This window comes from Typopeltis vanoorti, chromosome 6 (genome assembly GCF_054136105.1).
Source record: "Typopeltis vanoorti isolate ZY-2024b chromosome 6, IOZ_Tvanoo_1.0, whole genome shotgun sequence".
Lineage (NCBI taxonomy): Eukaryota > Metazoa > Arthropoda > Arachnida > Uropygi > Thelyphonidae > Typopeltis > Typopeltis vanoorti.
In genome coordinates, this window is record NC_143554.1 from 72,435,175 (window position 1) to 72,579,353 (window position 144,179).

At 34.9% G+C, this 144,179-nt stretch overlaps 5 protein-coding genes across 5 annotated transcripts; all 5 read left to right on the top strand.

The window, feature by feature from the left end:
• The first annotated feature begins 7,259 nt into the window (after positions 1-7,259).
• On the top strand, positions 7,260-13,861 carry LOC150105545 (uncharacterized). The gene is made up of 2 exons (XM_090394882.1): positions 7,260-7,428; positions 13,131-13,861. Exons 1-2 carry the CDS (start codon positions 7,341-7,343, stop codon positions 13,358-13,360), a joined length of 318 nt encoding a protein of 105 aa, XP_090251008.1. The 5' UTR covers positions 7,260-7,340; the 3' UTR covers positions 13,361-13,861.
• Positions 13,862-14,713: 852 nt separating this feature from the next.
• LOC150105546 (low-density lipoprotein receptor-related protein 12-like) lies at positions 14,714-34,122 on the top strand. The gene is made up of 5 exons (XM_090394883.1): positions 14,714-15,820; positions 27,436-27,656; positions 32,845-33,004; positions 33,318-33,431; positions 33,652-34,122. The coding sequence occupies exons 1-5, from the start codon at positions 15,742-15,744 to the stop codon at positions 33,834-33,836; spliced, it is 759 nt and encodes a 252-aa protein (XP_090251009.1). The 5' UTR covers positions 14,714-15,741; the 3' UTR covers positions 33,837-34,122.
• Positions 34,123-40,170: 6,048 nt separating this feature from the next.
• Positions 40,171-56,702, top strand: LOC150105547 (uncharacterized). The gene is made up of 5 exons (XM_090394885.1): positions 40,171-40,399; positions 43,230-43,450; positions 54,353-54,512; positions 54,859-54,972; positions 55,993-56,702. Exons 1-5 carry the CDS (start codon positions 40,312-40,314, stop codon positions 56,280-56,282), a joined length of 873 nt encoding a protein of 290 aa, XP_090251011.1. The 5' UTR covers positions 40,171-40,311; the 3' UTR covers positions 56,283-56,702.
• Positions 56,703-64,092: 7,390 nt separating this feature from the next.
• Positions 64,093-68,968, top strand: LOC150105548 (uncharacterized). Its single transcript, XM_090394886.1, has 5 exons — positions 64,093-64,297; positions 65,684-65,901; positions 66,887-67,052; positions 67,515-67,646; positions 68,568-68,968. Exons 1-5 carry the CDS (start codon positions 64,216-64,218, stop codon positions 68,783-68,785), a joined length of 816 nt encoding a protein of 271 aa, XP_090251012.1. The 5' UTR covers positions 64,093-64,215; the 3' UTR covers positions 68,786-68,968.
• A 26,240-nt stretch (positions 68,969-95,208) lies between these two features.
• On the top strand, positions 95,209-101,477 carry LOC150105549 (uncharacterized). The gene is made up of 5 exons (XM_090394887.1): positions 95,209-95,300; positions 95,434-95,654; positions 95,780-95,945; positions 100,356-100,484; positions 101,073-101,477. Exons 1-5 carry the CDS (start codon positions 95,225-95,227, stop codon positions 101,231-101,233), a joined length of 753 nt encoding a protein of 250 aa, XP_090251013.1. The 5' UTR covers positions 95,209-95,224; the 3' UTR covers positions 101,234-101,477.
• Positions 101,478-144,179: the final 42,702 nt, after the last annotated feature.

A 144,179-nucleotide genomic window follows, 5' to 3' on the forward strand; every position in this document is an offset into this window, starting at 1 on the left:
ATGCAAGATCATCATATTTCATTATTACGTTACTACGTATAATAAGATGTCCTGTTCAATACATGCATTTCAAAGATATATAAAATATATTTTAGAAATGCGATCATCTTTCTTTATCACCAATTGTATTCATAATTGTTGTTGTAAGTGGTCCAGGAGGCTTGACACCTTTGGACGCCTTGTTTGAGACATTAGCTTCATGTTACCTGTGGCTCATCTCTGGGGCTTCTTCTGTCTTTGTCTCAAGCACTAACAATGTACCACAAGGTAACACTACTGGCTGGGGGAGTCAGGGGAAGGCTGTTTCATTCCCCCCTTAACATCAGCGTATGACACAGTCTAGATCAAGGGCCTCCTCCTAAAGCTAGGAAATATAATAAGGTGCAAAAAAATCTTACCAGCTTTTTGAATCCATTCTCTCCAACAGAAAGATCCGGGTCCGTATTGGCGGAAAAAAGATCAGTCCCAGATTCCTTCACAACGGTCTCCCACAGAGCTCTGTGTTATCCCCTTTACTTTTTAACATCTGCGTGTATGACTTACCACATACCAGCTCAAGCAAGTATATGTACGGTGATGACCTAGCGATCCTATATCAATCTACCTCCTTTGCCAACCTGGAATCAACCTTGAACACAGACCTGAACATCCTGGAAGAGTACCTCGAGCAGTCGTACTTGAAGCCAAATCCAACGAAAACTGTGCCCACAGTATTCCACCTGAAGAATGCTGAGGCAAACCGACACCTCAATCTTTCTTTCTGTGGAAAAATGGTACAATACGAGCCTCACGCGAAATATCTTGGAGTGAGCCTAACCTATAAAAGGCACATCACCAACCTATCCAACAAAATTAAAACGAGAAACAATATAATTTCAAGGCTTGCTGAAACAACCTGGAGTTGTAGTGCAGAAGTCGTAAGGTCGTCTGCACTAGCCCTCGCATTCTCTGCAGCAGAATATTGTGTCCCTGTCTGGGAAAGAAGTGCACACACTAATATTATAGACACCCAGCTAAACTCTACCATGTGCACAATTAGCGGGACAGTGAGAAGCACCCCTCTCTCTCTCTCTCTCTCCTAGCTGCCTGTCCTATCTAACATTCCTCCACCAAACATACGGAGAAGACAAGCTTAGATTAAAGAATATAATAAAGCAATGAGCAACCGACTCCTGCCCCTGCACCAGACTCTCATAAACCCCATCAGGACTTCGCCTAAAATCTAGAAACCCTCTCTGGTCCATGGACGAACTCTCTTCAGCTGTCCTGCCATCAACACTTGACATGTGGAGAGAAATCTGGTTCAACAATCTCTCAACAAACGGCTTCCGTTTGTTGGAAGATTATTGGGAGATTAGTGTTTTTAGGCGCGTGGGAACCATGTCTTTTAATCTATTGAGTTTGCCAGTTATTTTTCATAGTCTGTTTTGTAGATGTTTTTTGTGGTTATTCCAGTTCATATCTGCATCGAGGTAAATTCCAAGGTATCGTATTGTTTCAATATGAGTGATTGTAATGGTTTTACTGTTCTGTGTGTTTTTTATGTTGGAGATGGATGCGGGATGGTTATATATTTGTTATCAACTGGTCGAGTCAGTGGATTTCTGAATATCATTAATTTTGTCTTATCTGAGTTTAGGTGTATGGAGTTTTTGGTGAGCCAGTCTATGATCAGATTTATGTCATATTGCATATTTGTTTGGGCTATACTTGCGTTATTATGGATGGATATTATAGCTGTATCATCTGCGTGTTGGACGATCTTACCTTTGAGAGGCATCTGATTCATATCGTGGATATAAATGTTGATTCAAGTTGGGGAGAGTACTGCTCCCTATGGCACTCCACAGGGAGCAGTACTCTCCCCAACTTGAATTAACTTGAATCAAGCAGTACTTCGATTTGACCCGACACGTGTGATAGGCTTTCTATTTTGAAGGTAGTTTGTAAACCACTTGTGCAGAGGCTCATCTATTCCAACATGTCTCAGCTTTTCTAATAAGGTTTGATGTGTAAGTGTATCAAATTCTTTAGTTAAATCAATAAAGACTACCATAGTAATTTTTTATTTTTTATAACTACCCAGACTAGTTAAGGTCGAAACTAGTCTGGGTAGTGGCCCTCCCCTTAATGCATAACATTAGACATATCCGCAAGGAGATGTGTTTTGCATTATGGGAGATACTGAGATAGGATTGTTAGTATTTTGCTCCACCTTTGCAAGGAGTCGTCCTGGTGTTGCACCACCTTACCCCAGTCCTGAAGATACTTTCAAGCGCAAACTTTGTTTGCTCACACTTGGATAAAGGATTAAACTAAATTTATTATACTCTAACCAAAACTTTCAACATTTTAAATTTTAAATTTATATTTGATGAGAGCGAACAACTATAAGAAAGAATAATAATAAAATTCATCTTCTAGTAAATGCGACTCAGATAATTATTGCCATTTTACATACTTTTTTTTTGCTTTCGGTTTTGTTCCTATTTGAGAAATAATTTTTGAGCAAGTGCTCCAGTTTATCCACTCCACGGTCCACACTTGCACTTTAGAATTCGCGTGGTTCTTTTCTTCCTTTTTTACAGGTTGAGAAATAAAAAAATCCAAATTTAGATTTTTTTTTTTCATTTATAACTTCTAAATCGGCGTTTAGTTTTATGCATATCAGTCAATGATGGTTTGAATTCCACTGGCATTTGGTATAGTGAATATAATAAAAAAAAAAAATAAAAAAAAAACAACGGGAAACCTCACTCTAGCAATCAAACATCGTCTCCTATTTCTTATTTTTTTTAAATTTTTTATTTTTTTATTTTTTAATTTTAATAACATTTTATTTGTCATCATACAGAGTATGTATATATCCAATTATGTATACTATCACATTTTCTGTTCTGTGCAAAATGTAGAGTACAATGATTTCTAAATATAAATATACATAATTTTTTTTCAATATCAATATCATTGCTTATTTTTATACAGCCTATTTACATATAGACAATTTTTTTTATATCAGTATCTTCATTATTGTTATACACATTTCTGACTGTTTTGTTACATAATATGCAGTCTTTGATTATGAGGATTACGTGTCAATTAATGAGGCGGATTAATCCCACCTACTTCGAAGCTTGGATTGGCTTTTATGAAGAGAGTGGGATTAGCCTTCACTATTTATACTGTTGTTGTTACTGTTTATGTATGGGATGCAAGCATTGGATGCTGGTGATTTGTGATGTATATGTTAGTGTTAATGGTATATTAACTTTGTTGGTGACAGTTTTTTTTTTTTGTTGTTGTTGTTGCTAATGCAGCGGTGTGACAGTGTATCAATAGTGGTGCGGGGCGCATGATTCTTGGATTGTGTATTATCAATATCTGTGTTTTGGTGCCGTTGATTACAATTGCGTTTTGGAAGAAATATGTTGTGATTTCATTTAGGTTCTTGTTGTGCTTTAGAGAGTCGCGTTGATGTCTGTGTGGATTGATAGTAGTGCGGTGTCATATGCCTACTGAAATATTTGACTTCTTATGTTCATGTTTTGAACATCGTTAATGTATATGTTGAAAACAGAGGGTGATAATATGGCTCCTTGAGGGACACCGTGTTATTAGTTGTTATGGAATAATGCCAGTGTCGAATATTGTGTTCACGAGTTTCAAAAGTATTGGATTTATTTGTTCAAAATGTGTTAAAAGGTCTGTGAATCAATTCCTGGAGTGGTCTTTGGTTTTAGCTGTAAGAGTACTTCATTCAGTTCCTGTTTTGTTACAGGTAGAAAATACATCGTTTGTTGTTGACTTTGTGTCGGTAGTTTTTTGTAGATCGTTGTTAGATTGTCTTTATTGAGTTGTGTGATATTGTTTGTGAAGGCATGGTTGAATGAGTCTGCTTGTTCCACTTGGTTTGTGTCCTGATCAAAGCTTTTTGCAATAAAATCTTGTGCTGAAGTTTTCTTTTTTCGGGTTATTAATTCGTTGAGTGTAGCCCATGTTTGCTTACTGTTGTCGTTATATTCCATGAAATTTTGGAAGTAGTAGTGTCTTTTTGCCCTACAAATTTTTGTTGTTAGTCGATTTCTTGTGTTTTTGTATAAGATTTGTAAATGTGTGTTACTGGTGACTTTTTTTTAGTTTTTTCCATAGGTATTCTTTTATAGTATGTCTATTTAATATATCGCCATTTATCCATGGAATATTGTTCGTTTGTCGCCTGGTTTGTGTAGGCTTTGCGCTTTTTTTTATATTTCTGTGAACTTTTGTAGGACATTCTGATATAACGTTACAGGATCATTTATTTTAAGTAGGCAATTCCAGTCTGTATTTTTTTATAAGGTTATCGACAATGCTCTTTAATATGATCGAGTTTTGTCGACTTTATGGTGGTGGTGGGAGGGGGGGGGGAGTAGGAAACGTAATAAAACGAAGTTGAGACAAAGTAGTGATCGGCAATTTTCACGTTAATTACTGGTGATGTATATTTATGGAGGGGGAGCCCGTATGTTGATATGATCAATGCATGATTGTGTTAGTGAGTTATTGAGTATTTCTTCTCTTGTTGGGGAGTTAATGGTAGGGTTTATGTTGTACTGACTTAGTATATCTAGATGTGTGTTAGTGGTTGAAGAAGCGTGGTCAAGTGTATTTATATTAATGTCTCCTATTAGGATGAGCCTATGTGTTGTACGGGATTCGATGCCGCTTAGCCAAGCTTTAACTCTTGAAGAAAGCTGAGTGGATTATTATATGGGGATCACTATATTATGTGCATTGTGTATTTGATACTATTTGTGATTTCCATAATTAGTGTTTCCGCATGTTCGAAGTGAGTTTGTTTTTCAGTGACATTGTATTTTTTCTTTGATAAATGCCACAATGCCATCTCCTCTTTTGTTTGGTCTATATAAGTTGTAGGTTTGGTAATTATTGATGTTGTATGCGTAAATTTCTGTGTAGTTTTTTGCAACTTCGGTCAGTATTATCGCATCTATGTTTGTCATAGTATAGTTGAGCAGTGTTATCAACAGTCTCTACTCCGTTTAATTACACTACCTCCACCCCCCTCCCACCACCACCATAAAAGTTGACAAAACTGGATCATATTAAAGAGCATTGTCGATAACCTTATAAAAAAATACAGACTGGAATGTAAGCCAGTTTTTTTTTTTTTATGCTTCTTAATGTTGTGTGTACGATAGTGAAGTCGGTATTGGTGGAAATGTTGTCCGACCATTTCTTCAAAGATTCAAAGACCTTGAAATTTATACTGTCTGTTTGGATATGTTCGCCTATATTTGAGATCTCCATTATATAGTTTTTAAGTGATTTTTAATCTTCTTCTTAAGGATGCGAAGAGTGAGTGTTTTATATTAGTGTTTTATATTAGGCTGTGTAGGTCGGATTCTCTTGCAATTATATAAACTGGAGTATTTTCATTCTTTCTCATAAATATCTGTGAATTCTTTGTCCACAGGAACTTGCAGTTTTTTTCTGTTTTTGTCTTCCTAGCTTGGTATAAAAGATTTTTAAAGTATGGAGTCCGGTGTTCAGCTACATAGATTGGTGTTGAGAGTTTGTTGTCAGTTAGGATCGATGTTGTCGGCCATGTTTTCTTGCTCTCTGCAAGAATGGAGTCTCTCAACCTTCGGCTAGTAAAACGAGCAATGGTTCGTGGCGGTCTTTCTTTGTTTTTTTTGTGGGCCTCGGTTAATAGAGGCGATGTCTGTGGTTGCAACTTGAATGCGGATTTTGCTGCCGATCAGTTGCATTATATTGCTTAAATCTTCTGTCTTTTCTTTTGTTATTCCCTCAATTTGAAGTTCTTTTTTTCTTTCTTTTTGTAGCATGTGCTCCATTTGACACTTGAGTGTGTTTATCTCTTTCCGCTGTTCTTCATTTTAGCGCTTGAGTGTTTCTTGTGTTTCTATCACTAATGTTAATTTTGTCTTTATTTCTCGCACTGTTTCTAACATTTCTTCAGCGGTCACGTTATTGAACTTTATGTAATGTTCATACTCCTCGAATTTTTTGTTAATTTATTCCATGTGTGTATTTAACAAATCTTTCACCATGAGTTTAAATGAATCAAAGTTATCTTTAATTTTAGGATCTGGAAGTGGCTTACCTTGATATGCGTCGTTGGTTTTCTTTGGTGTCTGGTCTTTGTTCTTCTTCTCACGGTATTGTAGACAGTGCCATTCTGTCCGTTCCACTGCTCCTTTTGCTTTCTATGTGCTTTCTGAGATCCCTGAACATTGGAAATGTTGTCTTTTTCCACATCCAGAACAATGCGTCCCGTCCCGTCCCCTTCGTCGCTTAATGGCTTATTGCACATGTTACAACTCGTGCTTCACCTTCGCTATCTCGTTCTCCTTTAGACTTTCTTCCCGTTAGCGACTGTAGTGAGACTTTTAAAATGGCGACGTCCCTTATTCTTTGTTGGTTGGTGACAACAGTTCACTCTATGACTTTCAGCATGGAAGATTTGGAATTACTTAGCCGACTGTGATGGTTTAAACGTCCCTGTCTTCAGCGTGACTAGAAGAATTAAGTAGCAGCACTTTCAAATTAAAAACATGAGTTAAAACCACTTTAAACCTATAAAAACGAGAGCAGCGATATCAGCTTGCGTGCATCCGTCTGCCTACACATTATGGTTAATGACATAATAATACTTGGCATTATCATAATGAATCCTATTAGACCATAAAACTTATGTACACTGCTATTCGAATTCACGTGCTAGCTTTATCTGACAACTAGATCTTAGAATAATTTTAATAATATCGACTACTTGATAGATAGTTTGAAAAAATATGACTTAACACGGTTGTTATTCTCTTCAAAATATGCGTTTATGTCTCAATAGAAAAGCAAGTGTCTCAATCTTTGCCACATTATTTCGCGACAAATTAAGCATTTGCTTCAGCTACTCTGTTTTTCAGTGACATCTTCAATTAGCACGTTTTTACGGTCATTTAAGAAAAAAATCTTAAAAACAGTTGACAATTATAACTTCACCCGCTTCAGTAAAAGTACATTAAATTGATTGTCCTGTACGCGCCTCTTTAATGTTGTTTTGCACGTGCAGCCGAAGCAAATCTGATTTAACATTCATAGGTTCCAATGCAATTTTTCTGCTCAGCTTACATTTCAAATTACATTATAAAGTTCGAAGTACATTGTGATAGTCGACCAGGGATAATTATATTAAACTGATCAGGTAGCAGTTTCACTTTATTCTGAGAAATCAATAAGTGAACTGAATATTTGTCTTTCTGTGCATTTTTCTTGGCTCATAAGCTATCGTGCTGTATAATTATTTCAGTCACTTAAAAATGGCTTCCCCCACCACTTCAGTTATCCTCTTTAGTATTTTCTTTGTAATCTTACATACTGGATGTAATTCTATTATTTATAATAACAGTAAGTATTGATATCCTTCATTAAAACTTCCAGTAATAGAGATTAAAATAACATTAACAATAAAATGCATTTGAACAAAATTATTTTCCTATCGTTTGTAGTTAACGTAGAGTTCGTATTATTATTAGTGCAATTATGTTTTCTGTTTTATTTTTTACAAGAAATACTCGGGGTTCTCTAGACAACGTAAGCTACAAAGGTGTTTTAATTAAGTGTGATTTACAGAAATAGTTATCCGATTATTTTTATATGGATGCCATTTTTAGGAACTTTATGAAACTTTCAATCTCTCTTTGGCTCACATATAAAAAGTAGAGTTTAGATTTTGAAGATTCTATTTATTTGTATAAATAAAAAATTAATTTTGTTATGTTGTACCATCATTTTTTATTTTAATGATGATGTAATTTTTTCATGTAGTACTGTCATATCCTGTACACCCCTTGAGTGTACATGGTAGGAATTTGATGATGATGATAAAAAATTAATATCCATTCCATGTACTTTGTTACAAGATTGATTAGAAACTGGATTCTTCTTGTATTCAGCACATTTTGAATTCCTTCTAATGGTTTTTATGCCTTTCTATGATATTACTGTGTCGTGTTTCGAAACATATATTTAAACTTTTAAAATTTTAAACAGAATGTAAAATTGTCAGGAACCTGTTTCAGTGATCAATTCTGAAAAATAAAAAAATAACATTTTAAATTTTAAATATGGAATTTAAAATTAAAATCTGAACGTGTAAACCTATCGCTCAAATGGCGTTTAGAATTTTAGGTGCTTAATGTCTTGTAGAAATCATTATGACACCGATACACCCTAAAATTGATCGTTATAGTGAAGAAGACTTTACAAGCTTCTATAGTATATCATAAAAGATTTTATTTACAAAGTCGTAAAAATTAGAAAGCGTTGCACAATATTTTCAATTTTATTTTGTGCGTTTTGTAGTAATTCCCCTCGAAAGATTATACGCCTATGGTATAGTAATATCGTGGGCAAGCTATGGTAGACGAACTTTTTTTAGCAATCATATACACCCTCTGTCCAAAAGAAACCGAACTTTTTCAAAAAAAGAAGAAACTAGTGGCGCCACCTGTTGCATCTTTTTGTTGTCGAAAGCTGCAACCTTCGTTAGTGTTGTGTCAACAGTTTATGACATTTGTTTTATTACAAGCCCAGTTAGAGTGCCAAGAGTGACAGTGTGTTTTGACGAACGGTCGGTGGTCACGATATCCATGCCGTACGCGAAGAATTCTAGCTATCAATTGCTTCAAAATGTCGAGATAAAACTCACCATTGACTGTTTGGCCAGGCGGAATGAATTCTTTGTGGATAATGCCCTTGGAATCGTAGAAACAAATCAGCATTGTTTTTACTTTTGATTTCTCCAAGCGACTTTTTTTCGGATGCCCATTTTCTGCTGGCCTCCACTCAGCACTCTGGGCTTTGTTTTGGGCTCATACTCAAAACACCAGTTTCATCACCAGTAACGATCGTTTCAAGGAAGTTTGAGTCCTTACGTTTAATGAGGTCCTTGCAGTGTTCAATTCGATACATTTTTTGGTCGTCGGTCAACTTATGGGGAACAAATCGCGAATTCAATTTACGAAGGCCCAAACTCTCGGTCAAAATGTTGTGCACAGTTGATTTTGGAATTCCAAATTCATCTTCAAACAACCTCACGGACGATGTCGGGTTTTCTTTGATAAAATCACGCACTTTTTGGATGTTAACTTCTCTCAGTCCGGTTTTTGGAAGCCCCGGCTTTTCGCGTCCTCAAGCGTCTCATGACCACTTTGAAATCGCTTAAACCACTCGTAAACTTGACTACCGGACAAGCATTCATCACCGTATGCTTTTTGAAACATTTGATGCGTTTCGGTAAAACGTTTACCAAGTTTAACACAAAAGTCAATCGCAGCTCTCTGTTTGAAACTCATTATCCTACCGTTCGTCAAAACACTGTCACTCTTGGCACTATAACTCGGCTTCTAATGTCATAAACAGTTGCACAACACTAATGAAGGTTGAATCTTTCGACATCAAAAAAGATACAACAGGTGGCGCCACTAGTTTCTTCTATTTTCGAAACGTTTTGTGTCTTTTTTGGACAGAGGATGTAGAATTATCACAAATAATTTTTAAATACTTTGCAGATTCTATTATAGAAATAAAAATAGTAAACTTATAAAGGACACTCAGACAATTATGAATAACAAAGCTTCAGATTTTATTACGAATGTTGAAGAGATCATTTTTGATTGCTTCATAAATGTCACATTTTCAAATGTCGAGTAGCATCTGCAGTTCTTTCTGAAGGTTCACAATGTATATTTATGATGTTTATTTATATAAGCGGTTCCAAATAGATAGCAGCTCTGTTTTGTACATTTGTTTCATAACAGATATTGCAAAAAAAAATGTTCATAAATTCAGAATGGGGATTTAACTGTTGCTATTAAGTAACATGAAGTCTGTTTTTTGTTTACAGATAGACGAAAACGCTAAATAATATTAAAAAATGACAAAAATATCAAAGAAATATAATGTTGTTTTAGATAGTCTTGTTATATTAAATTTCGAATAGTAGCAAATAATATAAATGCGTTTGTTAATATTAAATGTTTTATTTCATATGAAATGACAAAATGTGGAATTTAATTGTTTATAAATGTCTTTGCTCATTTTGGAGAGCGACAGAAATGTTAGAAAGGTCAGTGAGAAACGTTTGATAAAAAGGTATATAGTACAGAGAATGGGGGATGGAAAATTATCGTACATGCAATGCAATAGAAATAATCTTCTTAGACTCCTCGTTTCCTTCTTGGCTCTCTTCATGCTATCAGAATACAAAGAAACCATCCATGCAAAGATTCAATGTTTCGTTATTATAAAACGGCGAGACTGTGTGATTTTCCGACTATTGGTTTGATGATGATGTTCCTGATATTGAAGTACATAAGGAGAAGTATATTATCGTCAGAAGAGAACGAATAAATAAAAAAGGAAGGATATGTTATTGATTATGCAGGAAGCGTTAGACTATTACATCAATAGTAACTTGAATTCCCGTTCTTGACAGGAGATGGGAATAGTATATTACCATAGTAAACGAGATAATATTAGGAACCAGTTACTTATAAGGAGAAGGTAATGGATTATTAATGGGAAATTTAAACATGGAAGATATTAACTGAGAGAATGGAGAAAAAAAAAGTTGATAATACTAATTACAAATTTTTGAATCAAATTCGTGGTAGTTACTAGGATATTCTGGAAGAGACTTGCTTCTGGATTCATAAAAATATGTAATTAATATAATTTAATATGGTTTCTCGCTAATTCCTCTTAGAACATTAAAGGAATTATCGAGAAACCATGTTAATTGACTACCTGTTTCTATTAGAATGAGTTTTGACAAAGACAGTATTTCCCAAAATGTGGTACTCGTACCACAAGAGGACCTTGGAAGACTTTAGGTGGAATGCAGCGAAAATAGATAATTAAATTAAAAAAAACACGACTTTTTCGAAGAGTTGCCAACTAACGATAGCCAATGCTTCCATCATTTGAACAACCTTGCAAGGTGAATTTTTATCCATTTTTGCAAGCTGAAGATGAAATATAAGCGATATTAAAAGAGTCGCAATGCGGTGTATAAACCCTAATTGTATAATGTGATTCCTTTCCATCCCTAAATGAGTTAATATTAAACTCTGTTTAGGAATCAACTTGGATTTGTTCCAAAATATGAAACAACATCAGAAAAGATTGCAAAATTGTAAATTTTTAAAAATTTACAATTCATCGCTAACCGTAATATAAATCTTCTTATAGTTAATACTAAGTATAATACTAAGGGACGCAGGACGCAGGACGTTTATGGCGCAGAGGGTGAAGCATTACGCTTTTTGTATTCCCTGTTGTCTGTTTCGGAAGCAGTGATGGGAGAAGTTTGTGAGCTATTTTAGCTCGCCCTGAGGAGGCAGAGGTGGTTAAGTGTCGTCGTTGGGTGTTAGGATGGCTTTAGGTCTCTTGTGTTTCCAGTGGTCATTACCATCATAGTTTCCGGTTTGCTGGATTAATTGGTTTGGATGAATGGACGCCTTCGTGAAGAGAGCAATGGTGGATGTGTATAATACTAAGGGTATAGCGAAAATAACTTATATACTTTGCTATACGAGTTGTCAAAAAGGTGTGCACCCATAAATTATTTAAAGTAAAGAGCCAATAGGCTTCATTTCGGCTATGTAAAAACATTATTTAAATTAAGGGGATATTAAATCCCACAGTTTTTAAAACCGAATAAGAAACTCAAAGATCGGAATCAAAGAATTTCATACCGAATAAACGTTTAATATGAACGTAACTAGGGCAACTCGTTGCAAAGGTGGTGAAAGTTCTGATCGCTATTCTTAGTATTTTCTATAATGTAAAACCCATCTACTAGGAGATGTCTGATGTTATACTTTATGGTGGGAGGTCACTACCCAGACCGGTTTCGATATTTATCGAGACAACTCGTATAGCAGAATATATAAGTTCTTTTCGCTATACCCTTAGTATTATACTTTGGTCTAGCTACTCACTGATGAGATCTCAATAAAGATCGAAACCGGTCTGGGTAGTGACATCCCATCATAATGTATGACATCAGACATCTCCTAGGAGATGGGTTTTACATTATGGAAAATACTAAGAATAGCGATCAGAACTTTCATCACCTTTGCAACGAGTTGCCCTAGTTTGTACTACGTACTTGAACTACGTGCTTTAGCTTACGCTAGTAGTCGCCGATACGTTTATGGTTACTATATTCGGCATGAAACTCTTTGATTCCGATCTTTGAATCCTCCCCCCCCACATACACCTCTAGAACATCTCCTATCGTTTTTCAATCTAAGAAGCTAATTACTGTCAAACAAGCTCAGGTGCCACATTGAGTCAATTATTTTTGATAACTATTTATTCAAATTCTCGCGATTTATTGAATTTAATTTTTATTGATTATAATTAAATCACCATGCTAATACAGTATTTTATAGTTTATTATGCATTATATGTATTTTCATAGATGTATTAATAAGTGGTAGCGAACGTTTTCAATTTTGGTTTAGGTGATATTAGTATCAAAAAACGTCGAGAACCAATGTTTTATAATATAAAACATTGGTTCTCAAATAACTATAATTCTGTAATATAATAATTTTTTTTTTTTTTTTTTTTTGAGAGAGAGAGAGAAAATTCCAAGAGAGATTATGAGAATATAATCTTCGGCATTGGAGTTGCCTTATATTCATTATATTAGGTTTCACTAGCCTGATAGCTGTTTAGAACCATTGCTTCCCATCAGAGAAAAGGTAAACATACGGGCTCCTGGGTAGAGCTAGGAGCATATATCTTTTAAGTAGTACAAACCAAGACCAAGGTTATAGTTTCATAAATTTTCGGGTATATTTCGAAACTGTTTTTAAGTTTCTATATTTGGCTGTAAAATAGGGATGCATCCCTAGAAAACATAACGCAGAAAAACCATAATCCTCTACTTTCAGTCATAAGAAACGAATGTTAAAAATAGGAAGTATATTCATAAATAAATTCACTTTTTCAATAGTTCAGAAAGTATTCATGTTTATGATTGTTTATCTATTTTAATTAATGAATGTATTAATATTTGTTTATCAATTGTTCAGGATTAACAGCAGGAGGTGTTGCCGGAGTGGTTATCAGTGTGATTATCATCTTTCCAGTGATCGTTGGTTTGGGATTCTTTTGCAAGAAGCGTCGTCGTGGTGTGGTGGTACAAACCACTATAACCAGTCCCCTAATTTGCCCACCAGATCCATATCAACCACAACCACAATACCAACAACCTGCTCCATATCAGCAAGCACCAGGAAATCATCCATCATACAAAAAATAGCCCTAAATTCGCTAACCTATTCAAGCTGTTTCTTTAAGCTCTTTCTGTGATAATGGGTTAGAAGTTTTAATGAGATTAAAACTTCTAACCCATTAAAATAACTCCGAGAAGAATTATTTTAATGGGTTAGAAGTTTTAATGATAAATATACAGCTTTGAAATTGTATTCGAACAAAAATAAAATATATAACAGTTAAGAATATCAATATGAGCCTGTTAAAAGAAGCAAATATTTCTTAGTCTCTTTCTTTTCCCCCCATTCTCTTTTCTTCGACCCTCCTTTTTATTTTAATGTTGCTTTTTCTAAATCTGTCTCTCGACCTCCGTCTCAATATATGTATGGTCTTATAAATTTAAAGTTTTAATGAGTGTCCTTCTACACTCATGTATCTTCCATATTCAATGTAATTTATTCATTTTATGTAAAAGGTTCAATGCGATATTTCTTTCTCATATTTAATAGAAATTTATGGAAATGTATTTAATAAAATGCAATTAGAACGACTGTATCTTTTTCTATAATCAATAAACTTATCGTTTGTATAATGAATTACGCACTGATAATAAGCAAAAGAAAAATACTGTAATAAAAAGATTAGTGCTTAGACGCGCGTATAATATAAAATATGCATTTATATTTAACATGCGAATAATTAAGCATCTCAACAAATATCGTTGCTTCATTGGCCTACTAAGAACATCAGTGGTTGTGTTTAAGATATGTGGAATTGTTGAACCAACATTCAATCAATATTGGCATGCATGTTATTGTTGAGACTTTGTTTTTGCCATATTTATTTGATTGTTATTCAGACATTGTTCTGGAACCTAACTAGTGCAGCAATTGACTTTAGATAAGCTGTTTTTTTAATCAGAATAACTATCTCATTTATAATCTCATTTGTAATATCAACATGGACATTACTTGTCCATCGTATATGCACACCTGTACATCAATTGATAATATTAATATCAATTTGCTAACAAATAATAGACTATTTGGAAGAAAATTATTGATAGAAAATTGGTGATAATGATAACTTAATCATATGGCACTGTCATAGTAACCTGTACCACATCTTAGGGTACACATCGGAAGGTTGATGATGATGATGATGATGACACTTGAAGTAAGTAAAGGTATTTTAGTTAAAAGCTGCTAACATAAGTTAGCAGCTTTTAACTAAAATTATAATACATTAATACTGTTTTTCAGATAAATACCCTATAAAATATACAAAACTAGGGTAGTGTTGTAAAAATAATATAAATTTAAATAAAGAATTATAATATATTATATACTTACTTTTAACAACGAGTCGCGATTAGGTATAAGTCCTAAATAAGCAGTATTGAAAATACGAAAATAAAGCATGAAATTGGTTTCCCTATTTTTGTTTTTTCGCTAATTGTAGAGATACGCAACAAATACAAAAATAAAGCATGAAATAAGTTTCTGTATTTTTTTTTCGCTAATTGTAGAGATATGCAACATATCTACCCCCCCCCCTTGTAAATGAACATACAGTTACCTTTGAAGGAAAAAAAAGTCCCATATTTACATGAGGATATGAGTAAACACACTTCATAACTACAGTACTTTACAAATTGCAATTGCTGGAATTCCCTGCAACTGTTGTAACACTAGGATAACATAGATTTTTACAATAATACCTAATATTAAGCTACGTGAACTTTTTAAACTAAGAATGTGTTTGATATTAACCGAACCACACGTGTGTACTACAAAACAAAAATATGTCATTTAGAATGTAAATAGAAACAATGCAACGCCATTGCTTAGGGTTACCTTTTTGCTTATCTAAACAACCATCCCAGTACACTCAAGGTATTTCCTGTCAAGCAAACCAACGCCTTTAAAACACAGGAAATCAAAGAAGATACTGCTGGGAAAAAACTATGACGAAGTAGAAAAAATGATTATTTTGAACGAGAAACGCGCTCTTTCAGAAAAGGAGAATTAAAAAATCTGCCATTACGTGTTCAACTTATGGAATTATTGCAGCTGTTACAAATTAAGTTCGGTCTACTTAAACCGAACAGTTTGTGAAATAAGTGCCATGGATTTCAACTCAATAGTATCCAGAAAATTAATTTTGAGTCATTTAAATACACCTACAGTCTCTTATTAAAATAATAGTAATGGGTGGATTTTTCGAGTTTATAATCAGAACATAAAATCAAAACTTCTCTCTCTGTCTCTCTCTCTTAGAAAATAGTAGTATCTGCACCAGGTGTGATCAGACTGGATTGCATTGGGCTGAAGTCCAAGACAAAATACGTACATGAGTTTATCAGTGTAAACGATCGGTTCTATTCTTGATACTTTTGTTTAGTTTATCACTGGAATCAACTGAAATATGAAGCCTTGGGTTACAATTTTTTGGATTTCCTTTATAAGTATGTGCAGCATATGTGAATGCATCATTTATAATAAAAGTGAGTATTCTTCGTTTATATTAATACTGTATAGTTAAAGTTAGTCATTATTTATTAAACTTTGTTAGTCCAGAAGTGCAATACGCTATAATTATTTATAACTGAAGGTAGAGATAATGTCCTTTATTATTGTTGTTGTTAGTGTTGCCACATATGGATCGTATTATCTATTTTAATTTCGGCTTACACCTAATACGCGCCCCAAGGGAAAAAAATGAATAGCAATAATGCATTATTGTTATAATAATGGCGATGCTATTACACTGAAATGATAATGTATTGTTATCTAGTAAACCAATCATGAGATTAATAAACTGGTTTTAAATATGCTGGCTGTATTACTGAGTGATGTGGTATTCGTATACAGGAGCTGAAATAAAATCACTTTTTTATGATTTTATGAGATCCCTTTGATGCTTGTTTCATTTTCAAATTATTAATTCTTCGCAACAAATGAACTTCTATACATCACTGAGATGAACATTTTTTTTTTTTTTTGTATTTCGTATCAGATCTGCACTTTGAATCTGATCCAAAGATCTGATTCGTATCAGATACGAATCAGATCTTTGGAGGTATCAGATGATAATAATAATAATAATAATAATAATAATATTTTTTTTAACATTTTATTATGTCTCAGTATAAATTACATACAATAATAATATTTACAATATTTACAATAAGGTTTATACAGAATTTTTGAATTTAGAATATAATAATAATAATAATTTATTTATTTATTTATTTATTTATTATTATTTTTTTTTTATAAACGACTTATTTGTTTTTACAATGAAAATGATAAGGTTTACTATCACACAGAGTATCTGCTGCACACACACAATGAAAAACATATTATCTTTTCTGTACAGTACGAAAATTCGATATACAAAATGCAGAGTACATTTTATAAATATGAATATACATTTTTTAAACTAGCTAAATATGGATTGGCACCAATGTGCACACAATTCACGATACAACAGTAATGCAGCATACACACAATTCAATAATAATAATAATAATTTTTTTTTTTTACATTTTATTATGTCTCAGTATAAGTTACATACAATAATAATTTACAGTATTTACAATAAGGATTATACAGAATTTTTTTTTGTCTCAGATGAATTGCATACATAGTTACTGTAGTAATTATATGTATATAATATTTATAACGCATTACAAGTGTGTATAACAGATATTTGCAAGTTAGTAATTTTCTTCCTCGAAGCTTAGCAGAGCTTATCTGAGAAAGTAAATAGATGACAGAGGGTGGTGGTTTCATGGTTGTGTTCCTATAGTGGTCACAAGCCAGGTGTTGATTTTACTGTTTGTTGGTACATGCTTGAAAGACTTCGACTGCTATTACAGTTTAACTTGTTTTTTTTTTTTTGTGCAAATAGGGTTGGATTTAGACATGGTGTGTTTGTTTCTTTGTGTTCTTGTAGTGGTAGTTTTTTGAGAGGGGGGTTGTCGTGGTTTGTGTGTGCGTGTATGTGTGGTGGGGGAGAGAGAAACAGGAATTGCTCTAATTTTCATTCTCGCTATAATATTTATATAGTGCCTGTTTCAGCTCTCTGTATGTTCCTAGGTTTCTGTGTCAAACGGCAGTTTGTTTATCATGTCAGGTACATAGAAGTTCGGGTGGCTTTGCCGTGCTGATTGTTGTACTTATATGTTATGTAGTTTGTTGAGTGTGGTCTTGTTATTTGATATGTTGTTCTGGTTACTCTATATGTTGGGCTGTAGTAGTGTTTTAACATGACTGTGTAGTGGCGTAAGTGTTTCACCTTAAATATTTTGTGTTTTGTCCATGCTTCCTGCATAAGAGTGGGTTGTTCCCAGAATATCAGTTTTATCATTTTATCTTGCAACCATTGTAGCCTGTTAAGTCTGTAGTTTGCGCAGAATGCGTATGATGTGATTGCATATCTTAAAATGTTTTCACATAATGCTTTATAGATTAGTATTTTTATGTGGGTTGGGGCAATGTCTTTTAATCTGTATAGTTTGCTTGCTATTATCCTAAGCTTGGTATGTAGGTAGTTTATATGGCTATTCCAACTTTGATCTGAATCGAAGTGAAGTCCAAGGTAGTGTGTTGTTTTCACCTGTGTGATGGTTGTGATTTTAGGTTCTGCACTTTGTGTATAGGAGGATGAATGTTTGATAGTGAGATATTTAGTTTCTATGGGCAGGGTTTGGGGTTTTTTGAATATCATTAGCTTTGTTTTTCCAGGGTTTATATATATGCCGTTTTCAGTTAACCAGTTAGTGATTTGATTGATGTCGTGTTGCATATTTTTGTAAGCGATTTTTGCAGTGTTATGAATGGATACTATGGCAGTGTCGTCTGCATACTGGAAGATTTTACTTTTTAGGGGGAGTTGGCTTATGACGTGTGTGTATATGTTAAATAGAATGGGAGATAGGACAGCTCCTTGCGATACTCCACAGGTTACATGTATCTCTTTGCTGTGTGCTGATCCTATACGTGTGATGTGCTTTCTGTTTTTCGTGTATGCTTTAAACCACTAGAGTAGACGACCTCCAATTCCGATATTGATAAGTTTCGTTAACAAGGTTTTATGTGTTAGTGTGTCAAATGCTTTTGTTAGGTCAATGAATACCACTAATGTTATTCTGTTTTTATCCAATGCAGCGTTTATTAGATCTGTGAAATCTTCCAGGAGTGTTGCTGTTCCTTTATTTTTTTGAAAGCCATATTGTGTTTTGGGTATGATTTGAAATTTTTCAACGTATGTGGAGAGTTTCTGATGTACAATGCGCTCCATGATTTGGTTGATTACAGGCAGCGTGGCGATAGGTCTGTAATTATTATGTTTCTTTTTCCCTGTTTGTGTATGGGTGTGATTAATGCAGTCTTCAGTGTTTCAGGTATGTGTCCCGTTTCGAAGATTTTATTTAACAGTTTTTGTATAACTGGAAGTAGGTCGGTTGAGTGTTTCTTGATGTCTTTTGGTCTGATTCCGTCTATCCCCGGTCCTTCGTTAGGATTAATTTGTTGAATTGCCAGTGATAGTTCTTCTTTTGTTACTGTGGGGAACCACATCGGCTGGGTTGCTCGTGGACCTAGTGGAGAATGTTCGTATGTGTGAGGAAAGGTTGTTTCTTGTAGCTTTTGGACAGAGTTCACAAAGTGCTGATTAAAGTTGTTTGCCAAATGTTTAAGGGATTTGGAGTCGCAGGCAAAGCTGTGTTTTATTGTTTCTGTGGCAGTGGTTCTGTGTATATTGTCCAGCATTTCATTAATCAGGTGCTAGGTTTCCTTTATGTCATTCTGTGCTGTTGTTAATTTGTTGCTGTAATAGTTTCTTTTTGCCGTTCGAATCTGTGTTGTTAGGAGATTCCGTTTTCTTTTGTATTCAGCTTTTAAAGCGATATTGTTCGGTGACTTCTTAAGTTGTTTCCATAGGGCATCTTTTCTTTGTATGTCTGTTAGTATGTTGTCTGTTATCCATGGATTTTGTTTCGTTTTGGGACGTATTTTTATTTTTGTTAATGCTTTGTTGTATATTTTGTTAAATGCAAGTTTAAGATTATTATATACAGCTTCAGCAGAGTCTAAAGATGCTATCTGCATCCAGTCTGTTTTTCTGATTTCATCGTTCACTATTGCTTCGTTTACAATGCTATGATACTGTTTTGTAGTCTCAGTGATTTTTATGGGTTCTGGTTCAGTGTGTAACTGCAATGCTGTGAAATAATGGTCTGCTAGTTTGCATGTTATGACGGCTGCTGTGTGGCTGTTTGGAGGGGCCCTTATATTTATATGATCAATGCAGGTTGAGGTTGTTGTGTTTCCGACTATCTCTTCTCGTGTATACGACTGTATGGATGGGGGCTATGTTATATGCCGATAATAGGTCTAGGTATTGTTCTGTGTTGTTATTTATGTTCCTAATGTTTATATTAATGTCTCCTATTATTATCAAGTATTTTGAGGTGCCTGCTTTCGTGGCTGAAAGCCATCTGTTTAGTTCTTCTAGGAATTTTGTGGTGCTTAAGTTGGTCTGTATATTGCGTTTAATATCAGGGAGTTTTCTTGTTTGATGTTTTTATTTTCGATGCATATGTTTTCTGCGTATTCTAATTTATTGTTTATTTCTGTTACTTCTAGTTTATGTTTGGTAAATATTATTATACCACCGCCTCGTTTTGTTTGTCTGCAGTGTTTGTGTTGTTGGAAGTGTGGCATTTGGTAGGAGGATGCCTCTTCGTTTGTCGTAGATACTTCAGTCAGTATTAAAATGTCTATTTCGTCTATATCTTCCTTCAGATAAGCTTGCAGGGTCAGGCAGTATTTTTGAATGCTTCTGATGTTGATGTGGAGAATAGATAGTCCTTTTTTGGGGATTGTCAGTTGTTTCCATTCTGATATTGATTTCAGAATGTGGCAATTATCATGTTCCGGGGTGATTACGTCTGCTTGATGGTGTGCATTCATGTTGGTTGGGGTGCTGGTCCTTCTTTACGAGTTGTCAATATTCCTTTCAATGTGACAGCCTGTTGAGGTCATCTACGGATTTTATTTCGATTGGTTTTGAGTCTTGTGTCTTTCTAAGGAATATTTTGCTGTCTCTTATCCATATAAACTGGTAATTGTTTTCTGTTTTTACTTTCCTTGCTTGGTAGAATATTTTCTGATAGTGTGGAGTAAGGTATTCAGATAAGTATATTGGGGTGTTGTCGTGGTCTCCTTTCAGATCCTTTACTACTGGATTTTTAATCCTGCTAGCTTTTATAAGTGTAGTTTTTGTTAGGCTGTTGGTTAGTCGCACTACGACGGGGAGAAGGATGGGTATTATTTTCTCTTTTCCTTTTTTGTGGTAACCGATGCACTGACTGGATGTCTCTTGGTTCAATGGGGGAGCCGATTTTTTGGCTTAGTTGTATTACAGTGTCTCTTAGAGGTTCCGTAGCTATTTCTGGGAGACCATTTATGAGGAGGTCATTTTTGTGCTGCTGTTGGTTTGAGAGCTCATACTGTTGCTTTAGAGAGTTTAGTTCTTGCCGTAGGTCCGTTGTCTCTTTAATTAAATTATGCTGTGTTTCAGTTAGCTCTTTGACGCAGTTTTTAATTTCTCTAACGGTCTGTAACATATCTTCTATCGAGTTATTATTAAATTTCATAAATGCCTCGTATTGGTTAAATTTTTCTGTAATTTGTGCGGTATGTTTTTTAAACAGTTCTCCAACAAAATCGATTAAACAGTCTTTTAGCTTTTGTAATCTGTTTTCAAGTAATGCATTTAAAGATGGCTCACCTGGGTTTCCGTTGTTGTTTTCTTTGTATTTAATTCCCTCTGTAGTTGATAGCTGTTTACTGCCTGCGGTTGTTTTCTGCGTTGGCTGTTTTCCGCCTGCGGTCGAAGGCGACGTTCCTTTGTTATCTCTGCAATGGGGACACTTCCACTCGTCACGATTCTTGTTTGATTTTCGCTGCCAGGTAGTCTCGGACAATCCTGAACATAAAAAATGCATGTTTCTTTGGCAGTTCCTACATGTTACGTAGTTTTCTTCCCCCGTTAGGTCTTCTTGGTATTTGTAGCACTTCATATTTCTTGTTTGACAATCTTGCTGTATTTTCTAATATGGCGTCCTCCTTTGTTCTCTTCTCGCGTAGTTGACCAACGTATACTTCGAACTTTGATTACTTATATTTTACTTATTACTTAACAGATACTTACAGTTTTTACATCTATATGTTCGTCTTGAAGAACGGAGTTCACTGATGTACTTTAAATTTTAATTCACAAGAAAAGATCTACTTTGCAACTTAAAATATGGGAGCATCGAAATAGCGTGCTTGCGACTGCTTGCTGCTAAAGCGCCCTCTCTATAATAACAATAATAATAAAAATAATAATAATTTTTTTTATTGTTCTTTCAAATATTTACATATGTACAATGATCATCTATTCAGTATATTATTTTACAAGGTTCAGCACTTTGTGTTACATATAATGAGATTTAAATAGTAATGATGATAACAGTTTTTTTTTATATAACAATCATAATAATAATTTACAATTATATTGTTCAGAGTTACATAAGTTGTATAATATTACATGTTGTGGTTTACTGTTTATTTTTTTTTTCAAGTTTGAAAAGGTGTGATTATACAACAGTATTTACACATATGCAATCTGAATATTGTGTCCTTTTTTTTCACAAACATACGGTGTAAACTCAAGATTTACTTTTAAAATAATATTTTTTTTTTACATTGCATACATTTGTTACAGTTATTATATACATTACATACATTTGTTACAATTATTATATACATTACACTCATTTGTTTACATATGATACATTACACTCATTTGTTTACATATGATACATTACTTACATTTGTTTACATGTGATATTTACATTACGTACATTGGTTTACATATAATACATACATTGGTTTTCTTGTGATAAGTACATTACATGCATTTGGTTACATATGATACATCTTGGATGAGAACTATTTTTTCCTTTCATCCTCGAAGCTTAAATGTAAGCTTATCTGAGGATGACACCAGTTGGTTATTATGTATTTTTTTTTTGCTGTGTTAGGATGCTACGGAATCTATGATTGAGAAATTCGCCTGCGCGCACTCACACACACACACGCACGCACGCACGCACACACACGCGCGCACGCCCTCCCCCCAAAATAAATTGGAATGTACTGATGCGTCTCTGAACTGGAAGCCTGAGCGAATATATTGTGTTTCTTTAATTTTGTATGGTATTTTGGGTGCGTGTTTCTTGTTCGTAGTATGTCCTTAGAGCTCTTTTCAGGCTACTGTAGTTTGTAAGGTTTCTGTATTCAAAAGGTAATTTGTTTATCATGTCTGGGATGTAGAAGTTTCGCGTGGCCTTTCCGTAGTGATTATTGTATTTATATGTGATATAATTAGTAGTCTGAGGTCTTGTTATACGGTATGTATTTCTAACTGTCCTGTAGTTGGCATCGAAATAATGTTTTAGCAAGGCTGCATAGTGACATAAATGTTTTGCTGTCAGTATTTTGTGTTCTACCATTGCAATGTTTATGAGGTCGTGATTTTCTCTTTGTTCCCAAAAGATCAGTTTTGTCATTTTGTACTGTAGCGACATTAATCTATTTAATTTGTAGGGTGCACAGAAGGCATATGTTGTTATAGCGTATCTTAGTATATTTTGGCATAGTGCTTTGTATATTAGTGTTTTTAGGCGTATGGGAACAATGTCTTTTAATCTGTAGAGTTTGCCACTTATTGTTCGGAGTTTGTTGTGTAGATGTTTTATATGGCTATTCCAGTTCATATCTGCATCGAGGTAAATTCCAAGGTATCGTATTGTTTCAACCTGAGTGATTGTAGTGGTTTTGCTGTTCTGTGTGTTTTTTGTGTTGGAAAGCGGATGTTGGATGGTTATATATTTGTTATCAACTGGTGGAGGCAGTGGATTTCTGAATATCATTAATTTTGTCTTTTCTGAGTTTAGGTGTATGGAATTTTTCGTGAGCCAGTCTATGATCAGATTTATGTCATTTTGTATATTTGTTTGGGCTATGCTTGCGTTATTATGGATGGATATTATTTCTGTATCATCTGCGTATTGGAATATCTTGCCTTTGAGTGGTAACTGATTAATATCGTGCGTGTAAATGTTGAATAGAGTTGGGGAGAGTACAGCTCCCTGTGGCACCCCACAGGTTACTGGTAGCTCTCTGCTTCGGTTTGATCCGATACGTGTGATATGCTTTCTATTTTGGAGGTAGTTTGTGAACCACCTGTGAAGAGACCCGTCTATTCCAACATGCCTCAGCTTTTCTAACAAGGTTTGATGTGTGAGTGTATCGAATGCTTTGGTTAGATCTATAAAGACTACCATGGCTATTTTGTTTTTGTCTAAGGCGGTATTAATTACGTTTGTAAAGTCTTCCAAGAGAGATGTTGTTCCCTTATTTTTCTGAAAACCATATTGTGTTTTGGGGATAATATTAAAGATCTCAGTGTATGCTGTGAGTTTCTTCAGTATGATCAGCTCCATAATTTGATTGATAATTAGTAATGTTGCTATGGGTCTGTAATTGGTGATTAAATTTCTTTTTGCTTGTTTGTATATGGGTGTAATTATGGCGGTCTTTAGCATATTTGGTATCTGTCCTGTTTTAAATATTTTATTTATTAGTTTTAGTAGGATAGGACTTAAACTAGTTGCATGTTGCTTTATATCTTTAGGTCTGATACCATCTATTCCTGGGCCTTTGTTTGGTTTGATTTGATGTATTGCTGAGAGAAGTTCTGCTTCTTTTATGGTTGGGAACCATAATGTATGTTTTGATCGAGGCCCAAGTGGAGGGTCTCGTTTTGTGATTGGGGAATATTTCTGTGAAGTTCTTGGATGGAGTCTGCAAAGTATTGGTTAAAGTCATTTGCTAGTTGTTGGATAGGTTTTGCGTTTTTCATGAAGCTGTGTTTTATGGTTTCGGAGGCAGTGGTGTTGGGAACAGAATCTAGCATCTCATTAATCAGATGCCAGGTTTGTTTCATGTTGTTTTGTGCGGAGGTTAGTTTGTCTCTGTAGTAGCTTCTTTTTTGCATTTCTGATTTGTGTTGTAAGGCGATTCCTTGTTATCTTATATTCAGTTTTTAAAGTTGTGTTATTTGGATATCGCTTTAATTCTTTCCATAAAGCGTCCTTTCTGTGTATTTCTAGGATTACGTTTTGTGTTATCCAAGGATTTTGTGTTGTTTTTGATCGAATTCGGACTTTCTTTGTAGCTTTCTTATATATTTCCTCCAGTGTGAGTTTAATGTTGTTGTATAAGATATCTGCTGAATCTGATGCCAGGTGTTCCCAGTCTGTTTTTCTTATTTCGTGGTTGACTATTTCTTCGTCTATTATTGTTTTCTGTCGTTTTTCTTCTGTGGGACATTGCATGGGTATTGTCTTGGTGTGCAGGTTTAGAGCGGTGAAGTAATGGTCTGCTACTTTGCACATTATGACTGATGCAGTGTAACTATTTGGTGATGCTCGGACGTTTATATGGTCTAGACAGGAGGCAGTGATAATATTTCCGAATATTTCGTCTCTAGTACATGATGTATTGTTGGTATTAGATTGTACATGGATAGTGTGTCTAGGTATTGTACAGTGTTGTTCTGGTTTTCATTTGCAATATTTATGTTTATGTCGCCAATTATCATTAGGTGTTCGGTTGAGCATATTTCTTGGCTTGAAAGCCAGCAATTGAGTTCGTGTAAGAATTTTATCATGTTTAGGTTTGGTGGCCTGTAAATAGCATTTAGTATTATGGGATGCTGTGTATTCGTGGTATTAATGATTTCGAGGCGGAGGGTTTCAGCATGCTCAAACTGATAGCCCATTTCTTTTGCTATTAATTTTTGTTTCATAAATATTAGTATTCCATCCCCTCTTCTTGTTTGGCGGCATGATCTATGTTGTTGGAAGCCTGGAATTTGGAAAGCAGTCGCTTCGTCATTAGTTATGGATACTTCTGTAAGAATTAATATATCAATAACATCAGTGTAATTCCTCAGATAAGCCTGTAATAATAACCAATGTTTTCGGATGCTTCTGATGTTAATATGCAAGATTGAGAGACCTCTCACTTGTACTGTGTTTTGTTTCCATGCATGAAGAGATTCGAAAGTACAATTACTGATGTATTCTGGTGTAATTACATCTATCTGATGGTTCACATTCATTTTTGTTGTGTTGAGATCTTCTTATTGAGCTTAGTTAGAGTCTTTTGTTTCACTCTGGCAACCTGTCTATATCTTCCGAGCTTTTTATTTGTATAGACTTTGAAGTCTGTGACTTTCTCAAGAATATTTTGCCGTCTTTGATCCATAAAAATTGATACTTTTTTTCTGTTTTATCCTTTCTTGCTTGGTACAAAAGATTCTGATTGAAAGGTGTTAAATATTCAGATAGAAAGATTGGCGTATTGTCTTGCGATGCATTTAAATCCTTGACTACTGGTTTTTTCAGTCTGCTGGCTTTTATGAGATTGTCTCTTGTAGCCTTGCTTGTCAGACGAACTATGACTGGTGCCGGTCGTGGCGAACCTTGTTTTCTGTTCTTTCTGGGAAACCGATTTATGGTCTGAATATCATTATGCTGTAAGGGGATGTCAATTGCATGGCCTAACTTTAGAACTACGTCTCTGAGATTTTCTGTGGATTCGGTTTCTGGAAGACCGTTTATGACAAGGTCTTCTTTATGTTGTTGTTGGTTTAAAACTTCGTATTGTTGTTTCAGGAAATTAAATTCTTGACGGAGTTCCGATGTGTCTTTTATCAATTTGTGCTGCCTCTCAGTTAATGCGTTAATGCTGGTTTTAATGTCTTTTACCGTTTGTAAGACTTCTTCGACTATTGAATTATTAAATTTAACAAACTCTTCATATTCGCTAATTTTTTTGTTATTTCTTTATTCTGTTTATCAAATAGTTCTTGGACAAGATCTACCAAACTGGCTTTTATATTTTCTAAACCTTTTTCTAGTAATAAATTAACGGAACTCAAATTATAAGACTTACCGGTGTTTTGTTGTCTGTTTAGTTCATCGTCCGATTCTGCCTCCGGCGTAATCAGTTGCGTCGTGGGTGGTGGCGTTTCTTTGTTCTCTCTACAGTTTAGGCACTTCCATTCTTCTCGTTTGGCATTGGATTTGCGTTGCCAGGTTGTTTCAGAAAGTCCGGAATATGTAAAGTGAATATTCCTATGGCATTTCCTGCAGGTTATGTAACATCCGTCGGACTGCAATTCCTTCTGACACTTGTTGCACTTCGTGACTCTCCTTTCTTCCTCTGGACAGCTGCAAAGATGGCGACGTCCTTTGTTCTGTACTCGTTAGCAACCGCGGTGTACGCTTCAATTTTTAGCACACTCAGATTTTCGATTCCACTTGGCCGATTTCGATGAATTATATATCACTGTCTTTAGCGTGATAAGTAGAGTTACTTTATGACACTTTTAAATTAAAAACAGCAGTTAGAAAACCACAGTAAAACTATAAAAACGGGACGAGCGATACGACCATGCAACCGTTCGTATGACTACACAGCGCCCTCTCAATAATAATAATAATAATAATAATAATGATAATAATAATAATAATAATAATAATAATATCTGAAAAAAGTCGAAGGACTCATGAAATTCAAATATTGTTATATAAATTATGGGGAAAAGTCTAGGCTAAGTGGAGAGAGTGTGAATGAATTCAACAAAAATTATGACAAGCGATGTCGTTGATATATGGCCCCCGATAACGATTCCCTGACTCCCTGAAGGTGTCTTGCAATAACAACAACAACAATAATAAAAGCTGTAAAACAGCTCGGCTTCCATTTACGATTTCAGTTCTTGTTGTTATTGTTTTATTTCTTAAAATCCAGGCTTATTTTAATTTTTTTTTAATTTTTATGTAATGTAAAATAGACTAATATGAATTAACTTCATTGATATCCACCCGCATTATAGAACTTTTCACTAAGAGATTGTAAAATTCAAGAAATAAGAATACGGATATGAGAGAATAAATTTTTTAATGATTTATTTATTTTGCATGTTTAGTATATGTTGAGGGCAAGTGTCAGGATAGAAATAACACTCCGGTTATCTACAGTTTCGAACCAAATGAAGTGAACTCAACAGCGATAATACAACCAAATATAACAAACACTTATTCGGGCGGCATAACGTGTACAGTCATTCTCCGCCCTCCTGTGAATTATGGAATGGTTGTTGCTATTAGAAAAATTGATTTTAGTTACGGGTGCCAAGAAAGCTTAACGGTAAATATTTTGTTTATTTGCATTCTAAGATTATTTGCTTTCTGTATGATGAATATTGGTTTAAAAACAATTTACTTTATCTCCTTTTCAGATTGTGAATACCTGATTTGAGAATGCAGGCTTTCAAAGGTCTTCATTTTGACCAAAATAATACATGTAGTATTTAACGTAGCGCTTAATGCACACTAGATACTTGTGTGAATAAAATGTATCTCAAAATAGTATATTTCTATAATTTCTTTTTTGTTATTATTATGTTTGTAAAATAATCTGATTTAACTGCCATTAATATAAAATTTTCTTTAAATTATGAGAAATAGTTAAGCACACCTTTTAATTTAATACATGAATATTATTAATGAGCACAATGCACAGAGAAAAAAGTTCGAGTTAAACCTTCAGAGGTTTTGCTGGTTAATAGTAATTGTTTTTAAACCACATTTATGTTTATATTTATTTATTTATTTACAAGGGTAAATCAATGAATACTTTGCACAAATGTTGTTTTACTTGCAGTTCAATTGAAGATATTTGTAACAAACTGTTGCTTTATAAGATAACCTACACAATTTTTTACAGTATGTTAAAGTACTGCATTTTAACATGAAAATTTCTTAAGAAAATATTTTTGTCTGCTTTGGAATATGATATCATTCTAAACGTATCTTCCTCGCCTCACAAAATGGAAGAAAGGTGAGATGTCATCATCCTTAAGAGTATTCTAAGTATGATTTTAAAATATCAACCTTAACGATCCCGTAACTACCAGAACGAATAGTTAAGAAATTAAATAAAATATCAGAGAGAGAGAGGATTCGTTTTAACGTCAATTTTTTTTTTTTTTAATTCGAAGATCGATATATATTAGATTCTTCTAAAAACAGCTGGACTTGGTTCTTTTTCATGCATCTGCAGGATTCCAGTAGGCTTAATAGGTGGTCTCTGTCTCACATCGAATAATGAAATTCATCTGCCATCTATAGTTTAATTTAAAAGTTATTAAAATATGATTTCAACTTATAAATAAACTGCATATTAATTAACGGTAGATACATTAAATGATTGTGTTTAAAGTATTCTAAATCGTAGAATTCTAAATAATTGTATGTTTCACAAATATTATACGCAGTTATTTTGTTTGCATACCTTCTTAATGTTTTTCTATATGCATTTAACTTAAAGATTTTTTAACCAAATTGTTAATGCTTATTAAAATTTTCACTAAGATAGTTTAATAAAATATTGTTTAAATATTTATCTATAGTTAATATTTAAATATAATATTTAAATATTTAGGTATATGAGGAATTGAATAGACTTAATGTAAATAAGGCTGTTGGACTTGATGCTACTTCACCACGCATCTTGACGGAATGTGCCAGAGAGTTAACAACAGCTTTTTTATATCTTTTCAACATAAGTCTCTCACTGGGTCAAGTTCCAAAAGAGTGGAAAGAGGGTAAAATTGTTCCAATTCATAAGGGAGGTGATAAGAGTAAGGCTTTGAATTATAGACCAGTCTGTGTGTCTGGAGTTGTGGTCAAGGTATTAGAGAAGTTAGTTAGGAATAAGATTCAGAATTGGGTTGACAACAGAAAAATACTCTTTGGCGGCCAGCATGGATTTACTAAAGGAAGATCGTGCTTTAGCAACCTGCTTACTTTTTATAATAAAGTGAAAAATGCGTTGGATAAGTATATTTAGATTTTGCAAAGGCGTTTGATAAATTGCCACATGACAAGCTGGTAATTAAATTGGAACGGATGGGGCTGAACAGTAGATTGGTTCACTGGATTGGAGATTGGTTGTCTGATAGGTATCAGCGCGTTGTCTATGGAGGAGCGATATCCCAGAAGAGGAAAGTGGTGTACCTCAAGGGCCTGTTTTGGGTCCATTGTTGTTTAATTTGTATGTAAATGATATCTGGAGAGGTCTGAATGGTGATGTGCAGTTGTTTGCAGATGATGCAAAGTTGGGCAGAGCTATCAGGAGTAGTGCGGATGCTGTAGCTTTGTAAGAGGACTTGAATACACTATCTGAATGGGTAAATAAGTGGGGATGTTAATTCAATGTTTCAAAGTGTAAGGTTTTGAAATTTGGGAAGCAGAGATGGGATGTAAAGTTCACAATCGGTGCGAATATCTTGGAAGAGGTAGAGGAAATGAGAGATCTGGGGAGTGATTGCAGACAAGGACCTAAAATTTCGGGGACATGTTACTAAAATAGTGAAGACAACACAGCGGATGATGGGAATGATGCGGAGGACAGTGACTTGTAGAAGTAAGGATGTTATGGTTCCTTTGTATAAGACTTTGATCAGGCCACATATGGATTACTGTGCACAGATCTGGTCACCTGGTTTTCAAAAAGATGAAATTGCGTTGCAAAAAGTTCAGAGGCGATTGACTAAGGTAGTTTCTGGTCTCTGGAATGCAGAGTATGAAGTCAGATTGACAAAATGCAATTTGCAGAAATTGGTGGATAGAATGAGGAGGGGAGGATATGGTGGAGACATATAAGCTGTTAAGTGGTTATTACCAGATTAACGTCGAGGAGGTTTTGCACAGAATGGGTGAGGATAGCAGGAGAACAAGAGGTCATTTCTGGAAGCTGTATAAGGAGGGTGTAAGCAAGGGAGTGAGGAGCAGGTTTTTGCATGTAGAGTGGAGAGTGATTAGAATGCTTTTGCCCGAGAGTGTGGTGTGTGTGTGTGCAGAGACAGTGAATATATTTAAGGCACAGTATGATAAACTGTGTAAAACAGTGAACCTCCCACGATGAGTCTTTGACTCCATGGAGGTTTATTTAATAATAATAATAATAATATTTTTATTAGATATATGAATATGAAGAGCCAAAGGCTTCAATTCGGCGACATATAACTTGTTTAAGTTAAGGTATATTACATCCCATATAGTTTCTTAGCCGAATAGGAAACTCAAAGAGTTTCATGCCGAATATAGTAGAAACTATATAAAGTTCGGCGATTCGGCGCTTGGAATCGCCGAACTTTATATAGTTTCTACTATATTCGGCATGAAACTCTTTGAGTTTCCTATTCGGCTAAGAAACTATATGGGATGTAATATACCTTAACTTAAACAAGTTATATGTCGCCGAATTGAAGCCTTTGGCTCTTATATTCATATATCTAATAATTTATTAGGACACCTCATGGCGAAACTCGTAGAAGGGTTGTAAGTTCTGTTCGCTACAAACTTGATATTAACTAGGTCTGCCTACTCACTGATGAGACCTCAATAAAGGTTGAAACCGGTCTGGGTAGTGACCTTCTCTCATAATGTCGAACAATAATACAGCTCTTAGGAGCTAAGTTCACATTATGGGTAAATATCAAGAATAGTGATCGGATCTTGCTCCACCTTTGACACGAGTTGCCTCAGCTTGCACTACCTTTAGGGTCAGTTGCTGCAGTATCCAGGTATTTGCTTACGCTTGGAATCGCCGAACTTTATATAGTTTCTACTATATTCGGCATGAAACTCTTTGAGTTTCCTATTCGGCTAAGAAACTATATGGAATGTAATATCCCTTAACTTAAACAATATTTTTATTGATTGCTAAAATATTTACACATACAATAAACATCTTGAGTGACATTGCAACTTATAGTTTTATAGAATTCAGCACTAAGTGCTGCATTTCTACATTGGATTTCAATTAAAATTTTTAAAAATACTTTTTTGCCTCTATATTATGTATTTACAACACACGCTCTTCTAATATTTACAATAAAGATTATACAGAATTTTTGAATATAGAATATACATAATAATAATAATAATAAAAATAATAATAATTATTTATTTATTTTTTTATGGTCTCAGATAAATTGCATGCATAGATACTGTAATAATTGTATATATATATATATATATAGTATTTATAACACATTACAATTGTGAATACCAGATACTTGCAAGTTAATAATTTTCTTCCCCGAAGCTTATCAGATTGAAGAGCTTATCTGAGGAAGATAATAGATGATAGATGGGTGGTGGTTTCATGGTTATATTCCTATACTGGTCACAAGCCAGGTATTGATTTTACTGTTTGTTGGTACGTGCTTGGAAGACTTCGACTGCCATTACAGTTTAACTTTTTTTTTTGTGTGTGTGTGCAAATAGGGTTGGATTTAGACATGGTGTGTTTGTTTCTTTTGTTCTTGTAGTGATGGTTTTTGAGAAGGGGTTTGTCATAGGTTTGTATGTGTGTGCGTGTGTGGAGGGGAGAGAGAAACAGGAATTGCTCTAATTTTCATTCTCGCTATAATAATTTTTTTTTGTCTCAGATGAATTGCATACATAGTTGCTGTAGTAATTATATATATATATATAATATTTATAACACATTACAAGTGTGTATAACAGATTCTTGCAAGTTAGTAATTTTCTTCTTAATAATAATAATAATAATAATAAATCTTTAAGTGTTATATGTAAATACTTGTTAATAATTAAAAAGAATATTAAAATAGATATCTAAACAAGTTTCGTATCTTAACCTTCTTTTTTTAAGGCAGTCATGAAAATTTATCATGAAAGATGATTAAACTTTTATAATATTTATTCAAATATAAAGAGTGTTTTTAATTATATAAAAAACTATTTATCAAAAATTGCTTAAATACACCTTATATTAAATTATATAGTAAGTTCCCTTTAGTCATGGGGGATAATTTTGGATTATAGCTCAATAACACCCTATTCTTACACTGTCCTTTAAAATAACGGGGAATATGAAAAGCATTCTTGCTTCGCCCTTTAAGCCTGTCCTTTTAAGGACTTGGATTAAATTGGAAAAATCATCTTGCTGATTTTTCTCCAAGTCCTTTTTAGGCCTTCCAGAGTAACGGATGTCAAATACTGTAACCAAAGAAGTTTTAACTGAGTCTCGGCTAATGCCGTTACTCAGCCATGACTAGAGCTTTTAGCTCAGTAACACCCCATCAACATAGATTTTCTTCATTCAGATGAAGGGATAAAGAGTCAAGGACTCAGTCCATCTCCCACTCCTTTTTAGGACTTTAGGTTAAATTAAAGACGTGGATGGAGTTCCTGTAGTACGTACTAAGGTTCTAACATTTGATTGACTTAATGCGATACGCATGTGATTCACTGTTTAAAATTAAAGTGTTGGTCAGTATATTAATTCATTTTTTATTTAGATTTTAGCTTCTTTTCCACTTACTTGGTGTCAACATAGGTATTATGAAAGTGAGTGGCAGTCTTTTGATTCTATTGGAGACTTCAAATTCATATACCAAACGGTTTGGGGTTCTTCAAGTAGCGAAGGATTTATTCTAACTGCTACGGCATACCGATCTGGTAAGTTAATTGGGATACATTTCAAATACATTACTAATAAATAGTTATGCTAATTGCAATATCTCTACTTTTTAGTTAAATATGAATATAAATTATAAAAATTAACTAGATTAATGAAACACCAGCGCTTCATTAACTATTACAATTTGGTAAAGTTTAAATTTATTTCGAACAAAAATAAATAAATAAAAATAATAACTAACGATGCGTAATTGATTATTTCACTTAACGTTTTATAGTAAATCATATACTGTGTTCTTTGCAACTAAGTACTGGTCATACTTGCATATAATAAACTGTCGTTGCTATTTAGAGAAAAGCTGCACTGGTTCAGACAGATTTCGGTGTAAAAATGGAAGATGCATTTGGAATGCACTAACCTGCGATGGCCACAATAACTGCGGTGATCTTTCTGACGAGAAATGCGGTACGTAATATCTAAGAATTCGGGTTCTATGTCTTTGAATTAGATGCAGTTTTATCATATTTTTATCGTCATAATAAGAATGTATATACATTCAACCAAATTGGTATAGTTTGGTTGAATATGACATCACAGTAGCAATTACGGAACACCTACAATAATGTAGTATTTATTAGTTTCTTAAATATGAACCATACTTAGCAAGTTTTTCTTTATTCGATAGGGTTCCCAGTGGACGGCATTGTTGGATTGACAGTAGGTGTCATTATCCTTTTGGCGGTGATATATTATCTTGGTTATTCTTACAAGAAACGCCGAAGTGGTATTAGGATACAAAGCAATGAGTTAACTAGTTCTACTATATGCATTAACAACTTGTCTAACCCGTATCAACAGCCTTACCCTTAGCAACCAGTTTCTTCACCATTAGCAGAATTGAGAACACATTCTTTGAACTAAATGATGGGATTCCGAGAAGTGCTGAGTTTGAAATCATCATACTGAACGAGATATACGAACACACGCATTGGATGACAATTCTCTGCTTGCTTCGTTGTTTCTCGTGAGAGAACTAAACAAACAAACAACAGAAGATGCGAATTCCATGTATAACTTCCGTTAAAAATATAAAAGAATTTTATTGTTTGTAACCAAATCATTTAAACCGTTATGGAATAAAATTGTTATTTTCGTTTGTGCTGTTTCTTTATTTTACGTTTATTCCTGCGTGGTTCTGTTATAGGATCTCAATTGGCAACTACAAAATAATCAACAACAGAATGTGTAAAAACAGTTTAAATAGAACAGACGAAATAAGACATAACCAGATTTTAAAAAATAAATAAATAAGCTAAAGCCTTTTTATTCCTTTATAGGGAGTAGGCGAGGCCTTTTAACCCTATGTAACTTTTGGAGGCTGAGTTGGCAGTTCAATCTCCACCAGTTGCCAATCAGAAATAGCTGGCCCATGTCTATCACTAATTAGAGGCAACCACCGATGAAGAGACCGGAAAACAAATACTGCCATCTTTTGGTACCTAACTCTAACAGGATATGTTACTGTCTGAAATAATGTGGGTTCTACGGTCGAATTTCTTGAATATACAGAACGAAGAATCCGAGTTTAATGGAGAAAAAACCCGCCTGCCGTGCCAGAGATCGACTAACTAGAGAACCGGTCGAAGATAGGCTTCAGATTAAAAACATCATATTCTCTCATCCATCTTAGAATATTTGGGAGGAGGAGGATGTTTAGAGAGCGAATGTAAGTTTAAAAAGTAAAAACAAATGTTTAAACACAGCGACGCCTGTACACGGCCTAACGATGTTATATTTCTCACTTTATAAGATTTCTAAATGATTCTAACTTCGTTTCTAAAATTGAAACTCTTAATAACCTTTTACATTTCACAATTTAAAAAAAGAAAGAACAATGTTTCTTCATATTACAAATATGACAAAAATAAAATTTCTGTACAAAATAAAATTCAGCATTATCTTTAATGAAGTAACCAATCAATGAGAACGGATCGTAAAACTAAAAGATATAAGAAGTCAAGTTACTTAATAGCGAACAGTATTAGGTCATCATTATGATGCTTTGGCAGTTAAACTGTGTTAAAAGGATGTCAATGCAATGCTCATTTCAGGATTAAATTCATTTTTATTTAAGACACTCGTTTCATAAACACATGTAATTACGCATAATGCAATAATTAAGAATCATACAACTAAATTTTAGCGAGCAAACTATTCAGAGAAAATACTATTTGGTATACAAAATGTGACTCTATATTATTTATTATAATGTTTATAATTTAACGGTTCTGCTCGGTGGTGGTGTGTGGGTGGAAGGCCAACGTTGAGATGGACGGTCTTTCGCCCAAGATTGAGTGGCCTAGGGATCGTCCGAATTTTTAAAGACGGCTTTACCTTAACATATGGCAGTGCTGTAGCCAATGAAGTTCTAACTGAGGAGGCTCGGCTATTGCTGTTACCCTCTTGCCATGATCAGAGCTTTAATAGCTCAATAACACCTTATCCCTACACCGTTCTCTACAGATAACGGGGAAGATGAAAAGCATTCTTGCTTCGCCCCTTTAAGCCAGTCCTTATAAGGACTATGTTTTTAATTGGAAATTATCAGTGGCATTCTGTCCTGAGATCTGTTAATCAAGGTGTACAAACGGCGAGGAAGTTATTTAAGTTGCCAGGAATAACTTAGAAATAACCGTGTAATTCGAAGTAATTAAAAATTCCGTAAATAGAATGAAGTAAATTTCATTGTGATTTTTTGAATAATTAGATTTCACCCAGTATGTAGTAATCACATTGTTAACACTAATAAACATTCCTGTTATTCTCAGAAATAACCAAAAATTTGAATTAGCACTATTTTAGGCCTTTTTTTAATGCACATGGGGAATTCATTGACACACAATAGGCTTTGCAATTACGCAATAATCAGGAAAAAAATACTTCGATTTCAAATGTAATTCGAGAGAAAGGCAGAACATTCAATAAGCATGGTTCTATGGAATTCGTATTTGGCAAGTCTTAGCCTTTACTTAAGCTAACGATGGGTAGCCTGTTAGAAATCATGCTTTTAAGTAGGTTATACCTAAACTTTCCTTTTAACCTACTCTCCTTCGGAAAACGGAAAGTTTCGTTGATATAAAAGAATGCATCCATTTATAAATAAAAAAATCAAGACGATGTCTTTATATAAATTGCATTTTCTAGAACATGATATTCCATTCTCTGCACTGTTAAGCTTAGCACAGCAGTGTGTATTATTTTTTGTAGTTGTTGTTGGAAGTCCAAAAGTTGCCAAAAAGTCTTTATTAAGGCACAGATTTGGAGACAATAAAGATTACATACCAAAATGTAATCCTTCAGATAAAAATATGAAGGATTGCAACTTAAAATTACAAAGAAACAAAAACAGAGCAAGAGTTTTATTGCTATAGAAACATTTTGAATCATGTATAATTCATGATTCATGCTGTATTCTGTAAGTTCTAATACATGATGTTTCTTAATTTTTCAGTGGAATTTGTTTAATTTACAAAGAACAATTTCTGAGTGATGAGTGTAATGCTAAATTTTAACCAAATAATATGAAATAAAAATAATAGAAAGTTAAAAAATATTTTTATACTTAAGGCATTTCCATCCATAGCTCTAGGGAACCCAAAGAGAGACCATTGTAGAAGTTCGATTCTAGTCAAAGACTAGAGGAACTTTTTCCTGATGAATGAAATCGAAATGCCAGTATTAAACGGCAATACACTAAATTAGTTTCGTGAAAAAATGTAAAACATTTTTTCACGAAATAAAATAAATAAACGTGAATAAAATAAATAAACTGCAAAACAGTTAATGACCACAATGACATGCGCACTTGTGCTCATTCCATTGTGATCCATTGTTAGTCTTTTAAAAAAACACTGACAATGGAATGCGCACTTGTGCTAAGTAGACACTTGATGGTGGCATCTACTCAGCAGTTTTTTTTTTAATTCGCTGTATCTCCTGATGACGTGAAACAGTTTTTTTCACGAAATTAGTTAAGTGGCTGACTAAAGATTTTTCATTACAAAGTTATTATGTGGTTTATCTGCATACCACAGATGCTTTTGTTATGGAACTTTTCTACGCATTTTTATGACCGGTTTGAGAGTTAGTCGAACTCTGTCAGGGGTGAGTCCATTTTTCCTCCAAGAAACTCAGGCTTTTTCATCCCCTAAACTCTAGAAAATCGCCTACAAAACACACTATTTCAGATCATAATAATATAGTGTTAGGATTAGAGACCACGAGATGGCGGGAGTTGTCTATTGTACTCTCTTCTCCAAGTGTGAATTAAAATCATTAATAGTCTTTGGCCGGCTATTCTAAGATTGGCGAAGGGTGGAAGCTAGCTGCCCATTAGTCTTCAAAAGTTGGCGAGAGCTAAATGGCCTCATTTGGGAAATAAAAATATGTTAACGATTTTTTTTTGTTGTTGTTGTTAAATTTATTATGAAATATCTCTTTACATATACAAAAATTTGAAAAAGAATTAAACGACTTAATTAATTAGTGTTATTTTCAATTTAATTTTTATTTATTTTATTTATTTATTGCGTGCGGTTGTCTTAACTAAGAACTTGCTATTCGGTTTAGGTAACTTCAGTCAGTCGACCAAGGAGTGTCGACTACTGGAATCTATATTCAAACTCTATATGCAAATCTTCAATTGCGTTTAAAGCGTCATTCAGGTGAAGCTGAAAGAACTAATTTCAATCTGATATATTGTTGGGGGGGGGGAATTAAACCTTTTGTTGTTCTTTTCAATAATGCATGAAGAGCATACAACTGTATTCCTCTATACGCTTTGCCACTGGTTCTCCGTATTTTGTCATTAGTTACGTCTCAGATCCGTTTAGGAAAATACTAAATTCATTCCGTCACTGCTATGGTGGTAAATCGAGGGATAAAAAAAATAACGTCTAAAATCCTAGAAATTACTCAAATATTAAACCTAGACTCACTGTGTTGATATAGGTTTAATATTTGTTATCAAACTGTGTTATCAAAATCCTACTTTAGTTTGTGTTCTTTTTTTTTTTAAAACCCCTATGATCCCATCCATAAGCTAACACGCATCTACTTCCCGTTCTTTCTTAAAAAAAATGTTTTGTTTTTGAATTCTGTCGCTGATGTAGATTTTGTTTTACAATAATAAAAACTATTCGATTGTTATGGTTACTATAGGAATGAAGCGTTACTTTTATCATGGACAAATATCATCTGCTATCTCTTCGTAAAACACTGTTTCTTATCTAACCTTTATGGTGTGGATATTACCGCATAAATTCGGATACTATGGGCAAACATAGTATATGACATGCGTGGCAGAATCGAGGAGTATTTCCACAAATAAAAAGTAAGATGTTTCTTAAGAATGAGTGGGGTCCTTCACAGTGCTGTCCAATGGATAAAGCGACAGCCGGTTGGTTAGAAAAATACATGGTTTTCTCAATGCTGACGTGAATAGCATCTCTTGAGAACAAAATGGCATTATTAACCTGATATGAATTGGCAGAGCTCATACAGAAGTGGGAGGAAGGTTTTCTTTTCGCAGGTAACTTAGATTTTTCACCGTTAAATAGAGCAAACCTATGTGAAAACATGAAGTGAAGTCAAGCAACGAATATTATGAGAGAAGATCATAGCGTGGCCATTACAAGTGGCCTGAATGCAGCCTGTTTGCTAGGAGTCTGAGAAATAGGTTAGATTTGAATCTGATTTCGGACTGAAACGTGATCTAGGAGGATGATAAAAATCGGAAATCTGGATTATAGAAACCCAAGATATGGAGGTGTATAAAAGTTACTTTTATACACCTCCAAGTATAAAAGTTACTTAGTACTACAAATCAGCAATCCTCTTTCATCCAAATTTTATATTTACACTCCCCCCCCACACACACACAGGAGGTCACAAAATCTGTAATATAACAGTGCTGATTGTGTGGGCAAATGGTTTAGAAAAAAGAAAGAATTTATCTATTGACAAGTTTCTCGAAAGGCTGGGGATTGTATTCATTTGGGAAAAATATGACGTAGATGGCCTGAATTCTTCTATTCTAAAGAAGAGAGCTAGATGGGGAGAGACGGAAGAAGGTGTGTTTGATTCGATGTCACATGTCTAGGCCAGGATAAGCTAGAAGTGCAAGTCAACACAAGAAGGAGAAACCAATCATGACAGGTAATCATAACATTATCAAATAATAAGAGGGAGTGAAGTAGGAAATCAAGTAGGAACCGTCTTCTAAGCAATAAGACAGGGCTGTGTCTCCGATTACAAACCAATCTTAAGTAGTGATAATCACCTTTTCCGCTCCCCAAAAACTTTTATAGGTGGCTCTCACATTTATACACGACGGCTTTCTATGCAGTTGTTAGCGCCCCCCCCCAGTGCTTTCATTGGCTTCACCAAGTTCTATCCAATCATCATATTTCGAGGGGGGGGTCACGGCAACTATCCCACTGTTTCTAAAGGAAAATTCACCATATTTGCTAATCATCACTGAAATGATGTAATTCTTTTAACTTTGATCGTGACGTACTATGATTCCAAGGAAATTCTTTGAAATGATGTTATTCGGAGGGTATGAACGTTATCAGGAAAATTAATTTCCAGAATTGCACTCTATTCATGTTGGTGTGCTTTAGTTTCATTTGATAGTCGATATGATATTTGTATTCCACAAATAAATATATGTAATACAGTTCCTTACGTGATCAACAGATGGCGCTGTGAGCGTTTTAATATATAACGTTGAATTAATTATCTTTAAGTGTTGCGATACATTCTAACTCTAAATATCTGATTTTAATATCATATTATTCTCATTTTCATTCTCATTCTCACTTACGAAATGTTCCAACAGAAATTTATTCATTAGAATAATAAGAAGGCAGTATATATCCAAAGGGTAAATAAGCAAAAACACGAACTGTTTTTAGAGTTAGCCTTAAATGTTCCAGAATTGATGGAACATTAAAATATCCAGTAAATCGATGAACATATTCGCGCTTGAGTAAAGGTTGATCTCATCCGTGCTGTAATTTTCCTAATAAAACCCAATTTTTTTCACAGGCCTCAACAATTTTATCATCCACTTTATCTCTGTCTGTTGTTGCAACTGCGCTACACTACGTACTGGATTTAGTGTAGTTGCAACTGAGTGCGATTAGATTCAGTTCGAAAATAAGGGTGAAGTCCAGGTGATATTTCTATTTTATTCACAGCACTCAATAAGAGAAGTGTTTGCGTGTTTTTTTTGTGATTTTTATAATCGACTAATTCCACTATTTTTGTGAAGGATTTTATTATGGCATCGGTCGTCAGATGGACTTCCTTTCTGTGTTTTTCCTTTGTAATTCTGTGCTACAGGTGTGAATGTAGCAGATACAATGAAAGTAAGTAAAATTGTTTTACATCATCTCTATGGAAATCAATTGAAATTGAAAGCAATGCTCTGTAAATTTTTGTCTTAAGAGGAACTCAGGTTCTAACACTGTGGTAAAATGACGTTGAGTGTAGAATAATTCTATTCTTCTAACAATGAACAGATCAAAAATATTATTATTTTAACTGGATTCTCTTTTTCCAGTTTTGGAGATTTAGTTTCGCTGGTTAGGATGAGAGCTACAAGACTAATATATCTGTTAATTGTATATATTCTGCAACGTACCTGTTTCGAAGAAAGAGGAGGAGGGGAAACGTTTCTGGGAAGAACGTCCTGTCATTTCCGTACCAGATAATATAACTCATCCGGATTTTAATCTATCTAGGATTCGAACACAAGAATTGAAAATATCGTATCATTCTTTGAAATTGCACTAAGAAGGCGCTCCCAGTTTAATAAGACAAAGATTTCAATAAATAGGATAAAAAATCGTTTTCATTCATTTTTGAACTTCAGTGATGCAAAGAAGATAGAATGAGAATTTAAAACTATAGGAAAATAGGAGCAGTGAAATTACGAAGGTCATTGCACTTGATACTGCTATAATCTTAAATCCCTGCTAGAAACAGAATGGCATAGACATCAACCACATTATTAAATATTAGCTTATGGAAAGAGGTTTCGAGAAGGGGAAAAAAATCGACACTTAATAAAACTTACGTAACTCAGAGGAAGTATTGTTAGCGTTATGTTATTATATAGAAGCTTTACGAATGCACTGAATCAGGCAGTGGCGGCTCGTGGCTTGAAATCATGGGAGTGCTGCAACTTTCGAAATATACATACACACTGTAAGTACAGTGTATACGTGTTTCGATAAAATATCAAAATTATGGTAAAAATTAAAAATAAAAAAATTAAACATGAAAAAATATTGTTTATTATCGATAAAATTATACAGTTTGGTATAATTCAAAATTACTTAAAAATAAAATCGTTATCATAAACCCCAATAATGTTCTAAAATAAAAACTATAACAAATGTTAGGTCTTTAATTGTAATGTCCAAATATTTAAAGAGACGGAGTAAACACGATAAGCACTACGAACACTTTACTACTGGCGCAAACTGTATATAAACAACAGTGGAACTGCGCGACGGACAGTGCCGCATTACACTAATAGCTCGTATCTCAGTATGACGTGCATATGTTTGTGCGCGTAGCAATATGACACTGTGGTACACCCAGTACTGCTAGCGTCTTTCGCCCTCCTAAGTGCTACAAGATGGATTTTTATTGTTTTTTTATACAAAATAAGAGAATTGTATAGGATTGTTGATGATAAATTAAATATTACAAGCAAATATAAATTAATTAATAAATATATTTATATATCGAGAAAAATTGGGGGTGCCGAAGTTCCGCAGTGCCTACGCACGAGTCGCTCCTGGAATCAGGATTATCAGTGATTGTGGTATCACAAACGAACAACTTGTGTTAGATAGTTTGTGACAGCAAGTACGTTTGCTGACACGTAGATCAGCAGAATATTTCTAGTAGAATATTAGTCGCATCACATTTTAAAAGAGAAAAGTTGAAACTTTACTCGGTAAATTAAATTCTGCAGAAAGGAAGTTAAGATTGAAATGTGATAATTTACAACAAAGCTATTAAAATTATCTTCCCCTTAACCCTGGTGAACGGTCCTCTCTGGCACCGTAAAGTCGAAAGAATAGCAAAAATTATTTTCTCATAATTGTATTTATCTTATTTTCATATTTTATTTTTCGTGCAATAAAAAAAGACTGATATTTTGCTAGAAATCTGATTATTCTTCTGCATTATTCTTGGTGTGTCTATTATTTGTCGAAGTAGGGAGGAATTGGTATGTTGCTAACCATTTCCTGATTTTTTTTTCTCACGAAACCCCGCGAGAGTGATAGGGAGAACGTTGTAAGTCATGCAATTCAAAAATCGTATTCCAGCATGACCTGATCCGAATAGCAGCACTCAATTCTTCAAGCATATTTCTACTGACACAATCCTTAGTCCATAACTCAAAAACAGTATCGACGATGTCGTTTAGTTAGAAAAAAGTCTGGGGTCAAATATCCATCTAGGACTAGAAGAAACAAATTATGGATTTTGACTCCTTAACACGTTCATTGCCAATCACGCGATATCGCGCAATGCGAGTTCTCACCGAACGGCCGATCACGCGTTATCGCGTTGACGTCGCTAACTAAATAAAAAAATAAAAAAAATTTGGCCACCACACGAAATTCCAATTTTCAGCTTGGCAATGAAAGTGTTAAAACAGGAAAACCAGCCGGAAGTACACAAGCAGTTAACTGACATAAATACACTGGCCTTATAGCCTTAGATGCAACTCTACCCTTACTTCTTTATCTCGGACATCACAATCTCTTCTAACAGAGCAAGCATTTTGAGTTTAATGCCCATCTTTGGAAGAGCACGGAGGTTAAGTTAACTGGCAAGCCCATAAGAATTTCGTTATCTACACACAAGTTAACTTCAGCAATTGTTGGTAAAGTAAACTTGAGTTGACTGCCATAGTATCAACAAAATACAATCCCCCAGTAAAAACTATTTTACCTTTGGAGTCTTAATTTTAAAATGCAAAAAAAAATTGTCTTTGTTAATTAGAGCTAGCAATAATTTATATTTATCCTAATATTTATAGGCCTTAAATTCGTGTTTGTGATTCCAACACAATTCTACAATACGCTGAATATCACAGAATAATATTACTTCTGTGTTTAAAAAATATAATTTATTAATTAGTAATATTCGTTTTGTTTTCTTTTCAATATTCAGTATATATTGAAGACAGTTGTAACCGTGGAGTTTTCCCACCAATAATCTACAACTTCGGATATATTGGAAAAAACTCAACAGCCATAATAAAACCTCGGCGTTCATTTGGATATTCAGGTGGTTTAAACTGCTCCATTATTCTTAATCCTCCTTGGAATTATGGGATGGTTGTCGCCATTAGAAAAATCGATTTTGACTCGCATTGTCAAGACAAGTTAACAGTAAGTTTATAAACGCGTTTATTTATTTTGAATGAAGCATAACTATTGCGATATCATTCCATTTAGTACGTAGAATATCCTAGGTATAAGTAACGTACAATGGTATCACAATATATTTAAAAATATTGTAGATATATATTAAATTTTAAAATAAAATTTTTCATTTATATTTTAACTCAATAAAATAATATAAAATAATATTATATAATTAATGCGCTGTTTATTTAAAATGATAAGAAATTATTAAGATATTTGAATAATAATAATAAAATTTCATAATACACTCTTTTATTGCTAACATTTTAAAAATATAATCATACCTTTTGCCCATTACAATGCAGAGCAGATGAGATTGGTTTGTTGGAGATTCAAGACAAGCCAAAAGTCCTTTTTAGGACTTCCAGGGTAACAAATGGCAATGCTGTAGCCAATGAAGTTTTAACTGAGGCTCGGCTATTGCCGTTACCCAGCCATGACTAGAGCTTTTTAACTCAATAACACTCCATCCACACAGATGATCTTTATTCAGATGACGGGATAAAGAGTCAAGGACTCAGTCCATCGCCCAATTCTTTTAAGAACAATGCAGAATAACAGGAAAATCGACCGTGAGATTCGGTGATTAATACCCTTGGAGGGTAATGGATAGCAATGCTGTAGCCAATGAAGTTCTAACTGAGGCTTGGCTATTGCTATTACCCTCCTGCCATGATCAGAGCTTTAATAGCTAAATAACACCTTATCGCTACACTGTCCTATACAGATAACGGGGAATATGAAAAACATTCTTGATTCGCTCCTTTAAACCATTTCTTATAAGGATAATGCAGAAGGGAGCCAGGAGAAGGCGCGGATGAATCAGTCGACCGGAAAATGCGGTGATTGATTTATTCAATCCAATACCCTTGGAGGGTAATGCTGTAGCCAATGAAGTTCTAACTGAGACTTGGCTATTGCTATTACCCTCCTGCCATGATCACAGCTTTAATAGCTCAATAACATTTTATACATATACTGTCCTCTACAGATAACTGGGAAGATGAAAAGCATTCTTGCTTCGCACCTTTAAGCCAGTCCTTTTAAGGACTACATTGCAGAAGAGTGGTATGAACTTGATATAATTAATCGACCGTGAGATGCGGTGATTAATACCCTTGGATGGTAATGGATGGCAATGCTGTAGCCAATGAAGTTCTAACTGAGGCTCGGCTACTGCTGTTATTCTCCTGTCCTCTACAGATAACGGGGAAGATGAAAAGCATTCTTGCTTCGCCCCTTTAAGCCAGTCCTTATAAGGACTATAAGGACAATGCAGAAAAGAAATTGAAGCAAAAGCAAGCCAAAAGTCCTTTTTAGGACTTCCAAGGTAACAAATGGCAATGCTGTAGCCAATGAAGTTTTAACTGAGCCTCGACTATTGCCGTTACCCAGCCATGACTAGAGCTTTTTAGCTCAATAATACTCCATCCACACAGATTTTCGTCATTCAGATGGCGGGATAAAGAGTCAAGGACTCAGTCCATCGCCCAGTTCTTTTAAGAACAATGCAGTAAAGTTCGCAGAGGAGATAGCGAAAAATTAGAAGTCTTTTTTAGGACATTTGGGGTAACAAATGGCAATGCTGTAGCCAATGAAGTTTTAACTGAGGCTCGGCTATTGCCGTTACCCAGCCATGACTAGAGCATTTAGCTCAATAGCACCAAGATTTCTACAAAATCTACACAGATTTTCTACATTCAGATGACGGGATGAAGAGTCAACTCAGTCCATCGCCCAGTTCTTTTAAGAACAATGCAGAAAGAATCTACCGTGAGATGCGGTGATTAATACCCTTGGAGGGAAATGGATGGCAATGCTGTAGCCAATGAAGTTCTAACTGAGGCTTGACTATTGCTGTTACCCTCCTGCCATGATCAGAGCTTTAATAGCTCAATAAAACTTTATTCCTACACTGTCCTCTACAGATAACGCGGAAGATGAAAAGCATTCTTGCTTCGCCCCTTTAAGCTAGTCCTTATATCCTTATATATACAATGCAGAATAGTGATTTGATTCGCGCATTGTTGCGAATAGTCATAAACGTATCCTGTAAAATACTTTATTTTATGTTCTTCAAGTGACTCGATTCTTAACTTTCGTTTTTGTAAAAAGTAGTAGCTGTTCAACAAGTAAGTAGATTATTTAAATTATTTTAAGTCTTGATACAGTCGACGTAATCCAAAAGTTGGACAAAAATCTAGTACTCAATCTGCTTCAAAAACCATTAAAAAAATCTAAAGTCGTGTGGCCAAGTTATTTAAACGTATATTCAGTGTAGTGAAGATGAATGACATGGGAGCAGAAGGGAAAACAGATGGGCTTGGTGTTCGCCACCTAAAGAATTCCAAGAATTACATGCGCGAAAAAAATAAACAAAAAAACGCAGAATTTTTTTTTTCACGCAGAAATGTTAAAATGGAAGATGACAATCCTAATACAGATACTTCAAATACTGTTAAAGAGAAGGTGCCTTCAATCATCCTACGAGACAAAAGCAAATGGACGTCGCTTATGTCAATTATGAAGGATCTATATATTGCCTACTCATGGGCAAAAATGTAGAAGAGGACATAAAGATTCAGCCTGCGAAAGAAACAAAGTAATGGACAACCTCAACGTACATACCACACATTCTTCCTCAGTTCTAAAAAATAAACCTAAAGATAGTAGCGAAAGGAGTTACTGAGGATATAACCATTGAAGAGATAGCGAAGGATATCAGCTATCACGGTTTGCCTCCAGTCAAAGTGGTCAGAATGTTTAGAGCTGACAAGAGACTGATGCCACTAGTCATGGTGGAAATTACCAACTCACACAAAAATATTTATGAATTAACATCGATCTGTTGGATCAGGATAACGCCTGAACCATTAAGAAGAAGAATATCAGCAAGGTGGTGCCACAGACGTAGAGCAGAATACAGGTGTTTGAAATGTGAAGAAAACCACGCTAGTAACATCGATTCGAAGCCTAGAATCATACCAGACAGATGTGCCAACTGCAAAAGGCTCTCATTCCTGTAAAAGGATGTAGCTTCTATCCTAAAAACAGAGTGATAGTGAGAAATAATCAGACTTCCTCTCAACCTCACACGCAATTAAAGGAAGCTGAATTACTCCCAGACTCTAACAATATCAAAAATCAAGAAGATACATATCAGTTGAAGAAAAATGCAGCACGTCCCAAGAAAACAACATGCCAGGATCAAACACATCCTAACGTGATTGTTGTTATTACTGCTGCCTCTCTAGCTACCTTCAAGATTTCAGTGAATCAAGCCCATCGCTAACCTCTACCAAAACTATTCTTCAAGAAACACTCTATCCTGACCGCACTTAATGATTAAAAATAAATTTCTTCCAAACTCCCTTTTAATTGTCGCTTGGACCCTTCGACCACAAATTTAGAGATTACAGGCATTGAAGTGTATACCAACACAGCTGGTAAGCTCAAAATCTATGCTGCTTTCAACTCACCAACCCAAACTTTACTGTTGGCTGATTTATACGCCATTCTAACCATCAGGGAATCAATCATCATCGCTGGGGATCTGAACTCTAAACATCCAGCTAAGAATAGCAACACAACCAATAAAACTTCAGATCCCACAGGTCGCATACTATATAAACACAGGGTCAAACTGCATTGTTGTGGCTGGTCCCACTGAGTCTACTCATCACGGTCCTCTTGGAAACTCAGACGTTTTAGATATTGCTATCCTACAGAACGTCAAATACCGACACCAGTTACAAACATTGAATGAGCTATCCTCGGATCACAGCCCTATGTTACTCAAATTAGGCAATCAAGAATAATTATTTCCCACTCACTCACTCCTTCATAGCTTGGGAAAGATTATCAAAAGTATTCCCCGAATACATTGGTCCAGTAAGGACTATTCCATTTGGTCTAGAATGGATTAAAGCGTTTCCAGTTAAGAATAAAATCACAGGAATTACATAACAGCAAACAAACAGGGCAATCAGCTGTTAAATAAGCCACAAAAAAGATTAATAATTAAAAACATATGATTAACAGCAGTTAGAATCTTCTGTTAAATGTGATTAAATCTTCAACTAAAAGTTTAAATTTGGTCAAAATATAGAATTATAGAATAAAGCACAGTAAAAATATCCATTATCGAATGAGATAATGTCATATTTGTGAATCAATGAACATATTTGTGAGAAAAAGCATATATTACAAATAATAATAAAAATAAATGAACTTAATTGTTCAATTCAGGCAGAAGATGAACTTGACTTCTTCAAGGTCAGACCAGGACCCCTTTTCTCTTTCATAGTCTAATTCTTTAAGCTATAATTTCAACAAGAAATCTGATCGTTAAAGCATGACTACGGTCTAGAACAGTAACTCCAATAAACAAAGCGCTCATTCATTGAAGAATAACGGGGAGCTGTTCAAGGTGAATTAGCTGATCTCATATGGAAGTTGGAGGATTTTCCTACAGGATTTTCATTCCGCAATCAGGCCAAGAATACACCCACCAGGCTGCACGATTGGCCGGAAACAAACAGGTGGAGTCATCTTACTATGAGGACTGTTCTCATGGGCATTACCTGTACCCTCTCGTCCCCCACTGAATGGCCTGTTGTTACCTGGAGATTGTTTCCAACCAGGTATTGCCCTGCGTGGTGACAGTGTGATCCGACGAGCTCAGACCCTTCTAATAAAATAGCACCCACTGTTCGAAAGCCCACATATGGTTCGAACAGCATATCCAAGCATTCCAAGTGTCCCCTTGGCCAGTTAATTCTCCTGATTTCAATACTAAAACAATATGTTTAGTTGTTATGTTCAGTTAAATGATAATATATTCAATTATAGCAACATGTTCAATTAAATGGATAGCATTTCGGTGCTCTAATCCAACTGGGATTCTCATCCCACCGTTAACACGGATGCTTGTGAAATATAGTTGCATAGAATATGCATTTCATTGTTCAGTGTCAGACCACCCGTCTGCTTACTGGAGGTATGAAGTGCCTTAAAAAGTTCCATATAAGTCTCTAATTCATTACATTTATGGAAGCTTTCTTGTTAATTTTTATAGATGTCCAAATTTTCGTGAAAGAAATTTTAATAAAAATAACGCACGCAAAATATTTACAATTTTTTATTTCTTAAAAATATAAAATAATGTGTTAAGCAAGTTACACCTGAATATTTATTCATTATGTAAATGTATTTTAAACATTCTCGATCAAATTGCTAACTACACATATCAAATACGAATATCTGTTCATAGAAAGACAACAGGATAGACACACATAGGATACCGCGCATAATTCTTTAAAAAATTAAATAATTCTAAAATTTTTAATATAATACATTTAAACAATTTATATTTATAATTTTTGAAAGAAAAATGTAGACTTTTTTTTATTAATCTATAATTGAACAAAAAAAAAGGTGGAGACACAAATAGTTATTTAAGATACTGTATATTAATATAAATCTTCGAAACAGACTACGATTAGATTATATCCCCGTGTGGTGGCTGGGATAGGAATAGCTCCACTGCAGCCCACGCATGTCGTAAGAGGCGACTAAAATACACGCAAAGTTTCGAGAGTTTCGCTCTCTCGGGTTTCTTCCGGAATTTTGCTCGTGGGGGAGGGGTTGCCTGACAGAGCATTTTGCGTCTCTGGGGAGGGCGTGGCCCGTGAGGGGCCTTGTCGGTCGATGCTTTTACCTGGAATATGAGCGGTTCCGCTTAGTGGAGAAGCCCGTCACTGAGTGGAACCAATGCTGAGTTGGACAGTCTTTCGGCTACTTATAGGAAGTGGTCCGGGGATCGTCTTAATTTTTAGAGGTCGCTTTACTTATTAATTCCACTGCAGCCCATGCATATCGTACAAGGCAACCAAAATGGGTACCCATGGAGGGTAATGGATGGCAATGCTGTGGTCAATGAAGTTTTAACTGAGGCTTGGTTATTACTATTACCCTCCTGCCATGATCAGAGCTTATATAGCTCAATAATAATACTCCATTCATTGATTTTCTCAATCAGATGACGGGATAAAGAGCGAAGGATTCAGTCCATCTACCCCCTCCCCCCCAAAAAAACTACCATTATTATTATTATTATTTGACACCTTCAGGAATTCCAAGGCCTCATCGAGGGATGGCACCAGGTCTACAACTCCGTCTCCACCATTCATTCACAACTGCACCAACGCCATCTACCGCCACTGGTATTTCCACAGACAATCACAAACATCCATGCCCACTGCGGGATTCGAACCCGAAGCCCTTTGGCTGGAGAGCGGATACGCTATCCAACCAGGCCGAACTATTTGGTGGTAGATCATCGATTTCATCTACGGGATTTTACATTTGGGTTCTAGGGGACAGCTTTTCACACTTTAAGTTTTGATAATTGATAGACATAGAAATGGACAAACTGATAGACGAGACAAAATTTGAGGACGTTTATCGGGAATTTATCCGCTTGGGTGAGGTGCCTAGTAGTAGGTAGCAGGGAAAAGTAAACCTCTATGACACGTTTCCTCCCACAATTGTCACAGACGACAGTCTGGAAAACGTGACGACATTGGAAATCGGTCTGCGAAGCTCGGGGCAGTCACTAGACCCTGAGGATGCGGCAATATCCCAAAACAATGCCCACCATATATTGGATGCAGCTGACACAGAGGAAGAATTCCAAACCGTTAAAACTAAAAAAAGGAAAATTTCCGTTACTAGAGAATCACCGAAGACAGTATTAATACAAATGATATTAATACAAACCCAAAAGAAAGAATCCCCCCCCCAGTCATCCTAAGGGATGAAAACCATTGGAGTGAAGTGACAACTGAAAACCATCAGTTGTCCCTTCACTCCGAACTCTCGAAATATCATTTACGAAAGCCACCAACACAGAAGGAGGAATTCGCATCCAACCTAACACTTCACTGATTACAGACAGCTAACCAAATTACTGGATAATAAAGTTGTGCTCAGAGGGGTAACAGAATTAATTACAACAGAAGTACAAGCAGATCTCCAAAACAAAGGCTTCAGACCTACAAAAGTCAGCCGTATGCGTAGAGCTGATAAAACCCCATATCCTCTAATATTGGTAGAGATTAGCAAATATCAAAAACACATATACGATCTTCAAACTATTTGTGATTTAGTCATAAAGACTGAATCGCTAAAACATAAACAAACAACAACCACAATGTCATCGCTGTCAAAAGTTTGACCACTCTTAACGCTGCTGCAAAGCAGATTACCGATGTGCTAAAACAAACGAATGCCAAAAACCCGCACCTAACCAACAAAGTGTGCAAATTGCGGCGGCCCACACCCCTCAAACTATGGGAGCTGCATAGCATTTCCTCAAAACCAAAAGACACAACTCCAAACCAGCAAACCTATACAAGAACGCACATCCTCCCATCAAACTACAGTCTCCACAACGGACGGAAGGATGTATGCTGAAGTAACAAGACCAACCTACCTAAAACACCCAAAGCCACAACCAAACCAGTCACAGCAAACCAACAAACCTATCCTACAGAACATAACAATCCACATAGGAGAAATGCTTGCTGAACTCCTGCAAACCAACCCAACTCAAGAAGCCAAGAATATCATCTTAAGACACACACAATCACTGCTTGTTGAAATCCTTAATGGATAAGGCTAATAGAAAACCTAAATCATTACAGATTGTCAGCTGGAACGCGAACGGAACATCCAACAAGATACAGGAACTACAGGAGTTTGCAGCAGAAACCCAACCAGACATCATCCTTATAAATGAATCACACCTTCGTACAAGTGACAAGGTCAGAATCAACAATCGTAGCACTTACCGTACAGACAGATCCTATTCAAGAGAAGGAGGCACCGCCATCTTTCTCAAAAGAAACATAAAGCATAATACAATAGCCGAACCCCAATCAGAGCACACGGAAACCACAGGAATAGAAGCACATATGAAAAACACAAGCAGTATCAGGATATTCGCAGCCTACAACCCCCAAAATAAAAAACTCCTAGATTCAGATCTGGATGAAATACTAAACACAAGTAGAGCAGTAATCGTAGCTGGCGACTTTAATGCCAAACATTACACATAAACAGCAGAAACTCAAATATCAAATTCAGACTACTGAATTCATATACCACTACAATAAACATGACAATAATAAGACCCACAGAACCCGCACACTACGGAGCAACCTGCCGTCCAGTTGTACTTGATATAGCAATACTAAAAGACATTGCGCACAGCTGTCAAATACAAGCAGTTAACAACTTAAGTTCTGATCACAACCCATCATATTACAATTAGGCGCCATACAAGATCTAACGGAAAACACCACCAACTTTATAAACTGGAAACAACTACTCTCGGCTTTCCAAGATAACATTGGCCCAGTTCCACATATAACATCTACTGAAGATATAGAAAAGGCAGTGAAAACCTTTGAAAAGCAAATACTAACAGCAATATCACAGGTAACTAATATAACCAAGTGTGCACCACCAAATAAACCCAGAAGACATAAAACGTCTTATCCGTGAGAAAAACAGATTAAGAAGACACTATCTCAGAACAGCGGATCCCGCAGATAAGCAGGCAGTTAACAGAGCAACAAACCGGGTTCGGTATGCTCTAAAGGACCACCGAAACCAACTTTTGGAATAGCAAAATACATCACCTAAACACAGAGAATCAGTCATTATGAAGAATGATCAGATCACTTTGTTCGAAGCTTTACACACTTCCTCCAATCCAAGATGAATATGGAGTGCCTACAATGATGACGAAAATGCAGAAGGATTTGCAGACAGTTTAGAAAGACAATGCAGTCCCAATTATACCGATATAAACTTCATAAGAAAATTCCACACACAAGTGCGTAAAAATTACTCAAATCGCCTCATTTTATTCCAACAACAAATCAGTGTCAACAACAGAAATATATGAGATCATAGGAAAACTAAACAACAAAAAAGGCTCCAGGTCCGGATGGAATAACGAATAAGGCGCTCAAGCTACTCTCCCGTGAAGGGGTTTATGCATCTGGTAGCTATCACTAATGCCATCCTTCGGCTAAATTATTTTCCAGAGGGATGAAAGCTCCCTAATTCCAAAATCTGTAAAAAATACACAATTTCCTCAAAATTATAGACCGATCAGCCTTCTATCATGTGTAGGCAAGATAGCCGAACGCGCTATACTCGCACGGATTCAAGAGGCAACAGATATCAACCATTTCCTACATGACAAGTAATTCGGCTTTAGGAACTATCACTCCACAACGCTTCAAATTTACAGAGTCTTTGAATACATCACACAAGAGTTTGAATAGCACCAACATTCTGGCGCAGTCTTCTTGGACATAACACAAGCATTTGATAGAATATGGCATTGTGGTGTAATTTTTAATTAATCTACACTAAGTTGGAATCCCATTACCACTAGTTCTACTTATCAAACCATATCTGAATAACAGAAAATTTAAAATAAAACTCAATCAGATCCACAGAGAGGAGAGTCACGGCTGGAGTCCCTCAAGGCTCTCTGCTGTGCCCTCTACTCTTCTCCATATACATAGCAGGATCTTCCCAAGTTGTCCCCATCCATCACCGCTCTCTATGCCGATGACGCAATTATCATAGCCAGATCCCTCAGTCCACATCTAGCCTCAAACAAGCTGCAGAGAGCAGTCCACGAATTAGAGAATTGGTACAAAAATGGCGTATTGCAATCAACCCAGGAAAAAGCTCTGCAGTACTTTTCACCAGATGTTAAGCAGAACCGAACTCAAGCATACAAATGTTTGGAAAAGTCATCCCTTGGCACAACTCTACCAAGTACCAAGGAGTTCATCTGGATAAACGCCTAAATTTCAAGACACATAAACGGTATCTTCACTAAAGCAAGAGAAACTATTACACAGCTATATCCACTTGTGAATAGGAACAGCTTCCTAAACATAAACTTCTCCTCTACAAATCAGTGACAAGACCTCAGATAACTTACGCCTCACCAACTTGGGGACACATGTCTAAACAGAACATCCACAGATTACAAACGATCCAGAAAATGCCCAAGAATGGCATTTAATGCCCCTTGGTTCATCAGAAACCTCCAGTTACACCAAGAAGCCAACCTTCCAGATATCAAGACCTACATGGCAGAAAAATTCTTCACAATCCAAGATAATCACCCAAATCAACTAATTCAACAGGCAGTGAACTAACTACAAACCCTCAGATCGTTTCAAATATAAAAAACCGAAATCCGCCATCGCAAGAGAAAGCTAATATAGCTTTCGATGCTCACAATGAGAGCTTAAATTACCCACAATAATCCCCTCATACACAAGCTAAAATCAGATGAAGAGATGAAGAGTCAAGGACTCGGTCCATCTCCCAAAGAAGTTCCAAGTTCCACTGCGATTATATCAGTTATAATTGATTGGTTACTCGTTCTTTCGAGGAATTATCAAATATTCTGCTCTTAAAAATTTGAATGATGAATGATATAAAATAGTGGAAATTAAAATATAGGAATATATTTTTACAATATTCTTAGAAAAAAAATTCAAATTTCAGAAATTTGACTAATGCTAATGAATTTTTTATGATTCTCCTAAAATGATTTCGAATACTACATTTTGCAATATTATTTGAATTAGAAAGTGAATCTTGGTTTGTTTATCATTATTTTTGCTTTCTTGTGTGGCATACACAATAAATACCACTATGTACAAATCGCACCATATCGTACCATTTAGCGAATATATACTTATGTTTAAATTTTAACAGTGTAATATATTTGAGGTTTTTATTCTATGCCCTTTTATTCCATAGATGTTAAATCCCTTTCGAGTTTCTTTATGCGGGTACATTAGTTATTCTGATGAAGTACGATCATTTGCTTCCTCCGGTAGCTTCAAATTCATATATCAAGCACGATCGGGTTCTAGTAGACACGAAGGATTTGTTCTTATTGCTACAGCTTATCAATACCGTAAGTAATTTTGATAATTTTTATTGGTCTTAAAAATACTAATGATTTTTAATAAGGATAAGCAAATATGGACTGATGTCTTAGCACACTACCGTTTTCTAACAGCTACAGTTTACATAAAACTTTGAAAAAAAAAATGAAAAAAAAATCACTTATTTTTTTTTAATGTGAATCTCACCCACCAGATGAAGCAACATTTGGCTGTGGCGATGACACTTCGAAACACCGTAACTTACTTTATAACTCTGTATTACGGTATATTATTATTTTTTTTTTTTTAAATTAAAAGTTTACCTAAATAAAAGTTGTGTGATTTATAGTTGTATTTCTTGATCTCGTTATTCAGAAACAGCCTGTCTTACTAAAGACAGATTTCGGTGTATGAATGGAAGATGTATTTGGAGTGAGCTAATATGTGACGGCCACAATAACTGCGGAGACAATTCTGACGAGGACTGCGGTAAGTAGTATTTCAATATCAAGGATTTCTTTTAGTTCACACGAAAAATATATTCTAACCTAATAAAAATTAATCATATTTTGTATGTATGGACATGCTTGATTATTAAAAATAAAATTAATTAAATTTTAATTTAAAATTTAATTTTAATTTAATGTGATGTAATTTTAATTTAATGTGATGTAATTTTAATTTAATGTGATGTAATTTTAATTTAATTATAATTTTAAATTTAAACGTGCTTAATAATTTTAAATTTAAGTTTATTTAATAATTTTAGTGGAGTTAAAAATTCAATTATAAGTTATTTTTAATTTCTTTTTCAAAGTTTTACATTATTTTTATTTAATTTTAAATTCATTTTTATTTATTTTTAAATGTATCTGATTACATAAAGTAAATCAAAAGCGAAAATAAAGAAAATAAAGAAAAAAAATTATTCATAAATGAGATTTTTTTTTTTTAATTTGTAGGTAAAGCACCTATTGTGAATGTTCATGGAGGAAAAACACAAAAAATCTTATTTTGTTTTTAATTAGAAATACGCTTTTATTCTATTTAATTATTAAATTATATAATTATATCTAATATATGATACGATACGATATACGATTAAATATTTAAAGAGTTCGGAAAAATATATGTTTTTCTATAGGCTTTTCTCATCACGATTGTTAAAATAAAGCAATAACGCTGTAAAAGTAACTGACTGTAGTTTAAGAGATATATCCAACAATGCTTCCAAAATGACAATAGTTTGGACAATAGAAGTTCAATACAATACATTTTTATTCTTAACAACATTTAACAATGAAGCACTTTTATCCATAAAAAAACTATCCTTTCCATCGTGCAAAATTGAGCTAAATAACGGAAATATACTTTCTTCAAATATCTAGTACATAACATATTTATAGAAGTTTTTTTTTTTTCAAATTAAAAATACGTAGCAGACATTTTTAGGATTGCATTTATGAACATGTTTTCTTAATCAGACTTTTTTTTTTAATTATTTCACAGGATTAACAGGCGGACAAATTTTCGGTGTGGTGATTGGCGTAATTATCTTCACAATACTTATCATCGTAGCGGGATATTATTGTAGAAGACGTCGTCAAGTTAAAGTAACAGAGACTACGATCTTAGCCAATTCTACTGGTTCGTATCAGCCACCATCTGCTCCATATCAAACCTCATCTGGCCAGTATCAAACATTGCCAAATCCAAATCACTTACATGGAGAATATAACCCAGCATACCAGGATCCTCACGGATATGGAGTTCCGCCACCTGCATATTCCAAAGACTAAGAACTACATAAGCTATCTGTTCTATTTCTTTTAGTGAAGAAAATCCAGTTCCTCGAGTGTTCTTTGTCTAAATAACTGAAGTCGATCAAAAACGTAATTTCGATGTAACAATGTGCTAGATAATTAACGATTGTTTCTTGATGCTCCAACAGTGAACACGATACTTGACTAGCGAGCCTATTATGGAGTTACAATAATATAAATCTACGCCCTACTTTTCCATAATAATAATGTTTGTTCCATGAGATTTAACAATGGATTCATGAGAGTCCAACTGAATTTACTTCAGCACGTTAAGATTCATCTCCAATGTATCGAATACGTTCAAAGGAGTTGTAGTGGACAATACTTTTATATTTTTGTGAATACTAAACTACATATGTAACTTATTCTTTTTACATTAAATAGATTATTTGCTTAGCTGTTTTGTGTTTTTATTTTCTTTAAACTTTGTTTATACTCCTTTGGTTTACCAGTTTAACACAAATGATTCATGAATATTAGATTTCTTATATGAGTTGACCACTTTATTCTTAGCTTTGTTCAAAGCTTAAGAATAAAGAAACAAAAATAGTGGCTGTATCCCGATGAAGGAGAGCATTTTGTTTATCCTTTCTTTCAAACGAACAAGAAATTTCAATGAAGTTAATATTTATAGGCAACAATGAAATTATTTGTTGTTTGTATTGTACTACATATAACAATGCATCCGATGAATTTATTGATGCATTTTTTTCGAAGGTGATATAACGTGATGCAAGTGTACTGCACATAATAATCAAGTATGATGAATAGAAAAGTTTAATCTACTTTATTAATATAATTCTAGTCTTTCACATAACATTAATAATAATAAACATTATATTAAGATGCATAGAACAACTAACGTAAGTTATTCGCTTTCATTATCATAGCACTCCATTATCATTACCAAACTAAACTGAACTGATAATATCACGATAGTAACAATGATTCAGACAAACAATTACATTTACTGTTATCAATATAATGCAATTAGTATTGAGTCATCATTCAAAATAAAAATTACATACTGACTTCATATTTTTTTTTAATTTCAAAGTATTTTGCGATGTATATGCAATTAGTTGCAAAAAATCTTTTGACATTTATTACAAAATAAGTAACACTTATTCCATTTTCTGGGTCTTGTATTTTGTATGTATATAATACATACTTTTTTTTTGTCTGAAGTAATTTTAAGGGAATGTTTGTATTTGTGATCAATACTACAATTTGTCGGGCGATATTTTTGTGTTTAAAGCGTGGTTCCCTAATAGGTATCGTTCCAATTTTTAAAAACTTAACAAAATGTTAAGTTTTTTGATAATTAAAATTAGTACTTTTTATGAACACAATTGTGATTTAAATATGTTAGTGGGGTGCACAGTAAGTCATGTGACATCAAAGGATAATTAGAAAACATATGGGGGAGAAAATATATGATTTGGGGGATTAAAAATTCATATAAGTTCACTGAGACGTGTCTCAACAAGATTCATAATCACAAAAAAAATTCTTTCCAAGAAGTATTTTACAATATACATCCACAAACAAGCAACCTATGAGATATGAGTGAGAAAGAGAAGAAAATATTTATTTTAATTTTTATATTTACTTTTATTTTAAATTGTCCTTATCCTTATAAGGACTGGCTTAAAGGGGCGAAGCAAGAATGCTTTTCATCTTCCCTGTTATCTGTAAAGGACAGTGTAGGGATAAGGTGTTACTGAGCTATTAAAGCTCTGATCATGGCAGAAGGGTAACAGCAATAGCCGAACCTCAGTTAGAACTTCCTTGGCTACAGCATCCATTACTCCAAGGGTATTAATCACCGAATCTCACTGTCCTCTATTTTAAATTGTCCTTATAAGGACTGGCTTAAAGGGGCGAAGAAAGAATGCTTTTCATCTACCCCGTTATCTGTAGAGGACAGTGTAGGGATAAGGTATTATTTAGCAATTAAAGCTCTGATCATGGCAGGAGGGTAATAGCAATAGCCGTTATTTTATAAAAAAATATTCTAAAATATAAAAGGTGTTTTAAGAACATTTATATAAATAAGAAAAATATTTTAAAATTATAATTTTTTTAATAATAACCAAAGTGATTAATTCTTTTTCTTTTTTTTTAAAGAAAATTACTTAAGATTCTATTAAATAACTTTTAAAAATTGACACAAATTTGATATTAGTCATATTCGTGAGTGAGTACTTCACACCTTCCATTTATTTTTTTATTTTTTATTTATTTTATTATTATTATTATTTTTTTTTTGTAAATGCTATCTCTCCTCTGTGATGATTACAATGTATTGCCATTGTTTTATATAGTCCGATGTTTTTATATTTAAAAAAATATTCATTGGAAAAACAGTGCTGCGTTTTAGGGACATTCGTGAGTATAAACTCGACATTAATACTTCGTTTGGTGAGTAATGTACCGACTCCATATTTGATTGCTTCGACATTACATCATGCTTTTAAAGTGGAATTATCATAAATTACTTTTTAATGGTTTATAATTATTCCGTTTTTACTTCCTTTATCGTTAAAATTTTCTTCAAAAAAAAAATTTTTATATATTTTGTAGAAAATTATTTTAAAGAAATGAAATATTGTTGTAAATTTTCTTAGTTAAATAGATTTTCTTAAGACACCTTTTATTTAATATGTTACAATTTTATAAATAATCACGGATAATTGGATATTCTGATGAAACCCAGGGCGGATAATGGATGGCAATGCTGTAGCCAAAGAAGTTCTAACTAAGGCTCGGCTATTGCTGTTACCCTCTTGCCATTATCAGAGCTTTAATAGCTCAATAACACCTTATCCCTACACTGTCCTCTACAGATAACGGGGAAGATGAAAAACATTATTGCTTCGCCCATTTAAGCTAGTCCTTATAAGGAAATAAGAGCAACATTGAATAAATATATGGATATAAGAGCAATATTGAAGAAATATAATAAAAATTATGTTCTGTTCAATGGTCGGTAATATTCTCATATTTTCATATAACTTTTGCTTTTAGCACACGTCATCCATTGTTAAATATAATTCAGATTATATTTTGTTAAGTAAATGTATCTTGTTTTGGGAAACAGATATTTGTAAGGCGCCTTTAATTTATTAGAATGAATTTTAGTTGATCAATTAGGTGGACTACTAATGTAATTAAAATTATATCGGATATTTTATTTGACATGCTCGACATTAAAATCTCAAATATAATCTCCAAAGCAGGATAACGTAGACCAGTGGTGGCGAACCTTTTTATGTGCGCATGCCAAAAATTTACAAATAGTTGCTGACGTGCCGGCGCTTGCCAAAAATTTACCAATCGATTTGCTGACGTGCCGGGCAGTTTTTATTAGCGAAAAAATTAATAGAAAATTAATTTAACTTAATTTATTTATTTATAAATGTATAATATATATATTTATTTATTTATAATATACTAGGGGCTCCTCCCCTGACGCCTACGCCCCCCCCACCGAGTTCCGGACTCATAGGCCGGTTCTCCTTGAATTCTGATGACTCGAATTTTGAAGACTCGATACCCAGGGTAGCCCCTAAGTTTCAAAACGTTTCAAATAACTTGACAAAAAACGTGACACAAAAACGTTACAAAAAAAGGCTTATCATTTTATATTATAGAGTAGATATATTTATTTATTTTTAATATTTTATAAATAATAATATATATATTTATTTATTTATAATATTTTATAAATAATGATTTATAATTTTATAAATCATTATTTATTATTTTATAAATAATATTTTATTTTACTTATAATATTTATTTATATATAAATTTATAATGTTATTCGGTGTAAAATTGATTATTGTATTAATAAATCGATTTTCATTATGGTGGTTTTTGAAAAAAAAAAAAAAAACAGTAGTGAGAAAAATATTTGTGCATTGTAACTCACCATCGAAGTTAGCTGAGCAAGGGAAGCAGCAGAAGGATGTCAACTGTCGGCGAAACGCTTACCATATTTACTCGAAAATAACTCGCCCTCGCGTATAACTGGCACCCCTGATTTTACTTTACGAAAAAATACATTTAAAAGTATTTGCATATACCTCGCACACGAAAAATGTTTAAACATGTTCACGTTGAGGCGATAGTAACTCGCTCCCTGCGGTTAACAACACGCCCACCCAACGGCCATTATACTGCAGATGCAAGAAAAACCAACTAGTTTTATTGTATCCCTGATTAAGTTACTGAGACTTTTGCAGTCTGTGTAATATATTTCTCAACAAATAGTGCAATTAGAGACAGCTGGAATAAAAACGGCGCTAACTAATGAATCACATATCCCCGCTCACAGAAACTAAGCTGTATGGACTCGAGCAAAACCATATGTTGCACTGGAAACACAGTATCTAACTAAAAACCCTTGTGACATGTAACAATGAAACAAAGCCTAACTTGAAATAAAATTCTACCACGAATTGCAATATGTCATATAATGCATGTGTGAGTTCCCGTGCCAGCTCAAACGCAAACAAGCAGCAATCAAATTCAACCAAAGGTTGAAACTTTGTGTGAATTGAGCCCACCGATAAAGAGAAGTTCTGTTCAGAACGATAAACGACACCCTATCGTGAATGTTTTAAAACCAAGAAATATATAGTGAATGTTGTTATGACAATTTCACATGTTATGGAATTCGGTTGAAGAGAATTTGCATTTCAACTTAACAATTGTAGGTTGAATTTGTCTTTGGGACCTTTTGTTAATACCGCACCAATCATATGCACATCTTCATATCTCCTCTCTCGTGTAAAACAAAATTTAACTTGTACGTATTGCAACAATTAAAAAAAAGGTTAAATAATTTATACGTGTATAAAAGGATATTACCTGTAAATCGTTGACGTGCCAGCAAAATTCTCTAACGTGCCACCTCTGGCACGCGTGCCATAGGTTCGCCATCTATGACGTAGACTAAGAAGTAGATGAACAGAAAAGCTCTATCACTGTGATTTAGAGTCACAAAAAAGTCTTTTCATTTGTTTTAAAAGCGTGAGAAGACTTGATGCGTTTTTCTCAGGATCCTATTTATGTCGATTTGAACAATGAGCACTAGCAGAAGTGGATAAGTTAGGACACCTAGTATTTTTCGTATTTTATTCTTCACATTATTTTGATCAATAATATATCTTTTGGTTTATTTTATTTGTATTGGACTTATATATTTTATATATTGGTTATATGATGAAGCTGAAAAGGTAGTCTATAGAATGACTGTTGAACTCTGCTACAGACTACATTCGAAATGACCAAACAATGCAAGAATTACGTGTGGCTGAAATTTGTATCCTGTAGACAAATTTCAAGGCTATCACAAGAGCTCTATGGATGTTCATTTCTTAAATTTTCCAACAAAAGTTTTAAAATTATGTTAAAACATTTTGCAGCTTCTGGTTCTTATAATAAACGTTTTACACGACATTTACTTATTATTATTATTATTATTATTATTATTATTATTATTATTATTAAATTAATAAGAAATTCTGAGATTACATCAGATACCCACTCTACTCTACAACCTACCAAGAAAATTTAAAACACAAATAACTACAGAACATTAAAAGATGAACTCTGAAAAATATACCAACAAAGTTAATTGACCATTCACATTAATATACACATCACAAATCACCAACATCCAATGCCTACATCCCACCCATAAACAGTAACAACAACATAAATAGTGAAGGCTAATCCCACTCTTTTCATAAAAGCTAACCCAAGCTTCGGGATTAATTCGCCTCATTCATCTACACTAATCCTCATAATCAAAGACTGGAAATTACGTATATATATATATATATAATTTATATATTATTTTATATATTATTTATATATTATTTATGTTTTTTTTTTATATTATTTATAAAGTATATGTGAATTTGTATCCAAAATTAAAAAATATTGAAAAGAAATAATGTGCCTTAAACTGCGTACGGAATATTGTACAGAGCATCAAGTGTAATATGCATTAATTATAAATGTATAAATACTCTGTAGGATGAAAATAGAAAAATTGTTATTTTATACATAATATGTCTATCCATCCCAATGGCTTTAACAGGCCCACAACCTTCCAAGCATGCTTGGATTTCGTAACCGAAATACGAGGATACAATGGTCACTCCTATGCCTCAAGGTATTCTTGGCTGTATCCCTGTGTGTTCACGGGGCCGGTTTGCCTGCTTGCGGGATGAAAAACACCAGATAAACTGGCGGAAAAAACCCTACTGCCCGCGCCCAAGACCGGCTAACTTGGCTATGGCTAAGGAAGATCCTTCAGCTCCTCACGTCACATATTATGTACACATGCAAAAAATATCTGCAATAATCATGAATGTTAATATTATAATAATATACGTTGTAAACAATTATTAAAAAATATTATGTGCGTGCACGTATCTGTTATGAACAACTGTATTCGTGTAATGTATATATATATATATATATATATATGTGTGTGTGTGTGTGTGTGTGTGTGTGTGTGTGTGTGTGTGTAAGTAAATTATTATTATTACTATTAGTATATGTATGTATGTAATTTATATGAGACATTGTCATATTATTATTATTATCCATTATTCAAAAATTCCATGTAATCTTCATTGTTAATATTAGAAGAACACGTGTTGTAAATATAGATGCAAAAAAGTATTATTATCAAAATTTTAATTGAAATGCCATGTAGGAAATGAATCACATATGCAGCACTCAGTGCTGAATTTTGTGAAAATTACAAGTTGGAATGTCACTAAAGATTATTATTGTAATTGTGTGTGTGTGTGTGTGTGTGTGTGTGTGTGTGTGTGTGTGTGTGTGTGTGTGTGTGTGTGTGTGTGTGTGTGTGTGTGTGTGTGTGTGTGTGTGTGTGTGTGTGTGTGTGTGTGTGTGTGTGTGTGTGTGTGTGTGTGTGTGTTTTCGGGTGCGATCATCATCATTCATTCCTAAATTATTAAAGCATGAGAATATTCGCTATAAGTTGATATCAATCGATCGCTGGAACAAGCAGCATTTACTCTTACATCTGAAAGAGGAAACTCCAGAGTTAATTCTTATTGACAATGCTTTTTCCTGTTGGTTAAGTCTGTTATTCTATCTGGTTTGCCTGTTTTGGGGGACGAAAAATCCGAGTTTCCGGATGAAAATCCTCGGCATCATCATATCAGGCAAGCTAACTCACTGCAGATGAAAAAAACAAACTTGAATAAATAAAAATATCCATAATAGGATTTGAACTCACGATTTATTGGTTTGAGAGTAGGGATGCAAAAACTTGGTCACTTTGTCTGTTGGACAAGAAATGGATCTTTGCTAATTTTAAAACATTATTTTGATTACATTTGCTATAAATTCAAGTAATTTCTTTGATTTGCAGTCTGCAACGACAGAGAGTCCTTTTTTTGGATCATTGTGTCCAGAGCCATTGATAATAATAAAAATAATAATTTTGCTAATTCGTGTCCTTGATGTCCTTGGCCATATGGTGGGTTGATAAGGCGGACTGGGTTTGGCTATGTTCATCAGTTAGAGCGATCTCCTATAGCAACTAAGATATTAATTCGTAATGTTTAAGTATTAACAATAACCCATCGCTGTTTTGAAACTAACGGAAAGAATTTATCACACAATAATAACGATTGTCAAAACAGCTAACAATGTCTTGTAAAAAAAGACTTTAATTTCTTATCTGTTTACCACCACCTCTGTTCGTTGATTAGAATCGAGTATTTCAGGTTAAAGTCCGGATGACTGTCATTGAATTCGCACCTGTACAAGTCAAACGCAGTTTGCAATTGCTTTACGTTGTACACTAAAAGAGAATTTTTTTGTAAAAAAAAAAAAAATCAACAATTGGAGTATGACTTTGTGCATCCGTTCAGCCATCTCAATCTGTTTTGTATTTATAACCATATATAGTACATGTGTAGCATATCGAACAAGTAAGTACTTCGATTTTGGCATTTTAGTTGTCAGTTTATCTTAGCAAAGAGACAGAACGAAAGAGTGAAAGTCTGTATTTAAATAAGTATAGGGATAGAGGTTTCATTATCCTTAAGAATTTGTCACATTTTCCAGTCGTAATTCTTTGTATTGTATTTATACGGTATTACTGAAATTGTTAATAATAATCAACGAAACTTAAGTACGTTTCTGTTATTAACTCCCATTTTCTGCGTCATCATAAATTATAAATGAATTTCAATAACATGTTCTACCCCTGCATTGAATCATCATATCTTTGCGGTATGATAATTTTTTTTCATTTGTAACATTTCAAGATTATGCACGTAACTAAGATCATAAGACGAGTATATTATATCTATCATCCCCCCCCCCTCCCGTAATTTTCGTGCGAAAGTAATGAATAGCTACTGAATATTCCGCTCATCCTCGATGATATTTGAATCTGTATTTTTCCCCATTCAAAAGAGATGTCTCGTCATTCTTCCAAATGCTCTACGAAGCCATGATTTTATTCTGCATTTTCTACTTCATTACGCTTACCGAAACAAGGTAGCACTATTGTAATAGAGCAGTGTAATCATTTTACTTACATGACTATTTTATTATAGATTCCATAATATAGAATATATGGCGTTCAGTTTAGTTTGGACTTCGGTTCAGAATATTATATTTTGATAATTTGTTATCTCGATAATTTCATTAGCAAGATAACACATTGGTGCTACATTTTAATCATAATAATGCAACAAAATCGAAAGCATTCGTGAGGAACGGGCGCAAAACTGTCCTTCCATTTAGAACTATTTCTTAAAGCGCAGTTTCCTTTTTTGTTTATGATGGTTTCCAAAAGCTTAAGAATAGTATTAAAGCGCTGTAATTTATTAAAGATTCTGTAAAAATTTATGAACTGCTAGAAATCGACGCTAACAATTCTAGAATACGAATCTGAAATGCAATTGTTCTAATTACGAATCCATTATTGAATAATGTTTTCATAATTATGTTTTGAAATGAGAATTATTATTAGGGTTGACAGTATCCGAATTGCTTTATGTAAAGCTTATATCAATGGGAATGGTATAACACTAACGAATATTTATATGAAACGCACATCAGAAAGGTTACGCTATAAGAATGATGATTGAAAGAAACTGGTTGTGCTAAGGCCATCTTTTGATCTGCTTCTTTTAGTCTTATGCTCATTCGCAAAAATTATATTTGGTGTTTTTTAGTTTAGTGTTTCATGGTTAGAACTTACAAAATTAATTACTGGTTTCTGAAGAAATTTCAAACTATTATTCACAAAATAATTACATTTTCCACTACTTATTATTTATTTATATTTTCTTTATGTACTGCAGTTTACTTAGAAGACAGATGTACACCCAATGTCTCTCACAGAATCACAGTTAATGTATCATCTAATGGATGGGAATCAACAGGAATCATTAGACCAAGGAAGGACAACCGTTACTCTGGTGGAATGAACTGTAGCGTTGACCTTCGACCTCCAGTGGGCTACGGGATTGTAATTGCTATACGAAAAATTGAATTCGGCAAATGCGAAGATAGTTTATTGGTAAAAAGTTTTAAACTAATAATGTATCTTTGTCGATATGTAATAAAATAGTTTCGTTTGTTTGTTGTCGACTAAGTTAGATGCAATATCATACTTTCATTAGATATGTGAAGAGCCAAAGGCTTCAATTTTCATACTTTCATGTTTCCATATGAACGATAGTTTGCCTTGCATCCACTAATTAGTGCAGTTTTTCGCCCGCGGCCGAAATATATCTTCAACTTTTTTTTCACTCTCCTGCCACGGAATCAGCAATTTGTCTCCCGATAAAAAAAATTATGGCATACATACGGTAAATTTTTCGACCAACAAGAAAAAAATTTCTTTGCCTTGTTTTGAAAATCAAAATGATTGTCCATCTGTGATATTTAACTACAATCATGTGTTATATATAAATGTCAAATTCTAACTGTTAATGAAAAGTAAATGTTGATATATGTTAGTCACGAGATAGGGTAATGGGGGCTATACTTTAAGGATCACATCGAGTTAGTTGCAAGAAACAGCAGGCTGAGGTCTTCACGATTTTTGGAAACTTCTATATAAAACTCACAGGTGACTTTGTATAGCAGATTCGATGTGTATTTTTATCACATGTCTTTTGATGGGAAGTACGTCTTAGTTTTGTCATTATCTAGCTCTGATACAAGGATTGTTACTCCAAATCCTGTGGCATAATCATAAAACGAAATATTTAGTATTTGCCTTACTTGTCAATAACGAAATACATAATAGCATAATGATACTCTATATTTTTAGATCCATCTATAAATAAATAAATAAAAACTAGTCTTCACTGTTATCAAGATTCCAGCAGTCTGTTACCGTGGCAACAAGGTTTTTTCAGTAAAGGGTTTTATTAGTAGCTCTCTAAATAAAGCAGAATGATATTCTCACAACCAAGATTTTCTCTCTTCTCATATATATATATATATATATATATATACACACACACTTTTGATTCGACCACTAATTCTTATTACAGATAGTTAGGAAAGACGGTCGTATTCGTCTCTGCAAGATTGAAAATCACATCGACGAGTTGAAATCGTTCATCATCGACGGTCCTGTGACTCTGATCTACAACACGGAACCATCTCCTCCTCATCTAAATAACGATGGATTTCAAATTACCTACACTGCATATTCAAGTAAGTTTATTCTTGACTCTTCAGTTAATTTCAGAAACTTAATTGGCCTCTTTGAACCTACTTTAGTGTAAAGATATTAAAGTAACCTTGGAACCAATATAAGCAAAAATACATTTTAAAGAAGTATTTATTGAAATTTCTCTTTGCAATGTATTTTGTTTTATTTTATATAATTTTTATCCTGTCTCTTCACGATTCAGTATTGTTAATATTTAAGTTATAGGAAGACTTTTTCGATCCTAATAAAAAAATCACTAAAAAATATGCTATTATAGTGCGGAAAAACATACCTGTGATATCGCTAAGAAACATAAGAATCATGGAAAGATAATTTATATAAAGATTATTAAGTTGACATAAAGATAACACATTTTGTACTTAATTTTCATGCTTTTAATTTTCGTTCTCATTTGCTGGCTTTTATAGTTTATAAATCCTTTTTCCTTGTTTGTTCTTTTCCAGAAACTGATTGCAGTAAAAAAGAAAGATTCAAGTGTTGGAATCAACAGTGCATTTGGAAAAAACTAAAATGTGATTCTCATAACAATTGTGGAGATCTCACTGACGAATCCTTTAGCCCTGGTGGTGGATGTCGTAAGTAGCCTCTCATACGCAAAATAATTACAGTGTCGTCTTATTAATATTATTCAATTTTTTCTCCAGCGTATTTAAGTCTATTGAGGACAACATAAACTCATATTTTATACCCAGTGTAACTAGCTGGTTTTAATATGAATCCACGATATTCACATTCATTGGAGAATATTTCAGTTAATTTCAAAAGTAATTAATATCATTATTGGTATTTACAGGAATTTGACTTCTTAACAGATCACTAGAGCGATTTGAAAAGAAATTTCTGTCATATGACATGGAATAAGGCAGTATTCAGTATTCTGTCTGTTGTCCCACACTGCAAATTTTCAGCGAAGTTGTTCGTTTAAATTTATCATTTTTTTAATCACTTTAAAATAATTTTATTAAACATTAAATAATATATAGATTAATGATTGCTATAAATATTAGAAAATTTATTTAATACTCAAAGTGACAAATGCTGGGGGATTTTACAGAAAATATATTTTAGTCAACATACTCGACCAAACATATTTGGCGTGTAAAAAACACATCACTTCGTATGATTTGTTCTTAGTTCTGATTGGATAATTTTAATACGCATGCGTCATTTTATGTTGATTTGTTTTAAAACAATGTTGTATATATTATAACAATAAAAAAGGAGTACTGTTCTTGTTCGGCGCAGAGCAGAAATTTACTTATTGTAAATTTCTGCTTTTGTTGTTGTTGTTGTTGTTGTTGTTGTTGTCATAAACTAAAGCAACTCATTTACTATTACTGGATTTAATAACAAAATTGGTTTAAGGTCAACATTTTATCTTTCGTTAATTTACATTTCGATATGTATTTCATTTGACATTAACTATTTCTATTACAAGTACTAAAATTAACAATATTGAATGATACATTATTAAAGCATTCCTGTTTTTCTTTCAGACTTTACAGGAATGTCAGGAATAAAAATAGTTGGAGTGGCCATTGGTGTAATAGGTGGCATCGCAATCATCGTTGGATTAGTAATTTTTGGGAAACATCAAAAACGAGGAAGAATTATACGAACAAGACCTTTTTCAAATCCTCCAGATTCACATCATTGGGAACATACCGAACTCCCCCCCAGTTATGAAGAACCACCCCCTGCATATTCAAAATGAACTAATGAAACATTGAATACTGGATTCTTGTAGTGTCAGAGGCCTTGTGGTTGGAGTTTCAAGCATTCTAAACCAGAATCCTTGTCGTGTATGTCGCCTGTGGAATTTTGAATACGCTATTGAATTACTGATTGTATAATTATTTGTGAAAACGAATAAAGATTATCATTTTTATAATTTAAATGAGTTTAATGTGCTTGTTTTGAATTTGCATATCATTTTCATCAATAAAAATATTACGTTTTTTCAGCAGCCACATCACTTGTGGCTGCTGAAAAAAACATTTTTTTCAAATCAATCCCATCCACATACGCTTGGAACTTATAGTGCCCATTTACTTCCGATAGATTCAGCTAACATGTAATTTGAAACCCGCTCTAAATATTAAACTAAGAGTTTTTCAAGCATTTCAAACCTCCAAATAAATAAGGTGGTAGTGGTAATGTCACTGCATGAAGAAAAAATACATCTAAAGACTTTCAATACATACATGTCGCATCGGGATTCGAACCTGTAGCTTGTTGGTTTAGAATATCCATCAGAAGGTGCGATAATCCTTCACGCTGACGAGAACACTTAACCAGATTACCTCGCATACGTAGCTACGTTCAGTTACCTATTGCCAGGAACGCAGTTGCTTGCGTTTGCTCGGTAACTGGAATCTAAATTATATTACCTACAGGTTACATTTATTTTTGTTACTTGTTTTATGATATAATTATAGTTTTAGAAGCCAGTGTAAATAAAAGATCCTTTCATATTTCTTCACTCTGGAGAACAATGCCACTATTATTATTTTTTTTTTTTGCTAATTATCTTAGTCGCCAATACATTTTATTCTCCCAGAACTTGATTCAAGATAATTATTTTTAATTTTATAAATTCGTAAAAATCCGAATCTTAAAATAAATACGGCCTCCATCTGTTACAAATTATTTTCTTTATTTTTTATTCATAATCTTAGTTAGAAAATTAGTTCACCGATTGCGTGAGGTTCGCTCTTTTACGATATTACCTTATAGATAATCATACGTAAATCTTGAATCATATCACATAATGTATAATATTTATAACATAATCTGTAGTTCTTTGCACTTCAACTTTCTTGGTTTTCTGGAATCGCTCATTACATATTGAAATGAACGGCTATTATGAAGTAAACTGTTATGTACATATTTTCTGCTAATTTTGATATTATGCGGTAATTTTGAAGTAGCGACACTTTCCCTACAGTTTATCATTCGAAACATGTATAGCTGCATGCGCCAAAATGAAATTAATTTCCAAAATTTTCATAATAGAATTAAAATTTTATTTCGTCTTTGATGCTTCACCTCCCCCCCCCATCATCTCCCAAAAGAAATATCAGAATAAAATGTAAAAAAAAAAATTTTTTAAAAGAAATATTTTTTAAAAACTTTTTCTTATATGAAATTTTTTTTCACATATATCGGCGATTAATTTTCGTGCGATGAATTTTCCCCACGATTAAATTTCCAGCGATGAATAGGCTCCGCGATGAATTCTCGGCGATGAACTATCCGGACACGGTATACAGCGTTTCTAAGAATTTCTTGAAACCCCTCTGTTGTTCATAAAACTTCCAAATATCACTTTGACTAATATTATTTTTTATAACGTGGACTTCTGATTCTTTTTCGAAAGATTCTTTTTTTCTTTTATAGACTAAGTCATGAAATGTTCGTTAGTCTTTCGTCAATAACTGAGTATCATCCACTCTCTTCATAAAGACATTTGAATTACTATTAATGGGAGGTTACATGAATGCGACGTTCCTGAAAAACCTAGTTTTTTTTTTTTTTAATCTAAGATTACAGTTTTAATTATAGTACGTATCCTTAAAGACAAAAAAAATTAGAAGTTTTCTAGTATACGACTGCTATGCTCTTCTTACACGAGTCATGGAAAATATTGTCATCGAATACTAACTTCGGGAATTCAAGATCTGTGGAAGCAAGGTGTGCAGTCAGGGGTACGAACTTCATGTAAAACTGAGCTAAGTTATTAGCCGAAATATAAGAACATTCAGAAATAACACTCATTTTCTTTTTACGCACCCTCTGTATAGCAATTAAGAGATTAGGAAAGAAAATGGCTTTTAAACAGCCTTACTGATGGTTCGGAATGTGTCTCTGAAGTTTTTCTTTTCATCGGAACAAAATTCCGTTCTTACTTGATATCTGATTTTCATCCTTAATTATTCAGTCTACCAACATATTAACCAAGAACAAACTTCGGAAAAATTATATGGCTATCTGGATATTATCAAAAGAAAGATGGCGAACGAAGATATTTTTTAGAGAAAAAATGCCTTTTAGTACCATTGAAGAGAATTAAAGCACTAGATTGTCGACACTTCATTGAAGAATTCGTATAAGGATCAGTTTATAGCGCCAGGTGTAAGAGATCTTCACGCTTACGATGTTTGAGCAATACAAATATTGTCAAACGTAAGAAGAATGAAACGAACTATGAATAGTTCGTTTGAGGTCAATAGGGTTTGACTGCACCATAAACATTCTTCTCTCCATGCTCCCATGGGAGCATGGAGAGAAGAATTTTCTTTGTTTGACCCTTTTCAAATCAAGTTCAGATTTGTTTAATGTTTTTTCAGCTATTACAGAATTGGGAATATGCGTATTTTATTATTACTTCTTCGGATCTTAGCAAATTCACACTTCTGGTTTTGTTTCGAATATTCACTTCAATTTGAGATTCGGGTGAACTTCCTGTTTATATTTTAAATTCCTTCAATTAAAAAAATGTAATTTATTTATGTAAATTTAAAAAAATATGAACATTATAAAAATATTTTAAAATTTAAGCAATTATAAAAACATTTAAATACACCTTTTAAAAATTAACGTATAGTTAATTAAAAAGGATCTGGCAAACAAAATGCAGTACTTTTACAAAATACTTGGGTGTAATTCTAGACAAAAAAAGCTATCTTTCAACCAACACATCAAGTATACGTGCGCAAAGGCATCTAAAGCCATAGCTCAGATTTATCCACTAATAAATAGAAATAGCAAGCTCAGCAACAGAAGTAAATTGCTGCTATACCAGATGACGATTCGTCCTATAATCACCTATGCCTCTCCGGTCTGGAGCCACACCTCTGATACTAACATTATCAAAATACAACGAGTACAGAACAAGTGCTTCAAGAATGATTCTGAACGCCCCGTGGTATGTTAGAAACAATCAACTTCATAGAGATACAAATATTTCCTATATTTTCTCTTTCCTACAATCCTTAGCATCTAAGTTTTTCCTAAAGACGTCCATACACCCCAACGATTTGGTTCAGCAAGCTGCAGCATACGAGGCAACGGACATATTCAAACATAGAAGACCGAAAGCTATTTTAACCTCCTATAGCGATGCATAATTTCAATGCCCAATCAGGGCAAGCAAACTGCTCGTAAATTTTATCCTCACTGTAACTACAAGAGATAGCGGGGAATATGAAAAGCATCTTGCTTCACCCCTAAAGACATAATTGTCAATACAGTACTTTTATTATCCCTGTGTGGTGGCCGGGATAAGAATAACGCTACTGTAGACCATGTCGTAAGAAGCGACTAAAATGGGACGCTAAGTTTCGAGAGTTTCGCTCTGTTAGGTTTCTTCCGGAATTGTTCTCCCGGTAAGGGGGGGCTTAGCTTTCTGGGGGGTTTGCCCTGAGAGAGTATTTTGAGTCTCTGGGAGCCCTTCCCAGTTCTCCGACGTGGCCCGTTAAGGGGCCTTGTCGGTGGATGCTTTCCCCTGGAATTTGAGTTGTTCTGTTCAGTTTGGTGGGGGGGACCGGGGGCCTCACTGAGTGGGAACAACGTTGAGGTGGACGATCTTTCGGGCACTCGTGAGGAGTGGTCCGGGGATCGTCTTAATCTTAATTTTTAGAAAGGGCTTCACCAGTCTCACAGTAGTCCATGCATATCGTACGAGGCGACAACAATGGGTAGCCACGGAGGGTAATGAATGGCAATGCTGTAGCCAATGAAGTTTTAACTGAGGCTCAGCTATTGCTGTTACCCTCCTGCCATGATCAGAGCTTATAGAACTATATTACCCTATCCATACATTTTCTTCTACAAATAACGGGGAATATGAAAAGCATTCTTGTTTCACCCATCTAGCCAAAAAAAAAAAAAAAACTTATTACTACACTCCTTATTCTTCGAGGTGTAGAAATAAAACTGGTGTTGCAAAAAAATAGCCATTTCCACTGGGCCATACTAGCACGTGTAATGTGCTGTACTGTGATATGATATATTCTTTTCAAACCCTTTCATTTTTTTTTTTTTTGAATAATGTTTCGTATTAGAGTCAACAGTTCGCCTCTGAAACCCGCTGAACTTTTCTTTTTTAAAACATTCATACACACTCTTCTTTTCGATGTGATATTCCAAGATATCCTGCTCAAACTAATCCTATTCCAAACGCCATTGTATTCTTTATGTCTTCGAATCAGCACGATGACATCCCTATCACCAATAACACAGCACAAGAAACAAGAAAGTCTTGCGTGCTGTGTTCATCGGAATAGTTAAACATGCATGCCTCAAACAAGAAAACATGGTCGAGGAAAGTCTCGGATTAATGATAATGTCGCTCTTTTTTATTAACTTGACAGAATAGAAAATTGATAAAAGGTATACTCTTTTCCACACCACCTGTGAGGTAGAGTATTCGGCGCGCTTTTTTTAACGTGGTATCCCCAGTAGGCCTAATCCACGAATTAATAAATTTAAACATTTATCAGTTTAATTGGTGAAAAAAAGGTTGAATATCATTTTTCATATCAAGAAAAAATTACATTATTAATATAAAGACTGATTAGCAGAAAAGCTCGGTAAACCTGTTTCTGTATGTGGTTTTACCAACTTTTTCAAAATCTTCACCACCGCTCAAAGAGCCTGATATTCCATTTATTAGATACATCAATATTTGTACCAATGTTGTGCAATTGTTGTTGTGGTCAGGCTGACCACAACAACAATTGACCTCCCCCCCATGTTATTCCATTCGGTTCTACTTTGGGTTGTTCTCGACCAGGTTGGTCCTGGTGATAGAGAAAGCTCATCTCTCCATCTAGCTTCTGTTTACCTCTATTTCTCCTTCCCTCTCCAGGTATCCAGTAAGTCGTGAGTTTATCCCATGTATCATCTTATATTCTCATGAAGTGCCTGCCCATTTAAATTTTAGGATTTTTACTGTTCTTATGACGTCAGGGACTTTTGTTTTTTGTCTTATTTCTAGGACTCTTATTTTTTCTAACCTTTTGATGTTTAACATATTTTTTTGCATTGCTCTTTGACATGTTCTTAGCTTGTCGTTTGTTTAGTTGCTATGATGTTTGTGATCCATAGGTTGGAATGGGTAGTAAGATCATATTATGAAGTTTGCATTTTAGGCTAATTGGTAATACTTCCCTTCGTACACTCTTTTAAACTCCATAATTTCAATAATTTGATTGATAGTATGTAGATGATCAATAGTTGAAAAACCTTTTCTAAATCCTGCTTGTTCATAGGATTGGTTCTGATATAGCTGGCTTGTAATTCTCTTTTGGATAATCCTAATAAATATTGGATACCGGTAATTATGTGAAATGAGACTTATGGGTCTCTAATTGCTTATGTTTGATCTATCACTCTTCTTACGAAGTAGTATTATTTCTGAATTTAACCACTGCCTTGGTATTGTTTCTGTTTGTAGGATGCCATTGTATAGTTCTGGTAGTAGTTCTACGAGTCCTATTTTGAAGAATTCTGCTGGAATTTGATCACCGCCCTGTGCTTTGCCATTTTTCATTTGTTCGATTGTCTTCTATTTCTTCTTCGGTGCTTTCTGAGATAGGATCATCACACGTTCTATTTGTTTGGCTGTCTGGTAGAATATTTGCTTGATTACTTGAATATAATTCTTGATATAGAATTTTATTACTATTTTGAAAATTTATGATCTGTTATTTGTTTTATGACCAAATTCATCTACTAAGTAAGAGATCCAGGATTTGCCATTTTTTTTAAAGATGTGCCTTGTTCTAGGGTTCGTTTGATTTTATTTATGTTGAAATTCCTTAAATCTTTTCTAATTTCTCTTTTGACTAATTTGTTTAGTTCAACGAACTTTTTTCTTTAGTAGTTCTCTTTAGTTTTTCTTGTTGTTACTCGTTGGTTGGTATGCTTGCTTCATTACTTACTTTGTATTGTCGCAAAGCTTTTGAGTGTTATATAACCTGGTTGATTTTTGAGTTGTTAATATTTGCCTTAAGTTTTCTCTAAATTTCTGATGGTTTCTTTGTAGTTCTTGAACTGCTGCTTGTATGTTTCTGAACCAGTTATTCCTGTTTTTAGTTTATTGGAACCAGGATGTTCCTCTTATTAATCTATGATATGAATCAAAGTTGAAATTGTTGAGAACTTCGAAGTTATATAGATTAAGTGAATCTTTTAATAACACATAGTCTATTTCATTTCTTGTTTTTCCGTCCGTGAAATCCATGTCCATCTTCTTTTTTCTCTTTTCCTAAAGAAGGAATTTCTAATTTTCAGCTGGTGGTTAAAGGTGAATTGTAGGAGTCGCCTTCCTCTGTCGTTCCTTTTCTGGATGCCATGGTTTCGAAGAACTAAATCTTCTGCTTTTTGTTGCTTAGTGTCTACTTGGCCATTAAAGTCTCCCATTATAATGACCATGGTGTTATTGCTGGTGTACGTTCATCATAGAACTTCTCCATTTTTTCCTGATCGGGAGCATAAACCTGTATTATTCTTAGTGATTTGTTTTTTTTTTCTAATTCTAACTTTAATGAGGCAATTCTGCTTGTATAACGTTTAAATTCTGCGATATGCGTTTTCCATTTGCTCTTAATTATGAAACCGACTCTATTAAGTACGTTTTCGCTTTCATTATGATAAAATAAAAGGCATTGTCTCTTTCGATAACTTTTTGGTGTCACGTCCCACCTCTGAAAGTTCAAGGATGTTCCACTTGATTTTTTCCAGTGCTTCTTATATTTCTACTAATCTGCCCTCTGTAACATTCAGTGAGTCTTTATTGTATACATTTTAGTGGTAGGTTTAGTTATAGTTTCAGTAAAAGTTTTCGTGATGGTTTTTCCAGTTCTCTTATCACAGATGGACCTCCCTTCAGGGTTTGAGTTCGCATCTTCATTCGCATGGGAGAGATTTGTCAAAATCGGTAAATGTCCTTTCGGCGTTGGACAGTGTGGTCTTTCTTTTTTTCTCTTTGCCACATGAAACATGTCTTGTGCAATTGGATTATTATTATTATTATTATTATTATTATTATTATTATTATTATTACGGGACACCTCCAAAGAGTCCAAGGACTCACGTCGGGATCACGATCTTCCTTATTACGTAATTCCCCAACCAGACTCAACGACACTCCTACTTCCATCAACGCCATCTACCGTCCATCATCACCACCACCACCACCAACAACAACAACAACAGTATTGTTCCCTGCAAATTGCGTGTCCCCATAGTCAATTTACCTTGAAAAACTCTATTCCTGAGAAAATAAAACCATACAACCTCCTTATCCGATCGGCCAACTCATCTTCAATTGTAAAAGTCCATAGACTTTTACAGCTGAATTCTTTTACAGAAAGAATTCTATGTTATCATACATTCTTTAAATCTACTTTCTTGGTACAATGGGGTTATCATATATCATATATTTCCTTGTGCTGAGATTCAAATTATATACAGCCAGGTGAGCATCCGTGCTCATATATTCCATCAATCCTTACTGCCGAATTCGTATTCCATTTATGCAAAAGCTCAAATGCGTCCTCTTGTATACCTCAACTACTTTCTTCAGTGTAGAGGAAGCTGTGAAATCAATATTGCACACACCAGGTTGAAACCATTTATCAAAATGACATTCATTAGGGGAGCAATCTTTTCTGCATTCACCATCTGAACACCATCCGAATTGAGGGAAGTTATTCTTTCACATTCATTTTATATTACTTGCAACTTAAGGATGGAATTCTTTTGGAGTATTTAAGCTTGCAGAGCCAGTTTCATTTCAATGCACAGCTAGGTTTTCGTTGTCATTGGTTGTCACTCTTTATGCCTGAGTCTTATAATTTTCGTAGTTGACATTATCCTCGTGCCTAAGGTATTATTTCCACATTATCTTTATTTCCCAAGAATTTCTTCCTTAATAAGATGGACACTTCATTTAAACTCAATACCAGTTAGTATATCTGCATTTGTGAGTCATTTCTGACTAATGCTAACAACGTAAGGCCCTCTCCGTATTAAGGCAACAACTCTACCCCCTTTGTTCTGATACTCCGGGCATTTGTGCACAGCTATAATAAGATAATAAGTCACACCCATGTTTATTTCTTTCTTTTTGTGTACTTTCCTCTATAGTCTATGATCAAGTAGGGCACCTTTCAGATTCCTGTTCGTATATAATGCTTCCTTTTTCAGACATCCTAGAATATATTTATCAGGTCCGAACTTGACCAATACGCATTCATCTTTTCATCATAACTTTAGTCGTTGGTCATATTTATATCATTAATGTAGGTGCGCATCTTAGTCGTTCTTACATGTAGATTCTTTCCATTTCCTCATCGAATAATCTGGCTTCGTCTCTCTCTCTCTCTCTCTCTCTCTCTGGTCTTATTGCAATAAATATTTTCCTGAAGTTCCTGATACCAAATGCATATGTGCAGACCATCCCTCTTATATAAACCTCTTCTTCCTTTACTCCACACATCCAAACACTCGCAACCCTTTTTGCAACATGGATTATGAATCGAATCGTTTGTTATCCTAACCCTTCATTTTAATTCCGGATTATCATATTTAAGTATTATATTAACTATTTTCACTTTCTCTCTCTTCACTTTCGTTTCTTCGAGTAGTCAAATGGTTATTTCATATTCTCTTTCATACTATTTGTCATCAGACAAAGCGTTTACTCATACCAGAACTGTCTCTTTTATTTTTTTTTCTGCTTTTCTAGGACATTCGTTATCAATCTTTATATACCCACTTTATATATCCGAAAATATACGCAGTCTCAGTTCTAACCACAAAGATGTTCACTTCCGCTTCCGGTCTGCCCATTTATTTCCTGATAGATACTTACATCTTAACCCTCTCAAAACACTACCCACACACACACACACACACACACACACACTTTTGACTCCTTTCGTCTCTGAGGTGGGGTTTGTGGATATATTCGTTCCATTTTATCATGCCAAATAGTATCCAAATGGAATCTTCCATTTTTTTTCTCCTTTGGCTAAAAGCACTTTTAGTGCGCTGTGTATGCAGTCTCTCTTCTAGGCAGCTTCGACCACAATCTAGTCCAGATTTGTTTCCTTGTTTTTATTGTTTTATTCATGTATTAGTTTATAGATTTTTATTCTTCTTTGTATTGATTTTTATAATATTTTTAATGTTCTCCTTTTCTTTTATTGCTTACTATCGTTAGGTTTTTAGGGTATTTTCGTTTATGTAACTACTTTATTGAGATAATGAGATAAAAGTCTAAATTCCATTTTTTTTAAAAACTGTTTATAAAACTGTTATTAAATTATTTGTAGTACTAAATTATTTTAGGTATTTAGAAATTTCTTTAAATAATTTTATATATAAAAAAAATACTTACTTCACACCAAATTTAGCTTTACAAAACCTTTCTTGAAATATCCTAGAAGAAACAGTGATTGGTGATTTTTTCGTAACCTAAATCTATCTAGTAATATCTGAGCAATTTTTGCTCAGATTATATTTTCAAACAAAACAAGTGGTTTACTGTTATATGTTCAGACAACGTTTTTTTTTTTCTATATATATATATATATATATATATATATATAAAGTTGTAAGCTACTAAGTTTATTGGTACCATTGACAGGCTAAGGAAGTTTACAATATTAAGATTTGTAACATTTTGTAAGTTTTTTTAAAATTGTTACATAAAATAAATACGATTCAAACCTTGCCGATTGTAGTTTTCCATCTATGTTCTTAATATGTTTGGTGTTAAAAGCGGTATGAATACGAATGAAGCGGTGGAAGATGAAGAGAATGACCAGATGGTAGATGAGAGATAGAGTTCTTGAAAGAACCAAACGTGAGATTGGGTGCTTGGAGAAAGACCGGACGGATGGTATAACAAACCATCGGAAGAAGGGGGAGATGATGCAAGTGGAGACAAAGCAGAGTAGGAACGGGCGAAAGTGTGAGAGATAGGGTCGGATTTTGATCCTATAGTGATTGATTAATAAGAGGAGTGTTTGAGGAGAGGGTGAAGAAATCGTGTTTTCCTGGTGCTAAGATTAAGAATGTAGTGATAACGTAAGGATGCAAAGTGTGAGGGTGAAAGAGATCTTCATTTCGGACGAGAAAATATTAAAGAGTTGCTGGCGCATGCGAAAAAGGAAAGCGAGGAAGTAAACGTAGTGAGTCTGTTGCTATGGTATGACAGAGGCTAAATAAGACGGCAGATTGTGTATGGGAAATGGTCTGGACTTTGTGTAAAAAAAAACAAAAATATTGTCTGAAAACGTATAAAAGTAAAATACTTATTTTTCTTTTTTGAAAATATAATAGGAATAAGTGAATCTGATGGAAGGATTTCGATAAGGATGGCTTGCACTTTCTAGACTTTCTTCAAGGTGATTGGAACCATTCAGGAAGGCGCAACATCAGAAGTCTGTTAAAGAATAAAATGCGCTATTAAAAGAACCTATACTGACTGAACAGAGTTGTTTAGTGAATTTTCACATATAAAGAGAGAAAATGTAAATATACTTCGGAGAAAATATACAGAATCAAAAAAAAAATATAACAATAATAAGACTCAAGTTATTAATTTCTTACTCATAATAATAATAATAAAATAATAATAATGAAAAAACATAAGTCATTCACATATTCAGAGAAAGAAATATGGCGAAACACTGTATACGAATAATATAACGGCAATGCTGTAAAAGCAAAATTTTCAAGAGAATAACAGTTTTAATGGCAACTATAATGACATAATCACAAACGCAATGCGCATGTCCAGACTGGTATATTTTCTGATTGTATTTAATAGTTGAAGTTACTGGCTAGCAGCACTTCAGTTTCCATTTTACACGAAACAAGCTTCTTTTACTGAATAAGAGTTGTTTTTGCAATAGAAAGTTATATATTTTTAGCACTAAAAATGTTTGAAAGAGATTTCTTCGGAAAGGTTTGATAAAAACTGGTAAGAAATAATTCAAAATGTACAGTGACTTGATTCATGAAGAAACCATAAAGTATAATATAACGTGTGTTTTAAATGTTTGTTATAAACATGGGTGTTAAAAATTTGCGTTTTTAAATATTTTTCAACAAATTATAAATCAAATCATAACTAAATTTAAAATAATATTTTTTTTAATTTAAATAATTTTAATAATTAAAATGTTTATTAAAATTTAGTCATATATATAATACACCTATTTAGAAAGTGAATAGATATTGTATAACTATCTGTACATAGAACTCACTTTCTAAAAACATTCCCTACATCACATCCTTCCTTCATGACCTAGCAGAAAAGTTCTTCATCAAGACAATTAATCGTCCAAACCCACTGATCAAGCAAGGTGTAAAGAAGCAGATTTCTGCAAAAAATACAAAGGACCCAAGTCAATTCTATGCTCAGCTGAACACAGCTAATCTCACTGCCCTTTCAGGGCGAGCTTAAAGCTCAATAATTCTCCACCCAAAGAACTTTCCTTTTCAGATGGAGGGGAATATGAAAAGCATTTATGCTTCACCCATCAAGTCAGTATCGTTCTGCGTTCACTTCCGAAACGATTGAAGAATGGAGAATAAATTTCAGGAATACTTATAAGCAATGAATTGCGATTATGATGTGAACTTACCGAATTGTATTGTATCGTCAGTCTGGAATTGTTAGGGTCATAATTATTTATGGTTTGTGGGAAGTACGAGTTCATAGTAGCCGTTCAGCAGATAAGTAGCTTACTTAAACTTGATCCAAACGTTTGACAGAAACGTAGCACTCGATCTCCTTAAAAAACTAATAAAGAAATTTGAAGTCGATTGGCTGGGATACTTAAATCTATATTCCGTGACAAATGGTGACCCAGAAGGTAATGGCATGAGAGAGAGCAGACGAGGAAAAGATAGATTTGATGATTTCCCCACCTACTGGATTTCAAGAAGTAGATGCGCGTAAAAAAACGCAGAGATGACAAAATGGATGATGACACCCCTAATACAGACCCTTCAACCAGTGTTAAAGAAAAAGTGCCTACAATTATCCTACGAGTCCAAAGCAAATGGACAATGCTCAAATTGATCATGAAGGATCAAAATATTGCCTACTCATGGGCTAAAAATACAGATGAGTATTTATAAAAAAAAATTGAGGAGTTACCGAAGATATTGAAAATTCCCATAAAAATATGTATGACTTAACATCGATCTGTGGACTCAGGATAACCTTTAAGAAAAAGAACATCGGCAGGCAATGTCACAGATGTCAGAAATTATGTAGAGCTGATTACAGGTGTTTGTAATGTGGAGAGAACAATCTCCACTAATACCTGTACCAAGCCTAGAACCACACCGGCCAGATGTACCAACTACAATGGCCCTTATCCTGAAAATTACAAAGGATGCACCCCCCCTATCCGAAAAGCAGACTGGCAGTAAAAAATAATCAAACATCCTCTCAACCTCGCACGCAGCTTAAGTAAAAAATCAAGAAGACATACGTCAAATGAACAAAACGTACGCCGTAAGCGGGCGCCACATGGAAGCAACATGCCAGGATCAAACTTGACTGCGGTCATTACCGCCTCTCTTGCTACCATGCTTCAAGATTTCAGTAAATCAAACTCATCACTAACCTCTACAAAAATATTCCTTCAAGAAATTTACTCTATCCTCAAAGCACTCACTTATCATTAGAAATAAATTTCTGCCAAACTCCTTTCTAATTGCCGCTAGTAGAGTATATTAGATTCTAGTAGAGTATAGTGCTACGGGTTATAACTGGAAGCAACATACCGGTTCTGTATTCCTTGACAAGGATTTTGATAAAATCTGGCACTATGATTTGCTTAACAAACTTATCACCACCAACAGATCTATTAATATGATTCGTGTAATCAAGTAATAGCTTACTGCGAGAAAAAAATGCAGGTCAAAATGAATGGAACAAGCTCTACCCAACGCAGAAGTTTGGCTGGAGTTTTACACAAGATACTTACTGGCTCGCTTCTGTTTGCAATCAAGGTGGCAGATATCCCACAGAACCCCGCATGGCGTCAATCGCGGCGTTACATGCAGACGACACTGCAGTACTAGCTAGATCCGTCCTCACCTTTCTTGCCAAAAGACAGCTTATAAATTTCAAGACAGAATCTAAATAGAAAAATGGTTCTCAGACTGGAGACTGCAAGTAAACCCTCAAACAAGCCTAGCCATACCCTTCATCAGAAGATTAATATCTCCTAAAGGGGACATTATTCTATTTGGTTCCAAAATTCCATGGCAAATTGAAACCAACATATCTCGGGTTACTACTAGACAAAAGATTGTACTTCAACAACCGTATTAGGGAAATCTGTGTGAAAGTACCCAACACTATAGCTCAACTCTCTCCCTTGATTAATCCACAGAGCAAATTAAATACAAGGAACAAACTATTACTCTACCAGATGATGATTCGGGCCATAATTAACTACGCCTCTCCAGCATGGAGCCACACTTATACAGTTAACATACTAAAATTACAACGAGTGCAAAACAAGTACTTACGGATGATACTAGATGCTCCGTGGTTCAATCAGAAACGAACAGGTCCATCGCGATACCAATACTCCATATATTTCCTCATTCCTTCACTCTCTACAGCGGCTATGCGCCCTAATCAGCTGATCCAACAAGCTGCAGACTACAACGAACATGACCCCTACAAACACAAAAGACATAAAGTCATTCTACTTTCCAATAATATGTATTGCAAAATATATAATAATAATATATATAATAATATATATTGCAACATTAATGGCTTGTTTTTCCCGTGATGTTCACAGCAGTCAGCACTGCTGCAATAATAGCTTCAGATTCTCTAGTCTCAAATTACTTATTCAAATAAATTCGTTATCGTCAACAAAGACAAAGAAACACTTCAGAAATAAAATATTAACGTTCAACGTACCAAATAAGTTAGCGAGAAAGATTTCTTACTGTGAATCTTTCTTGTCTTTGGTCTAGATCACTGTTTCTCGATGTGGGGCGTATACGCCCAACAGGGGGGAGGGGGAGGTAATTTGAATATTTTGGGGGGCAATTAGAAAATGATGTTGCATCCGTCACCTCATCACTGATATACTAAAAACACTCACCATTGTCGGCGAGGGGGGGGGGGGAGATCAAAATCTTTGAGGCGTTGAGGTTGGGTATGATCCAAAAAACTGATCTGAATGAAGAAAATTGGGAAATACCGATCTAGATCGATATGTGTCCTGCGCATAAGGTAAAAATCTTTGAGTGTCGCTTGGAGTTCTACATATTGATGACAATGAAACAATGCAAAGTGATATTATTATTCTAACTGTAATAACAATCCCAGAGCTTCATTGTACTGTGGATTGTTTAAACAGGACTTTGTTATCTTTTACGAACAGCAGTTGGAAAAGACAAAATAGTTTTTGTAATTTAAACTTTTGTTATTATTTTTTTATGGAATACTAATATTATTTCTCTAAGAGAAAATAAAACTGTTTAATTATATATATATAAATACGAGCCAAAATATTTTGGCCACCTGCTGGTAGTGTTTTTGAGTTTCCTTTGAATGAGATAATCGTTTGCATCTATCTTGCCATTCGTTTCTGTCTAGACAACGGAAACTGTCCTCAGATATTCTGGGCCACCTAGACAGAATAACGCCTTTCGTGTGAAGCATAGAAGTCCGTCGGCAGATGGTGCGTTCCACATGATCCTACAAATATTTGATAGGATTAAAATCAGGGAGTGAGGGAATGCATGGATATGCTCTTCGAACCATTGACCCACATTGTCGCATACGCACGTAACAATGAGCAGTCAAGCTGTATTCAAAGGAGATGACAGGACCCAGCGATGCCAAGAGAATAATCCCCATACCAGGGTGTATGAGGTCGTTGGTCATTAACAAGCTCGGTGGTCATAAAATTTTGGCTCGTGTGTGTGTGTGTGTGTGTGTGTGTGTGTGTGTGTGTGTGTGTGTGTGTGTGTGTGTGTGTGTGTGTGTGTTGGGGGAGGGAGGAGATTTGGCATATATTTATGTTCTTACACTTAAGAATTAAAATTAGAGATATAAAATAAAAAAATGTCATATAATCATTATATGGTATCATTTTGTCAGTGTAAACAAATAAAGTACTAAGCATTCTCTATTAGTTGTTAAAAATAAATGAGCACTTGTAAAAAATCTTACATTGTGCATTGTAATACCGTTTACTTTGTTAGAAATTAAATTCTAACTTAAAAAAAAATGAATTATAATAATAGCTCGTTTACAGAGATCTATCTATTGCAGGCAATTCAGAATCCAAATTAAAAATTCGCATGAATAAAAAAACAAATATTTATTAAATAAATAAATATTTTAATACAAATAACTTTATTTAAAATGTATTATATAATATTTGCCAATTTATAATCAACTTTTTTCTTTTTTTTTAATATTACGAATAGTGAAAATTTGCTTGGGCGTTTGATGAGAGCATGACTTCTGCATGATTTCTACACTCTCCCCCTCTGCATGTTGGGCCTACACTGCCATGCAGAGTGCATCGCTGTGTGTGTTTTTCTGATGCTCGGTCTTGTTGGCAGTTCTTTTGTAACTGCGGGATCTTTCTTTGCTGGTAGATCATTGATTTGATCTACTAGCAAAGAAAGATTCCTAAAGATCCAATCGATAGGACCCATTTATCAAACTTTAAGTTTTGATACTTGACATTGATAGACATGGAAAAACTAATAGATGAAACGAAATTCGAAGACGTATATCGGGATTTTACGTATACTAGGAAGAGTAAAACTCTATGACCCCCCCCACCCCAAATCGTCAGAGACGACAGTCTGGAAAACCGACACTATGAGAACATGACGGCGTTGGACATTGGTTAGCGGAGATCGGGCAGTCACTAGATCCAGAGGTTGCGACACTATCCCAAACAATGCTCACCATATATTGGATACAGCTTACACACACAGGAAGAATTCAAAACCGTTAAATATAAAAAAAGGAAAATCTCCGTTACTAGAGAAACACCCAAACCAGTATAAATGGAGACTGATATTAATACAAACTGAAAAGAAAGAATACCTCCCCCCCCCCAAAAAAAAACATCCGTTGTCACTTCCCTCTGAACTCTAGAAATATCATTTACGAAAGCCACCAACACAGAAGGAATTCTCATCCAACCAAAATCTTCTACTGATTACAGACAACTAACCAAATTACTGGATAATAGCAACCTACCCAACTGCACACTTGCACTCATTAGTGAGAAGAACCTCAAAGTTGTGCTCAGAGGGTAACAGAATCAATTACAACAGACGAAGTTCAAGCAGATCTCCAAAACAGAGACTTCAGACCTATTCAAGTCAGCCGTATGCGTAGAGCTGCTAAAATACCATATTCTCTAGTATTGGTAGAAATCAGCAATGACCAGAAACACATCTACGGTCTTCAAACTATCTGTGATTTTGTCATAAAGATTGAATCATTAAAACACAAATCAATAACGACCCAATGTCATCGCTGCCAAAAATTTGGCCACTCACAACGCTGCTGCAAAGCAGATTACCGATGCGTTAAATGTGGTGGTAAACATACAATGACTAAATGCCAAAAACCACTCACACAACTAGAAAAGTGTACAAATTACGGAGGCCCACACCCCACAAACTACAGGGGCTGCATAGCATTTCCTCGAAACCAACATTTGAGGGAGGCTTTCCCCCAATGTGCGACAGACATCAGGTGAAATTTATCTCCATTCCTACATCGAAGCTGCACTGAGTTCGGCGACAGATCGAGGACATGCTACTTTGGACCTCAATCGCCGCTAAAATTCGTCCCACAGATGTTCGATGGTGTAGCGGTCAGGACTCTGTGCAGGCCAGGACAGTCGTTTAACATCCATCTCTTCATACCAATCCATAACAGCTGCAGCTTTCGGGAATGGGACGTTGTCATTTTGATAGTAACACGGGTCTGTTGCATAAAAACTCCACAGATTATCCAGAATAATAAGGTACTGAGCTGCCTTCATGGAACCACGGACTATGACCAGTCATCCCACTCCAAAGCAGCTGAATGCATCCAACACTATTACTTCTCACCACCAAACTTTACTGTGGGTACAACACACTGTGGTAAGAGTTCAGCAGGCTACCTCCACATCCACACCCTGCCATCAGACTGGAAACAAGTCAACATTGATTCATCGCTACAGACCACCGTTTTCCACTGGTCAATTGTCCAACTGACAAGAACATTTTTTGCACCAGGCCAGATGAGACTCCTTGTTCGTTATTGTGATGTTCGGCTTGTGTGCCACTGCTCTTCTGTGGAAACCCAGTAAATGGAGTTCTTTTCGTATAATATTAGTGCTCACCATGGAGTTACTGGCTCTCTGGAACTCATCACGTTTTAGCACCCTCCTGTCCCTGTCAGTCTTTTTTGGTAGCTGTTTTGGGTGTTTTCCTGCACTAGTGGTGCCAGAACGTCTCCATTTTTTGATCGCATCGCCAACCGTTGATTTGGGTGCTCCAATTGAGCGGAAATGCCACTAATGTGACAGCCCACGATCTCTCTCTCTCTCTCTCTCTCAAAGTCACTGAGTTCACGTCGTGTTGTCATTACCACCTGTTTCCATAACTTCTAAATAACAGGGATGTGCGGAGGATAGCATATGTTTTGGTAGATAGTATTATTAGTAGATAGTATATGTTCTCATAGGAACTCTCCTACAAGCTTTACTTTGAAAACAATGTGGGTTTATTAAACGGAGTCAGCGAGAGGTGAGTTATTGTCTCACAGAGCACTGAGTATGTAGACAGTTTACCCGTTGAAGCAGTGAGAGTGAATTCCGTGTGAATGAGTTTAAGATAGGGTATGATATCTAGTTTGGGTTATCTGCGACATCCCTTGAGGTCGCAGATAACCCAAACTCCTTGGTCCATGGAGATATAATAATCTTCTTCTTCTTCTTCTTTGAGTGCCATCTCCTATCGAAGGTCGGCGACCATCTTGGCAAATTTTAAGCGATCCTCAGCCACTCTAAACAGTCCCTCAGAGCTCACGCCAGTCCATTGTCTGCCAGCCAAGATTTTCTTCTTCTTCCTTGTCCTCTTCTTCCATTTATCTTCCCCTTTATAAGCAATTGAAGTATTTCATATTTTTCATTACGAAGCAGGTGACCAAAATATGCAGTTTTCCTTCTCTTCTTTTTATCGTATCTAAAAGTTCATGTGATTTTCCCATTTGTTCCAGTGCTTTCTGATTCAACGTTTTTGTTGTCGATGGGATTTTTAACATTCGTCTGTATAACCATATCTCAAAGGCTTCAAGTTTTTTTATTGATGTTGTCTTCAAGGTCCAAGTTTCTGCACCGTACAGCAGTATAGACCATACATAGCATTTAACCATGCGTACTCTAAGCTTAAGTTGCGGTTACAGAGTGTTGATGTCATCAGGAGAAAATTATTTCTTGCCATTTCAATTCTAACTTTTATTTCCATTTCCGGATTGCAATCTTCATTTACCCAGCATCCGAGATATTTGTTACTCTTTCTATTCGTTTCCAATTTAAAGAAAGTGATGAATTAAGAATTCGTTCCTTGCTTATGACCATGAATTTAGTTTTGGTGATATTTATTTTTAATAACATTTTTTCACTCTCTTCATTCACTAGTTCCAGAAGATTTTGAAGATCCTGAATATTGTCAGCCAGGAGAGCTGTGTCATCAGCATAATAATAATAATAATAATAATAATAATAATAATAATAATAATAATAATAATAATGAATTTATTTTTAAAATTTAGATTCGCCGACAATATAATATGCAAGAATCAACCCTTTGGAGCAATACGTTTCATTTAAAAATAATATATTTGCCTTTATATTATAAAAATGTTGCTCATGCACCCCAGCTAAGTTTCATGTCAGATTGTTTATTTGCAGTTGTAATTACTTTGAACATGGGAGAAAAATGAATTACTTTGAACATGGGAGAGGATAACTAATTAAGCTCTCCCCTCCGTGTATAATCCAACTTCATTAAGAGCATCTATATATATATATATAAAATTTCTTGGTATCTTTAATGTATATTTCTATTAAGGTAAAAATCTTTCTAAATCTTTCTTTTATCCAAAGATATTTATTAAGAAGACCAAACACCTTTTATTTATTTGTATATAAGATATATATGATTTCTGCATTATTCCAATTTTCTACAGGAGGGGATAATCAATCGACCGTATCGACCGTAAGATGCGGTGATTGATTTTCAATCCAATACCCTTGGAGGGTAATGGATGGCAATGCTGTAGCCAATGAAGTTCTAACTGGCTCGGCTATATTGCTGTTACCCTCCTGCCATGATCAGAGCTTTAATTAATAATAGCTCAATAACACCTTATCCCTACACTGTCCTCTACAGATAACAGGGAATATGAAAAGCATTCTTGCTTCGCCCCTTTAAGCCAGTCCTTATAAGGATAAATTTTCTACAGATTCATATATCAATGAAAGATACATGCAAGTAAAACTCAATGGAATTGTTTCTTCAAGGCGCAAAATTCTGGTGGGAGTACCTGAAGGTTCTCCTCTGGCCCCAATACTTTTCACAACTTACATGGCAGATATTCCTCTCAATCCAAGAATAACTACTACGGCCTTTATGCCGACGACACCGCTATTCTAGCTAGATCACTCAGCCCTCGCCTAGCAATCACTAGACTCCAAGGAAATATCAATGAGCTAGCAAACTGGTTCACCAACTGGAGGATTCATGTGAACCCCCTCAAAAGCTCAGCCATAATGTTTTCAAGAAGAAAAATCTGCAACAAAAAAGACATCCTGCTCTCTGGTCAAAAGATCCCATGGCAATCAGAGACCAAATATCTTGGGGTATTAATAGATAAGAAACTACTTTTCAACAAACACATCAATCACATTTGCTCCAAATCTTCCAAAGTCATAGCTCAGCTCTACCCATTGATCATCCGTAAGAGCAAATTGAACCTACATAATAAATTGCTTCTTTACCGGATGGTAATACGTCCAGTCATTACCTACGCCTCACCAGCATGGAGTCACACTTCAAGATCAAACATTTCAAAATTACAGAGAATCCAAAATAAATGCCTTAGGATGATCCTGGATGCACCGTGGTTCGTCAGAAATTCGCAGATTCACCGAGAAACCGGCACTCCATACATCTCCTCCCTTCTTCGTGATCTTGCAGAAAAATTCTTCGTGAAGTCAAGTTCACAACTCACTAATAGTACAAGCTGTCAATTACAACGAGACTGATTACTACAAACACAAAAGACTGAAGGCTATTCTTCTCTCAACCGATGATAGCTAACACAACTGCCCTCAGAGGGCGAGCTTAATTGCTCACAAATCTCCCACTCCCAAACAACTCTCATTACAGATAAAGGGGAATATGAAAAGCACTAGTGCTTCACCCATCCTGTCAGTAATGTTATTGGGATTGGTAACTTTCTACAGGTGGAATAAATCGACCGTGAGATGCGGTGATTCCATCCATTACCCTTGGAGGGTAATGAATGGATGGCACTGCTGATGAAGTTCTAACTGAGGCTTGGCTATTGCTGTTACCCTCCTGCCATGATCAGAACTTTAATAGCTCAATAACACCTTATCCCTACACTGTCCTCTACGATAACGGGGAAAATAAAAAGCATTCTTGCTTCGCCCCTTTAAGCAGTCCTTATAAGGATAAAAAACTTACTGCATGGAAGATGAGTCTGGACACCATACTCTTGGAGGGTAATGGATGGCAATGCTGTATCCAATGACGTTCTGACTGAGGCTCGGCTATTGCTGTTACCCTCCTGCCATGATCAGAGCTTTAATAGCTCAATAACACCTTATCCCTACACTGTCCTCTACAGATAACGGGGAAGATGAATAGCATTCTTGCTTCGCCCCTTTAAGCCAGTCCTTATAAGGATAACTTACTGCATTATTATAAGAAGTTTATCTTTTCACTAATTCTCGTCCGATATTATAGTTTGTAAGCTCTTTTATGCCTTTAAGAAATGCATGTGTTTTGAGAAAGCACCCAATTATACGCACGTTTATCATCAGACGCCAGCTCTGATGGGCACTGCGGTACTCGTCAGAGTAAAAACTCGATTAATTTTTATTATTTTATTTTTAAGGGGCCATTTGTACGTCAGAATTTGTTGAATATAAGAGTATATACCCCAACTTTCTACTTCTGCCCTTGAGTCATACTTGATGCTATTTTCATTTATCTGCCAATCTCTTTAAATAGATCTATCTGCAGAAAGAGAGTCGAATGGAAGTGGATGAATGGAAATATGTTTGTATCAGCTTATCTCCTAATTATTAGTAAAATGAGAAAATAATTTTATATAAAATATGATAAAAATTTAATCTGTATAAAATATGGTTTATTAATAAAATTTTAAAGTAATTTTAAATTATATTTCATTATTCTTTTATATTTTTCTCATTAATTAAATAAGTTTGAAACACCTTTATATTTTAATCATATTTTTATTTATAATAAAATCAGTGATAAGAGCAACGTAATATTGCAAAACGCTGTGCCTTTGACTACGATGCTAGTTGAATTTCAATCCTAGAAACTTTTTTTTTGTACGCGTGTTATCTTCAGATTTAAATTTACACCTTTTGTCATCGTTCAGAGAAAAGAAATATTAGCTGAGTTAAAAAGGAAAGATATTAATACTAGTGATTGAATAATTTGTAAAATCACATACGATGCTGAAAAAATCGAAGATTCTGTAAAAGTAGCATGGGTGAGACACTAGAGTTTGTTATTCGGCCACTGATTATGGAAAAATATGGAAGGATTCTAGTATCGCGGACAGCGTTAAAATAAAAAAACAAACAAACAACGGCCCTGTTTCTACTTCAATGTTGAAGGGGGAAAATCCAAAGCATTTATGAGTCTTTTAAAAGGAATATTGTGATCGCTTCCACATCTACACGAGCATCTCCAATCTCCCTACAGTTAACTCATTTATAAAATATTCTTTACCTCATCTTGCGGATTCAAATTCAGTTCTTACCAAAGGGATGTTCCAACTTCCAAGAGGGTGCGCTGATGCAATACGAGCTCCTCACGAAAACTAACTGTCGCTTCAGAGCGATAGTATCGCACAATGTTTCTGTACATTGAAATGAATGTTGATGTAAATGTTTATAAGTAACAACTAATGTGGTTTAATATACACATTGACAAGCTTATTTCCTTAAGAAACACCCGTGATATGATATGAAGACTGGCTTTTTCCTGTGATTTTAATGAATAAAAATATTATGACGTAAATACTGTATATTCAAACATACCTTGGGACACACTTGGAGTACTTGTCTTGCTAACTTTAAAATCGGAACAAAAACTGAGATGATACATCGTTGATAAGAATAAAATTATAAAACCGAACACCACAAAAGAATAAACAAAGAATAAATTAAAACAGAAATGTGAAACATAATGAAGATTAAAAATACATGGAAAATTTAAAACCAAAAGGAATAAATAATGTCGTTGGTGATATAATGGAAGAAAATGAATAAAATAAAAATGTTGCATTATGACGTATGAGCCTTTTCGACTTTGGCGTCGTCGAACTGAAATCGACGAAGCAGTTTTGAGATGGAAACCACTGATTTCTGCGAAGAACCGGAAACTTAGATGGCGAGGTGCGGCTCTAGAGATCTGGCTAATATCGCTGTATCATCCGCGTAAAGGGCCAAGATAGAGGACAATGGATTGTGAGGGATATCACATATGTATATGGTAAACAGAATCGGTGCAGTAAGGATCCTTGTGGGACTCTAGCCATGATACGTTTCTGTGCTGATATCGCACCGTTCATCTTAATTTGCACACGCCTGTCAAAAGGTATGATTTAATTAGGTGAACCATTTCCAATGGTATTCCAGTTGAGATCAGTTTATGCAGTAAACCGAAATGCCAAATTCATCAAATGCACTGGCTATATCAAGGAAAACAGCCCCAGTGCATTGATGCCAATTGTATCCCATGGAGATATATTCGACTAGTCTATGTATCTGTTGTGTGGTACTATGGAATTGACGAAACCCAAACTACTCTTCAGGAAGAATGTTTAACTTGTGTACGGAGGCTTGGAGTCTTGTAAGAATAACTGTCTCTGCAATTTTACCCAGATTTGAGATGAGGCTGATTGGCCGATAATTTTGAGGCAGGTGCGGGTCTTTTCCGGTCTTATGGATTGGAATTATACCCTACCCATACATTAATGGCGAAGCGTTGTTGTTGTGCATCATGCGATCACACAGCTTCATGGTTCTCATGGGCGCCCACACATGAGCATTGTGGTGATCGAAGACCTCTCCTTCGCGAGTAAATGAAGCTTCATCCGTGAACAAAACACAAGTTGGAAAATCCAGGTCTATGGCACTTTTCTGCAGAAACCACTGCGCAAATTCCAATCGTCGAGGATAATCTTCGTCCATCAGTAACTGGACCCGTTGCAGATGAAATGGATGTAAGGACTCAGAGTGTAATACGCGCAATACACTGGATTGAGATACTCCTATACCAGAGGCAACGGCACGTGTGGTTGTCTCTGGATTATTGTCCATCGCATGCAACAACTCCTCTTCCATGGCAGGATTTCACGTCGATCGTGGCCGTCCACTATCATGCCTGCGATCGCTGAATGATCCATATTCACACAAATTCTGATGCAAATGCGCAAACGTTTGGTGATGCGGTACACGTCTGTTTGGGTACCTTTCGCGATACATTCGTACAGTGGCTCGTCCATTTACCGTCAGCTAACCCGTAAACGAGGTGCATGTCTGTCACCTCAGAGTTCGTAAAACAACGCATGTTCTTCGTACGTCGAAAAGCTTGGGTGGCGTTTCCGATCATGCTTTCCTATGTGAATATGGTTGATTTTGATGTTCTCCACCTCCCCTCAAAGTTTGTAAGTGGAATTTTGAACCACCCTGTGTATATATATATATATATACAGGGTGGTTCACAAACTCAAACTGCTACATTAAATTATATATATATATATATTTATTATGTCATATAAAATGAAAGGGGCTTAAAAATTCTTTCGAATTATGTTTAAAAGTTTTATTAAATTTCAATAAAATAAAAGTTTAAATAGAATTTTAAAAAATTTTTGAAATTATTTTAAAACTTTTTCTATAAAATATTTATCAAATAAATTATTTGATATAAAAACAATACATAAATAAAAACTAGGGTTCAAAAATAGGATTTTTTGGCAAAACATCCTTTCCAGAAGGGAAAAGACGTGGGCATGTCTCCAAAGACTTAGATCTTCAATTATTTCCTGGTCTATTAATTTGAAATTATTTCAAATTAATAGACCGGAAAAAATTTCTAGAGCAAGTTTACATTTTCTTCGGACTTTCTGGCTCTATTGAAGCAAACGCCATTACAACAGAATTACACAGGCATTTATTATTATTTAAAAATAATGCCATAAAAATATTATTATTATTATTATTATTATTTAGAAATCATTTAAAAAATTATTATTTAAAAATCATTTAAAAATTATATATATAAAATTATTTTTAAATAATTTCTAAATAATAATAATAATATTTTAATAGCATTATATATATATAACAAATATGTTACGAAATTCTTATCATGAAAAAAAAAAGAGATAATAGAATTATTGCCATCAGTGACCAGTTAGAGTTTTCTGTTCTTTTGGATGTTTTGGTCTGCTGCTTAAGACTGCGTCAGTAATAGATTATTGGGTAACACAATACAAAACAACTTTGAAATTATAATATCGACCACAACTCAAACAAGCAAAATTGTTCATAAGACTGTTTAAAAGAAGTATACAATGTATGTCATTACACTATAATCTAAGAATGTGACATTGAAGGAGAGCTAAACTTGAATACGAAAGAAAATCCGTAGCCGCTGGTAAAATGTTTGCTTAGAGCAGGGGCTTTTTGCCATCACTCCTAGCTTTAGCGTAATCTTAATGTACACATCTCCCCTAAAAATCCAAACACTAAAAACAATACAACGAACTTAATTTTTAATAAATATCTAAAAATGTTCGAATGAAACAAAAATCTTTATTTATCGTAAACAATTATAAAATTATTCGATAATTCTCGTTTAATAAGATGGATGGTGCTGCTTTACACCAGTTAGGAGTGAGAATCGATGAACAATATTTACCAGTGCCAGGCGATTCATTCAATCCAATACCCTTGGAGGGTAATGGATGGCAATGCTGTAGCCAGTGAAGCTCTAACTGAGGCTCGGCTATTGCTGTTACCCTCCTGCCATGATCAGAGCTTTAATTGCTCAATAACACCTTATATCTCTACAGATAACGGGGAAGATGAAAAGCATTCTTGCTTCGCCCCTTTAAGCCAGTCCTTATAAGGACTATATCATATCTGGCATCCAATCGAAACAATACAAATTTAATAAAGATGTTTTCAGAATTTTTATTCTCATATTACTTATATTATTTATTATTATAATCCTAGTAATATTTTATTTATTTTATCAATTAGATTTATGATTGTCAAGATTATCATTCGCCATTTTTTTTTTAGTAATATTAGGCCGAAGAATAGATATTTTGTCTGAAGAATTTACGATGGACAGATTAAAACAGCTGGTGACAACATTTTCTTCTTTACTCTTTTAATTTTTTTAAGTAATGCACAAGAAAACACACCATACATGCACAAAATAATACAAACACAGCTCAAGCCAAATCATTCAATTACATGTTTTTCACCGATTATATTTGGATTTTCCCCAGATATATTCCACCGAAAATATCTGGAGACAATTTTGTTTTCTAAATGTCACGTTATCACATAGTTTAATCAAAAATATCTTTAAAAACAGATAGTAAGCAGGGTGAAGTTCATGTATGAGATTTCGCCAACAATAGAATATTGTAGTTGATGAATTAGAACATAAGAGTTTGGTGTGTGTGTATGTATGCCAACAGTATTCCAGAACTGTTCTTTGAATAATTCAGCAGAATCAGTTTTTTTTTATTATGCTCATTTCAGAAGTAATGCTGCTTCTTTTAATCACTCTGTACAACGTCGCTGACGGATTAAACTACAATATAAGTAAGTACTGTATTTAATTCTCGTCTAGTTCTTAGTGGGCGTGTCACAGTTGTAGAAAAAGATTTAGGTAGACTTTGTATTTTTGCAGCTTCATTTATATCGTAATTGATGATTCTTTTTTTAAAAAAAAAAGCTTTTATAGATCGACGGTGCAATGACTGGACTTACCCTGAACGTTATTATGTTTGGCCCACTGGAATTAACTCGGTGGGAATACTGAGGCCTCAAAGCGAAAATAAGTACAACGGTAAACGGAACTGCTCTTACATTCTGGTTCCTGTGGGTGTCCATGGGATTGTGGTTTCTGTAAGAAAACTCAACTTCACCAGAGACGATTGTAAAGACAACATAACGGTAAGGATCTCCTTCTACAACATAAAATGCATAATTCTCTGTACAGATATTTTACTGAACAATACATTTTTTAGAAATACAAATGATTATACTTTTTACTAACAATCTCTCTTTTTTTAAAACAGATCGTGAGCGGTTTTCCAAAAGAAACTTTGTGTCAAAATGGTGACTATTCTGACGAGAGAAAATCATTCGCTTCAGAAGGAGAATTTAAATTTCATTTTGCCACGGAATCCAATGAAACTCAAGATTCAGTTGGATACGAACTGCTGTTTTCCGCATACTCAAACGGTAAGAAAAGTCTTTCAATACACTTATCGAGGTATTATATTCCTTATAATCCTAAACAAATGTGAATTTCCTTGCCGTTGAATTCTACAATTTCTTTATAATAGAAAATAAATAAAATACAAGTAGGTCTGTTCAAAACCAAAACTTCAACACCAACTGTAAGTAAAACAATCAACCATTATACATTTTACTAGTTGGATACACAAAAGGATAGGTAAATAAACGAGTGAAAATATTTGAAAAATATGGATTATTTCAAATATTCTTGAAACTAAGCCTTGTAATATTTTTTAAAACTATATTCTTGGCTAATTCTGTTAGCAATCATTCCCTTTTTTTGTCTTAATTATGGTGTTGATTTATTCGATACAGTTACGAGTTGGCCATAACTTTCTTTTCTTGATAAACTTGCTAGTCATATAATTGGTTTTATGTTTTGCTTTACAAAGTAAATATAGCAAACTAAAACATAACATAAAAATAACATAATAGAAAAATGCTAATTGCATAGTCATTTTCTGTTTTTAAACCCTAGAAATAGGCAGTCCGATGTTTGTCTAAGATTTAGACAGGAATCAAACTATCTCTTCAGGACATCCGGTTGGTCTAAGATTTTAAACAGAAGCCTAACTATCTCTTCAGGATATCCCTTATCTAGAGATGTATTCTTCAACTATTACTACTTTGTATACAAGAGTATTATCATTTTTAAAAAGAAATCTCCCAATGAACTTATTTTTGAGCATGTGTTTCATTGGTTGTTCCATGAGACATTGTATATAATTGCGGTGTTTTGTGTAGCATTAAGAAGGTAACAAAACAAAGTATCATCACGTGTCAAATTAGGCGTGTTGGGTGGTGAGAGAAAGAGTTGCTTATTGTTCTGAACAGCTAATACTAAATTACAAGGATAGTTCTTGGTTGCCTTTGTCTTCATAGAGTAAACCAATCTCTTTCGAATCTAAACAAATCTGCATATTAACACACATCCTACTGATGTGTCTATTTTTTGTAACACCACAGTATTTACGATATATATAAATTTTGATATCTTTTAATAAAACTTCTAAATTAATCCAAAAAATATGTTTTTTTCTATGAATTTTATTGTCATTTTTCTTGGGATATATGTTCATCCCCCCCCCATTTTAGATGAAGATGACGCCTTCCTATTGTTGCAACGTCCTCGCGGTTAGCCTAGTGGCTTTGCAACCATATACCTGGAAAGCAGTTGTTATACCTTGGGGTTTAATTGTTAGTTATCTTTTTTTCTATGTATCTAGTCTATATACTTTTAGCAATACAATCTCCTCTTTTATATACTTCTAACTCGACTCTACCTAGGAATGTTTCCTTTTCGAATACTGGCAAATTTATATTTTATAGATGCACCAGCCAATATCCTATAACATGAGTTAATTCAGGTTCAGAGAATATTCCTAGATTGATTGGCATTCACTCTAACACACACTAAATAGATATCGGTACTAATTGCAATCGTGGCCAATGATCTATTACTTAAACACATTCATCAAAATCCCTCCCGCTATGGTTCTAAATTTTATAAGTGGTAATTTGGTATCTCTAAATCAGGCATGAGCCAGGTATGCAATAAAACATGTTTATTGGAACTAATGACAATTACAACTAAAATTAGATTAAAATACTAAGACTTTCAAATCTCTTAATAGGTTAATATCTCGTGCTAAGCTAGTTACACAATGCTAAATTAATCAAATGCACTCAGATCACAATGCTAAACACATAAAACATTAGAACTAAAAGACGATATTACTGTAAATCAATTCTCTTATGCATGCCACTCTTAAAGGCAATTTTACAACTTGTTACTATCTGGTAAAGGTCATCTACTAAATACAAATACACATATAATTTCAGTCACATGCAACCATATAGATTCATTCCTGACATTTCTTTGTTCAACAGAATTTTTCTCTCTCAAATTACATAATCTTATCAGTCCTCTATGGATTGTCCACATAACTTAATCTAACACTGATTTCTATCTCTTTCAAAACATATAACAAAGATCTTTACATTACCCAGTTCTTTCGGAAGGTCTGTTAACTGCCACGTGTTGTTCGGGTCATCCTTCGATCGGTTGTTTCTGCGCCTGGCTTATGGCTATGTCGTCCCTTCTACATTTTTCCGGACTCGAACTTATTACTGCCTCGACTGAGAGTTATCTCCGCTCCTTTTTGAGTGGGACATCCAGCGACTGGCACATTTTCTGCGTAGGTCGATGATTCGTGTGCGGCTCGTCGCGAAATCTTGTTCAGCATACTCAGAAAGACTGTCCGCTGTCCGACATCATAGGACCCTGGCTCGTCCATTCTCCGTCAACTGATCAGGAATCCTCGAGGTGAAATCAGGAACAAAAAGCCCCACAATATCATGCATATTGCCTTATATCTCCTCTCTCTCCTTTTTCGCACGATCCTTAATTTTTATGCCCTCAAGATGATCCTCAATTTCCTTACTGCCGTTAGGTGCTGTCTTCTGGGGAAGCGCGCTTGCGTCATTTTCCGCGTAAGCAGTACCCTGCAGCGTTATGGCCGACACGTGCGTTTCAGACGCAACCTTTGCACTGGTGCTTTTTACTGTCTGGCGATTTACGAAGTTTTAGATAGCTTTATAGGACAAAATTTAACTACTATTTCCCTTTTACAAAATGATCATTAATCTGATAATTCTCCATTTTAGTTTTCGACTACAAATATTTCTGATACAATTCATATATTATTACACAATTTCCTATACAAAAAGTCAGAACTTTCTGCTGGTGAGCAGGTATTATCTAAGTTAGCTAGAATTCTCCTGTTAGATTCTAAATGAATAATTTCCTAAAATTCGTCCATTCAGGATCTAACACAGTGCCCTAGGCTCGATTCCCGTCGACGACGTGAGAAGCTTAAGGATCTTCATCAGACAAAGACAAGTTAGCCGGTCTTGGGCGTGGACAGCTAAGTTTTTTCCACCAGTTTATCTGGGGTTTTTCATCTCGCAAGCAGGCAAACCGGTCCGGTGAACACACACACGGATACAATCAGGAATACTTAAGACAATCCCTCCAGCCATAGGTCTGAACTCTCAGCTGTGCCGGTCCCGAGACCAGATAAAAATAGGGGGGGGATTGAAGTGTTGCCGTACCCCCACGTAAAAGGGGCTCACGACTGTTGAATCACCATACGAAATGAATCAATTGTTGCAACACAGTCTATGATAAAAAAAAAAAGATAGAGATCAACATTCTCTCTGATATTTATTATTATTTCAGTTTGAAAACTAATCTGAGAATTGGTATTTTAAATTTAAATATTAACATCACTTTTATAATTGCTGCTTGTTAATGCGGTCGGGAGATTGATGTAATAATGTTTTCTTTTTTCATTTTATTCGTATGGGGGGGGGGTTTACCCCATTCCTCCATCGTGTCTTAGGACTGGTTGAGCTCTCCTAATGAGGGATTAAATATGTATTTTATCACTGTAGATCCGTATGTGTTCACGGGCCAGTTTTCCTGTTCTGAGGAACGAAAAATCCCGATTTTCCCGGTGAAAAACCCCCTACATCCGTAGGAGACCGGCTTACTCACCCTTAGCCGAAAGAGACCAGATAGAGGTTCCTCATCATAGATGGGAATCGAACTCAGGTCTTTCGGCCGAAAGGACTTCGTTTATACCGATTGAGCTACGAAGGCGGATTCTTTCTGTTGGAAAGACAATTGCTGCCTGAATTCGAAACCCGTCTAGGATGTAAATAACCTCTCATACGGAGTTAAGAAAATTCAATATCTTCGAAATGAAAACATAAAAATATACTCCTCACACAGCCTTGGCTGTTTCTACCGAAATTACAGTCAAAGCAATCAAATTAGAATATATTTAAATAATATAATTTTTATTACGACTGAGAATGGCAGATGTAAGAAACTCAGAGAACAATAATCCATTTTGAATTAATTATTGATGGTCCTATGAAAAACATGAAATGAAGACACTGTTCATTGCACTGTAGTCCGTGAGTTAGATAAAATGGAAGCCATATTCTAGAGATAAAGTATCGTTAATTTCATGCCCCATTAGGTCTCCAGTAAGCAAGGTGATGGATAGTCTCACGCTGCACTGTGAGATCACTTAAAATCTTGCTTCTACCACAAGACGTTCGTGTATTTACTCAGACTGTCAAAAAAATTAAACATAAAGGTCCAGTAATAGATTTTTACAATCCTTTACTTTTTGTTGAACAGCAAATAATTAACTCTGGTTAATTATTTGCTGTTCAAAACCAACTTCTGGTTAAAACATTGGAAATCGATTTTGAGCTAAAATCAAACTGAAGAAATGCTTTTTATAAAGAATAGTGTTTGAAAGTGTTTATTCTTTCCAGATGAATTTTGCAAAGCATCGGATCGATACAAATGTGACAATGGAAGATGCATTTCGAGGGAGGTCGTGTGTGATGGTCACAACAACTGCGGCGACCTGTCGGATGAATATTGTACTAGTAAAAAGCCTCGTAAGTATGATATTTTAGTAAAGATAATCAGAGAATGTTACCGATGAGGAGAACATTATCAGTTGTAATCGATAAGAGACAAACTTAAAAAAATCCTAAGACAAATCCTAAAAAGTAAAAAATAAGCGAATATTAACTCAGCCATCGATGAAAAATACTCCTGGGTGATCACGATAGTGTATAATCGTTTACTCTGGATATAGGAGACCAGAAGAGAAGAAAAGATTAAAAGTATTTAAAAATTTTAAAATTAAAAAAAAATCGTTATTTTCATATTTATTATTTATTGAATTTCACTCAATTATTAAAACATTAAATAGTATCTATTTAATTAAAAATGCCTTTTGGAAATTTAGTATTACTAAAAGACAACTTTATCATCATCATCATCATCATCATCATCATCATTTATTATTATTATTATTATTATTATTATTATTATTATTATTATTATTAATTAGGGTGGAGATGTGAACAGTAACGTATTTGTTGAATGATTTATTTAAATATAATGGTTAATCTGACGTTTAAAATCAATGTATGATTACCTGTTTGAATATTATAACTATTTATTATTTTGTATTGCAGTATCGGCAATAGAAAGTGCTGGAATTTCTGGTGGCATTTCTGCTGGCGTCATAGCTGTGATGATGATCATCGTCGTCGTAGGGGTGGTTATTTACAAAAGGACTACGTTCTCCTCCACTTCTGGAAGCAGAAGGAATGAGAGTGTCGACACTGCCCTATAAAAAGTATTAACATTCTGTTGTGATTTGATCAAGAGCAGTAACACTTCCAAAATGTTCGAACGTTCTTAAGTATCAAGGAAAGTTTAAGAAGTTTAAATGTATTCGTATAATAGATATAATCGTAGGTATTTGTATATATTTGCATAAGATGCGAAACTCACTATCGACAGAATGATATTAATATGAATATTATAGTCATTTAACATAATGTGTCGATGCGTCTTAAGTTAGTTACCAACCTTAGGTGGATGAGACTGTGATTAATAAACAAGAAAAAAGAAGAAAAAAAGAATTCTGCTTTCCTATACTAATAATATTTTCATTTCTCTCCTTTTCACAAATCGTTATAGTGAACGCATTACTATTCATTTTATATACAATTTTTAATATTGTTAAATAAAATACTTAAAAGTAAATCCTGTAACTTATTTATTACCCAAAGGGAGTAGTAAGTAACCTTAACTCTTTTAAATTCGACCTTTTTAAAAATTGGTAGCCAGCTGAACTCCACTTTTGTTCGTCACAGGTTGCTAAGTTCGTGGCTACAGACGGTTTAAGACCGACAGGTAACGAACGTATCAAACAACTGCTGCCATCTGTGTTCCTAACATAACTAGTATTACTGCCTGAAATAGTGAAAATTCTAAGATTGTTTTAAGTCACACAAAATATTACTTATATTTTGTGTGACTGTTTTTTCTGTGTAAAAAAAAAAAAAATTGAAATTGAAACTAGATCATATTGATTTGATAAAATAAAAATCTGTGATGTTAAATATTAATTAATCCCCCGCATATCGTGTATGGTTTCCCACCTTTCCTTAACCAAGGGAATTAACGGAGTTTGAAAGAGGCGTTGTGATAGGATGCTATGTTGCAAGTCTATCTGTTCGGCAATTTGGGCCATCCCAGGTCAACAATCAGTGAAACCATACCACGATGGAGGTGCAGGGAGTCAACAGCAAGTTCAACCTGCAGGGAACGACCCACTACACTCACCGAACGTGATCACAGGGTGTTACGAAGGGTAATATCTAAAACCCAACATTCGTCAGCAGACAAGTTAATAGGAGTTCTGGGTATCGACGGGGACACCAATCTGCACAAAATCATTCAAAACCATCGAAGCTCACAACATGGATTTCCATAGTAGGACAGCAATATGCAAGCTCCACATTACCCGAACCAACATGTGTCATCTTCAGTGCACAGTGGAACTTGGAAGCTTGAAAACCTGTGTTATGGAGTGACGAATCACGCTGCACCTTCTATCAAGCAAATGGACGGGTGTTGGTTTTTGCAGATGTCCTTACCAAAGTGAGTAACCCTAACTATGAAATTCGTAGTGGCGATGTGAAGGCATGGTCCTGTTTGGACTCATATCTCTGTTTGTTTGTTTGTATTGCCAGGAACATTAAACTTCAGGAACTGCTCATTGTCTCTTTCAGCAAAGCAATTAACCGTATGATAAGGCATCTGTTGTAATTTCCTAGTTTGTGAACACGAACACCATTACACTTGGCTGACCTCCACAGAGCCCTGATCTTAACTCTACTGAACATCTGTGGGATGAACTGGAGCGTTGAGTGAGGTCATGAGACGTCCGTTCCCCATTACATCTCTCATTACATACCCATAGGAAGTATGGTCCAAAATTGCCATTGATGGCTATGCTGCGCTTGTGGAACGTATGCCCGTAGGATTGCTGCATTCATCGCAGCGAAAGAAGGTCCTACATTTTATTAATGGGGGGACGCTATGGCAGTTTGTTCCTGACACTATGGTGTCCATTGACTTCTTTTTCAAGCAGCGTACATGCATTTGACCAATCTAGAGAACCCGGGGTGCGATTAATAAATGAATCATTTTTAAAAAACTTAACTTACTTTATTCTCGTGTATTGGAAGAGGGAGTTCTTGTGTCATGACAACATTTTCGATGAACTTGGCTTGCTAGGAAGTGAAACTATTGGTCTGAATTGATATTTGATCTTTCGAAATATATTGAAAAGAGAGTGAGTGGGATCAATTTTTGAAACACACACACACACACACACACACACACACACACACACACACACACACACATATATATATAAGATTTCTTTGTTATTAGGATGGAATTAAAATTGTATTACGTAGATGAATATAGAAATGAGCAGCAGTTCATAGTCTAGATAATCTAATCTAAACATGCCTCACATGACATCAATTAACAACAGCTGTTCAGTTTTGTTTTCGCCAGAGAAATACTTCACATGATTTATTTATTTATTCTAATTTTAGACATGGCTTCATCACGATGTCAATTAAATCTTTGATAAGGGATAGTAAGCTGTAAGATAGTAAGAATATTGTTGCCGATCCTGCAATATTGATCTTTTATCTAGCAAGTGGCGGTTGTTTCATGGACGAGAACGCTGCTCTCCAAAGTGCAAGAATTTTTTAGCGAGCAAGGCAGTGATTTCCACCAAGAGCCCACATCTAAACCCCATTGCGAATGTATGGGTGATGTTAAAAAAAAACAGATCTGGAAGCAAAGTGCTCTTCCGTCAAATCTGTGTCAATTAAAGGACTGTCTGGTTGTGGACGTGGATGAACTCCCGCACCTTGTGAAATCTATGACAAACCGCATACATGCTGTAATTTAGGCTAAAGGAGATCCAACGCGGTATTAAATAAAAGTTGTCCATTCGTTGGCCAGTATATCTACATCTACAAAAGCATTTCGAATTAAGATCATCATCCATAGCTAGCTGTAATTCAGATTTTTACTTCGTCTTTAATCAGAAATTTAGTGAATGTTATTTGTTCCGTGACTAGGCATATTAAGAATGATTTACAAAAACGATAAAATTCACTTCGAAAAACGTGATGATTATTAGTAAGATTTTTGCCTAGGTTTCACTGACATATATCTTCAGTAGAAACAGAACAGCAATTCACTAGAAACCATAACAGAAATTCTAATAATAAGCCACCTTAGTAGCTACTGTAAGATAATAAAAGATGGTCAATATTTTTCTAACTGAACATAATTATATATAATTAAATATAAAGGCTAGGAAAGATTAGCTTATTTAAAAAAAAAGAAGTACTATCTCCCATAAAGGAGATAAACTTCGACCATCAGAACAACGTTTCCCAAGTTTCCTTATTCATGTAATTTAATGAAGTAGACTTTTATGATGGATTGCTGTCTTGTTATGATGAACTGTATGCTTAGTGAAGAGGGCATGTTCAGCAAATCCCGACTGTTCAGGTTCATGATATTGATATATTACTTATGTTCTTCTTGACGAATAAAAACAGATCTTCCAGTTTGTCCATAATATGATAAGCCACAGAATCGAGTAAACATCTGAAAAACCAGAGAAAGAAGTCTGTCTTCAGGAAATACGAGAAAATTGGAAATTTATCCTTGACAAGACGAAAGGCAACCGAAATGTTCAGTGGTTTTAAAATTTTTGCTTAAGGTTCGGAAATTCACAGTCCGTAATAGAGAGGAATGAGAATTTTTCATCAAATGGCTTCATCGAAAATGGGTTTAGCAGCTATAGGATCCATAATCTCTTCTGTTGAAACGGAGCGCAAGGATATATGGAAGAATAGCGAAAATTTTAAAACCACTGAACACGTTGCCTTCGTCGTGTCAGAATAGATATTCAATATATCATTGATCTGATAGTCTGGATCCTCTCTGATAATCAAGAACGTCCTCTTCTATTTTTTCGTATTGGATATCTTCTGATAAAATTACCATCAAGTCAAGACTCAAAAATCTCCACGATATATCGTTTAATTTCCACTCATTAATTTAAACCATATAAATCATTTAAGCTTCGTTTATAAGAACTTGATCCAATTCAAGGTGAATATTGATATCGAAATTCCTTTTATTAATCCAAACGTTGTTCGAGCGGTTAGCCTAGTGGCTGTGCGCTTCGCAACCATATGCCTGGGGAAGGAGTGTCCTGGGTTCGATTCCCGTCGACGACGTGAGGAGCTTAAGGATCTTCCTCAGCCATAGCCAAGTTAGCCGGTCTTGGGCGTGGACGGCAGGTTTTTCTCCCCTGGGTTAAACGAGTGTCCTGAGTTCGATTCCGTCGTCGACATGAGGAGCTTAAGGATCTTTCTCAGTCATAGTCAAGTTAGCCGGTCTTGGACGTGGACAGCAGCCCCCCCCCCCTCCAGTTTATTTGGTGTTTTTCATCCCGCAAGCAGACAATGCTTGCTCCGTGAGCACACACTGCTACAGTCAAAAAATACATTCCCACCCCCTCAGCGGCAGGCCGGCTGCGGTTGTACTAACAAAGTCGTATCTATGTAACACGGGGACCCTGCAATGTACAGTACCCTTCACTCGCACACTCAGTCAGTTATCAGAAATTTCTTTTGTCTCTTATCTATTTTTTTTTTTTAAAACCTCAATAATTTAATGCCTTACTCAACTACGTAGATACATCATTATTCAGATGCATACCATCTTCAATGAACTATTTCCGATTATTTAACCATTTGATCTAATAAAAGTCACAGTCTTATTCTACTCTGAATCCAATTAAATGCCTATTAATGAAGTTATAGTATGAGGGCTTGCAAAATTAAAGACAAAATGGCAGATAAAAATAGCTCCTTAGTGACAATTTTTGGTTAAGACCATTCGTATAAAAATTTATAACTGAGACGTGTTCAGAAAAAAAAAAAAAAACATTTAATACACATGGAAACTTGTCAACAAAATTTCATATTACTGCACATTTTACACAGTAGATCTTAAACAGATTATGACCTCATAAAATCACACAGAAATGAGCTTAAAGCTGAGTTTCCGAAAGACTAATCATGGCATCCACTTCCGCCTGAATGGTCACTTGAATGGTGTCCTCCATCAGAATGATTTTCTCCATCAGAATGATGTCGTCCTCCAGTTTTATGACCTCTTCCATGTGAATGACATCGGTCTTTGCTTTTATGATGTCCGCCTTCAAAATTTATGGTGTTCATGAGAATGGCTTTCGATCCTGAATACATTATGCCCACTTCCACTTTTTTGATGTACTTAAATGATATCCATTTTCATTTGAATGATTCTGATCATTCATACGACCTCTTTCCACGTCCCAACCTCTTTGACCCTTTCTCCAGATACTGAATACATGTTTCACATTAGAATTGGTACATTCTCTAGTTATTGGTTCCATCCACAGAAATCTGAGAAATTGAAGAAGAAGATTATTGATGTGCATGTATTTCACCCAACAGATTATAAAAAGTATTTGAAAGAATTAGTGGTCTTTAATGGGAAGATTAGTAAAGAATGAAAACGAAAAGGGTATAGAGTACCCAAATGCCTAAAATAATCATCACCAAAATGCCGGAGATCATAAACCACAGAATTTCTGAAAATAAAGGTTATGCAAATGGGAATCTGCATATGAAAAGACGTGTATGAATAAAACCTTGCTCATGATATATGACATTCAAATATCCTTTTAGGAATCAAATTTTTCATCTCTTTTATGAAATATTTATTTTAGCACGTTCTATCGTAAATGTTTTAAATGGATATTTCGTTTTAGATGTATAACTAATTAGCGATTCGCTTCATATACCAATTTCTATAGATCCATACATTTATATAAGTTTAATGGTGAAAAGAAATAATCTCTACTCAAAATATTAAAAAAAGTCCTCATTGAAACGAAGTGTTTGGTTTGAGATTATAGGCAACAATATGGGAAAATTCGGTAAACATAGCTGTAAATATGTTCAGTTTATTATTACTATTATTACGTGCACCTCTGAGGAGTCCAAAGTCTCATCGAGGAAGAACGCTACAACTCTACGTCTGCACCACTTAATCCACCAACTATACAGAACGGCACTTTCATCATCGTCTACACACAACGCCATCTACTGCTCACCACTAATATTTTTTTTATCTCTAAATTATGTTCTCATGGCCGATTTGTTTGTATGGAAGGAATAACGCGAGTTTTAGGCAGGAAAATCTCTGCTACCTCCCTATGGAATCGGCTAACTCACCTTCAATTGAAAAAACCCATCAAAGATTCCTCTAGTTATTTGTTGGTGGTGTTGGTGGTTTTGTGTGTGTGGGGGGGAGGGCTATTGCAGTCGAAGGGCGCAATATATCGTCGTTCTTTCATTTGTGGTAAAGGATGCGGTTTCAATTCACAACACCAGAATAATAAAAACTAATTAATATTTGATATTTGTTTACTTAATTCGATTGCTATATATCTAGCATCTTCTGTTATTAGCATATAAATATTATTTTCATCACTGGAAATTAAAACTATTAAATATAAACGTTCATGTTTGCATGTGCTGTCTTTTTTCCTGTTTGATACTACAAATATTTGCATGACTTCATTTTTTTTTTTTTCCTTGATGGGTGAAGCAAAAATGTTTATGATATTCCCCGTTATCTGTAAAGAAAATGTATGGATAGGGTAATATAGGGCTAAAAGTTCTGATCATGGTTGGTGGGTAACAGCAATAGCTAAGCCTCAATTATAACTTCATTGGCTACAGCATTGCCTTCCTGGGTACCCATTTTAGTCGCCTCGTACGACATGCATGGCTGCAGTGGAGCTACCTTTATCCCGGCCACCACACGGGGTTGCATGACTTGATCTCATATGCAAATATATCGATTGCTTTGCCATAAATGTATGACTTCATCAACTATCAACTTTACTGACATAAGGGGTGAAGCAAAAGTTTTCATATTCCCCGCTATCTGGAGAGAAACTGTGAATGGAGAAAGTTTATGAGCTAATTGCTCGCCCTGAGTGGGCTAGGAGATTAGTCCTCAGTGTTGAAGTTTAGAATGGCTTTAGATCTTTTATGTTTGAAATAATCCATTGCGTCATAATCTGCAGCCAGTTTGATCAATTTGTTAGGGTGCACAGATGCTTTTGAGAAGAATTTGATTGATATAGTCTGCATGAAAGTGTGAAAGAGGACATTTGTGTCCCGATGTAGCTGGACAGTTCGCATGAATCACGGGGCGCCCAGGATCATTCTGAGATTCTGAGACATTTATTCTGTATACGTTGTAATGCATGACTTCATCCTTATAGTCCTTATAAGGACTGGCTTAAAGGGGCGAAGCAAGATTGCTTTTCATCTTCCCCGTTATCTGTAGAGGACAGTGTATGGAAAGGTGTTATTGAGCTATTAAAGCTCTGATCATGGCAGGAGGGTAACAGCAATAGCCGAGCCTCAGTTAGAACTTCATTGGCTACAGCATTGCTATCCATTACCCTCCAAGGATATTGGATTGAATGAATCGAGAACCATGACTTCATTTATGACAAAGCAATTAATATATTTACATATAATATCATTTAACAGGTGTATAAAATACAAGTAAATAAATAGCATATCAAAAGTTTATAATACATTTTTCAAAGAAAAACAACTGATTTCAGATAGATTACAGTTTTTTTTAAATGAAATAAGGAAGTTTTTACTACAATTAATTGACAATAAACAATTAATTGTAAGCCCCTGCATAGAGTATACGTTTACGCAACTATCATGTCAACATTAGAAAGGACTTTCTGCGTACTAAAGGATCACAATGAAAACATAATGAATTCAAAAGAATCTTGAGCCATCTTAACTCAATCCAGACAGATAAAAGTTGAATTTAAATAACGATAGAAAAAAATACTTAAAAAATTTCAAGGTATTTTTAGATAAGGAAGTTTCGAAATTTATTTTCATGTATTTGAATAATGCCGACCCCATTTGCTTATGAATGACAACTTCATCCACAAAGTATTGAAAAATTATTATTATTAATAATATTAATAATAAGGAATAGCCATACAAATTACCTACATACCAAGCTTAGGATAATAGCAAGCAAACTATACCGATTAAAAGACATTGCCCCAACCCACATAAAATTACTAATCTATAAAGCATTATGTGAAAACATTTTAAGATACGCAATCACATCATACGCATTCTGCGCAGACTACAGACTTAACAGGCTACAATGGTTGCAAGATAAAATGATAAAACTGATATTCTGGGAACAACCCACTCTTATGCAGGAAGCACGGACAAAACACAAAATATTTAAGGTGAAACACTTACGCCACTACACAGTCATGTTAAAACACTACTACAGCCCAACATATAGAGTAACCAGAACAACATATCAAATAACAAGACCACAGTCAACAAACTACATAACATATAAGTACAACAATCTACGGCAAAGCCACCCGAAACTTCTACGTACTTGACATGATAAACAAACTGCCGTTCCACAACAGAAACCTAGGAACATACAAAGAGCTGAAAGAGGCGCTATATAAATATTATAGCGAGAATGAAAATTAGAGCAATTCCTGTTTCTCTCTCCCCACACACACGCACACACACACAAACCAATGACAAAGCCCCTCTCAAAAAACCATCACTACAAGAACACAAAGAAACAAACATGCCATGTCTAAATCCAACCCTATCTGCACAAAAAAAAAGTTAAACTGTAATAGCAGTTGAAGTCTTCCAAGCACGTACCAACAAATAGTAAAAGCAACACCTGGCTTGTGACCAGTATAGGAACATAACCAAGAAACCACCACCACCATCTATCATCTGTTATCTTCCTCAGATAAGCTCTGCTAGGCTTCGAGGAAGAAAATTATTAACTTGCAAGTATCTGTTATTCACAATTGTAATGTGTTATAAATATTATATATATATAATTATTACCGCATCTATGTATGCAATTTATCTGACACATAAAAAAAACAATAAATAAATTATTATTATTATTATTATCATTATTATGTATATTCTATATTCAAAATTTCTATATAATCTTTATTGTAAATATTAGAAGAACATGTGTTGTAAATACATAATACAGAGGCAAAAAGTATCTTTAAAAATTTTAATTGAAATCCAATGTAGAAAATGTAGCACTCTGTGCTGAATTCTGTAAAGCTATAAGTTGCAACGTCACTCGAGATGCTTATTGTACGTGTAAATATTTTAACAGATCGATAAAAAAAAAATAAATAAAATAAAATAATAATAATAATTATTATTATTATTAAATGTACGTACTTTTTATAATTTTAAATTTTGTAATTTCTATAATATTATAATGTAATTATTATATGTATAGAAGACATAAGAAAGTGTTTTTTAATAAAAAAAATTATTACTTTACTAGATATTGCAGAACATCTTGATGACAAGTGATATATATAATAAAATTACCTTATGACGTTAGCGCTATGTTGCATTTCTTTGTCCGGCTTTTAACTAAATATTCGGCACTTACAATCTGCCATAAACATTGATCGCTTTGTCATATTTCAAGGGAGTGACACCAGCTTATTAACATCACTGCCATCAGATCACAATCCGCCCTTTATTTTAAGCATGAAAGAAGAAGCCCAAACTTTACTTCCCCCCTCCCCCTCCTTGGAATGACATACACCTCTAGCCTCTCCTGACTTGTTCCGAATGCTATTGAAATTAGTGTACATGAAGTGCAAAATTCACCCCCCCCCAGTCCCTCCTGTATCTCCATTCAACATCCCCCCCCTCCCTAAAAGCTCGAGTTTTCCTAATCCCGCACATCACTTTCACTTCAAACAACAGCTTTTCCAGTCTCCGCACACCAAATAAATTCAGATGCAAACCATCCTTCTTGCATAAGTCCTTTCGTTCGTCAGACTCACTCCACACATCTACAAACTCCACAATCACGCCTCCTGCATAATCTATGCATACAGCCATTCGCTATTATGGTCCTCCTCAGCCCTACTCTGTCATACCGCAGCAACAGACTCACTATCTTAACTCTCTCACTCTTTTCTTTGGCTACTTCCAGTAATTCTTCCAAGTCTTCTCTCATACCATACTTTTTGTCTTTTAAATCATTCGTTCTGACCACTACAATCATTTCTTTCAGCCTACGCTTTTGTGCTCTAATTGCTTCACTAACATCATTAATTTTCGCACCAGGAAAGCACGATTTTATCAAACACTCATCGATCACACCTTTTACTTCAAGCTTCCTAATAATTCTTTCCAGAGTGAAATCATTTGGATGATATCTTTGAGACATTGCAAGACATTTAAGTTTGCAACTTGAGTCCTTCACGAAAAGAGCTTCCTTCAAACACAACTCAATTAGCACAGCCTATTTCTTTTAATTTTGTCGAGTGGTACCATGTGACCCCCTTTCCTCGCGATTAGAAAATATGACGTGTACCAGCTTAGCTTTATTAGTCGAAATTGTCAGTTATAAAAATTGCCACAAGCAGATTCTTCTGAATTTGTGGTTGTAATCTTCAGAAATAGTGTTCGTCCTTTGGTTGTGGACACCAGTGTGTGTGTGTGTGTGTGTGTGTGTGGTTAAGTGCATTCGATAAATAAGAACCAAATTTAGCACAGCTGACTTCATCAAATATAAACAGCAAGCCATTAGTTATTTTGTTTGGCTTTCATTTAATGTACAATAACTTTCTTGGTTTTGCGTTAATTAATAAATTTATGAGCATAATTTAAATAAGGGGGGGTGGAGTGAAACAGAATTTCATAAAAAGTTACGAGAATTTACGAATTTCTTTTTTATATATAATACAAAAATTAATTATTTATTTAATTGTAGCGATATTTACAGATTTCGACAACCATAAAAGAATGCTAAACACTATATTTATCTATTTATTTATATATTTATTTCTAGGTAAGTGCGCCACTTAGAATATTTAATATAAAGAACAAAAAATTCATTTATATGTTTATATTCATTTATCCACGATATTAACGCACTATAAGATCACTATCTTTTTTGATAGAGTGACATAAATCACAAGTAAAATATTTTTCTGATAAACTGTTATTCTACGCCCTTGCTTATTACGCAACAAAACGATCGGTACAAATAAGAAATAAAATATTTGAATTTATCTTGAAATGCTTATTGTAATGCATATCGAAATTATTACATACACAAAGGGTTCTTTTTTAATCTTTAGCAACGTAGTGACAGCCAATGAGTTCTTTACTGAAATGCTACCAAACCAATATAAACAAATAAATTATATTTTAGTTTAATCCTTTCTCCAAGTGTAAGCAAACAAAGTTTGCACCTGAAGTCTCTTCAGGACTGGGGAAACTCGTGGAAAAGGTGGACAAAGCTTCACATCACTTGCCTTAGTATCTCATAATGCAAAGCACATCTCCTTGCGGACATGTGTAATTATTATTATTATTATTATTATTATTATTATTATTATTATTATTACGGTCAACTCCAAGGAGTCCATAGACTCATCGAGGGAGGCCATAACATCATGTCAAGAACCACTATTCGACATTCACACAGTATCTATCATTCCTCGCCTTGAACTAATTCACAGTCGAGGCACCACAACAGACTCTGGCAGCTTATTCCACTCATTCACAACTCTCCAAGTAAAAAATTTAGCTCTAACACCCTTGATAACCACACACTTGCCCAGCTTCCATGGATGGTCCTCCCATCCATGGAAGCTGGGCAACCTAGTCCTCCCACCACCAGTCCTATTCTCAAAAATATCTTCTGAATTAATCTTATAGAAACCCTTCAGTAATTTGAATTTCTCAATCATATCACCCCCTTTTCTGCCTATCAACCAATTTTTGCAAATCTTCAACCTGTTCTCATAAGATTCATTCCATAGACCTGCTATCATCTTGGTCACTCGTCTCTGGATCCTATCCACCTCCTCCCCATCAAGAAGAAACCCTTGCGCCCCCATATCTGAGCAAATTAGTCTAGTGGGGTCTTATCAAGGCTCGATACAGAGCGAGCAACAATAACCTGTTTGTCTCTGCTTGTTAAAGTATTTTTCAGCAACCAAGTGATTTGATGAGCTGATTTAGCCACTTTTTCAATGTGCCCCTTAAACTTCAACTCCCTACCCACCAACACTCCCAAATCCCTGGCCTCGTCAATCTCCTGGAGTACGGTTCCACTAATGTGATATACTGCTGCTAATCTTTTCACCCCAAAATGCATACCCTTACACTTTGCCACATTAAATTGACATCCATTTTCCTTAGCCCAGTCCTCCAAACTGTCCAAATCATCCTGCAAAATTTTGACATCCTGTGCACTCACTATTGCTCTACCCAACTTTGTATCATCAGCAAACAAATTAACACGTCCTCTCAGATCCTTTCCTATATCGTTAATGAACAAATTGAACAGCAGTGGTCCAAGAACAGAACCCTGCGGCACAGGCCATCTTTTGGACTCTACTCCTGAATAAGCCACGCTCTGATATCTCTCCATCCACCACCCTCCTATCCATCTCACCAAATCTATGTCCGTCTCCCCTATGCTGCAGTTTACTGATTAGAATTCCATGTGGTATCCTGTCAAAGGCCTTAGCAATGTCCAGTAGAATTACTGTAAACACATTACTCTTATCCAGTTCAGCAGTTACTGTGTTATAAAACGTGAGCAAGTTACTGAGGCATGATCTCCCCTTCACAAAACCATGTTGTCCCCCATACAATATCCCATTTTCATTTATCCAATCCTGTATTTTCCTCTTGACTATTTTCTCCAAGACCTTGACAACGATTCCTGATATGTTGATCGGTCGGTAATTTACAACAGCAGTCATGGAACCACTTTCCACCCCCTCGGTACTAACCCAACCCCGAGACTCAAATTAAACAAAATGATCAAGGGCACTGACAATTCTTTATCCGCTTCACGTACGACATGAGCTGGTATACCATCCAATCCCACAGATGTATTCACATTGAGGTTTTGTAATAGACTATTCGCCTCCACTTCATTCACCACAATTCCCGTATAAGCTATTGGTTCATTCATTCCTGCAATGTCATCACCTGGATGATATACTCTTGCAAAGTGCTCGCTCAGTAATTCCAATATCAACTGATTCGGTTACCTCCCTACCATCGGCATTCTTTAAAATCATTCTGCCATATACATTTTTTCTTTTACTTGCAACATATCGAAAATACTGTTTGGGATTCTCTTTAGCCTGCATGGCTAATGTTCATTCATAATCCGCTTTTGCTTTTCTTACCACACACTCGTTACCCTTCTGGCTTTCGCTTTATACCGTTCATGTGCCTGCCGGTCACCTTTCTCCTTAAATTCCCTCCAGAGTTGTTTATTTTTTTGCAACTGAAGCTTAATGGTGCTATTAATCCATTTAACCCCTACTTGATTTATTATTCTGACTCTAGGTATACACTCAGCCATTACCTCCTGCAAACACTTCGTAACCGCCTCCCATGCACTATCAACATCCAGCCCTTGCAGTTTTACATGCCATGGCACTGAACCAATCAAACTCCTAAGCTTGTTATACTTACCACCCGATAATTCCACATGTACCCTGTCTTAATTGTAAATTCCACACCTTTAGCCACCTCCCAAGTCAAGACCCTATGATCATTCTCAGCAATTGGTGGCAACGTGGTCATATTCGTTACAGCCAAATTCAGATGCAATTACTAGGTCAAGCACTCCTTGACCCCTAGTATTTTCCATTACATGCTGTCGCAGATAGTTATCCCTTAATAAACGCATAAAATTTAATTCCTTCCTCTCATGTGTTCTCTCTTCCTTCCAATCAATGTTACCATAGTTGAAATCTCCCATAATAATTACCCTCCTTCCACTCATTTCTTCAATTTGCTTATGCATCCTATCTCCACCATCGATTCCATCACCTGGTCTATAGCAGCACCCAACTGTATATTTTGTTCTGCTAGTATCAATCTCACACCAAATAGTCTCAAATATGCCCTTTTCTCTATCCTGCAGTTCCACTTCTATTCTCCTTGGCTGTAGCTCATCAGCTGTCACCAATAACACTCCCCCCCATTTTGTTCTCCCTGTCCCTCCTGAACACACAATACCCCTCACATTCAATCCCACTGACAATATCATCTTCTGTCAGCCATGTTTCACTAATGCCAATAACCTGTGGCCAGGAAGAGTCAACCAAAGCAAAAAATTCTTCCCTCTTGTTCCTAATACTTCTGGCATTAGTATACATGAATTGCAGAAGCCCATTTGTCCCATCCGTTATTTTGATACCTTATACTAACTATCCCATTTTGATTTGTTATCCTTCGTACTCGCTCGGGCATATTACACACATTCATACACTTTACTGTCTCCCTAAAGTCTGCATATCTACTCCCCCCCCCCTTCTTAGTAACTCTAGTTTCCTTGATTCTGCACATCCACTTCCACTTCATTCAACAACCACTTTTCAAGTCTCCGTACACCAAATACATTTAAATGTAAACCATCCATCTTATATAAATCCTTTCGCCCATCGAACTCACTCCACACACCCACAAATTCCACATCAATCCTCCTGCATAAAGTCATTCGCAATTTTGGCCCTACTTCTATGCTATTTCAGCAAAAGGTGAAAGAATTGATAGTAGTAGCAGGAGCAAATGATCTGAAAGGATACAAAATGGCTATCAGAGAGGATTTGAAGGAATTACTTGTTTCACCCTCTGCTTTTGCATTCTAATTGACTCGCTTACATCCATAACTTTCGCACCAGGTTGGTAATTCTATGCATTATGGGAAAGGTCACTACACTACCCAGACCGGTTTCGACCTTTATTGAGGTTCTTCAGTTGGAGCCAGACCCGGAGGTGATACCAAGGTTGAAGCAATGCAGACGTCATATCTACCTATACGAGTTGCCAAAAGGTGTCACACCTTTTGTAGTAGCTTCTTGTTCATCATAAAGATTCCTCAGAAGAATAATAAAATGCTCTCGTATTCCCATTGTTCTTAATACATTCCACAGTTTCTCATGATTTACAGAGTCAAAACCCTTACTATAGTCAAGGAAACAAAGGTAGACATTATTTTGATATTCCTGAACTCTTTCTATTATCCATCTCACATTGACGATTTGATCTCTTCTGATTTTCGAAATCCTGCCTGTTCATCTGGTATTTCTCTCTTCATGAATGGTTCCAGTCTTTTCTGAATGATCTTAAGTAAGACTTTACTTGCATGAGAAATTAGTGCTATAGTTCTGTAATTTTCGCACTCTCGTGAATCGCCTTTCTTCAATAAAGGTTCATAAACTGATTTTTTCCATTCCCTAGACCAGGGATTCTCAACCTATGGTACGCGTACCACTGGTGGTACGTGAGCCACTGCCTTACAGGTACATCTAATATCTTGAATTAAATATAGTGGTACGCCACTGGAAAAGGTTGAGATCCCCTGAACTAGACCATTTAGTTGTGATCCAAATTCGCTGACAATGAGCTGTTAAAATTTCAACTGCCTCTTCTCCCAGGGCTTTGAGAAGCTCAATGGGTATTCCATCTTCTCCTAGTGCTTTCTTACTGGATAGCTGTTGCAGTGCCCACCTCACTTCACTCTCCGGTGGTAATGGCTCCTATGTATAATCTTGCTCTTCAGGATTATACTTTGCTAGCTAAAAGCAATTAAAATTACAAGTTATTACAAGTTAGAGAGACTGCTTGAGTCGTTTTTATCGTGAATGTATGTAAAATAGCATAAATTGTTATAAACTGTCTCGAGCGTATTGGAAATTTGTGCGAACAACATTAAGAAATCGTGATGTTTTTATTTATTTATTTTTATTTTTATGATACGAACAAAACTGAAGTTTACATTTCTGCTATAATGAAGCGTATTTTCCATACGTATCAAACGCGCATGGGAAATATACATAAGTCCTTTCTGTGAATTATTCTAGGATAGTAATGCGAAAAGGGAACAAGGAAAACAGTTGTGCAAGTGATTGGTGGAAAGCAAAACTACATTAGTTCATCAATTAAACATTCTGTTTTGAACACACATTTTCAAGGCAGAATATCGCTTTGAATTACAGAATTGGCATCTTCTTTTGAAATATCTCTTTAAAGAAGGTGAGTGAATTCCTGAAAAATAGAATCAGTGGAAGTCATTTCATCAGACATAACGAACGCGATATTATGACAAGGGAAATCGCCTACTACCATACAGAAATCTGAGCACCGTGACTAAATAATCTGAATACTAAAACCTCTTCTTGTCTTGATGGCATCGCTCCAATTATTATCAAACGTTCCGCTTCAGAACTCACTCATCTCCGGCATCGCCTCTACAATCTTATACGTAGCTGATATTTATCCCAATCTCAGGAAACAATCACATATTCCATCCTATTCCAAGAGAGAGAGAGAGAGAGAGAGTCTACGGTCAAACCGCTGACCAATCGTCATCTTGTCATTCTTCTCCAAAAGAATGGAAAGATTCATCAATAGCTCCAGTGATTACAGCCCTACCAATTAACCACCGATCACAAGTGTGGATTCCGCCACTCAACATTCCCAGCTAATCTCCACGCTCACATCTCCCACTACTGGACATGGGCTATGAATGCTTCAGAGAAACTTATGCCGTCACTTTTGACTGTCGCAGAGCTTCTAAATAAATTGCCATCCTTTGGTCTACCGTCACCATCTATAATTCGATTGCCAGCTTCCTTTTCTGATTCTTCAATACCTGTCAAGTTAGATGGCCTGCTCTCTTGGAGTCTTACCACTAATCAGAAAATATAGATTATGTATTACTCGCACGATATTACGCCTCATTTATATCATGTAATTGTAGAATATTGAAGTTTTTCTTTTATCATGCTGTCCTACTCCTTTTCCAGATCCTTAAATAAACAACTTTTTTATATTCTAAAGAGATCTCACTTTTTGAGAACTCTTGAGAAAATAAAGAATTCTCACCTATTTATCTTTCTGCATTTCGGTCTTTTTCCACCTCAGATACTGAAACGTACTGATTTCGGTTTTTTTTTCTTGAATGTTTACCCCAATCTTTTAAAATATTTTTATCTTCAATGATCATATCATCTTTTTAATCTCCGATTCCTTTTACAGGAGTCTTTTCACGATATTCTGTAAGTTTTTCCAATAGTCTTTATCTTCCTGATGTGTTATGTTTCTTCATTTACAAAAGACTCACAATGAGTTACGTTTTTGGTAATTTTATGCAGTGCTTTCTTATAAGTTTCTGTATTCTCTAGATAACAAGCTGACCATCGCTAAGTTTTCTTTCCTATCCATGGCGGTAACTTCCACTACTTTCTCTCTTGCTGTATCAATCAATGTTTTCTAGAGAATCCTCACTGAATCTCCAAGTGTGAGCTCTTGTTTTCAAACTGTTTCATTTTTTTTCCTGAATGATGTTTGCTTATATAAGTCTGCAGCACCGATGAAAGCTGTTCAACTTGTTTGAAAAACCATACACGCTCTTCTTTTCAGTACGATATTCCATTTTGTCTTGCTCAAACTAAATGGTGATTATTTCCTATTTCAAATCCTCTGGATAGTCTTTTTCCTTTGATCCAGCATGAAGACATCGCTATTATCAATAACACAGAAAATGAGACTTTTCTTATTCATCCTGTCTTCTCTTCATGTCAATTTGGCACATCTTCGCATTGCTACCTGTTGTTAGTAATAAATAATATTTGTCCTGAACAGAAATCCGGCAGGTATTTTCCTTTGTTATTAATTAGCTTTATTCTTTTATCAAAATTTTCCCAACACCTATGTAATAATTTCTTGCTCTGCTGTTCAACAAGAAAGAAATTTTCCTTTTTCTTAGTGTTAGCTGCCTTCTTTAATGATTTCTTCTTTATCATAAAAAATAAACGTTCCACCATGTGTGAACTTCGCCTTCTTCTACGGAACAACTTTCGCAGCAAATTGCCCACCTATGTACTAAATACGTGTAAAACGTACACAGCAAAATGTTTGATATATTTCTATCATTTTCTATGTATTCTCTATTTAACAAGATTGAGTTTAATTCTAATATTTACTTTTTAATTTTAAACTACTACTACTTAGCATTGAATTACATATTGATATTTTTATACGTGATCACTGATCAGTATAATTAATTCAGTGCTATTTAGGCTAATTAAGCTAGTTAGGCTGATTTTTTACAGGACAGCCCCTTTGAATAAAAGTAACAGACGTGCTTATAGTTTTGACCGCTAGATTGTGTTGTAATCGCAGATGCAACTTTCCAGTTGGAAAAATATAAAAGAATAAATAAAATATATAAAAATATATAAAATAATACATGGTATTGAATATAATTTTAAAATCTTCAAAGCAATTTAAAACGCCAAGTATCTATTTTACTTACCTTAAACACTTTCTATTTTACTTACCTTAAAATTGGGTCGATGTTTTTCATCAACCATCGAGAGCTAACATCGTTTCAAACATCTTTTAACAAATGAAACTATTCAATTAAAAAAGTTTCATCAAACGACTAAACAATATCTCAATGCAGACTCGCGTGAACGTATAATAATCTCGTGCTCTTTCTAAACAAATCACGTTTTGCAGTTAGAAAGATGAAATTTTTTTTTGAAGTCCTACTCATTCATTATTGGGAGATTTAGAAATCGTAGCAACCCTGAAGTATATCGACTTGTAAAAGAAGGTTATTAGCTGTTAATTACAGCAAAGGTAGATAGTTCACTATTTTCATGAACATATACGCATAAAAAATAAATAAATGAAAAACACGCAACCAGAAAAGCGTCTCTGAATAATGTTGTTGACTTTTCCGTTTTAATGAAAATTGATAGAAAAGAAAAGAGATGAAAGGTGTACTCTTTTCCACACCACCTCAGAGGTAGAGTACCAAGTGCGCTTTTTTTTAACGTGGTATCCCCAATAGGCCTAATCCACGATTTAGTAGGAGTAGTAGATAAATTTATTTGGTGTCAAAAGAGTTGAATATTATTTTTCACATCACGAAGAAAAAATGATATTATTAATATAAAGACTGATTAACAATGGACCAATGACCGATCCCTGATGGACAACGCTACTCGCCTTAAATCTTGGAGACCCACATTTCTACACCTCCTTTTAATATCTGTCACACAGCGATCCTCTTATCCCAAATGGTCATTTATATTCCAATTCCATATCGTGCAGTTATGCAACAGCCGTCAGTGCTCCAGCCTGTCAAAACCTTTGACAAAGTCCAAACTTCTCACAGTGTAACCATTCGCCTAGTCTAAGTCAACCATGATATTGTTATAAGTGTATAACGTGAGCAAATTATCCAAGCAACCCCCCCCCACCCACTTAGTAAACCCATGTCTTTCATCGCAGAGCACAAAATCTCTGACAACCCGATTCTGTATGTGGTAACCTTACCAACTTCTTTTTATCGAAATCTTCCCATCGCTTTAGAGATATTGATATGTCGATTATCAATATCTCTGATATTGATAATCGATTATCAATATCAAAGACTGGTGTGTCTTTGCGCCCCCTCTCTTTCGCATCAGGGCACTAAGAAATAAAATAGCTATTAGTAATGAAACGATAGTCTTAATGAAAATTCAGTTCTTCAGATATTAAAGATTATATAAGAGTGAGCATAATATACAAAAGAAAACTGAATAGTATGGCATGATAAACAGGGTTGTTAATGAAAACAGAACAAAACGAAACATATTTCAAGATATGGTTTCGCAGTGTCACATTATAATACGGAAAAGGACTTTCTCAGTAGCATACGCATGAAATAATATATTTTTGAGAAGTTAAATTTACAACTACACAATATATCACAGTTAATAAAAACAAACAAGGATATATTAAACTAATAATAATAAATAATAATAATCTAACGCCTTTTATTCCCTTATAGGGAGTAAGTGAGGACTTTCTACCCTATTTAGCTTTTGGAGACTGAGTTTGGAGTTCAGGCTCCACTGGTAGTCAATCAGAGAGAGCTGGCCCGTGACTATCACTAATTATAGGCACCCACCGATGAAGAGACCGGCAAATAAGTGCTGCCATCTCTTAGTACCTGACCCTAACAGGATATGTTACTGTCTGAAATAATGTGCGTTCTACGGTAGATTTTCTTGAGTTTCCGGGAGAAAAAAAACCCGCTTGACCATGGCCGAGATCGACTAACTCGGGAGCCAGTCGAAGAAAGGCTTGGAAAAAGTCTCTAGTCGGAGTCTGGACTCGAGCAATAAATCTTTCTACGTGCGTCAAGCGTAGAGGATGCAAGCGTCACTTCCACTGAGCTACCATTGAAAGTAAAATCAGTAGAAGGAGAGACATCCCCAGAAATAAGAGTATGGTTAACAAGGGTGTTACGACTAGATTTTTTTTTTTTTGAAAAACAGGATCCGCTTTACAACTCTAAAATGAAATAAATAAAAAACTAAGTTATTTCCAAATACAGAAAATAATTTGCAAAAATGAATGCAGAAATCGTGTCTGAATTATCGCAACATAATATTCATTAATGTACCATCACAACCTATTCTTTAGTATAAATTCGTTAATCACATGAAAAATTAATATCAGAAGTTATTAAACAAAGTCTATCTCCTACATTCATTGTCTACTCTTAAGAGAGAAAAATTATATTCATGTTATGTTTCGCCATCATAAACATCGTTTGAATCTTCCAATGTAGATTTAAAATAGAATAAATGTTAAGTTTCTCAGGTAGCGCCTATTTTTATTATCTCTTTATAGAAATCTCCTCCCTAAAAGATAAATTGAGGCCTTTGAGGAAGAATATTTAATATGGATCTGGATATTGATAAAGATCTTTCATACGTGTCTACACTTAATCGAATTTAGAGCGTAGACTTTTTTTTTTTTTGTAATCGATAAGTATACGAACACTCTCTCATGCTGCATGATGGACGCTAGATTAATGTAATGAATTATATAGATTCCAAATAGCTGGGGGTAATTTCACGAGCACATATCTAGTACGCTATCGTTGGGATTCATAAGGAATACAAATCTTTTTGGCATCCAGGTTGTTCAAGATTCTTCTGATGTCTTTCTAACAGAAGGACACAGGAGACATGCAGCACAGTGTTCTGGGAAATCGTCGCTCGTTTTTTAGCGATCACCGCAACGACATTTCTAATTGTAGCATCTATCAAGCTCGTCTTATCACCATGTCACGTATTGGGCTATCTAAAATTCACCAAAGAATGCAATCGCGTATAACGAGAGTTACGTGTACACCAATCTTAATTGCGGTAAAAATGGCAGAGTTCATATTCAATGCAAATCCACATAATAAATTAGAATAAGAATAAACAGAATGTAATAACTTCAAATTTTTATAAAATTCTTAATAAGTTATTTATAGGATTGAAATTTATTAAGTACTTAGAATTGAATATTCTTTAAACAATTTAAAAAACTAAAAATAAATTTTATAAAAATTATAACCATAACTTACCAATTCCGGTCTTAGATAAATTTCCTTTAAACATTCGCCGAGAAAAATCAGTCATGAAATTGGCATTTTCGAGACACTTTATCGAGATATGGGCAAATTTTGCTCATTTTATTTTTATTTCCAACAAGAAAGATGTTTTACTGTATACTATATTTAAAGACTTTTTCTTGTTTTTTTTTCATTAAGTTTCCGACCTTATTCGTAAACCTAACACAAACCCTGTTAGGTATCTACCTGGATACTGAACGAACGAGGATGGGCTCGCAATTTGGGATTTAGCCGAACGAAAATGCTTAAACCAAAATACAAAATGATGGTAGAACAAAACAGAATTCCATTCCGACTGGGGCGTCGCCAGGTTAAACAAGGCCCCGTATTTTCGCCATTGAACCAGGGCAAACAGCGAAAAGTCAGCTGCTGGAACAGATCTGAAAACACACCTCAACTCAACATCACTAGAGTTAAAGATCGGTACTATCAACATAAGAAGCCTGAATGGCAAAGAAATAGAGCTAGCTGAGGAATTAGATAAGTACCAGATCGACATAATAGGGGTGACTGAAACAAAAAAGACAAAAACTGGTGAGATCTTTCTGAGCAATAAATACAATATGTTATATTCAGGCAATGACAATCAAGGAAAAGAAGGAGTAGCCATAGTATTCAACACAAAATACGAGGCTAATCTTCTGGAATGGCAAACAGTATCAAGTAGAGTGGTGTGGGCAAATATGAGAATGGGAAACTGGAAAATGAGACTTATTTGTGCCTATGGTCCCAAGAAGGTTCTACTAAGGTAGAAGTGGAGGAATTTTTTGAGGCTTTAGAGAAAGCAACTGACACAATGAAAAATGAAAAGTTGGTCCTTGTTGGGGATCTAAATAGCAGAGTAGGAAATGATTGTGAGACATACAAAAATATTTTGGTAAAATTTGGAGAAAAGTGCAGAGCAAATGATAATGGCAAATATCTATTGGATTTCTGCTCAGAAATTTGCAATCGGAGACACTTTCTTGAGATATAAGCAATTTTTGCTCATTTTATTTATATATTTTCAAGAAGATGTTTTACTGTACTATATTCAGAATTTTTCTTGTGTTTGTTTTATCTTTCATTATGTTTCCGACCTCATTCGTAAACCTAAGCGTGGTTTCTTGATATCTTCTAAAATAGGTTTCTCTCTCTCTCTCTCTCTCTCTCTCTCTCTCTCTCTCTCTCTCTCACACACACACACACACACACACACACACACACACACACACAACCACGAAATAGCGTGTAACGAGAGTTACGTGTAGTACCAACATTACTTGTGGTAAAAATGGTCGAGTTCATATTCAATGCAAATCGACACAAAAAATTAGAATAAGAATAAACAGAATGCAATATTTTCAAATTTTTATAAAACTCTTATTACGTTATTTATAGGAATGAAATTTATTAAGTACTTAGAATTGAATATTCTTTAAATAATTTTAAAAAATTAAAAATACACGTATATTATACAAAAATTATAATCATAACTTACCAATTCCTGTCTTGCATAAATTTCCTTTAAACATTCTCCTAAAAAAATCAGTCATGAAATTGGCATTTTCGAGACACTTTATCGAGATATGAGCAATTTTTGCTCAATTTTTTATAGTTTCAACAAGCAAGATGTTTTTCTGTGCTATATTCACACTTTTTCTTGTTTTTTTTTTCATTATGTTTACTAGCTCCTTGATATCTTCAAAAATAGGTATCTCTCTCTCTCGCACACACACACACACACAGCAAAATAAAAAAGACGTATACTACTGTGATCTCACTCGATGTACAAGGAGCCTTCGATGCTGAGTGGTGACCAGCCATAATCAATCAGTTAATAGATTTAAAATGCCCTAAAAACTTACTCTACCTTACACAAAAATTATTTTTCAGACAGAAGAGCAACTATCACACTAAAAAACCACAACTGTAACGAAAACATCAAATGAGGCTGTCCCTAAGGTTCCTGCCGTGGGCCAGGTTTTTGGAACATCCAGTACGACTCGCTTTTAAGACTTTCTGTCACTACTGAAACAAAATCATAGCCTTCGCCGATGATAATGATTCGGGGACACGATGGATTACAGTTAGCAGTAGCGGCCAACGAAGAACTCTTTAAAATTGCAGGGAGTGCACACGAGAAGAAAGAGACCTTCAATAGCACCAAGGTTATAGTGCTCCACATCCCACGAAAAAAATCAAAACAACCTGTAACAGTCTTCCTAAACGGAGTTCTCGAGGTAGCCAGTGATCTAAAATACTAGGAGTAAGAATAGACGAAAAATTCACCTTCAATAAGCACATCTCATATGTTCCCGAAAATATCTTACAAATAGTAAACCTCCTAGCAATGTCGGCAAGGATTAAGTGGGGATTAGGCCAACGAGCGCTGAAAGCGATATATTCCGGTGCTATACTACCACTGATATCTTATTCTGCACCTGCCTGGAAACATACACTAAAATCAAAGATAAACCGACAAAAACTAAACCGAGTTCAACGCCTTATAGCCATACGCATAATTAAAGGATACAGGACAATCGAGGCAGCTTGCGTTATTGAAGATCTAACACCGATCTGCCTGAAAATGAAAGAATTATCTCTTATATATGAAGTCACTTCCGGAAGATCTAGCGAAAGTTACAACATCGATCCAAATTGCTACGAACGCCGCTTCACTACAGTAAGTTGCCTCACCCAGCAAAGAAAACAAATACTAAGGAGAAGGAAAGCTCTGAAAGTGACGAATTCCAAATATACAATGACGGAAGCAAAACCGAAAGGAACGTCGGTAGTTCTTTCACTGTATACAACAGACAGTCCATTATACAAGAACGCTACTCTAGACTGCATCCTCTGTTCAAACAACCAAGCAGAACAGCTTGCTATACTTCAGTCACTCTCATCAAAAGACAGCAACAATTTACAGTGATAGTAGAAGCACAATAGACGGCATAAAAAACCAGAACAACCATATTGCATTAATAGAACAGAAAGAAATGTGGTTCGAAATCTCACTCTAGAGGGACGGGAAATCAAGTTCTGCTTGGTGAAAGCGCATACTTAAATAGCAGGAAACGAGAGAGCGGATCAGTTGGTTAAAGAAGCAGTTAGAAACAAGCTTCCAGAAATTCTCGAAATCTGCTATAAAAACACTTGCAGAAGAGAAAAGACTAATGTGGGAAGAAGAATGGAAAACATCAAAAAACGGATCAACAACAAAAGAATTCTTTTCTAGCATCAGAAGCAGACTCCGGCTGAAAAAACACGCCATTTCTCCAGGTTTAACCATGCTACTAACGGGACACAGAAAGCTAAGACACTGCACAGATTCCATATCCTGGAATCACCATCATGCATCTGCATTCCACACCTTCAACAGACTGTTGACCACATACTCTACGACTGTCAGCTATTGGACTCCATCCGGATGCTCATAATACAACACGTAACCACTTCCGGAGACAAGTGGACAGTGTCAAAGCAAAGACTTATCGAAAAGTATTACATAGAATTAATTAAAGTTGCTAATAAAATCAACTTCCAGTCATTGAGATCTAACATAAATACTGATATTATGTGAATTATACCGTATACTGTTAATATATGTATATATATAAAAATATAAATGTAAATATGAAAATTGATACCAAAATATAAATAGACATGTTAGTCAGTACTTGTAAGCTACATGCAATATATAAGCATTGTAATGCAACGGAGCATGTAGGAATAAATTACCTCCTGGTAGGGTTACTATTGGGAATAAAACGCAATACACACACACACACACACACACACACACACACACACACACACACACACACACACACACACACACCCATAGACACAAAAAATAACGGGTAACGAGAGTTACGTGGACACCAATCTTAATTGCGGTAAAAATTATCGAGTTCATAATCAATACAAATCGACACAAAAAATTAGTATAAGAATAAGAAGAATGTAATATTTTCAAATTTTTCTTAAGATTTTTATAAAACTCTTATTAAGCTATTTATAGTATTGAAATTTATTAAGTACTTAGAATTGAATATTCTTTAAATAATTTTAAAAAATTAAAAATACACGTATATTATACAAAAATTATAATCATAACTTACCAATTCCTGTCTTGCATAAATTGCCTTTAAACATTGGGCGAGAAAAATCAGTCATGAAATTGGCATTTTCGAGACACTTTATCGAGATATGAGCAATTTTTGCTCAATTTTTTATAGTTTCAACAAGCAAGATGTTTTTCTGTGCTATATTCACACTTTTTCTTTTTTTTTTTTTCATTATGTTTCCTAGCTCCTTGATATCTTCATAAATAGGTCTCTCTCTCTCTCTCTCTCTCTCTCTCTCTCTCTCTCTCTCTCTTTCTCGCACACACACACACACACACAGCAAAAAAAAAAGACGTATACTACTGTGATCTCACTCGATGTACAAGGAGCCTTCGATGCTGCGTGGTGGCCATCCATAATCAATCAGTTAATAGATTTAAAATGCAGTAAAAACTTATTCTACCTTACACAAAAATTAATTTTCAGACAGAAGAGCAACTATGACACTAAAAAACCACAACTGTAACGAAAACATCAAACGAGGCTGTCGCTAAGGTTCCTGCCGTGGGCCAGGTTTCTGGAACATCCAGTACGACTCGCTTTTAAGACTTTCTTTCACTACGGAAACAAAATCATAGCCTTCGCCGATGATAATGATTCTGGGACACGACGGATTACAGTTAGCAGTAACGGCCAACGAAGAACTCTTTAAAATTGCAGGTGCGCACACGAGAAGAAAGAGACCTTCAATAGCACCAAGTCTATAGTGCTCCACATCCCACGGAAAAAATCAAAACAACCTGTAACAGTCTTCCTAAACGGAGTTCTCGAGGTAGCCAGTGATCTAAAATACTAGGAGTAAGAATAGACGAAAAATTCACCTTCAATAAGCACATCTCATATGTTCCCGAAAATATCTTACAAATAGTAAACTCCTAGCTAAGTCAGCAAGGATTAAGTGGGGATTAGGCCAACGAGCGCTGAAAGCGATATATTCTGGTACTATACTACCACTGATATCTTATTCTGAACCTGCCTGGAAACACACTAAAATCAAAGATAAACCGACAAAAACTAAACCGAGTTCAACGCCTTATAGCCATACGCATAATTAAAGGATACAGGAAAATCGAGGCAGCTTGCGTTATTGAAGATCTAACACCGATCTGCCTGAAAATACAAGAATTATCTCTTATATATGAAGTCACTTCCGGAAGATCTAGCGAAAGTTACAACATCGATCCAAATTGCTACGAACGCCGTTTCACTACAGTAAGTGGCCTCACCCAGCAAAGAAAACATATACTAAGGAGAAGGAAAGCTCTGAAAGTGACGAATTCCAAATATACAATGACGGAAGCAAAACCGAAAGGAACGTCGGTCGTTCTTTCACTGTATACAACAGACAGTCCATTATACAAGAACGCTACTCTAGACTGCATCCTCTGTTCAAACAACCAAGCAGAACAGCTTGCAATACTTCAGTCACTTACATATCTCCGGGAATTAGAACTCAACAACTCTCATCAAAAGACAGCAACAATTTACAGTGATAGTAGAAGCACAATAGCCAGCATAAAAAACAAGAACAACCATATTGCATTAATAGAACAGATAAGAAATCTCGTTCGAAATCTCACTCCAGAGGGATGGGAAATCAAGTTCTGCTGGGTGAAAGCGCATACTGGAATAGCAGGAAACGGGAGAGCGGATCAGTTGGCTAAAGAACCAGCTAGAAACAAACGGCTCGAAACTAGATACCAAAAGTAGTCAAAATCTGCTATAAAAACACTTGCAGAAGAGAAAAGACTACACATATGGGAAGAAGAATGGAAAACATCAAAAAACGGATCAACAACAAAAGCATTCTTTTCTAGCATCAGAAGTATACTCCGGCTGAAAAAACACGCCATTTCTCCAGGTTTAACCGTGCTACTCACGGGACACAGAAAACTAAGACACTGCACAGATTCCATATCCTGTAATCAACATCATGCATCTGCATTCCACACCTTCAACAGACTGTTGACCACATACTCTACGACTGTCAGCTATTGGACTCCATCCGGATGCCCCTAATACAACACGTCATCACTCTCGGAGACAAGTGGACAGTGTCAAAGCAGAGACTTATCGATAAGTATTACATAGAATTAATTAAAGTTGCTAATAAAATCAACTTCCAGTCCTTGTGATCTAACATAAATACTGATATTATGTGATTTATACCGTATAGTGTTAATATATGTATATATATATATATATATATATATAAATATAAATGTAAATATGAAAATTGATACCAAAATATAAATAGAAATGTTAATCAGTACTTGTAAGCTACATGCAATATATAAGCATTGTAATGCAATGGATCATGTAGGAGTAAATTACCTCCTGGTAGGGTTACTATTGGTAGGAAAACGAAACACACACACACACACACACACACACACACACACACACACACACACACACACACACACACACACACACACACACACACACAAGAAATAGCGGATTACTAGAGTTACGTGTACATCAATCTTAATTGCAGTAAAATGATCGAGTTCATAATCAATGCAAATCGACACAAAAAATTAGTTCAAGAATAAGTAGAATGTAATATTTTCAAAATTTTCTTTAAATTTTTATAAAACTCTTATTAAGTTATTTATAGGATTGAAATTTATTAAGTACTTAGAATTGAATATTCTTTAAATAATTTAAAAAACTAAAAATAAATTTTATGAAAATTATAATCATAACTTACCAATTCCGGTCTTACATAAATTTCCTTCAAACATTCTCCTAGAAAAATCAATGGATGGCAATGCTGTAGCCAGTGAAGTTCTAACTGAGGCTGGGCTATTGCTGTTACCCTATTGCCATGATCAGAGCTTTAATAACTCAATAACACCTTATCCCTACACTGTCCTCTACAGATAACGGGGAAGATAAAAAGCATTCTTGCTTCGCCCCTTTAAGCCAGTCCTTATAAGGATAAGGACAGTAATGAAATTGGCATTTTCGAGATACTTTATCGAGATATGAGCAATTTTTGCTCAATTTTTGCTCAATTTTTTTATAGTATCAACAAGCAAGATGTTTTTTAGTGCTAGATTCACACTTTTTCTTGTTTTTTTTTTTTCATTACGTTTCGTACATCATCGTAAGCCTAAGTGGGGTTTCTTGATATCTTCAAAAATAGGTATCTCTTTCTGCTCAATTTTTTATAGTTTCAACAAGCAAGATGTTTTTCGGTGCTATATTCACACTTTTTCTTGTTTTGTTTTTTTCATTACGTTTCCTACCTCATTCGTAAGCCTAAGTGGGGTTTCTTGATATCTTCAAAAATAGGTATCTCTCTGGCGCGCGCACACACACACACACACACACACACACACACACACACACACACACACACACACACAAGAAATAGTGGATTACGATAGTTAGGTGTACACCAATCTTAATTGCTGTAAAAATTATCGCGTTCATAATCAATGCAAATCGACACAAAAAATTAGTATAAGAATAAGTAGAATGTAATATTTTCAAAATTTTCTTAAATTTTTTATAAAACTCCTATTAACTTATATATAGGATTGAAATTTATTAAGTACTTAGAATTGAATATTCTTTAAATAATTTAAAAAACTAAAAATAAATTTTATAAAAATTATAATCATACCTTACCAATTAAAGTCTTACATAAATTTCCTTTAAACATTCTCCTAAAAAAATCAGTCATGAAGTTCGCATTTTCGAGACACTTTATCGAGATATGAGCAATTTGTGCTCAATTTTTTATAGTTTCAACAAGCAAGATGTTTTTCTGTGCTATATTCACACTTTTTCTTGGTTTTTTTTTTTCATTACTTTTCCTACCTCATTCGTAAGCCTTAGTAGGTTTTCTTGATATCTTCAAAAATAGGTATCTCTCTCTCTCTCTCGCACGCACACACACACACACACACACACAAGAAATAGCGGATTACGAGAGTTACGTGTACACCAATCTTAATTGCGGTAAAAATTATCTAGTTCATAATCAATACAAATCGACACAAAAAATTAGTATAAGAATAAGTAGAATGTAATCTTTTCAAAATTTCCTTTAAATTTTTATAAAATTCTTATTAAGTTATTTATAGGATTGAAATGTATTAAGTACTTAAAATTGAATATTCTTTAAATAATTTAAAAAAACTAAAAATAAATTTCATGAAAATTATAATCATAACTTACCAATACCGGTCTTACATAAATTTCCTTTAAGCATTCTCCTAGAAAAATCAGTCATGAAGTTGGCATTTTCAAGACACTTTATCGAGATATGAGCAAATTTTCTATAGTTTCAACAAGCAAGATGTTTTTCGGTGCTATATTCACAATTTTTCTTGGTTTTTTTTTTTTTTTTCATTACGTTTCCTACCTCATTCGTAAGCCAAAGTGGGGTTTCTTGATATCTTCAAAAATAGGTATCTCTCTCTCTCTCTCTCTCTCTCTCTTTCTCTCGCACAGACACACACAAAAACAGCAAAAAAAAAGACGGATACTACTGTGATCACACTCGATGTACAAGACGCCTTCGATACTGAAACAAAATCATAGCCTTCGCCGATGATAATGATTCGGGGACACGATGGATTACAGTTAGCAGTAACGGCCAACGAAGAACTCTTTAAAATTGCAGGGAGTGCACACGAGAAGAAAGAGACCTTCAATAGCATCAAGGTTATAGTGCTCCACATCCCACGAAAAAAATCAAAACAACCTGTAACAGTCTTCCTAAACGGAGTTCTCGAGGTAGCCAGTGATCTAAAATACTAGGAGTAAGAATAGACGAAAAATTCACCTTCAATAAGCACATCTCATATGTTCCCGAAAATATCTTACAAATAGTAAACCTCCTAGCTAAGTCGGCAAGGATTAAGTGGGGATTAGGCCAACGAGCCCTGAAAGCGATATATTCCGGTGCTATACTACCACTGATATCTTATTCTGCACCTGCCTGGAAACATACACTAAAATCAAAGATAAACCGACAAAAACTAAACCGAGTTCAACGCCTTATAGCCATACGCATAATTAAAGGATACAGGACAATCGAGGCAGCTTGCGTTATTGAAGATCTAACACCGATCTGCCTGAAAATGAAAGAATTATCTCTTATATATGAAGTCACTTCCGGAAGATCTAGCGAAAGTTACAACATCGATCCAAATTGCTACGAACGCCGCTTCACTACAGTAAGTTGCCTCACCCAGCAAAGAAAACAAATACTAAGGAGAAGGAAAGCTCTGAAAGTGACGAATTCCAAATATACAATGACGGAAGCAAAACCGAAAGGAACGTCGGTCGTTCTTTCACTGTATACAACAGACAGTCCATTATACAAGAACGCTACTCTAGACTGCATCCTCTGTTCAAACAACCAAGCAGAACAGCTTGCTATACTTCAGTCACTCTCATCAAAAGACAGCAACAATTTACAGTGATAGTAGAAGCACAATAGACGGCATAAAAAACCAGAACAACCATATTGCATTAATAGAACAGATAAGAAATCTGGTTCGAAATCTCACTCCAGAGGGATGGGAAATCAAGTTCTGCTGGGTGAAAGCGCATACTGGAATTGCAGGAAACGAGAGAGCGGATCAGTTGGCTAAAGAAGCAGCTAGAAACAAGTTTCCAGAAATTCTCGAAATCTGCTATAAAAACACTTGCAGAAGAGAAAAGACTAATGTGGGAAGAAGAATGGAAAACATCAAAAAACGGATCAACAACAAAAGAATTCTTTTCTAGCATCAGAAGCAGACTCCGGCTGAAAAAACACGCCATTTCTCCAGGTTTAACCATGCTACTAACGGGACACAGAAAGCTAAGACACTGCACAGATTCCATATCCTGGAATCACCATCATGCATCTGCATTCCACACCTTCAACAGACTGTTGACCACATACTCTACGACTGTCAGCTATTGGACTCCATCCGGATGCTCATAATACAACACGTAACCACTTCCGGAGACAAGTGGACAGTGTCAAAGCAAAGACTTATCGAAAAGTATTACATAGAATTAATTAAAGTTGCTAATAAAATCAACTTCCAGTCCTTGAGATCTAACATAAATACTGATATTATGTGAATTATACCGTATACTGTTAATATATGTATATATATAAAAATATAAATGTAAATATGAAAATTGATACCAAAATATAAATAGAAATGTTAGTCAGTACTTGTAAGCTACATGCAATATATAAGCATTGTAATGCAAAGGAGCATGTAGGAATAAATTACCTCCTGGTAGGGTTACTATTGGGAATAAAACGCAATACACACACACACACACACACACACACACACACCCATAGACACAAAAAATAACGGGTAACAAGAGTTACGTGGACACCAATCTTAATTGCGGTAAAAATTATCGAGTTCATAATCAATACAAATCGACACAAAAAATTAGTATAAGAATAAGAAGAATGTAATATTTTCAAATTTTTCTTAAGATTTTTATAAAACTCTTATTAAGCTATTTATAGGATTGAAATTTATTAAGTACTTAGAATTGAATATTCTTTAAATAATTTAAAAAACTAAAAATAAATTTTATGAAAATTATAATCATAACTTACCAATTCCGGTCTTACATAAATTTCCTTCAAACATTCTCCTAGAAAAATCAATGGATGGCAATGCTGTAGCCAGTGAAGTTCTAACTGAGGCTGGGCTATTGCTGTTACCCTATTGCCATGATCAGAGCTTTAATAGCTCAATAACACCTTATCCCTACACTGTCCTCTACAGATAACGGGGAAGATGAAAAGCATTCTTGCTTCGCCCCTTTAAGCCAGTCCTTATAAGGACTCCTCCTATAAGGACAGTCACGAAGATGGCAATTTCGAGACACTTTATCGAGATATGAGCAATTTGTGCTCAATTTTTTATAGTTTCAACAAGCAAGATGTTTTTCTCTGCTATATTCACACTTTTTCTTGGTTTTTTTTCATTACTTTTCCTACCTCATTCGTAAGCCTTAGTGGGTTTTCTTGATATCTTCAAAAATAGGTATCTCTCTCTCTCTCGCACGCACACGCACATACACAAGAAATAGCGGATTACGAGAGTTACGTGGACACCAATCTTAATTGTGGTAAAAATTATCGAGTTCATAATCAATACAAATCGACACAAAAAATTAGTATAAGAATAAGTAGAATGTAATATTTTCAAAATTTTCTTTAAATTTTTATAAAATTCTTATTAAGTTATTTATAGGATTGAAATTTATTAAGTACTTAGAATTGAATATTCTTTAAATAATTTAAAAAACTAAAAATAAATTTTATAAAAATTATAATCATAACTTACCAATTCCGGTCTTACATAAATTTCCTTTAAGCATTCTCCTAGAAAAATCAGTCATGAAGTTGGCATTTTCAAGACACTTTATCGAGATATGATCAAATTTTCTATAGTTTCAACAAGCAAGATGTTTTTCGGTGCTATATTCACAATTTTTCTTGGTTTTTTTTTTTTCATTACGTTTCCTACCTCATTCGTAAGCCTAAGTGGGGTTTCTTGATATCTTCAAAAATAGGTATCTCTCTCTCTCTCTCTTTCTCTCGCACAGACACACACAAAAACAGCAAAAAAAAGACGGATACTACTGTGATCACACTCGATGTACAAGACGCCTTCGATACTGAAACCAAATCATAGCCTTCGCTGATGATAATGATTCGGGGACACGATGGATTACAGTTTGCAATAACGGCCAACGAAGAACTCTTTAAAATTGCAGGGTGCGCACACGAGAAGAAAGAGACCTTCAATAGCACCAAGGTTATAGTACTCCACATCCCACGAAAAAAATCAAAACAACCTGTAACAGTCTTCCTAAACGGAGTTCTCGAGGTAGCCAGTGATCTAAAATACTAGGAGTAAGAATAGAGAAAAAATTCACCTTCACTAAGCACATCTCATATGTTCCCGAAAATATCTTACAAATAGTAAACCTCCTAGCTACGTCGGCAAGGATTAAGTGGGGATTAGGCCAACGAACGCTGAAAGCGATATATTCCGGTGCTATACTACCACTGATATCTTATTCTACACCTGCCTGGAAACATACACTAAAATCAAAGATAAACCGACAAAAACTAAACAGAGTTCAACGCCTTATAGCCATACGCATAATTAAAGGATACAGGACAATCGAGGCAGCTTGCGTTATTGCAGCTCTAACACCGATCTGCCTGAAAATGAAAGAATTATCTCTTATATATGAAGTCACTTCCGGAAGATCTAGCGAAAGTTACAACATCGATCCAAATTGCTACGAACGCCGCTTCACTACAGTAAGTGGCCTCACCCAGCAATGAAAACAAATACTAAGGAGAAGGAAAGCTCTGAAAGTGACGAATTCCAAATATACAATGACGGAAGCAAAACCGAAAGGAACGTCGGTCGTTCTTTCACTGTATACAACAGACAGTCCATTATACAAGAACGCTACTCTAGACTGCACCCTCTGTTCAAACAACCAAGCAGAACAGCTTGCTATACTTCAGTCACTCTCATCAAAAGACAGCAACAATTTACAGTGATAGTAGAAGCACAATAGACGGCATAAAAAACCAGAACAACCATATTGCATTAATAGAACAGATAAGAAATCTGGTTCGAAATCTCACTCCAGAGGGATGGGAAATCAAGTTGTGCTGGGTGAAAGCGCATACTGGAATTGCAGGAAACGAGAGAGCGGATCAGTTGGCTAAAGATGCAGCTAGAAACAAGTTACCAGAAATTCTCGAAATCTGCTATAAAAACACTTGCAGAAGAAAAAAGACTAATGTGGGAAGAAGAATGGAAAACATCAAAAAACGGATCAACAACAAAAGAAATCTTTTCTAGCATCAGAAGCAGACTCCGGCTGAAAAAACACGCCATTTCTCCAGGTTTAACCATGCTACTAACGGGACACGGAAAACTATGACACTACACAGATTCCATATCCTGGAATCACCATCATGCATCTGCATTCCACACCTTCAACAGACTGTTGACCACATACTCTACGACTGTCAGCTATTGGACTCCATCCGGATGCCCATCATACAACACGTCATCACTCTCGGAGACAAGTGGACAGTGTCAAAGCAAAGACTTATCGAAAAGTATTACATAGAATTAATTAAAGTTGCTAATAAAATCAACTTCCAGTCCTTGAGATCTAACATAAATACTGATATTATGTGAATTATACCGTATAGTGTTAATATATGTATATATATAAAAATATAAATGTAAATATGAAAATTGATACCAAAATTTAAATAGAAATGTTAGTCAGTACTTGTTAGCTACATGCAATATATAAGCATTGTAATGCAATTGAGCATGTAGGAATAAATTACCTCCTGGTAGGGTTACTATTGGGAGGAAAACGCAACCCACACACACACACACCCATAGACACAAGAAATAACGGGTAACGAGAGTTACGTGTACACGAACCTTAATTGTGGTAAAAATGGCCGACTTCAAATTCAATGCAAATCGAAACAAAAAATTAGTATAAGAATAAGCAGAATGTAATATTTTCATATTTTTCTTAAAATTTTTATAAAACTCTTATTAAGTTATTTATAGGATTGAAATTTATTAAGTGATTAGAATTGAATATTCTTTAATTGAATTTAAAAAAACTAAAAATTAATTTTATAAAAATTATAATCATAACTTACCAATTCCTGACTTACATAAATTTCCTTTAAACATTCGCCAGAAAAATCTATCGTGAGATCTGGTGATTAATACCCTTTGAGGGCAATGATGTACCAACGAAGTTTAACTGAGTTTCGGATGTTGCTGTTTCCCCGTGGGGTGCTGAGATTCGAGAGTTATGAGTACGCTCTCTTAAGGTTTTTGCCTTAAGGGAGAAATTTGAGTCTCAGTGGAAGGTGTTGACGGGCTTTGTCGGTGAATGATTTTCTTCGGAATTTGAGCGGTTCTGCTCGGTGGTGGTGGTGGTGGTGGAAGGCCAACGCTGAGATGGACAGTCTTTCGCCCACGATTGAGTGGCCTAGGGATCGCCTGAATTTTTAGAGACGGCTTTACCTTTACATATGGCAATGAAGTTCTAACTGAGGCTCGGCAATTGCTGTTACCCTCTTGCCATGATCAGAACTTTAATAACTCAATAACACCTTATCCCTACACTGTCCTCTACAGATACCGGAGAAGATGAAAAGCATTCTTGCTTCGCCCCTTTAAGCCAGTCCTTATAAAGATATAAGGACAGTCATGAAATTGGCATTTTTGCTCATTTTATTTTTATTTTCAAAAAGAAAGATGTTTTACTGTATTCAGACCTTTCCTTGGTTTTTTTTTTAATTACGTTTCCTACCTCATTCGTAATCCTAAATGGGGTTTCTTGATATCTTCAAAAATAGGTCTCTCTCTCTCTCTCTCACTCACACACACACACACACACACACACACACACACACACACACACACACACACACACACACACACACACACACACACACACACACACGAAATAGCGTTTAACGAGAGTTACGTGTACACCAATCTTAATTGTGGTAAAAATGGCCGAGTTCATATCAAATGCAAATCGACACAATAAATTAGTATAAGAATAAACAGACGCAATATTTTCAATTTTTTATAAAACTCTTATTAAGTTATTTATAGAATTGAAATATTTTAAGTATTTCGAAATTTCTTTAATTTTATAAAACGAATAATACTCATATCTTACCTATTGTAGGTTTCTATAAACTTTCTTAAAATAGAAATAACTCAATTAGAGATCATTTCTGATGTTTCAGTTATTCGGTATACATGTCTGAATATCTGAGCAATTTTTGCCAGCGATTCGTGTTTTCCTAGTGTTAAGATTAAGGATTGTAGTGATGATAATGTGAGGATGCAAAGCTTGAAGATGAAAGAGATGCTTATTTTGGCAGGTACAAGTTATTAACAGTGGACAAGTATAGTATGCGAAAGGATGTGAAAGAGTCTCTTAGTTGATGAGAAAAAGAAGAGCGAGGAAGTAAATTTTGTGGGTCTGTTACTACGTATGATATGATAGAGGCTAAGTGAGACGAAAAACAATGATCGCGAATGAGTCACTGGAAGATTGCACAGGAAGTATATCCTGCACTTCGTGGATGTGTAGAGTGACTTTGATGGAAGGATGGATTTTTATATATCCTTTATATATAGAAAGTGTATGTCTTTAATCTAAATGGATTTGGTGTCAGGAGTCTTTAAAAAGTATTCTTGAGTAAGAATTCCGAAGTGCAAAGTCAGGGAAAGTAGAATGTTTAAGGGGTGGGGTGGGGGGAATGTAGTTGAGTGTGGGTCCAGGCAACCTCGAGGTTAGTAAGTGGGAGAGTGATGATCACATGATCCAAAATGTAGTACCCCAAGTTCTTAACTATATTGGGATAAGCAACACAAGACATAAAGAAGGTTGTGGGATTAAGGGGTGTTGCAGTTTATTTTTACTAATGACAGAAGTAATCAAAATAAGGGTGAGGAGGTTTCGGCATTGGTCAGCCGCACTTGGTCAAAAATGATAGGCATCAGTGAGATTTGGTTGATCGAAGATCACATGGTCATAGGAAAAGAATGCAACAGATATAGTGTCTCCAGAGAGGAAAGAAAGAACAAGATGGGGAAAGGGTGGGTTGCTAATAAGATCAGTTGAATTTAAGCCAAAAAATGTGAAGTACATCAGAGAGACAGGAATGTAAAGGGAAGTTCGTTCGAAGCCATCTGGTGTGAGATAAAGGCGGAAAGGACGAAATATGCAATTGGTTGCTGCCATAATCCAGTGAGTATAGAGGAGAATGTAAGTGGCGTGCATTGGCTTATTAACATGATGAGTGCGGGTCGAGTAATTATTATGGGGATTTCAACTATGGGGACATAGACTGGCAGAAGGAATGGTCAGAAGGAGGCAAGAAAATAGAATTTATGCATCTGCTGAGAGATAATTACCTAAAGAGCATTTAAGGGAGGGAGGGAGACGAAGTTTGATAGCGCTGTATCAGATCATACCATCAGCGAACTTAACACTTACCAATCTGCGGTATTCTTAAACGAAATATACACGATTTACTTATTCTAAATAACTGCGTCTATCGCTAGTACTTATAAAACAAAGCTGTACCATAAATTAAATCAGTATTATTAGTAAAGTATTGAAAAACAAAAAACTTATCTTTTAATAGTACGAACCAACGACGTTCACCAAATATCCTCGATCTCAAAAGCGTGATTAGTTCTTTCTCTTTTTAAGCACATACTTCTGCTCCACTATTAAATAACATCCATTAGTAATTCTGATCATTCTAGCAATGGTCAAACTAATTTCAATATAAATTTTGTTCTATTAAAATATACCTTGAAAACATATAGAAAGGTCAACTCCAAAGAAATAAAACGAATTATGGGTTAACTGAATATTTGACTCAAAAGTTGCTAACTCTCCACAGGTTTCTCATTCTACTTCCTTTGTCTGTTTGATTCAGAAATTATAGAAATATTTGAGAATTGGAGAAAATGTAAAAGGGGATTTTTTCGAGCCAGCTGAGTTGAGCATGAAAACCAGACTGATGAGCTCATATAAGAAGTGTGTGCGTTGGATGTGGCTAAAGAGTAATCGTATTTTGTTTTCAACGCAGGCCCATCTGCTAGAACTGTTATGAAAACGCTGGTCGTTTCTATTATCTTCTTTGTTTCTGTCTGTATGCTTAATGCATTTAATGTTTCATTTCATTTACAAAGTGTGCATTGTAAATGAGCATTTTCATGTGGTGAATTCTTGACACAATAAAAGACAAAAATTGTCTGCGCGTGTGTGTGTGTGAACCCATCTAAACGACAATCACTTTCTTTTAGATGGGTTCACACACTAAATAACCATTTATTTATTGTGTGAATCATTTGTGATTTTTTTTTTCAATTTTCAATGCAAAAATTGAAGAATAATGGAAAAATAGAGGCGTAGAGAATGAAATATGATGGAACGAATATGAAAGGAAGAAAAAAAAACAAAACGTACGTAACCGATGTGATTTGTGTCCGATCTACTCTTGTTGAGAATTCTTGAAATTACAGGCAGAAGAATAGAATAAAACGCAAAGAAATATTTCAGAAGTGATTAAACATAAAACGAGACATTTTTCGATACTCCTAAACTGAACATTAAAGAAAAGGGAAATGGAAATGTGTTTGGACTTGGCTGGACAGCAGTTGCTTTTATAATTAATAGTTCGGTCTTTCTGCTGTTAGGAATCCATCTCACGACACGAATCCTTCTTAATTCATCAGCCTTCCAGCTTGTTCAGCTACGATGGGTTTTCAGTGGTTCCGATTCTCGATAGACTGAATAACTGAACAGATTTTAGTTAGAAGAAAAATAAAATCTGAAGAACACATTTTAGAAAATGAACGAAAGAAGAAGTGGGTGGGATAGAAAGGAAGTTGTTTAAGAGAACAAAGCAATCTGAGGAAATTCTTAGAAGCGGTTTTAAATACATCATCCTTATTTCGTCACCAATTTATTGTTAAAACATACTTAAGTGTTTTTTTATTTTTTATTTTAAAACGATGAGCATATGTTTATCTGAAATAGTTCCCGGAATATCACGGATTAATGACTACCGATGATCATCCGACTCTCTTTAACCCAGCACGGACTTTATTTATTATTATTATGTTTTATAATAATCCAGATTTTCATTAAGATTATTGCAACCATTAGGAATGTGAAACAGAATAAAGAATGCTGCTAAAGAATGAAATACGTTCTACATAAAGAAGCGCCTTCTGATTGAACAGAATTGGAAACTAGTAAAGGGAAATTTCACAAATAAACTGGAAAAATATACACTTCCGGGAAAATGTGCTGGATTAAAAAATAACACTGAAGATTAATTAATTACCGTATGATGATGATGCAATGGCAATGAGTTCCCTTTTACGGGAATGTACGGCACCATCTCAATCCCCTCAAATTTTATCCGGAAAGGGAGTCTGACAATTTTCATCGCAATTCTAATGGCACAACGACAAATGTAATGTATCGCGACACTGGCATATTTTATGATTGTATTTAATAGTTGACTGGCAGCACTTTAGCTTCTATTTTATAAAACGTGCATCTCTTACTGAAAGAGAGCTGTTTTTATAATAGAAATTTATATATTTTTACCACAAAAAAATGTTAGAAATATCTTCGGAAAATTATGACAGGAAATGGCGAAAAAGAATTAAAAATGTACATCTGATTTAATTAATTGATGAAGAAACCATAAACTATAATGTGAAATCCATACAAATGAGGATAAATATTTTTCAATAAATTTTAAACAGAATTATAAAAACTTTAATATCTGTTTCAACTTAAATAAGTTTAAGAATTAAAATATTTATTAAAATTTTGTTATAGATTAATAATACACCTATTTGAAAATTGAAGAGATATTTTATAACTAACTGTACCGGGAATTCACTTCCAACAGGTGGCATCATATAGCGATTCCACCCTGGGAGAGTAATGGATGGCAATGCTGTAGCCAATGAAGTTCTAACTGAGGCCCGGCTATTGCTGTTACCCTCCTGCCATGATCAGAGCTTTAATAGCTCAATAACACCTTATCCTTACACTCTCCTCTACAGATATCCTTACACTCTCCTCTACAGATACCGGGAAAGATGAAAAGCATTCTTGATTCGCCCCTTTAAGCCAGTCCTTATAAGGATAAGGACAGTTCCGACATTTTTTTTATCTATAATCATTATCAATAAGAATAATTTCTACTTCATTTACTTTGTAAATATAATTTCAACATAAAACATAATTTCATTTATACGTTTAAAGGGTTAAATGTGTAATTTATATTTATACAAAAAATGAATAAATCAACGCAAGCAATATTAAAGAGTGGCACACACTCAGCATTTAGATTCAGATATCCTCGCTAACATCCATTCCGAAGGGTGGGGAGAAGACTGATAAAGTTATAAAGCTGGAGATCAGCAACACCTTTCAATCAGGATGCTTCTGGAAAGAATATTTGTAAAAAGGCACTCAGCTAAGACAATTTGGTGTGTTTTGGGAGGGGGGGGATTTGATAAAACAATCGGAATGAAATGATTTAATTAGAAAAAGAAAATTAAAGGTCTATTTCATAAAATATATAGAATTTTTAATTTATAAATAAAAGAAAGAAGAATGAGTGAAAAATGACAGCGTTTTTGTGCAATTCTGACTCTAGCGATGTCACTGTTTGTGCATAGCTATGGCAAATCACAACTTTCCATAACGATTTACAGTCTCGCCATCTAGCGACGAGAAAACACGGAAGTAGCGGAGTTATTTTGGTTTACCATGGAAACAGAAATGCTAACTGTACGTAACATTATTACAGTATAACAATTATAAACATCATATTATATGTAATTAATTTTCTTAAATATATTATAATGTTGACATTATTATGTGAATGAATAGTAAACAGATAATACAATCAAATATATAATGAATATATTCAAATATATCAAATATATAAATTCTTCAGGAGATTGAATATCCCATATTTAAATCAAAATACCTTAAATTTCTCATTTCTATTCTATCTTTTATACTGTTTAACGTACAGAGAAGTTAGCGGGAAAGATTTGTTACTATGGATATTTTCTTTCTTTGGTCCAGATAGATATGGTCCTGAAGTGTAAGGCATCAGTCTGAGTGTCGCTTGAAGGGCTGCGTATGAACAGCAATGAAATATGATATTATTGTTCCAACTCGTAATAACAATCCAAGAATTAAATTACCAGTTGATTGATTGTTAAAGTACCTTGTTAAACTAGAAATAGTGTTATTGTTACCCACAAATCACAGCAAACTAAACCGAAAAAAAGAAATGTTATTTCCAGACTGCAAAATAATTTCCAAAGCGAAAGAAAGAGAGATCATTAAAAAAAAAAAAAAACCTAATAAGCGAACTGCTCTTTTTTTAAAAGTTACTATATCATTAAGCAATAAATATTAATTTCAGTAACTAACGCTAAGTAATCCTGTTACGACTGCATCACCATCAACGCATGCGCAAAAACTTCAACAGAGCATAATACAATTAAGACGTATACAAAGCAATATTAACCAACACATCACTTTGGTACTCCACAGGGATATCATCATCATCATCAAATTCCTGATATGTACCCTCAAGTGGTTACACGATATGATAATACTAAATGAAAAATTTATACCATTACTAACTTTCTATCAACAATTTTCCTCCAAATCAATCTGTTACCTGTCAAGACTCCAACATTATCAGACCTTATATTATTTCTATCTTCTAAGGCACTTTTTACTGTATCAATCCACCAATATTTTCGTCTTCCTCTGGGTCTTTTTTTTTCCTGCCAACCTGACAGAGAACACTTGTTTTGTTAATCTTTCTTCTCCCATTCTTTTAAGTGACCATACCACCTGAGATTAACTCTGCGAATGCATTCCTGGATGCTGACAATGTTAAGTTCTTTCTTAATATCCTCTTTTTTAATATGATATTGCCACTGATCTGTTCACCCTCTAATCATTCTCAGGACTCTCATCTCTGTGGTCTCTCTAGTCTTTGGTCAAGTGTTTTATTTCTAACCCAGGTTTCAGATCCATAAGTTAAAATTGATTTGAATTGAACACTGTATACAGCTAATTTACGGTTCTGAATAATTGCTCTCTTATTCCACATACATTTATTTAGTTGACTTCCTATCATACCAGCTTTGTTGATTCTGTTGTCTATTTCCATATTTAATTTACCATTTCTAAAAAACATGCCTAAGTAGCTGAAATGTTTTACTTGTTCTATGAGATCTCCATTCACAATGCAATTGATATTTTCAATGTTTCTGCCAATTTCGTTGTCTTTGTCTTGTTAATGCTGACCTTCATACCAAATCTATCACAACAGTTATTCAATTTATTCAGGGTAACTTGCAGACATGTAGTGGATTTCTTTAGAAGTATAACATCATCTGCATAAAGTAAAGAGCTGAGATTAATATCTCCAATTTTGATATCAGGTTTAATACTACTTTCCTTCATAATGTGATCCATGTAGATAATGAATAACAGAGGGGGCAATGTACATCTTTGTCTGACACCAGATTTAATATTAAACCGCCTTCCTGTACTTCCTTCATTTCTAACTGCTGACTTACAGCTCAAATAATGACTAAATATTGCTTGATATAATGCTCCAATGACACCATATAACTGTAGCGTATTGAATAGCTTCTCTCTTGGCACCTTGTCGTATGTATTTTCCAAATCTACAAAACTTAAATACAGATCTTTTGTTATATTCCCTCGATTTCTCAACTATTTGTCGTAACGTGA

Excerpts from the sequence above, each read along its gene's own strand:
- LOC150105545 (XM_090394882.1), top strand. The coding sequence starts at position 7,341 with ATGGCTTCCCCCACCACTTCAGTTATCCTCTTTAGTATTTTCTTTGTA. Across the intron at positions 7,429-13,130 it reads TTCTATTATTTATAATAACA|GATTAACAGCAGGAGGTGTT; the intron begins GTAAGTATTGAT and ends TCAATTGTTCAG.
- LOC150105546 (XM_090394883.1), top strand. The coding sequence starts at position 15,742 with ATGAAGCCTTGGGTTACAATTTTTTGGATTTCCTTTATAAGTATGTGC. Across the intron at positions 27,657-32,844 it reads GGTGCCAAGAAAGCTTAACG|ATTTTAGCTTCTTTTCCACT; the intron begins GTAAATATTTTG and ends TTTTTTATTTAG. Across the intron at positions 33,432-33,651 it reads TCTTTCTGACGAGAAATGCG|GGTTCCCAGTGGACGGCATT; the intron begins GTACGTAATATC and ends TTTATTCGATAG.
- LOC150105547 (XM_090394885.1), top strand. The coding sequence starts at position 40,312 with ATGGCATCGGTCGTCAGATGGACTTCCTTTCTGTGTTTTTCCTTTGTA. Across the intron at positions 40,400-43,229 it reads ATGTAGCAGATACAATGAAA|TATATATTGAAGACAGTTGT; the intron begins GTAAGTAAAATT and ends TTCAATATTCAG. Across the intron at positions 54,973-55,992 it reads CAATTCTGACGAGGACTGCG|GATTAACAGGCGGACAAATT; the intron begins GTAAGTAGTATT and ends ATTATTTCACAG.
- LOC150105548 (XM_090394886.1), top strand. The coding sequence starts at position 64,216 with ATGACTTTGTGCATCCGTTCAGCCATCTCAATCTGTTTTGTATTTATA. Across the intron at positions 64,298-65,683 it reads ATGTGTAGCATATCGAACAA|TTTACTTAGAAGACAGATGT; the intron begins GTAAGTACTTCG and ends TATGTACTGCAG. Across the intron at positions 65,902-66,886 it reads AATGCGAAGATAGTTTATTG|ATAGTTAGGAAAGACGGTCG; the intron begins GTAAAAAGTTTT and ends TTCTTATTACAG.
- LOC150105549 (XM_090394887.1), top strand. The coding sequence starts at position 95,225 with ATGCTCATTTCAGAAGTAATGCTGCTTCTTTTAATCACTCTGTACAAC. Across the intron at positions 95,301-95,433 it reads CGGATTAAACTACAATATAA|CTTTTATAGATCGACGGTGC; the intron begins GTAAGTACTGTA and ends TAAAAAAAAAAG. Across the intron at positions 95,946-100,355 it reads GTTTTCCGCATACTCAAACG|ATGAATTTTGCAAAGCATCG; the intron begins GTAAGAAAAGTC and ends TATTCTTTCCAG.